General features: G+C 41.5%; 3 protein-coding genes across 4 annotated transcripts; all 3 read left to right on the top strand.

The window, feature by feature from the left end:
- The first annotated feature begins 2,300 nt into the window (after positions 1-2,300).
- Positions 2,301-15,892, top strand: LOC105929619 (excitatory amino acid transporter 3). The gene is made up of 12 exons (XM_012867472.3): positions 2,301-2,523; positions 2,837-2,929; positions 3,039-3,153; positions 4,791-4,833; positions 4,915-4,977; positions 6,669-6,850; positions 7,088-7,195; positions 9,297-9,419; positions 9,505-9,699; positions 9,831-9,965; positions 13,353-13,460; positions 15,724-15,892. The coding sequence occupies exons 1-12, from the start codon at positions 2,475-2,477 to the stop codon at positions 15,791-15,793; spliced, it is 1,284 nt and encodes a 427-aa protein (XP_012722926.3). The 5' UTR covers positions 2,301-2,474; the 3' UTR covers positions 15,794-15,892.
- Positions 15,893-39,048: 23,156 nt separating this feature from the next.
- On the top strand, positions 39,049-84,625 carry LOC105929617 (receptor-type tyrosine-protein phosphatase beta). Its single transcript, XM_036125343.1, is given in 32 exon segments — positions 39,049-39,345; positions 39,589-39,871; positions 42,005-42,301; positions 42,389-42,652; positions 44,048-44,311; positions 46,179-46,448; positions 51,331-51,597; positions 51,680-51,946; positions 56,482-56,745; positions 58,025-58,288; positions 59,303-59,566; positions 62,409-62,666; positions 64,697-64,966; positions 65,674-65,937; positions 66,027-66,293; positions 69,568-69,858; positions 72,140-72,418; positions 72,499-72,642; positions 74,002-74,072; positions 74,074-74,270; positions 75,831-75,943; positions 76,070-76,175; positions 76,318-76,395; positions 77,307-77,324; positions 77,409-77,490; positions 79,306-79,396; positions 79,479-79,555; positions 80,481-80,615; positions 80,731-80,853; positions 80,948-81,111; positions 81,288-81,423; positions 83,956-84,625. Coding segments are annotated over 32 exon segments (6,018 nt in total). The 5' UTR covers positions 39,049-39,297; the 3' UTR covers positions 84,058-84,625.
- A 2,285-nt stretch (positions 84,626-86,910) lies between these two features.
- On the top strand, positions 86,911-111,951 carry frs2b (fibroblast growth factor receptor substrate 2b). 2 transcript variants are annotated; one of them, XM_012867637.3, is made up of 7 exons: positions 86,911-87,343; positions 96,598-96,669; positions 96,751-96,842; positions 102,851-103,037; positions 107,054-107,188; positions 108,336-108,499; positions 110,605-111,951. In XM_012867637.3, the coding sequence occupies exons 3-7, from the start codon at positions 96,777-96,779 to the stop codon at positions 111,670-111,672; spliced, it is 1,620 nt and encodes a 539-aa protein (XP_012723091.2). In that variant the 5' UTR covers positions 86,911-87,343; positions 96,598-96,669; positions 96,751-96,776; the 3' UTR covers positions 111,673-111,951. The 2 variants fall into 2 exon arrangements, with proteins under 2 accessions (XP_012723091.2, XP_035981233.1); XM_036125340.1 differs by lacking the exons at positions 86,911-87,343; positions 96,598-96,669; positions 96,751-96,842 and adding an exon at positions 106,576-106,608 and having other exon boundaries at positions 102,961-103,037.
- The last annotated feature ends 18,156 nt before the right edge of the window (positions 111,952-130,107 follow it).

The following is a 130,107-nucleotide window of genomic DNA, read 5'->3' as shown; positions in this document are numbered from 1 at the left end:
AGAGACAGACCAATTTCAGCAACGAGACAATTCTTGGGTCATGTTAAATTTAGCATTTTGTCGAGTCAAAGCCCAAGGGAATTGTGACATGTCACTACACATTTTTTTGTATATGTCCATATTCGTCGGTCTAACAAAGATAAAGATGAATAGAAGATTTTGAGTTTGTTTTTGAAACCTATTAATGAAGGTTTTGATTTTTCCATTTACATACATGTATATGCATGATATCTTCCCATACTCATGACAATATTGACCATGTCAGATATATCCTTCGCAATGTCATTTATGTATTTTAATATTTGATTTATATCAAAAGGTGTTATATTTCTATTTTGGTACTCAATCAAATATGCAGGTTCTGCCAAAATGACCTGTGACTCTACACGAATAGAAGAGAGGTTCCAATAGTTTCAGGTTCTTTAAGTCAAAAAACGCAGGCATCAACCTGAAATCCAAATCTTTTCTTAGAGTTTCTGGAAATACAGACACAGTGAGTTGACGTTTTTTGTGTGAGACTTCCGGTCGGTCACTTCCTGTCACTGGTTAGCTAGCTGAAAAGCGGCTAATGCAACCAGACTTTGTACCAAATTATTCGTCATTGTGACTTGGAGGAAGACTGGAATCGTTTGTACGATTAGAGGTTGTCATAACAACAGGTGTAAAAGAAAGGTTTACGTGGAGCAGGAGTGTTTTTAATCATCGACCGCGTACAAGAGCTTAACTTAAATCCTTAAATCCTTCACCCCTAGCCGAAGAATGAGGAATCCCTTGGCCTGTGGATACTAGCTTTAAATTTGAGGAAACCACCGAATCGACCGTATGGAGCATGGATAAAAGTGGAAGAAATTATTATAGTGTACAGAAATGTATTAATGCCAAGGGTTGTGATTAGAAAGAATCGATGAGAGGAGACTATTTTTACAAGACTAAGATTTGATCATACTGGGTTTAATAAAACATTATTTTTATTAAAGAAAAGTGAAATAGATGAATGTATAGAATGTAAAGTAATAGAAAATGTAGAACATGTTGTATTATATTGTAGGAAATATGATGAAGGAAGGAGAAGATTGAAACAAAAGACAAGACAAATAGGAAGGGAATGGAATTTGAAAGGTTTAATAGAAACAACAGGAGAGGGGATAAAGGAAATACAGAAAGCTGTTATAAAATATCTTAAGAATATAGGATATACCATAATATTTTAAACTTTGTACGTATATATATGTATATATATATATATATATATATATATATGTGTATATATATATATATACGTCAATAACGCTCACAAATATATGTATGTATGTATGTATGTATGTATGTATGTATATATATATATATATATTATATATATATATATATATAGATAGATATATAGTATATATATATATATATAGACATATATATATATATACTATATATATATTATATATATATATATATAATTAAGTAATCATCACATTGATATGGCTCATGCTACATACTCCCAGTGGCTGTATGCACCCAAAAGTCAAGGTTGCAATCTGCCATTAAACAAAAAGAAGAAGAAGAAGAATCGACCGTATGTTTGTTCTTTTAATTTCGTGGACAAAAGACTGACAGAAGGTAAAATAAGGATTAATATTGGTGACTCGTTTTTATTCTTCACTCGTCATCTTGAATTCAGCTGCGCTACGTCCTCGTCTCTCTTGAGTTTGGGAGAAGCTGTCTGTTTTGTTGTGTGTTGTTCCAAATTGAAATGTTAGGTGTCATTATTACTTATTTCTCCTTTAATGTAAAGTTCAGGCAATTAAAAATGAAGTTAGTATATTGTTGCACGGTTTATTGATTTAAGTAACTCTGTTCACTAAGTCAAACAAATGTTATTAATTACACAAATTTCAAACCTTTATATTTGTTAATTATGATTATTTTCTGCCTACAGCTAATGAAAACAACATTAAAAAATAGAATATTGCACCAGGCCAATTAAAATAAAAATTTTCAACACAGGTATGTAGGCTGAATTAAAAATATGTTTAAAACCCACTGAAGCTTGCTATTTCCAAAAGGTACTTGGTTATTGAATATATCTGGATTCTCTGTAGAGGATAACGTCAATGTAAAAGGGCGGTTGTCCTACTATTCTACTATTACTGCGAACCTTGTTTTATTTGCTAATAATTTCCACTTGTTATACTTTTACAGCATTAGGGTAAAATGTTTCCTAAAGATAAAAACTGAAATCCTAAATAAAGACTCTGAGGCGCTCCCAGTGATTTCTCACTGCTGTTTCAGATGCTGTTTTAGATCTTCATGTCTTGTAAGTTTCCACTAATATTTATGTTTTTTGTTTTTAATGCATATCTGCTGTGTTGGTTCCTTTCTGCCTTGTAGGGTTAGGAGTTGGTCTAATATTGAAGTTCACTCTACATCTGACCGAAGCCCAAGAGGAAAACCTGACCATCCCCGGGGATCTGCTTCTAAGCATGCTTCAGATGTTTACAGTCCCTCTCATTGTGACAAGCGTCATTGCAGGCAAGCAGAATATGAAAACTTGATCCGTTTACCTATATTATAGTTATAGAAATAGATTTAAATGGCTCGTAATTACCTTTTTTGTGGATATTTGGCTAAAATGTTGCTTAATTATTCCTGTATATACCTCTTTAAAAACTAGTTGATGTTAGACTCTTCTGATATTCTTAAAATTTATTTCTTATGCCTTTAAAAGTGATAGAAAATGACCACTTTAGACATGTAGGCTTTTGTTAGGAAACAGTTTATGTTTATATCACTGCTCAGGGACCAGATTAACTTTCCTGATCTTCTGGTTTGGTTGTTTTCTCAGGCGTTACTGGATTGAGCGTCAAAATGTCCAAGAACATAGCTATGTACACAGGACTGTACATCCTTACAACCACCTTTCTGAGTGTGATTACTGGTAACTTAGTCATGGCTAGCAGTTTCTTTTAAGAGATTTCTGAGGACACCAATACTCTGTATTTATGCGTTATTGCTTTTGATATCCTGCCCGGGACGCTGTGTTGCAGGAGTGATTCTGGTGCTCGCTTTCCAACCTGGTGCGGCAGATATCACATTTACTGAGGAGGAGGACAAGGACAAACCGCCCTTTTCCATTGACGTTATCCTCATGGATCTTTTGAGGTGAGGGGAAATGTTTTTCTGACAGAACTCACCTGTTTCTGCTTATTCAGGTTATAATTTCCCCCTTAGAGAACTCATAAATACAGGCCCAGTAACTCCTTAATATTATATTTTGAATACAGTGCCAACATCCCTCCATTCCCCCAGCCATCCATTTTCTGACATGTCTAACTCTTGTGGGGTCACTTTGTGGTGCTGCTGCCAGTCTATGGCAGTACAGTGCCAACAAATAAGAGAAATTAAAATCATGAAAAAACATTCAACTAATTGTGTGTCAACAATGGTGCATGTACTTCCGCGCAAGATAAGTGTTTTACCTATCAACGAGGAAAATTAATAAAGACAATAGATTTTAATTGGGATTAAATGAGAAAATAAAGTACAATGAATGTAATGCAAAAATGGGCAGTGTAATACAGAACCAGGACTCATCCTATAAAGTGCTCTTAGATTAAAACTTATTTTTTGTCCTGCTTTGTTTGATGAAACCCCCCTAGAAACATCATAAATGTCTAACTTTCCTGAGGAAACTGAACAAAGTGATCATGACAAGTTTTGTTTTCCTGAGGAAGATTTACGAGGAGGAGCTCATTAAAAGAAAGATCCTCAAAGTCTGCAGAACTTCTGCAAATTATTTTAGATAAAGAGACTTTAACGCTGCTGTTCAGAGTAAATATTTTTGATCTTACAGACTGAACGTGGGATCAACTCTCATATTGTTTCTTGCTTTTGCATTTTTCATGTTTTAATTTGTTCAAAGAGGTTTACTGTTTTAGTTTGTTACGAATTATGAGATAACAAGCCGTTACCAGGGAAAGGAAGGACGTCTGGCACGCATAAACACATGGACAGTTATCTTCCCTGAAGCCGAGCTCTCAGTCTAATGGTGACTTGGGGTAATTGACCAATCCTGAGCCGGCTCTGCTCATATAAGCTGCCGTGGCCGAGGGCTGGACACTCTCTGGCGTCCGTAAATCTACCCTTCTCGCATTGTTGTGTATGAGAGTCCAGTACTGAAGCTGTAAACGTCCCACTGCCTTTTAGATTAAATATGTTGAAACATAGTTTCTATTTCAAGAGTCTTTTTATTACTACAAAAGTCTACAAACTGAGAACGCCACATTATTCAGGCAAAGAAGCTAGGGAGACCGCAACTGGAGGCGGTCAATTATTAACAGAATCTGCCTGTCAAATGATGCTCTGTTATTATGCTAAGTTTTTTTTCAGCATTTCCATTCATCAACCTGTGACTTTGTTAAAGTATCACCTGTAGCTTAGGTACCTTTTTTTACTACATGATTGCATATTGGGCTCACGGAGGAGAGACTGCAGAGATTGCTTATATGTAATATCATGCTTCAAACGTTTTAATTTGAAATGTCATTTTTATGATTACTATAACTATGATTTTACTCTGACTGGCCTGCCGCATGTGCACAAAATAAAGGGGAGTACCAGCACCTATTTTTATCACCAATTTACCACTGTGAAGGTCTTTATAATATCTGACCTTGGCGAGTTCCATCCATCTTTGTTTACGATGATGTATGAAACTCTAGTGAAATCTAATGTTCTCATGTTTTGTGTCTTTGCTTGGCAAGCTCAGTTTCTGAGGGACTTTGCTTTTACTCCCATAGGAACACGATTCCCCATAGCTTCATTCAGGCTTGCTACCAGCAGGTACGTTTTAATTCAGGTCCACAGCTCCGACTTCCCATGTTATGTTTAGAAAGTGAACTTTTTGTATTTTTCTCCTCCCAGTACAAGACTGAGATAGTTCTGGTCCAGTTAGCAGAAGATGACCCGGCTTATGATCCAGCAACAGTGAGTATTTTCTTCTGGTCTTTGCTCTCGATATACAGCACCTTCTAAAATTTACAAATTACAACCACAAACCTCAACGTTTTTTGTTTGGATTTTAAGTGATCGACCAACAAAAAAACAGCCCTTAATTGTGAAGAGAAAGGAAAAGACCAATCTGCCTAACAATTCTCACTTTTGGATAAGTCAACCTTTGTTAGAGTGTGGGAGGAAGCCGGAATACCCGGTAAGAGCCCTGACATGCACAGGGAGAACAGGCACAGTCCATGCAGGAAGACCCCATGTTGGGATTCAAACCAAGGATGTTTATCTGCAAGGCAGATATCCCCCCCCCCCCCCCCCCACCACCCGAGTTGGCTCTTTGTAAAACAACCTTTTACTGAAGTTACAGCTGCGGCTCATTTTGAGCAGCTTTGCACACCTGGAACGTGATTTTTCTTTTTCTTCATTCTTAAAAATTGCTCAGCATCAATCAGATTAAATGGTGAGTCTCTCTGGACATCTATTGTAACATGTAGTCCTGGATTTGACTAGGCCGTTCTAACACATCTTTGATCTGAACCTTTCCACTGGAGCCCAGCCTCTAACGGTTTTCATCCCAGACTTTCCTGGATTTAACTCCTTCCACCTTCCCATCAACTCTGACCCTGTCCCTGCTGAAGAAAAGCTAATTCTCACGCATGTGTATATTTGGATGAACAGGACTTTGTCGAAGGGGTTACAGAGTAAAGGTTACTGAAATTATAAAACACAGAATTGTTTAGATTTTTGTATGTAAGATTTGAGGTTTTTTTTAAACCACAAATGATTTTCTTTTCTCTTCACAATTATTCACTGCTTTGTGTTGGTCTTTCACAAAATAAATGGTGGTAAAATACAGTCATATTCAATAAATGAGTAACTTTTATATAGATTAACACAGACTGATGATATTTTGACTCCTTTATTTCTGTTAATTATGATCCCCCCCATCAGCTAATAAAAACACAGCATTTATGATGAAAATATTGCATCAAACCAATAAAACTAAGGAAAATGTTTCATGCAGAAATGGGGGCTTAATGAAAGTATGTTTAATACCGTCTTAAAGGTTATTGTAAGAGATTATGAGATTACAGAGACTGGACTGCAAAGTTGGTTGCCATGGAAACTACAGCTAGACGGACTCTGAAGGCACAGTCTGACATACTTGGATTGGACAGAATGACTGTTTATGGGAAAATGTGTCAGGAAGGACACGTCTGCATTACAGCATGATCTTCTCCACCAATGTGATGAAGGCAACGCTGATTTACTGTTACACGCCCCTGAATGGGTGGAGACAATCTGTCCTATTTAATGTCTGTGTGAGAGAACAAACGGGGTTCTCAGGTACCGGTTGTATTGTGTTGTTATGAGAACCCAGTACTGAAGCTGTAAACATCCCTCTGCCTTTTAGATTAAATATGGTGAAATATAGTTACGATTTGAAGAGTCTTTCTATTACTACAGAAGTCTACAATAGAAACGCCACATTATCAGATAAAAGAACCTGTGGTGACCGCAAACAGGTCCGTTATTTAACATTGTTTTTTTTTCAAAAGGCAATTTTAAGCTGACAAACAAGCCTCTAAGAAATGCCTATTCTAGCTTATTGAATACATTAATACGTGAAATACATTAAAGTTTATGGGTATTTGTGTTTCTTGGTGTAGAACGGCACTCACATGCAACTGCTCGGCCACTACGTTAGTGGAGCCAACATGCTGGGACTGATCCTTTGGTCTTTCATCTTTGGCATGATGATATCGAGGATGGGAGACCGTGCAGAGATCGCCGTGGAGGCCATCAGAAGCCTGAACGAGGCCATAAGAATCATAGTCACCTGGATACTGTGGTACGATCAAACAATGCAACATTTCACTCTTTTACCACATTATGCTCTTTATTAGTGTAGGTCAAACATACAGGCGAGTCACCAGTGACATGTGGTTTCAGTTCTTCTATTTACTTAGGATAGCTGTTTCCTTAACAGTCGTTTTTTTTTTTTTTTTTAGATAAGTTCGGACACCCTTCTTTTATTTAACCTTACTTTTGTTTTGTTTTTTTCTTTTTTGCATGATTTTTGTTTTAGGTACTTGCCCGTTGGAGTTCTGTTCCTGATCGCTGGCCACGTGGTTTCAGTTCAGGACTGGGAATCCGTGTTTAAACTCGGGAAGTTGGCTGGGGTGGTTTGTCTTGGGTAAGTCCACCGGCGCAGGATTTTCCTGTCAAGTTTTTTTTAAATTTTTTTTCAATAGATTCCAATCTTTGCATGGAAAATGACGTACGTAGGCTGATGATGGGTGGTTCTTGCTGTTTTGTTTCTTCCTTTCTTCATTTCATGGCAGTAGTGCGAACATTTTATTTAATTAACTTTGAGCAATTTTACAATCATGTTTGCCTTAAAACATGATATTGGAGTGGGAGGGGGGGGGCAGCGGGGCAACCAGAATGGAGGATTGCCTGGCTTTGATAACTGTCAAAGGTCCAATTAGGAAAACGACCCACTTCACCATCAACAGTACCCCTTTAAAACAAAGTACTATATGATTTCTTAACTGTACCCTCTTTCCCTTTAGGAGGGGATAAATCAAAAATTCTCTTACCCGAGACCATTGATAAATACATTTCACCAACTTGTTGTGTGGTCATTAATAAATGTATGAAGTCACATTTACTGCACAAAAAAAGAGGAAAGCATAACTTAACATTCTTTAATAAATGTGTCTCTGCTTTAAGCTGTGGAGAGCCAACATGCACAAAGTTCCACTCAGTCAAGTTTATTACTCACAAGACCTCAAAGCGGGAGGAGGGGAATTCATTTTTCCATCTTCACTCCAAACTTCTACTATGTATTCCAAGTCAAGCTTATATTTCACACAAAGTTCTACTGTTTCATTCTCCCCACAGTAGTCACAACTCCCTGTATCATACTTTTGTATTTTAAAAAGTATAATAAAGTATAGTTATGCTCAAATCTTTCCAGGTTCCTACTTGTTTAATCCTATAAAACCATCTTCCTGTTCTTCCACATCTCATCATTTCTGCAATTCTATCTTCAGTTCTTGATTGACACTTTGTTTATTCTCTAATTTACATTTATGCACTTTAAAGTTCTTCCTCTAACGGGTTGGATTGCAGCCATTTGTGTTACATAGCGCCAACCAAGTGTGCAGGAGTGACACATGTCAATCATCGGGGGGGAGAGGGGGGGGGGGTCCATTGCAATTCCTCCCCTCCTCCAGTTTATGCTGCTATAGGCTTAGGCTACTGGAGGATATCAGGGCCTATTTTTTTCACTCTGCTGAGTTCTCCTACTGTTCTCCAATTTCCAGTTTGTTGTTATTTCAACTTTTAACTTTTTATTCTCTGTCATTTTTTCCTTCATAGAAGGTACACCTGGTCTGGCGTCCTGTTAGCTGTGACATCATCCAGGGGAGGCAGATCATCCTCTATTACCATCTAACATAGAAAGTACTCCTGGGTCAATGTGAGCTTCTGTGCTTTCTGTGTCTCTGCTCTGTCTTCTCTAAGCCCCAGTGGGTCGAGGCAGATGAGCGTTCACACTGAGCCTGGTTCTGGTTCTGCTGGAGGTTCTCCTCCCTGTTAAAGGGGGAGTTTTCCTCTCCACTGTCGCTTCATGCATGCTCAGTATGAGGGATTGCTGCAAAGCCATCAACAATGCAGACGACTGTCCACTGTGGCTCTACGCTCTTTCAGGAGGAGTGAATGCTGCTTGGAGAGACTTGATGCAACCTGCTGAGTTTCCTTAGAGAGGAAACTTTCTGACCAATCTGATCCAATCTGTATAGAAAGTGCCCTGAGATGACATGTATCCTGAATTACTGCTGTATAAATAAAATTAAATTGAATTCGCTCTTAGAAGCATGAGGAGCTTCTCAACATATTGATGTGATGTCAGGATGCTTCACTGTTGGCGTCACAAAGAACGTGAAGTGTTCACCTTTTCCTTGGGGTCAGCCTAGTGTCAGCGTGTCGTTGCATGTGCCCAAGCTTTAACCTAAGTACTGATGTCTACGTGACAATTAGAATTTAGGAAAATTAAGATTCAACTCAACTTAAGTAAACTCCCAAATGAGATTATTGAAATAAAAGTATATTTTTAAAAATAATTTGAGTAATTTGTTTTTATGAAACAGAAGGGAAGAAGATTATTAAAAAATTAAGATTTTATTTATAAGCTGTATCGCTCAGCCCTAATAGCATGTAGTATTAACGTGACAAAATGTGCGAAAGATCACGCTCGTCTTTAATACTGAGCATGATTTTGTCTCTTTCAGGCTCTTCTTGCACTCCTTTATCGTTCTTCCCCTGTTTTATTTCCTGTTTTCCAAACGGAATCCCTTCATAGTCTTCAAGATGGTGTCAAAAGCCTTGGTGACCGCACTTCTCATCGCATCCAGGTAAGATGTTCAGTTTGTTCATGGACAAAGTGCGAGACTTTTCTGGATTCCTCCTCCGAATGGCAGGGTGTGTTTTGTGCCAAAGCTCCGCCTCTCTGCCCGTGACCTTTCAATGCTGTGAAGAGAAAATGAAGGTGGACCAAAGAATCAGCCGCTTCATGCTGCCCATCGCCACCAGCATCAACATGAACGGAACCGCCCTCTACGAAGTGGTCGCCGCCATTTTCATTGCCCAGCTCAATGACATCGATCTGGAGATCGGTCAGATCCTCGCCATTGGGTGAGCAGCTTCCTACATGTCCCAGTGATTGAGAAAAGACGCGTGCTGGGATTGTTAAGAGGAAAGCCATTAAACGGTTGTGTGTTGTTGTTGAGGAAGAAATGCTCATGGAAGCTGTGCTTGATTTGCAGAGTGACTGCTTCCATTTCCAGCATTGGAGCTGCAGGGATCCCAGCAACAGGAGCAGTGACCACTCTGCTGATTTTGACAGCGGTGGGACTGCCGGCGCATGACGCCTCCCTCCTGGTGGTGATGGAGATGCTCCTGTAGGTTTAACTTGCTGGTCACTGCTTGCATTTAAAGGGTATTTTAACAGTTAGACTATGTTGTTACTCTGGATGGAATTACACTGGTCTGCAATCAGAAAGCTTTGAGTTATTTTTGACCAGGAAAATTTTTTTTAACTCGGCTATAAAACAAGTGTTTTTGACCACCTGGTTTTATCTGCACAAAGTAATCAGTTTCTGGGGAGACCCTGTGTAACATTGATTGGAGAAAACTTCCCTTCAAGACTGATGTCGTCCAAGGAGATCCAGAATTCAGTATACCTGTGAGGGTTTTACATAGACCAGCCAAAGAGACGTTGATGAAATTTCAAAAATATATTCTTAATTTATTACAAAAATCCAAAAAATATTCAAAAATGATAAATTGGGGCCCAAAAACTGAGGTCAACATAACAAACTACAACTCAGGTAGTAACACAAAGAACTCAAGCACAAAACTGACCTAACAAACGAAACATGAGGGGGAACTTAAATAGTGGCTGATCAGACCACTGCTAATTCACACACAGGGGGTAGTTAAACACATGAACTTAAATACTGGTCAGCACATAACTAAATCTTTAAATTGGATAAATATTACTATTGAACTAAGTTACCAAAAAGATACATTAAAGAAATGGTAAAATTAAATAAACTAAAGGCAAAATTTCCCCTTCCCCTGGCAAACAAATGGAACGACATACATATTTATTTCTAATCGGGCACTTAAAATACAACATAGCAGCTGACTGAAGTGCTTTACAAATATGAAAACACAGAACAACAATGAAACAGTAGGACAAATATGTGAAAATAGAAATTAAAACATCGCAAATGCAAGGAAAAAGTGCAATGTTAAGACAGATGTTAAGTCACTCAGGGTGAAAGCCACAGAGAAAAAACAAAGAGCTTGGCTGACCTTCAGCGAAGCTCATTCCACAATTTAGGAGCCAGAGCTGCAAAGGCTCTGTCTCCTCAGGATTTATAAAAAGGTATTCAGCACAGCTAAAAGCATCTGGTCGGATGATCTAAGAGCACGTGGTGACATGTAAAGGTGCAACAATTCAGACGAACAAGAAAGGCTAAGAACATTCAAAGACCTAAAAACAAACAAAAGAACTTTAAAATGGATTCAAAACTGAATAGGAAGCCAAAACCGGAGTTATGTGCTCTCCTCCACCCGTTCCAGTTAAAAACCCTGCAACAGCGTTTTGCATCGGCTCTATCCGTAAGAAGGAGGCCTGACTTACTCCGATGGAAAGAGAGCAGAAGTCGTTCAGACGTGAAGTAATAAAAGCGTCTCTAAGTGAGGCCTAAAAAGGAAAGGTTTGATTTCCGACAGGCGCTTCAGCTGAAGAAGGACCACTTAAGCACGCTGCTGACATGACCATCAAATTTCAGGCAGGGGTCTGTTTTCACCCCCAAGTGTGTGATGGTGGGTTTTTCGTATGGGGCCACAGCAGTGCAATCAAAGGTGGGGATATTACCAGAACCACCAGATTTACTTATTATAACCTCTGTTGTTTTATTTTTATAGATATATATCTATGTAGATAGATACATATATCTATCTATCTATATATATAAAAAATGAAAGAAATTAAGTGTAAATAGAGACTGAGTGGAGCCATTATGTTTCACAGGGAAGTAGACATGACAACCATCCGCATATAAATGAAACTGCACACCATGCTTTCTAAAAACAGAACCTGATGGCAGAAGATAAATTGAGAACAGCAGAGGACCAAGAATTGAACCCTGGGGTTCATCACTCTAAAACGTCTGTCAGAAAGGTGGGACCTAAGCCACTCAACAGCTGAACCTGTGATGCCGACCCACTGCTCTAATCTAGAGATTAGAATGTCGTGGCCGACTGTGTGGAAAGCAGCTGTTAAATCTAAACGCACAAGTAAAAGAGTTTCCAGAATCCAGTGCTAAAAATATATCTTTGAAAACCCCTAAAAGCGCGGATACAGTGCTGTGGTAGGTTTGGAATCCAGATCCAAAAAGGCCTTCAGCTGGAAATAAACATTTCTAAAATTTATGAAATTAAAGATAGCTTGGAGATCACCCTAAAGTTTGACAAAGACAGATCAAGGACAGATTTTTCAACAATGGTTGCACCACAGCATGTCTAAAATCCTTAAAGTTACATATTCACGTTATTTGACATTTTTAAGTAACTCTAGTTACATACCACGTTTTTCTGAAAGATCACCGTGTCCTGCTGGCGTAGTATTTATTTTGTCTTTTAAGCTTTGTTGGTAGCCTTTTCTGTGAATATTTATCGTTACAGCATCATGTGACCGGGGTTACGTCACTTGTGTTATGGACGGGCTGATAGGTCATAAACAATCCACTTATCAGGGAAATAGCATTCTAATGCCTTTAATTTGCATTCATTCCAATGAAAAGATTTTAGCCATTGCCTTTTATTTATGTCATTGCCTTGTTTACGTTTGGTAGGAGATGTCATCACAGCTCAGTCGGCTCGGTCGGGACTCATTTAGCAGCTGCCTCAGTGGCGACCATCTGGTTTTCTAGTAGTTCTGTGGTGCTGCTGGTAGATGGCGCCACGTCTGTGTAATGAATTGTAAAGGAAGAACCCAAATGTTAGCCGGACACAGAGCTGATGCTTAAAAAGGGGTTTATTATCAAAAAAATCCAGGAGGCAAAAAGAACTCGCTTCAGGCAAGCAATAGAACAAACTCCAAAAACTGGCGAGCAGAAAACTGAACGGGCAAAACTGGCAGGCAGGCTAAACTAAAACAGACAAGGGTGAAGTGCTCTTACCGAGAAGATTACAGGTGAGGATAACACAAGACGTCCTGGCAACAAACAGAAAACTAAAGCGGGCTTAAATAGGCGAACGGAACAGGAGAGCAGGGCGGGACTAATTAACCAAAACAAGTGGAGATGATAAAAGGAGAATACAGACTAATAGACAATAAACCTAAGGTAGAAAACAAGACAAAGACTAAACTGACACGAGCTGAAATAAAAACTAATAAAGACTAAAACAGGCTAAGCATAAATCCAATACAAAACAAGAAAACAGAAATAAATCCTAAGACAGAAAAGTGGCTAAACTGAAAAAATAACCTGAACCACAACAGAACGTTACAGTCTGTTTATGTCGCCTCATCGCGCCCATTGCTGGGTTTCTGTTTAGGCTCAAAAAGGAGGACGCCTGGAGTATATAGCCTTATTTTATCACGATCAGCTGGGTTTTGGTCTTTTTGGTGTAGGCTTATAACATATAGGAACAACATCAAGGGGGGAACCAGGTGATTTGATACGGGTAACCAGTTTCTCTAGATGGGAGCAGGAAATATGCCCCAAATGCTGAAATGCAGCATGTTTGTTCCTGTCTCATGTTTCCCTCAGCGACCGCTTCAACACGGGGGTGAATGTGCTGGGAGACTGCTTTGGTGTGGGTCTGATCAACTTTCTCTCAACGAAGGAGCTCCAAAATCAGGACCTGATACTGCACAGGTAAACCTTTGAATGACTTGATTTTGATTATGTGTTTCTTTGCACAGACACAATATTGCCTAAAGTGTTCACTCCACCATCCAAATCATCAGATTCAGATGTTTCAGCCCCTCCATGGTATCCGGTGATATCCAGCTTCCACAAACATGTCCGAAAGAACAGCTCGCTCTCAGGAGCTCAGTAAATGTGAGCGGGAGTGGAAGCGATTCAGTGACGAAGTGCTAGGCCATATAAAGTCACAGAGGATGCAGAGGCACGTAATGAACTGAGGTCCTTGATGGACAGGCGGCTGCATCCAAGCCTTGCATCCCCAGGAATAACTCAAAGCACCAGCGCCCGTATTCACAAAGACTCTCAGAGCTTCTATCTTAGCCTAAAAACTCCTGCAGGAGTTTTAGCTTCATTCATATCGCTGCTGAGAGCGACTCTGAGTGAGGAGACGACAGAAACCTTTATCTTAGTTGCTGGGTGGGACGCTGTCTTTTAAGAGCTGGGATTGGTCGATGGTACAAGGAGAAAAAAACCCGACACAAACGCGCTTCTATCAAAGGAAAGAAATCAACCGATTAGACTGGAGATTAAATTTAGCAAAATTAATTTATTGTTACACTACATCACAATGTTTGTTATGCACATCCTTATTTTTGATTTGCTTATAATGTTTTCTCCACATTTTACGACTTCATCTAATTGACATTAATGCACACTCACCCGTCAGCATTTTACTGGGATCGCCTGCTTGTATAAAGCGTCATCTTTAGCAAAATGACCAAAAAGGATAAAAGTGCAGATATCGCCCACTAACTTAGTAAACCCTTTATAGTGACTTTTCAGCTGTGATGAACATGATCCCAGACTGGCCGAGTGATAACGCAGCGGCCCTAACACGGACAGACTCGCCTCTCTGCGCCGCCGACCAGTCCGAGCAGAATTAGACTGGATCGTAATCCTGATGAATTTACTGCACAGATGAAATCTGGAGGTGTACTTTCTCGCCTAAAATCAACTTAAAACACTTTGTGATAAATTGAGGTTGTAAAATTGATAGGTGTGTAAACGCCCCATCGCCTTCCTCCACCCTTGAGGTGGACAGTTTTTTCTCACTCAGTGCTACCCCGCCCCCTCAACAAGCCCCGAGAAAGCAGAGAAGTACCGGGTCGGTTGGGGGGGCCAAAGTCCCGGGAAAGTAAAGCGCGTTAAATGAAATTAGTCGGGTAAATGTGTGTGGAAACGCGACCTGTGATTTGCAAAGCCACAGGCATTGGAGTGGCGCCGGAAAAGGAGCTATTGTTACCGCCTGCTTCCTCGCTGCGAGCCGCCATTGTTGTCTGAATCCAAAAAGTCGCTTCTCTCATACGTCACATCGACGAAAATCCTGCCCGACGATCCTGATTGGCTCGTCCATTTTATGTGGTACTGAAATCTCTCCCAATGGCAGCGAGTCCAGATGGACGTGTGGAGCTCGATAGAACGGCATCCATCTGACGAGAGTCAGGTCGCTTCTCTTACTGGCTTCCATGTTTGCAGGCTGCTGCTCTTTTGCCAAAATAAAATACCAAATGCTGCGCTTTGTGTTGGGAACCCTGGGAACTCTCATAGGATTGGCTCAGGAACCAGGAAGTAAACACGGGCTACACACTGAACCTCTGGGTTTGAAAAGAGAAAAATGTGACTAAAGACATTGTTAATGGAGAGAACCGGTTGTTTATAGGGAATGTTACTTCCATCCTGGGTAACAAGTGAGAATGATTTAGGTTGATTTTATGGTAAATATCTTACTCACAGCTCCTTAAATTAATTATTTTTAAGCATTTTTATGTATTTCTGCTCCAACATGGCTGGCTGCACACCAATGCACAAGTCAGTGTCCATAACATGGATGAATACATTTGGTCTGAAAGAACCTTACTGGTCCGCTGGCACCATATTAAACCCCATGGATTAGGAATAGGATGTCGCTCAGATTCATTTGTGTGACGGCAGACGAGCAAATCCTTTTGTCAACATAGTGAACATCTTTCTCACGGCGTTTCTAATGACTGAGCTGTGTATTGTTCACTCAGAGCCAGGTAACAATGATCTAAATGCCTCACAACTGCTCTAGTTTGTGTTTTAATAAACGTTTAATAAAATATCTAGACTGTATTTTTTTAGTGAGGACATTGGGTATTCTTGATATAGTTTGTTACAGAATATTATTTGCAGTGTTGTCTGTTTTCCTGGTAAGCGACGATCAGTGACGATCCATCTATGACTTATCCAGGCAGGACATGTCCGAATTTGAATGTGACAGAGCCATTCCCGCCGACATCCGCACCACCTTCATCGACTGAGGATTCTCTCCACGCCATCGTTGAGGCCAAGTCAACATTTTAAAGAGTCGTAGATTCAACGCGCTGATCGTTACCTTGTCTGATGAATTAAAGTCTTAAGTTACCATTGTTATTTGAACTCTTTGTCCATGTATTTCCTTAACCACCGTGTTTGTGTCCATTCATATCACTTTTTTCTTAGTATTAACAGAGATGCAAGACTCCATCCATCAATTAATAACTACGATACATGAACAAAGTGAATAAACGAAAGCTGAAAGTAAAGCGCATTAACACTGAAAAACATTTAACAAATATGAGTGTGGAGAGGAGAGGCGAGCCGGTATGGCAAAACCCAAATGGCAAAAAGTTACAGGCTACGGCAAGACCTGTAGAACATAAAAAAACGACAAGAGAAATGGCTGAAAAATGTGAATCCAAACGAAAACCGTAAAACCAAACGCCTCAAAATCTGTAACACAATCAAAACCAGCAAATAAATAAATTTAAAAAACGGCTTCAAACGGATTTAGGTTTTAGGAAAAACACAAAGAACATAAAAAACCTTTGATTATTAAGGGCAAGAATATCTAGTTAAGTATACAAATGTTAATTTAAAGTTGTGAACTTTGGGTTATATTTCTACATTAGCTACTGGGTGATGTGTGAACAATGTTCATTTTAAATCAGATTTTCAGAGCTATATCCAGTCAAAGTAACTTCTAATCTCTTTCCGGGATGTGCTTTTGTCACCTTTTTTTCAGGGTTTTATTACTTTTATTACTTCCACCTCCTGGGGGCTGTTTAGTATAAAACAAGTGTTACTTTTTTTTTATGTCCAGAATAAATATTTCAATGTTTGACTGCAGATTCTTGGAGCTAGACCCACATGTAAATACGCATTCTGGCATGTGAAGATAATTTTTTCAGATTTTTTTAATATTACCACATCTCCTAAATCCCTCCACTCTTCACTTGTCAGTTTCCCCTTGGGATAAAGAGCATGTTTTTGAATTTAATTGATTTAAATGCACAATTTGGCCTAATAGATCAAGGCTCAGAAAAGAATCTTATAGAAACTAATCAGGTTAGCCAATATTTCAGTCCCACACAACCCCTGTAATCAACCAAGAAGTCCCAGGCAGCGCCCGGGGAGCATTCTGGGTGTAAGGGTCTGGGTCTGTGGGATTCAAACCCAGAACCTTGCAGCTTCTCCAGTACGCAGACGCCCTGCTCTCCAACCACTAGGCCAGAACTCCCACAAAGTTTCTTTCACCATTTGGACCCCTGTTTGTCTTGGCTGCCCGTGGCTGAATAACAACTAATTGATCCATTAAATTAATTCTGGCTTCCCGTAAACAACCGGGGTAACGCTGACAGGTGACCAGCAGAGGGCAGCATAGACTACTTGAAGGCTGTGTGGTTACAACCAGAGGTGGGTAGAGTAGCCAAAAGTTGTACTCAAGTAAGAGTAGCACTACTTCAGCATATTTTTATTTAAGTAAAAAAAAATAAAAAAATAAAAATCAGCCAAGAAACTACTGAAGTACTGAGTGACTGATCATAACAATTTATGATTTAATATTTAAAAAATATGTAATAAGACAGAAATATAAGGCTCTGTGTGAATCCTAGTATGTTAAAGACAAAAATAAATACTAAAGACACTAAAGACAAAATAAACACTTTTCTAAATAATGTTTCGGCATTAAACTTGAAAGCAATACTTACAGCAGTTAATGTATATAGTATGTTAGAACAGTGCAAAGTACTTCCAGTGACAATATCTACTGTTTACTGTATGTTCATCTGACCTCCAAATGGCTCAATGAGCTCAGCAGATAGAAAGTAACATTAAAATAACAAAGCTTGTGTACAAACAAGAGGTCTCACTTTAACATAAATCTTGATTTTTGTCTCTCTGGTGCATATTTGGTTAAAGCTAGTCTGTTTTTTACTCATGAAGTTACTCACAGTATACAGAGTAGCCAGAAATTTTAAAAGTAAAAAGTACAGTGCAGTAAAACTACTCCTATAAGTACAGTTTGTTCAAAAGGTTACCCAAGTAAATGTAACTAGTTACTACCCACCTCTGGTTATAACTGCTGTACAGCTACAGGCATAGGTTAACTGGTGTCCAACTGGTGATGGTCACCTGTCCAGGTATAGCCCGCCTTTTTCCTGCAGGCACTTATGACGGGTTCTGCCACCACCAAGAACCGGGCTGGAAAAAAAACTGGGATTGACCTTTATTACATCAATTTGTATCTTATGGACCGAGTCCATTAAGATCCAGACATCATCACTAAATTATGCATATAATTAATTATATATCATTATTTACACATCATGTTTGTATATGTTAAATTTAATATTTCGCTGGATTGTCTGAGGGGAGGTGGTTCCATTTATTCCAGGGTGGAGATAGACGGTACCATCAGAACCATCAGGATCTATGAGAGCATTCAGGACCCTTGAGGACCACAAGGTGCCATCAGAACCCTCTGGAACCATCTGGGCCTCCCGAACCATCAATAGGCCATCAAAATCCACCAGCACAATCAGTGTTATTACCATTACATTTGGGTCAGAACCCCTCAGTATAGGACCCAGAACCGCACCTGAGTGAACTCAGTCAACTGTGATGTAACAGCAAAAAAGGAGATGAGTTAAAACTCTTCCTCTTCGTCTTTCATCGCAGCTCCGTGGTAAGGAAGCATCAAGATCACCAGGATCCACCAGAATCAGTCCGATCTGGATCAGAACCCCTCGGTACGGCGAACAGAGCCACCCCTCAGTGAACCCAGACAGTTGTGACATATCAGCAAACAGACGTCGACGGGTTCAGGCTCTTCCTCTTCGTCTTTCATGGCAGCTCTGATTTCAGGAAACTCCTCTTTCCTCTCCAATCAGAGAGAAGACCTTGGATCGACGCCCAGACCTTGACCTCTGACCCCCGTGGGGACAGATGGATGCCTGAACTGTCTGGATGAGCGGGTGGAGACCGAGCCGACACGATACCTGAATATGACAACAGCAGACATGAAAACTCAGTGTTTACCTCCAACACAGAGACAGAGACAAGAGGAGGAGGAGTAGCAACCATCTTTCAGTCTGATTTATTAATTAGTCCCAGGCCAATTAATTAACTACAGTTCTTTTGAACATTTAACCCTCGGTGTCCCTCATCTAAACAAAGCAAAGCAATAAAACCTCTTCTCTTTGTTTTGTATCGTCCACCAGGCCCTTACTCTCAGTTTTTGGATCAGTTCTCAGACTTCTCATCTGATTTGGTGTTAAACACTGACCAGGTTATTATAGACCAGCTCATTGTTATTGTTTTCATCCGGGTTTTTCGCGCATGCGCGCCGGACTGGTAGGCAAAAGGCGAACACAATGGCGGACGCAAACAGAGAAACTGACGAGTTCTCCACGTATTTTTCTTCTTTAGATAACGTATCACAAGATCGTTTTAAGAGTAAGTTGATGGTTGATGGTATCAGATTGCCAGATCCACACAGCAAAAGCCTGAAGGGACGGAGCGAGTCTGTGAAAAGCTGGCCAAGGGTTTCGTACCACGACATATACAGCTGCCTTATAAACACGCAGGCCAGTACGGACAAGAGAGCATTAAAGCCATGAAATCACTGGACGGCTACAATTATTTTATATCAGGAAAAGGGCTCCAGCAACGCCCGCAATGCCATGAGGGATTAAGCGGGTCAGAAAATGGATGGATGTTCAGACATGTTTGTGTAACAGCAGAAAGTGGAGTCGAACACAGGCCGCGTCTCAGCAGAGGCCCGGTAGGTTAAAAAGAAACATTGTTCACTACGGATTATTTAGGTGTTTTTGTCTTATTAAAATGGGTGGGGGTGTCGGCGACATTGCAGCGTAAACACAGAAGTACTAGCGCCCGTGAACGGGGGCGTAATGGAGCCGGAGAAGCGGCTGCTACAGCAGCAGGAGCCGCTTCTCCGGCTGTCTGGAGCAGCAGCGGCGATCGCTACCTCTCCTCCGCAGCTATTTAAGTAGAACAATGAATAGTGCAGAATTAAGTTGTATTTACCGAAGATGAAGTGTAGACTGCAAATTCTGTCGTAGTATGATCGCTCTCCCAGTCCATAGGGAGTGTCTGCCTGCGCTCTTTTCATTGAAATTATACATTTCTTTCTTCTTTCTTCCTCCTTCGGTAAACGACAGAAACGTACATCCAACGATTTGGAATGCCTCTGTGTGCAACCGGGAGCACAACAAGTGGTAGGCATTGTTTAGATTCCAAAAATAAACTAACTAAAAGTACGCTCTAAATCACCCGTTTTGTCATGTAGTAGACGAGAGCAGTACTGTTTTTGCCTACCAGCGGGACCCGGATGTAGCGCTGATGTCACGTGTGAACTGGTCTATAGTGGGGGATTTCAACATTCATTGTTGACATTGAATGTGATAACCTTAGTGTAGCCTTTAAAACTATCCTAGATTCAATTGGTTTTGCTCAAAATGTGCATAAACTGACGGATGGCATTGATTGTGAAGAGTTAACAGTATTTCCTCACAACCCTGTTCTATGTGACCATTTTGAATAACCTTTGAGCCTCACCCCCAAAAGAGGGTTTCATTGTAGCAGATCTTTATCAGAAAATGCTGTATCAAACTTTAAAGAGTCTGCTGATGGCAGCCATGTTGTTTCTTCCCATTCACAAAAAGGACGCTTTTGTTGATGGTGTCACCCTGGTTTAATTCACAGCATCCTTTGAAGCACAACGTTAGGAAATTGTAGAGAAAATGGTTCTCTAAACATCTAGAGGAATCCACAAAATTGTTGTTATTTAAACTTTTAACTTTTTGTTTTCTGTCATTTTTCTCTTCATAGAAGGTACACCTGGTCTGGCGTTCTGTTAGCTGTGACATCATCCAGGGGAGACAGATCATCCGCTACTACCATCTAACAGAAAGTACTCCTGGGTCAATGTGAGCTTCTGTGCTTTCTGTGTCTCTGCTCTGTCTTCTCAAACTCCCAGTTTGAGCAGCTGTGGCAGATGAGCGTTCACACTGAGCCTGGTTCTGGTTCTGCTGGAGGTTCTCCTCCCTGTTAAAGGGGAGTTTTCCTCTCCACTGTCGCTTCATGCATGCTCAGTATGAGGGATTGCTGCAAAGCCATCAACAATGCAGACGACTGTCCACTGTGGCTCTACGCTCTTTCAGGAGTGAATGCTGCTTGGAGAGACTTGATGCAACCTGCTGGGTTTCCTTAGAGAGGAAACTTTCTCACCAACCTGGAGGATTTGATTTAATTTTACTTTGGAAAGAGCCTTGAGATGACATGTATTATAAATTGGTGCTATATAAATAAAATGAAATTGAATACATTTTCTACACCAGCTTAGTGCATGCAGGTTCACGGGGAGCTCTTCTCTCCAGGAGACAATGGGGGAGATATGTACACCATGGACCGGCTGCAGGTCCATCCCAGACACAGAACTGTACACACACCCACGGGAAATTTAAATAGAGCAATTTTGACCATAGGAGAAATATAAGCATGGATCAGTGTTTCAAAGAGCTGCCTGGACAGAAAAGTTTTCACTTTTGCATTAAGTGATAAAAGGAGGATATTACAACTGCTCCAGTTTGACTTTCTGAATTAAAATCACTGTCTAATTTAAAACCCAAATCAATGAGAGTTGATTTAAAATATGCTGTCAGGGATGTCCCACATTAACAGTGGTGCAGTCACAGAAGCCATTTGGTCCAGACATGATCACCTCTGCTTTCTTTTTTTCTTTTTTTATTTAAGACGTTCAGGGTTGGCCAAGTTTAATGTCCTCCAAATAATCAAATTGACACAATCCCTTAGTCTCTAAATGCGTTTAATAACTGTTCAGCAGGGTTTAACTAAGTTTGCTTTGGTTCACTATGTTTTCTGTCATTTGACAGCAGTAACTAATAAAAACCTGCTTCATTGTGAATAATCTGAGTATTTTCTGAGAGGAAGCTGAATTTTGACATGAAGCAAACAGAACCGGTGATAAACCATTCATGAAAAATCAAACAAAATAAAGAAAAGTTTAAATCATTCCTTCCAAACCTGCTGTGTCTCAGATGTTTCTTTAAACTCATGTTTCGTCTGAGAGTAAAAATCTTTTTTACTGGACTCAGGAAACCAGAGTTGACTCTTAAACAGGATGTAGGTTTTATGTGTCGCTGGTTAGCAGCTCCACTCATGAACGTTTTATAACCCTGGACTCAAGATTTATGAATGCATTTGATAAACGATCGCAGCGTTTTCCGTGCTTCACGTTTGTTGTTTGGGTCTGAATGGATCTGTCTGAGTAATAAAACCCAGACAGACCCATTTAGGAGGAAAACACCTTCTGATGGCAGAGAGGTTAAACGATCTGATGCTAATTCTCTTTCAATAGCGTTCTTTTTTCCCCTGTAGTAATGTGATGATGACCTTCTTCATCAGGATGAAGATCCGTGAGTTTTACCGTTCCGACCCGACCAATCAGAGTCCGCACAGCCTTCAGCTCCGGCAGGCAGGATGTTCAGGGTGGAGGACGAGATGTTCCTCCCAACCAGGGCAGGATGTGAGAGGGAGGAGGAGGTGTGATTTACTGTCCGCCTGAACGAGCCCAGAGATAAGAGCAGCAGGGAGGAGAGGATGTGGACCTGAACACGCTGCTGTTCAGCACTTTTCTGAGTTCAGGAGTCAACGCCGCCGCTTGGCTTCCTCACACAGTCCTGAAAGCCGTAAACAGAAAATAACCAAAGAACCAAACTCCTGTCAGATGGTTAGTTAATGACCAAACCCCAACGAGCTCCGGCCCAGAACTTCTACCGTGACCAGTAGAACCAGCAGGTCCGGTAGGAGATATCTTCTCATAGGGGTTCCTCACTGATGAGAAGAGGACTAAGTCTGGTTTGAGGCAGGTAGGGAGCAGAACCAGCAGTCCAAAAGAACCATGAGTCTGTGGGAAGACCAGGAGGACTCTCTGAAGCAGCAACAGCTCACTGAAGTTTAAACCAGTCATGAAAAGATCAACTTTACCTTGACAGGCACCCATAAATGGTTCATCACAACAGCTGAACAGAACATTTTTACAATCCAGTTTAAAGGAATAAGAGATTATTTCAACTCACTGTGATGCCCTGATGGGGCCCTTTTTAACAGTCTGGGTCAGAATGTGATGGGTCTCCATATATGAAGGTAAAAAGTTTTATTTTCTCAATGTCATTTTTACCACAGGTCCCGAAAACTGCTGTGATTAAACATCATTTAAAGAAGCCTGATCTGGATCCAATAATAATAAATAATGACAATAATAATAATAATGATAAGTAATGACACATATCTAACCAAACATTTGCAGAATGTAAAACTTTAGCTAAAAAGTTTTCACTGTCACATTTCTGTTATTTAGTGCACTTTCGTCACACTTAGTGGTGCTAAATGTGTTATATCCATATCTATGTATTAAATCTATGTGTTATATCTATTTCTACATCGTATATATATATATATATATATATATATATATATATATATATATCTATATATCTATATATATATATATATTATATGTTATATTTAGATCTAAATTTTGAATGTATGTCATAAATGTTTCTTATATTTAAATCTAAATATAACATATATTTAGATATATGTTTAAGATTTCAATATAATTATAAAATGCACTTAATGTGAAGATAGATTTTGCTTTATTTTTCCCATTACGGATCATGAAAAAGGAGGTTTGTTACAAAAAAGTCTCCTTTTAGGTGAAACAACAACCATCTTTAAGACGTTCCTGTCAGGGTTTTGACTACACCACAACTTTTAAACTGCATCTCATCTCTAAAGGCCTTAAACAACATTTATCTTAACAGCATAAAAAACCTTTGTGTTGGCAGTACTGATTCAAAGTGCAGTAGCTGAGACAGGTCATATTAAATTAATCTTTAATTTACTAGAACAGTGGGTGGGATTGTCTGCTGCCTGACTGGTTTAGATCTATTTTCACAAACAATGATCTCATGTGGGGTTCCTCAAGGCTCAATTATCGGACCACTATTAGAGATATCAGGTAGACAAGCATCTACCCGATATCTCTAGCTCTAGTTAGTGAGTATTGTAACATCTCTTACAAAACATACAGCTTGCAAAGGAGAAAACCTTTTAACTCAGCGTCACCAGTTAAACACATTCGGACCGAATGGCATGGATTGGTCAGAGTTTTGGTAACACTCTCACCTCCCTCTGTCCCTCAAGTTCTGGGGGAATCACTTTATCTACTGGTTCTACTACATGCCAATCATTCACATATAACGCCAGTGTCCGTGCTCGTTCCTTGCTAGTTTCCGCTTGCTGGCTGCACATTTGTTTATGTATCTGGTTAGCTTAGCGGTTAGCTTAGCGGTTAGCTTCATTGTTAGCCGTTCTTTGTGGCTCCGCTGCTCTCACCGTAGACTTTGAACATGGCTGAGAGTCACAACAAGCGAACCGCGTTCATGTTTATGAGAAGAAAAGGAAGACATCAGTGGAAAGAAATAAGACCAGAGTGGATTTGGAAGATTTTTTTCACCCGATCCCCCTGAAGAGCAGGTAAGACGGTCTTGCATATGCGCAGTTATTCAAAAAGGGACTTGGAGAAATAAATCGCAGATGGACCGAAAACATTAGTTCACTGCAGCTCACCCATGAAGGTCAAAAATTACTTAATCAGACATTTTTAAGACGTCTCAGCTACTGAGTTGTATTAAATATACATTAAATATTTTTTCTCTTTTAATGTGATGCTTAATTTAGCTCTAAAATAGGTTATTTTTTGTTAACGTGACTTTTTTAATCTCAGTCCTTTAATTTCCTGTGAAGCACATTGAATAAGTTTGTGAATGCTGCTATAAAAATAAACTTGTTTTGTCTTCTGTCCCTGTGTGAATCTTCTCCAGGTTCTGATGATACCTGGGCCAGTTCATGGTCGGGGTGTTTCTATGTCTCTACGTCCCGGTCCATGTTCTGATAATAGGTGGTACTGATCTCCTTTGGTTTGTTGGACCACCGATGGATTTAGTTCAGCTGTATTTTTTTTTTTATCTTACAAAATCATCAGAATTTTGTCAGAACATTGGATCTGCAGCTCAAACTTTGAGCAGAACCTGAACAGAAACGTGTTTTACTCCTGTAACCGGATCAGTCCACTTCAGCAGTGTCTGGCAGAACCGGGCTGTGGCTGGACCTCTTGGGTCTCCTCCTGAGTTTTCCTGCGCAGGTTTATTAGAACAACTGAACATCCTGAGGAATTTCCTCCTTTCTGGTGTTTCCAGCAGCTCCGAGGATCCTGGACCTCAGATGAATGGGAGGAAGTGCTGCTGCCTGACTTTTTCCTCCCACAAAGACGCACTTCCTCCCGGCTCTGCAGTCCCGCTCATCAGAGGCCGCTGGACACGCAGAGGAGCAGCAGAGAAACATGAAGGCCCTGCTTCTGCTTCTGCTTCTGGGACCCAGCTGTGTGCGTAAGTACAGCAAGATGTTTCTGCTGCTGGTTCTGATCCAGTTTGGGGGTACCTCACGTCCCCTGTTTATATTTTTTATTGTTATTCAGGAGCTCAGAGTCCTAAAAGAGACTCTGAAAACAGCATGATTGGAAAAACTAACGAGTTCTGTTGGAAGGTTCTGTTGAGTTTGTCGATGACACGGAGCAGAAAACTTCTCCCGGTGAGAGAACCAGAACCGGCGGGTTGTTGCTGTCCGTTCAGGCAGAATTTCAAAGTAGAAAACAGGTGAAAGTGTTTATTTTTTTGCCAGTTGGTGTCGGCCCAAACAAAGCCCTGAGAGACCAGGTTTGTGTCTTAATTCAGACCCGATTGTCAGGGCTGTGGAAAGTCTGTATGAGGAACATGGTCCAATTCACCAACAATGGTGGTTCTGGGCCACAAACCCAAATATTCTCGCTCTCATGTTGTTAATTGTGACTAAAGACAATGTAGACCGTGTGTTCCCGAACGCCAAGCTGTGGCCAACAGGTTTCACTCTGATCTGAACATTAACCAGCGTCACTCCAGCTCGGATGGGTTTCCTCTCCTAAACGTTACCCCAAAGATCCCACAAGACCCCCTGAGAGCCGTCTGATTGGTTCGCTGCCAGATCCTTTCTGTAACTCTTCGAACAAAAGCAATCATGACTAATGACGGGTTAAAAACACCAGTTATTTCTCTACCTTGGTTACGAACACCTCTTGCTCTTTTAAAGAGTTGCGTTTGTTATTATTTTATTTAAAAATGCAATACTCCCAGGCGTAGGCATCAGTGAGGATATGGAGTAGACTCAGACCGTCGTAGTTCCAGCGTCATCTCCAGGATTCATCCCTGAACTCCCACAGTCTCTTCAGCCCGCTGGAGCCTTGTTTTCTCCTGCTTGGCTCTTAACGATGCTTCCACCTGATGCTCAGTGTTTTCCCTGATCCACCATGATGCTTTCCATTTTGTTGGGACCCAGCAGACTAAGAAGAACTTAATAAAAACTCTAATTTGTCCGTACCTGGTAGGAGGCAGGTCGTTACCCCCGTTGAACCAAGCCGCTGATCTGGGGTCCGCTGTGGTTTCAATGTTTGCTGATCATCCAGCTCTTCATTCAGATTTTATGAATATTGTGGAAAAGTGAATGAATTGATCACATTTACAGGACTGTCTCAGAAAATTAGAATATTGTGATAAAGTTCTTTATTTTCTGTAATGCAATTAAAAAACATGAAATGTCATACATTCTGGATTAATTACAAATCAACTAAAATATTGCAAGCCTTTTATTGTTTTAATATCGCTGATTATGGCTTACAGCTTAAGAAACCCAAATATCCTATGTCAAAATATTAGAATATCGTGAAAAAGTATACTAGTAGGCTATTCAACTAATCACTTGAATCGTCTAATTAACTCGAAACACTGCAGGGTTTCCTGAGCCTTGAAAAACACTCAGCTTGGTTCAGTAAACTAAGTCACAAGTATGGTAGTGGTTAAGAGACGACATAAGATTCTCACAGTAACTGGTGTACTGACCATGGCATTAATGTCCTTGATTGGCCTGCCAATTCCCCTGACCTGAACCCCATAGAGAATTTGTGGGGTATTGTGAAGAAGAAGCTGAAAGACACCAGAGCCAACAATGCAAATGAGCTAAAGGCCGCTATTGAAGCATCCTGGGCATCCATAACACCTCAGCAATGCCACAGGCTGATTGCCTCCATGCCACGCCGCATTGATGCAGTAATCTGTGCAAAAGGATTCCCAACCAAGTACTGAGTGCATTAATGGACATTTTCAAATGTTTGATTTTGTTTTGCTGTTATACATTTTTTTTTTACTTGGTCTGAGGAAATATTCTAATATTTTGAGATAGGATTTTTGAGTTTTCTTCAGCTGTACGCCATAATCAGCGATATTAAAACAATAAAAGGCTTGCGATATATCAGTTGATTTGTAATGAATCCAGAATGTATGACATTTCATGTTTTTTAATGGCATTACAGAAAATAAAGAACTTTATCACAATATTCTAATTTTCTGAGACAGTCCTGTAGTTCAGTCGGAGGGGATGGGTGTCCCTCGTGGATTCCTCAGTAAACTGAAGGCAGCCTTCCGCTCGGTTCAGATAATCTTGCTGTTCATAACGGCATACGGCAGCTCTTAAAAGTCTTTTCTTTAGACGTAAAAAACCAAGGTCATCATAAATCAATGCAATGCTTGTTTATGTAATATACATTTATGTGATATTTATCCTGAACACTCCAAATCCAACAGAGAAACAAGGAGAAACACACTGTTAAAACTGATAATTTGATAATCCACCGTTTCAGAACTAGCAGGATTGCTCATGTTAACTGCTGCTGTTCAAACCTTCTCTGAGTCGCTCAGGTTGTGAAGACATCTCCCGTCCACAGGTCTCATCCAGGTGACCACTGACCTCTGGCTTGTCCAGTCCAAAACCTTTCCTCTCGCTAACCCCAGACCACGACTCCACCGCCACCATGTTTCACTGCGGTTAAGGTGTTTTTGCAACTGTGGACATATGATTGTTGCCTCTCTGTGAACTGTGCTCTGAGCTGAATGATGCAATCGAGAAAATAGAAAATATATATTTAAAAAAATCCAACTAGTGTGGCCAAACTTTATGTCTGGTTTATCAGATTCAGAGAACAACTGATGCCAGATGCTAACTCGCCTAAATTAAGTAATCGAAAACATGTTTTAACAAAGATCTCTGCAACCAGAAGGTCTTTTTTTATGCCTCTGGTGTCATATTAATGAGATCAGTGTCGGTGCGTCTGTGTGTGTGTTGTTGTGGAAGAGTGAGTGAAGCAAATAATCCAAAAAAGGCCTTTTTTAGAATGATGACTCCTTTAAGAGGCACTGGGGGCAGAAATATATGCAGAAATATGTGAGTTTGGTATTTAATAATTACTTAGATTTTGTTTGGAGCATGTAAAAAAAGCTCTAGTCATGCTGCCTCGTTGTTTAATCAAATGAGAATAATTTGGCTGTTGCTCCTTGAGAGAGTTTAGTACTCCTTACCTGCAGCAGGTAATTAGGATGTAAATCACCAGCTTTAGCACGATACGATGTCATATCGAACTGTTTGGATAATGATACGATATTTGCTGATATCACGACTTTTACTATTTCTGATCAATGCGATCGATATGATGCGATATCATTTGCTCGTCTAGCACTATTATTTACATTGATATCAACTCACAAAAAAAATTTATGAGTTGACCATTTTATATGTAAGCTTTTACAGGTATAAGGCATTTAAATTAAAAACGGCATTCTTCTAATTTTAAAATATCAGTAGATCCCCTGTTCACTATAGCCTCAAGCCTGAATTTCAAAATAACGGTGTACTTTAAAAATGACGATAGAGATTGATATTTTAATTTTGCATCCATTGGATCGTTAATCATTTAATCGATATATCAATGTGGATTGATGTATTGTTACACCCCTAGTTATTACTGCTTTTTCTAATTTAATTTCAGAGTATAAGAACCACACATTTTGGACAAGTTTGTGAAATAATTGACGGGTTTGTAACTTGTTCCAGACTGCTAGAGGTAGACTTTGCTTCTCATGTTTTATAAAATGTATAATAATAATAATAATAATAATAATAATAATAATAATAATAATAATAATAATTATTATTATTATTATTATTATTATTATTATTATTATTATTATTATTATTTATTTGTTTGTTTATTTATTTATTGATGGGGTATCACTTGCTGCTTTTTGGGATCTTTTCACCTAATTTATTGTCAGACAGGTTCTGTGATTTCTTAATTACTTAAAACTGAACTCAGCTTTTCAAAACATTTGGTTAACTCATTGTTCATGGACAATATGAAGTAGTTATGTTTTCATAAAAGTCTGTGTTGGTTTTGCCTTCATAAAGGAAATCAACATTTCTTTGACATAAAGATATGTTTGGATGTTTATGAAACATTTAAATGTGACAAAAAAGGCCAAAACAGAAGAAATCTACGGCAGGGAATTCATTTCCACAGCGCTGTTTCGACTTAATAGTGTTAAGACTTATTTTGTTTTCAAACGGTGACGTACAGAAAGAAAACGCGAAAACGGGCCGACAAACCCTTAAGGGGTAATAAAAGAAAACAGGACCACACTCTTACTCTAGAGTTTAAATTAGATAAAAGGTTCGGTATTTTTAAATGTCAGGAGGCAGAAAGATCATTTTATTTCTCCTTCAGCTGTCGCTCTGAGCTCAGGCAGACTATTTTCACCGATAATAAAATGCTGAAGAGAGTCTCTCAGACGGAGTGAATTAAAAGGGTAGAACAATGCAGCAGAGGAATAGAAAGCTGTTTTGAGAGTGAGCAGACTGTCATTCCTGCTGAGGCTTTTTTAAAGCCAGGAGTTATTTTCAGCCTGCAGATGTTCTCCTGTTCAGGAAACTCTCTCTCTTTCAAAAAAAAAAAAAAAAAAAAAAAAAACGCCACCCTGATGTCAGTTCGTGAACATTCCTGCTAGAAATCTCCCCTCCGGACTCATTATCGACGGTTTATGGTTCAGACAAGGTCTGAGACACTGGACTGATGGAAACCCAAACCCTGATTGTGCTGGGTTCGATTTCCAACCCGACGGACTGTTTTTCTTCTCTGGAAACATTAAGCATGGTAACATCATGGGAGTCTCTACTGAAGAGGCTCTTTAAATAGGGAAATTAAGCAAAAAGAACCAAACTACCTGAGGCACTTTACAAAGTCAAAATCAATCATATTATACAGATTGGTCAAAAATGTCCTATATAAGGAAACCAGTTGATTGCTTCAAAGTCCCGACAAGCAGCATTCACTCCTGGGGAACCGTAGAGCCACAGTGGACAGTTCTCTGCATTGTACATGGCTTTGCAGCAATCCCTCATACAGAGCAAGCATGAAGCGACAGTGGAAAGAAAAACCACCCATTAGCGGGAAGGAAAAACCAACACCAGAACCAGAACCGGGCTCAGTATGAACGGTCATCTGCCTCGACCGACTGGGGTTACAGAAGACAGAGCAGAGACACAACAAGAGAGACAAAAAAGCACAGAAGCACACATTGATCTAGTAATCTGTTCTACATTAGATGGTAGTTGCGGGTGAGCCGTCTTCTCTGGATGATGTCACAGTTAACAGAACGCCAGACCAGGTGTACCTACTATGAAGAAAAAGAGAGAGAGCAAAAAGTTAAAAGCTGAAATGACGACAGTCATTTCAATGTAATACAATGCAAAACTGGAGAACAGTAGAAATCAGTAGAGTAAAAAAATTAGACCCTGATGTTCTCCAGCAGCCTAAGCCTATAGCAGCATAACTACAGAGATAGCTCAAGGTAACATGAGCCACTCTAACTATAAGCTTTGTCAAAAAAAGGAAAGTTTTAAGATTAGTCATAAAAGTAGACGGGGTGTCTGCCTCACGGACCAAAACTGGGAGTTGGTTCCACAGGAGAGGAGCCTGATAGCTAAAGGATCTGCCTCCCATTCTACTTTTAGAGACTCTAGGAAGCCGCTGATCTGGGGTCTGTTGTGGACTTTAAAGCTTTTGCTGAGAAAATCGCCTCTCTGTAGATGATCAGGCCGTGTAAAGGAGGGGTTTCTGCTTCAGTGTTGTGGTCTTTGCAGCCGGAAGGTTGATGGTTCTGTGCATCGACTGTGACTGCCGCCGTGTGGTTCTAAACTGTATGAACTGTTTCATTAAGATCTCCTTTCTGCTCTAACTGAAGCCTTAGAAGACTGCAGCTACACGGCCAACACTGTCCAGCCGTACAGCTGCAGACCCCAACAGTACCACGATCATTTCTGTGGTACTGGACCTCTTTGCTCTTCAGACCTGAGCTCTCGTTTACTCAACAGTGATCTGTAATGACTTTTAGAGATGACATTTTGCCATTTGGTCCTATTTGATGTTTGCTGCACAATAAAACAGTACCTTTCCAAAGTTGTTAACACGTTCTGTATATTAAATTCTCAAACAATCCATGTTAATTCTGGGTTGTAAGGAGAAAAAAACCCTGAAAAATGCCAAGGGGTTAAACATGCAAGGCACTGCGTAGCCGAAAGATGGAAACAGTGCCCACATTTGAGAATGAAAAAGATTTTTAGCACTTTGGATTTGTTTTCATATTTGGACAATGCAGCGGAGGAGACTACACCATTACAGGGCAGCTGTGGGGAAATCCCCTCTGGTGAGAGGGACTGGTCCTGGCTGTACCGGTGTGTTGTTCCCACTGTGCAGCATTCTGGACTGGTTCAGAGCTGCAGACCGGTAGATTTAGACTCCTGATGATTTTTCCCACCGTATCTGTCATTTTACATTCAGCTTCACGTTGTTTCATGCTAGTAAGCATTCTATGGAAGTAAATATGTGTCGCTGGGATTTGAACTAAAAATACCACTGAAATTTAATTGTATGTTTGTACTTAAAATATATTCAGAAAACATTTTTAACCTTAAAAAAATGTCATTGTCATTATTTATATACAGTTGAAATTTTATTTGTTATTTTCACTTCAAGCTAAAAATTCACATTACTATTTTCAAAGTGATTACATTGTCAATACCTATTTTTCAGTGTTAAAAAAATATGCATATAAATAAATTCAACGTTTCAAATTTCAAATTCAATATTTTCAGCCTCCTGAGATTCAACTTGCTCCATTTCAGACCGATTTGTCTTAAATTCAGCGTTTAAATTCAGTGTAAAAAGGGAAGGGTTACTTCAGGTCACAGACATTAGCAATGGATTGTGATGTCCAACACCCAGCCAATCCCGTTACGTTTTCTTAGTCATAGGATTCCTGACACAACCGAGCAGGCTAAATACTTTAATGTTCTCAAACAAGAGACCTGAATGTTCCCAAATACCAGATTTTAATGATAAACAGGAGTTATTGGATTTGTTTTGGTGTCACTTTTTAAAGTTGCCTTACAGAACAATGTATTGCACACTTAGTTTCACGTATAAACTTTCTGCATGTGTTCACATGCGTACAGGACTGACGAGGTTGTACTGGATTTTTTTTGGTACAAATACTTGTACCGTTACATCCTTACTGAGGATCTAGACCAGCATAGGACCACTGAGCCAGGACAGAAATCGTCTTCTAGATGTAAATCAGCAATAAAACACCTGGATATAAAATGCATAAAATCATAGATGGAGGGAGGAAATGTTCTCAGTGTAGTCTTTTAAGTAGATGTACAGCTCCAGAACCTTAAACACTACCATGCATAGAGAGAAAGATTCAAAACTTGACGCAGCAATTACTAGCTACGTTTACATGGATTTAGACTTAGACAACTTTATTTGTCATTTTGTATGCACAGAGTGCGTACAGAACGAAATTTCGATGCATACAGCTTGTAAATTGCAGTAAAATTAAGTTACAGTATAGGGTGCAGCAGTGATTCAAAGGTAAACAATTGAAATGTAAACAATGCAGTAGAAAGTCACAGTGGACAGGTGAGTTTTAAAAACCAAAAAAGTAATCGGGATAAAAATGCATCACGTAAACAAGGCAATTGGAATATTGTGATTGGATCGAGCTCAATCGGAATGAAATTGTAATTCGAATTAGAGAAGTGGTTTATGCCGATTGATAATCCGATCAACGTGAATAATAAACGCTTGTCAGGTTCAAGTTATTCTGAATGTGGCATGTGCGCCCGACGTAAACGTGACGTATTTCTGCTTTGCTGAGTGGCAGAAATACGTCAGAAGGCAAAACTGTCAAGGCTCCCGATAAACCTTTCTATTACAAAAAATAAAAGAGCTCAAATTTGTTGCTTACTCAGTAACGTTTCAACCGTAATTAGAACATTTTGTCCATAAAACAGTTCAGTTTAATCTTAACTGTTTTATGGTGATTTACAAAAAAGGGTTGCAGCTAAAGCTCACCTGCTCCAAAGACAAACAAACTCGTATAATACTGCTTTGTTTGCTATTTTTTGTTGTTTAGCAAAGACAGAAGTTCTTCTGTTTTTTTAGAGGAATTTGATGACAACGCATGTCAGAGTGGTTCTCTTCTGAATAAAGCCAGGTGCATAGAAACACATGATCAGATTAATTGATTATGTGCCCATATAAACGGTAGAATCTGATTATTTGATCTGAATATGTTTTAATCCGATCGCAAAATTTTTGTGCATTTAGACATTACTACTGTGAGTCGATCCTCATCTTTAATCAGATCACAGAAACATTAATGTCTTTCACTTCAAGGTAATTGTCAACTCCTCCAGTTCTTACCTGGAAAAGCTGTGGCTATCAAAATTATATCCAAGGATAAAAATCACGTTTGAAGAAGTAACTTGAGTGCAGGGTGGACGTGTTAGCTGGAGGTGGTTCCCTTCAGATCAACGCCTGCTACTTGATTTAGTTCCCGGTTAAAGTCAAAGCTGCAGTGTCTGAACCGAGCATCCTTCCTGGCAGGAGGCAGTTGTTAGTGGGACACAAATAACAATCATGAATGGAAGCAGGAATAAGAGCAGACCAGAAACTTTTAATGATCCGGCAGCATCTCATGAACATCCACAGAAACAGAAGAATCTGAGGAGTCAGCACTAAAACCAGGGAATGTATAAACTGTAGTAAATGATTGGTGATAAAGAAAAGGAACATAACTGAGTAGGAAAGACACTTAAACGTATAAAAATTCAACAAAATCGGACATTGACCTAAACCACTTACGATCCACACCAAACTGCAAACCTCGACCTCTCTAGGTGGATCTGGATGTCAGTAGCTAATGGTTTGTCTATTGCCACCCCACACAAAGAGATAAATCTAAAGTAATGAGTAGATCCACAGTCTTATATTCTTTCTCTTATGGGTTAGTCCATGTAAATCCATCTGCCTCCAGACAAAAACTCTCTGACCCTCTGGGTGTGTGTCATCACTTTCCTTTTCATTAAGATCCTGAAAATAAAATAGATTTGTTTCTAAATTACGATCAGAGTTTGACAGAACAGATTTCTGTGCGTGACGATCCTCATTTCTCATCTTCTTTTTCACAGGCACAACTTCGGTTCCCAGCTTTCATTCATCTACGCATGAACCAGAGGAGATATCCAGCGGTCCAGTCAGAACTAACCCAACGGAGCCGTTACCTAACAGAGACCGAGCCCACGGAACCACCCGACAAACCAACATCCACAGTTCTTCAACTCATGGAGCTTCAGCTCACGTGAACGCCACAAAACCTCCAGATTTATATCTAGATGGTACATCTTCTGTCTCAGAGCGGTCGGAGGAAAACACGGACAAAACTGGTTTATCCGGTTTTGGGTTGTCCACCAACGACCAGTTAAATGTTCACACCATCTCACCTGATCCAGATGTGTCCACCAACGACCAATCAAATTCTCATCTTACATCATCTAGACCAGGTGTGTCCACCACCAATCAGTTAGATGCCCTAAATGTATCATCTGGTCCAGATGTGTCCACCAACGACCAATCAAATTCTCATCTTACATCATCTAGACCAGGTGTGTCCACCACCAATCAGTTAGATGCCCTAAATGTATCATCTGGTCCAGATGTGTCCACCACTGACCAATCAAATTCTCATGTTACATCATCTAGACCAGGTGTGTCCACCACTAATCAGTTAGATGCTCATCTTACATCATCTAGACCAGGTGTGTCCACCACTAATCAGTTAGATGCTCATCTTACATCATCTAGACCAGGTGTGTTCACCAACAATCAGTTAGATGCCCTAAATATACCATCTGGTCCAGATGTGTCCACCACTGACCAATCAAATTCTCATCTTACATCATCCGGACCAGGTGTGTCAACCACCACTCAGTTAGGTGCCCAAAATGTATCATCTGGTCCAGATGTCTCCACCACTGACCAATCAGAAGTTCAAACCGGGTCATCTAGTACAGGTGTGTTCACCATCAAACAATCAGAAACGTCGGACAGATCAAAAGGAGAAGCCTATCCACAGCTCAGGACTGAAACAGCATCAGAGTTGAGCACTTTATCCTATACAACTGATAGAAACCAGATGGACTCCACTGGAAGCGGAACCAGAAGCCTTGGGTCCTCTACAGGGTACCCACAGGTGAGCACAGGTGAATCGAAGAACTTCACAGTCCCCTTAGAGTCTCTACCAGCTGCTGCGTCTACATCTCCTGACGGTGTATCTGCTGATTCTGACCCAAACTCCACATCAACATCCCCTCGTGTTACTTTCACAGAAAGCTCCACCTTAGCTCCATCAACCACTGCTTACACACCTGGAGGATCACACCTGACATCTGCATCCATGAATGAGACAAAGCCGTCAGACAATGATTACAACCTTGTCACAGCTTTTGAAGCTTCACCTTCAGTCGAAGGCTTCACACAACATCCACACAGAGCAAAGAGTGTGACTGAAGTAGCTGACAACACGCCTGCTGGTACACCCCAGGTCACATCTCCTGTTTCAGGATCTGAAAATACACCTGCAATAATACCTGAGAATGAACCAAGAACCACCTCTGAAACTACATATGCAACCACAAATGCAGCTTCTGCACCTGGATCCTCCACACATGAAATCACACCTGCAGCCTCACCTGCACCTTCTACACCTAAGATCACACCTGGAACCTCCACACATGAAATCACACCTGCAGCCTCACCTGCGCCAGCTACACCTAAGATCACACCTGGAACCTCCACACATGAAATCCCCCCTGCAGTCACACCTGAATCTTCTACACCTATGTCCACACCTGGAACCTCCCCACATGAAATCACACCTGCAGCCTCACCTGCATATTCTACACCTATGTCCACACCTGGAACCTCCCCACATGAACTCACACCTGGAGCCACACCTGCACCTTCTCCACCTACGCTCACACCTGGAACCTCCCCACATGAACTCACACCTGGACCCACACCTGCACCTTCTCCACCTACGCTCACACCTGGAACCTCCACACATGAAATCACACCTGCAGCCTCACCTGCACCTTCTACACCTAAGATCACTCCTGGAAACTCCACACATGAGATCACACCTGCAGCCACACCTGCACATTATACACCTAAGTCTACACCTGGAACCTCCACACATGAAATCACACCTGTGGATTCTGAATCTGATACCACACGTGTGACCCTCACACATGAAATCACACCTGTAGCTACACCCGCACCTTCTCCACCTACGCTCACACCTGGAACCTCCACACATGAAATCACACCTGTGGATTCTGAACATGAAACAACACCTGAGGTTTTTACACATGAGACCACACCTGCCGTTAATCCTGCAACCACCCCAACAATCAGAACTACAAGCAGAGTTGCAACCACATCCCAAACTACACTACCCAGAAGACTTGTTTCTACAGCGGAAGCAACCCCTGCGACAACGTCTGGATCTACACCTGTGACCACACCTGGAGCCAAAGTACTTCCAGTATCCACTGCCTCTACACCCATAATGACCACCGTCGGAACTGTACCAACTACCCTGTCCAGCGTTACCACACAAACTACACTATCAGCTACAACTCTGCTGCCAACCACAACACATGTGAGTATACTGTGTGTTTTTGTTAAAATTTTATGGCGTTACCTTAAGAGGGCTGTACGAAAATGCTCCTCATCAAGTGACATTGGAAAGAAGAGTGGGCCAAAATTCGTCCAGAGCAGTCTGAGAAACTCGTACAGTCAGACAGAAAAATCATCATAATAAAACTTATACTAATAATATTTGAATAATGCATCACAGCCCGGACTGTAGTGCTTTTAAATGAAGCGGAGATAAAAAAATCTAGAAAGTCTAGACTTTGACCCATATTCAAAAATTCAGTCAGCATAGTCTTCAGTCGGTACAAACTTTTACAAAATTTGACATCATAGAAACATAAATGTGTGTATACACCAGGGGTCAGCAACCATTACAACCTGCAGAGGTCCAAAAACGGAAAGTTACACATCTCATTGAAACAAGAGCTTGTTTTTATAGTATACTATAGGAAATTTGTTTACATTTTTTTAAATTAAAGGTCAACAGTTTTTATTATTTAACCAACACTAGTTTTATGTTTAGGTTTAATGCATTTTCTTCAATTGGACATTTGATGTGGGGGGGTCGTGACTGAGTAGTTAGAGCAGTGTGCTTGCATTCAGAGAAGGATGCAAATACCCGGTTCGATCCCCAGTACCGGCACTCTGGGTCCCTGAGCAAGACCCTTAACCCCTGATTAACCGCCTCACATGGCAGCCCACTGCTCTCCAAGAGTGATGGGTTAAAAGCAGAGAACAAATGTCATTGTAATGTATGTTTCAGTGACAATAAAGATGATATTACACATACTATCAAAATGATGAAAAAGCCAGTTGTTTGCAACCCACTGACAAAAAGACACTTAATTTATCTATAGTAGAATATTCAATACACCACTCGTTTCTTTCTTTCTAGAAATGTTATGCATATATTGCAGAACTAAATGCATCCTAAAGCTAGCCATTTTAAATTACCTTTACATTTAGAAACATTGACCAGTTTTTCCCCCCCGCATTTTTGGTCTAAGTTTTTAAGAGCCAAAGCTGAAGGTGTGAAGAGCCACAAGTTGCAGACACCTGGTATACACAAACACAAAGACACACACACATTGGTAAATATTGGTTATCGGAAATAAAAGCAATATCAATAGCTCATATAAATATTGGCCCAAATTTTCATATCGGTGCATTCCTAATTCTTTCAGTCAGACGCGACACTGATTGTCTGACTATGGAGATCCCAGTATGCACTCTTAGAACATTTCAGCAGAGTTTGTTCAGCTTTATGTAACCCCAACTTTAAGGTTCTGGTAGTCACAGGCTATCTGTGAAAGATCAGTTTTTGCACCAAGCACAAACAGCTTAGATTATGAATATTTGATCATGATCCGTCTTGCCTAGAGCAGGTCAAGCAGAGGAGCCATGTTCATCCCTGAGACTTGCATAAAACACATGAGAAGTTTTATTCTTGCTGGCAGAGCAGTTGACTGTCTGTTAAAAGCTGAAAGGGAGGAAAGGTGTGGTGTTATGTGTAATGTTGCTAACACTGGTGAACTCTCTTGGTAGATAACATGAACGAAAATGTACACCAAACAGTTAAATATCCAATAAATCAAATTAGAATATCTGGGATTAAACAATCTGTTGTTGAGAGGCACTTCCAATCCACCTCCTTTACTTTTGCCACTCCTCTTCAGATCTCTGTTGGCCTGTATCGTCAGGCAGAGAGACAATGGAGTTGGGAGATGGTCCTGCTTCCACATCACAGTCAATAGATCTCATGGCTCCCAGCGTGACTGAGGGAACACTGGGAGCCATTTAATCTTCCTCTTTTCCTCTCTCCACTTTGCTCCTACTCTGTATATTGAACATTTAGGGTTGTAATTCGGGTATCATTTGAGCATTTGCAATTTCCTGCTTGTACACAATTTTCTCATGTCTTTGTAGGTCCCGGTCCTCACATGACCCTATTGGGACTACATAGATGGAGGAGAATTTGAATGCCCCTAAAGGCTTCTACAAAACTAAGTCAGTCTGTTATCCCTCCACTGAATTTAGCTTTTTGTGTAATCAGCATGTTTGTGGCCTCTTCCTGACTGGAAAACTCAACAATGGCTAATGTTGCTGGCCCTGATGGAGCCTAGTTTGATGTTGGAGGTTTGGTGGAGAACAGTCCGGGGCGGGCAGGAAGGAAGGCAGGGTGGGTCAAGCTTCTATTTGGAGGCAAAGAGTCTGGGTCTGAGAGAACTGGACGGAGAAGAGGAGCCGGCGAGATGAAGGGTGAAGCGGAGCTGCGGTCGGTCAGCGGCTGAGCTGATGCTGCAGCTCTGGACATGATTCGCCTGCGCTGGATTGCACCTTTGTCCCATCACCTCGTCTCTGTGTTAGCCTGCGTTGAAATGCGCCATGTTTGCTTTCTTTTAACGGGACGGACGAGCAATGCTCCCAGGATGCTTGATCCTCGGTCTGTTGTGGAGCATCAGGAAGGTGAGAACATTGGGAGGAGTGGTTGATCATTCACGAGTCTGTGGATCAGAAACTTCTGGCGCAAATCAACACAGAATTTAGCACTGGATGTGTAAATTGACCACAGGCTGGTGAATTATCCTGGTTGTAGAGTCCCACTCTTGTAGGAACCGAGCCGTAAACTCTGATTTTGAAGCAACTGGGCGGTGGTTAAAGCAGTTTAAGTCGGGCAGCTTTGTCTCATGATGTGACCTCCTGTTGTAGGTCCAGACCTCCGCCGGACCCAGATGCTCTGTGAATTCGACAGAAGTCAGGACCAGCTGGGACTCGGCGGTGGTTTGGTTCACCGCTGATTGCCTATCACCAAACGCCGTGGTCCTCGCGCAGGATGCAGATTCCAGGCCGCTCGCAGTCCGCTGTGATCCGGATGGAAACAGTGGATATCGCTTTGTCTGTAACATGACAGAGCTAGAACCAGGAACTTTGTACCGGCTGAAGGTGGTCTTTGGGACGGAGGAAGAGATTAGCCTTGGCTCCATGCGCACAGGTAAGAAGCCACCAGAACATTCATTAAGTTTCTCACGCTGTGATCCGGTTTCCTTTAGTTTCTCTGCAGGTGATCTCCATTAAAGGTTAAAAACTTCCCATCGGGGCAGTTCGGAGTTAAATTCAGTCGGATTTTTATTTTTTAATGATAGCAAATTGAGATGTTGAAGTCAAATTCAGCATAAATTAGTCTTGATTTAATGTGATCAGAAGTGTAAAAATGCAATGCTGCTTTTTTTTTTTTATTCAAATTTTTATTAAGGAACAACAAGGAGGATGTGTGAATCCTCCATTTACAAAAGATGGTACAGATATATACTAGCACTGATTCAGTTTAACACATGGGTCCATACAACATACCCCTTCCTACGGTTATCCTACCTCCGGTAGTTAGTGTTCCATTTTTTCTTTTTCTTTCTTCCCTCTTCCCTCCCCTTGTCTGCCCCAGAACCTCTTAGAAGAATGGGGAGAGAAAAAAAAAAAGAACAATCTGGTACCATGTCGTACTAACTTTCCCGAACTACAAAACAGTCTACCTCGAACAGAGTAGCTAATGAACAGTGGGTGTCACCTGATTTTTATCGGTTTCAGATCTGGAGTCCATGAAAGTTTGCCATTGGGTCCAGGATCTTTCAAATCTGCCTTGTTCCAGTTTCAGTGCAAATGTCAATTCCTCCATCTTGCGAATGTCTTGGATGATGTTTATCTAGTCTTGTAGTGTGGGCGTTTTATCCGTCATCCATTTTCGAGTGATTGCTTTTTTACTGGCAGTAAGCATTATATTGAACATGTATGTTTTATAGAATCCCTTTACACAGTTTGGTCGTTTGCCCAAGAACATTGTCTCAAAGTTTAGAACAAGCTCAACCCCAATAACGCTCTCTACACTTTGTTTAATTGTCTCCCAGTAGGAAAAAAGTTTAGGACAGCTCCAAAAAACATGAAAGTGGCCGGCTTGATTCGACCCACATAGCCTCCAGCATGTTTTGTCTGCGTTTCTGCCCCTCTGAGTTGGTGTTTTGAAGAAGCGTGTAACCGTCTTCCAAGCAAATTCCTTGTAGGCTAGTGATGATGTACATTTCCAACAATTATTCAAAATGTTTGACCAGTCCTCAATGTGAATTTGACAGTTCCTTTCCTTGTCCCATCCCTCCTTTATATATAGTGTATCCCCCCCTTCCAAGTTTTGTAGTTCATTATACATTTTAGACGTTGATTTATTAACGGGGGTTGATTGATACAATTTTAGAAAGATGTTCAATATGTCAACAAATGTTCCATCTAGCTTATCATTGTTTGTTTTCTCTAGATAATGCCGGATTTGTAGATAACGGAAAAAATCTCTGTTGTCAGGGCCATATTTTTGCTTGATATCTTGAAGCTGCTTATGTTTTTGATCTTTCTTCCTGATATTTTCTACTCATGGATTCTGTGTAAGATTTTGCTTTGCTGTTTTGGTTACTGCTACCGTTTTCTACCAGAGCTTCTGGCTTTTTATTTTTGTTATTTTATTTATTTTTTGTAATTTAAGTTTTTATTTTATTTCGCAACTTTTAAGCATAACAGACAGCAAAACATATTTCACATTAACCTATCTGGGCTACAGGGATAAAAGTTAAAAATTAAAACAAAAAAGTACCTACAAGATTGAAAGTGGGTTTTCTTTGCAATAAAATGGGTAATTTGGAGCGACATTCAGACCTTGGAGGAAGAAATTTGCCAATTATTCCATTAAATGTCACAGATCCAAAGTCTGTATTGTTATTCCCTTGAAAACAATATTTTCTTTTTGTTTACATTTTGAAAAGACAAAGCGATCTTTCCTACTCAGATCGCCTGTACAAAATTTCTCTGCAGCTTCTGGTTTATTTTAACATCCACCAGTTTCTCCATCACTGCCTTTGTGTCGGTGTCACTGTCGAGTCTCAGGACTGGCTTGTGTTTTAAGTTGGGGCGGCGCTGCTTGTTCGCTTCCTGCCCCGCCTGCTTTATTTTCCTTCTTTGTTCTGTCTTCACTTAATGCAACATTCTGTTCAGTCAGCGGCTCAAACGCTCGGTTTCTGAACCGGTGTCCATCAAATAAAGCCTCTTTCCATCAGCATCTCAGCAGACGTCCTCCTCTCTCCTCCCGCAGACCCGGTCGGCCCGGCTCACCTTGAGGTCCAGCCGGACCCGCAGTACCGAGCTTCAGTTCAGGGTGGATCCTCTGGGCTGCGGGTCTCCTGGTCCCCCTCTGCAGGACATGTGGACTGGTATGACGTAACGCTGGAGGACGTCCACTCCGGCTTGGTCCGCAGTACCAGAGTTATGGGTTCTGCGTCTCCTCAGTCTGGTTTCAGCTCCCTGGTCCCAGGGACTGTGTACAACGTCCGCGTGTTGGCTACATCTGGGAGCCAGACTGCTGCACCTGTCCACGCCACTGCAGTGACAGGTGAGACACAGACCTGAGGATGACTTCCTGTCGTGTCTGGTTCAGGTCTTACTTTCCTCACTGCCGCCTGTTTTGGCTTGCCTGCAGCCCCCTCAGCTGTGGACGGCCTCCGAGTTGCGTCCTCGTCCTCAGACAGCCTCGGTGTGGCCTGGCAGCCCGGCCCAGGACGGATGGAGAACTTCAGGGTTCTGCTGATGGACCAGGATGGGTTTCTCCTCAGGAACGTCACCTTGAAGAACACCACAACCTCCACCAAGCTGGATGGGCTGCAGCCAGGGACGCCGTACAGGGTCACCGTGGCCACGGATGCTGCCGGGCTGCAACGATCTGCCTCCATCCAGGCATACACAGGTAGGTGCACCTGCCGAAGTGATGTAGGTGAAGCTAATCAATGTTAATCTTCTAGGGCAGGGGTGTCAAACTCATTTTGGTTGAGGGGCCGCATACAGCTTAATCTGATCTCAAGAGGGCCACACGAGTAAACTCATTGCAAGATTAAATAGAACTAATAAATGTGGACTTGTTGTTGTTTTTTTTATATTAAATTAATTTCACTTTTACACAATATATTATGAATAACCTCAGCGTTTTTAAGAAAAGTATGTGCAATTTCAACAATACTTTTACTCAGTTAAACATTTACTTGTGCATTATGCATAAGAACTGATCACAGTGATTATACAATGTTGAAAAACATTTATTCACATTTTTTGGAACTTAAAAACACTGTCCTACATGACAAAATACATCAAACAGATAAAAATTAAGAAATGATTAAAATTTTTCCACACCTGAAGCTTAATCTGCTGATTAAAACACAGCGCCCCTCGTGGACAATATAGGAACTGCATATTTTCAATTAAACGAAGTACATGTTTTTTTCAATAATTGTTTTATCATTCTCTTCCTTTTATCTCCTCTTTCTTTCACCTTTTGTTTTTTTTCTCTTCTTGTTCTTCCTTTCCTCTCCTACTTTCCCATTGTAGTGTCCATATAATTTGAGATATTCCCCGCATGAATCATAATAAAACTATTCACATTCATAAATCAAGCGGAGCACTATGGCTAAAGTAGTACTGCTCCACTTATGAAAGTCAAATCTGATGAGCTTTTTTTTGGCATCAAGAAAACAATTCTTATTGCCACATTGCCAGACAATATATATATATATATATATATATATATATATATATATATCTTTTTATATATATATATATATATATATATATATATATATATATCTTATATTATATATATCTATCTATCTATACTATATATAGATTCTTTTTATATATATTATATATCTATAATATATATATATATATTTTTTTTTTATAATGATAATGCATTTAGCCACAGGGCCGGAGTAAATTGTTCGGCGGGCCGTATGTTTGACACCCCTGTTCTAGGGCATTTTGTCTGCTACCTCACAAAGAGACACATTTTTTTTAAAAGTTTAATTCCTCCCCTGCAGTCTGAGATGAAGAAGCAGATAATTTACCCACTGAGCGGCGCTGAAAGAATCAGGCGTTCATCGCTCTGAAGCCAAACCCTAACACACCTGCATAACTTCTTTAAACCTGTTCAGTCAAAGACGGCCTGTCTAATGGTGGTGGTTTAAAAAAACAAAAAAGGTTGCAGCTAAAGCTCGGCTGCTCAGATAAACCAGACGGGGTGTCAGGAAAAGACGGAGAAGCTGGGGGTGAACATGAGAGGTAAAAAATGTTCTCTCCTCCTCTTCCTCAGTCCCGGCAGGCGTGTCAGGTCTGATCACCAACAACGACGGCAGCTCAGAGACCCTTCGGGTCTCCTGGAGTCCACCTGAAGGGGGTGTGGACTTTTTAACGGTGAACCTTTGGGCTCCAGGATCCACCCCGCAGCAGCGAATCCTGCCCCCCAACGTCACCCAGCTGCTGTTTGAGGGTCTGACTCCCGGACGCCGCTACCAGGTGTCCGTCATCTCGTCAGCTGGAGGCCTGAGTTCGGAGAGCAGGACCGCAGGGAGGACAGGTGAGCTCAGTCAGTCACATGACCCTTCAGTCAGTCACATGACATGCAGGTTGTTAAAGCATCTCCAGTATAATAGAGAAGTTACAACGCCTTGCAAAAGTATTTACCCCTCCTTTAGCCAACTTTATGTGATGGATCTGCACAAGAAGTTCTTGTTGTTGGTGAAGATAAACGAGAAAAATATGCAGAAATACAACACAAAATTATAAATTGGCATTATTAGTGAATGAAAATGAAATCAAACGCTCGGTTTGAAATGAAATCCACCTGTGTGCAATCTAAGTGTCACATCATCTGCCAGTGTAAACATTTCTGAAACAACGAGGGTGTATAAGCACACACACACAAACTCTGAAAAGAAGGTCCCGTCTCAAATTACAATTTTACAATCAATTTTACAAAGTAAATAGCACCAATGGACCCAGGTGCAAACATCTCCCTCTGTGCTGATCGTGCTTCAGGTCACACTTCCCATCGTTTCAGTAGATGTGACTATCCAGTAGGGCTTCGATCGCGATAAATCGATTTACTCGATTAATTAGAATCTACAATTTTTCAACATTATATTCTCCTCATTGGGCTTCCATGAGGAGAATAGCAGCAAAACTCAATATATGTTTAGGAAAACGTATAATAAACATGGACACATTGAATTTGCATGTTATCTAAGCCATTACAAGGCCTTTGTTAGGCAGTAGTATAAAGCTTGTTACTCCACATTACTCCAGACTTTTTGAATTGAGAAAGCTTCCTGGAGAGGAAGCGAAACGTCTTCAACTACGGAGAACAAGTCCAGTTGCTTTGTTTTTTACCTTTTTTTGGAATGACCATGACCTGGATGACTGAGAATCTTCACCAGCAAAATACATTGTCAAAATCTTGTAAAGAGGACACTTTTTTTTTTACCATACGATGCACTTTAATTTATTAATTTACTTTAACCCTAGATTGCAGTGACACCAGTGAAGTGAAGCCTGTCCTCAGCTCATTGTGTAAAACCACCAGCAGCATTTAGTCATATTTTCATTGTTTACAACAACATCTTGTTTAACCAGCATTTTTCACAGCTTGCATTTAGTTGCCCTTTGAATTCAGGTCTACTCCTAGACGAAATGGTCGACATATCAGCAAGTTTTTAAAATAATTTCTTTTTGTGGAATGAAAAAGGAAGAAAAAAATTAATTAATCAATCTGATTTGGTATAATAAAATCTGACACTTTATTTTTAAAGCGTATAGCCCAGCCCTACTATTCAGCTCAAACTCAGCAGCAACAAAAGAGAAAGAAAGAGAAAAATAGTTTCCACAAAGCCAGCTCCAGGTAAATATATTTAAATATCTGTTCTTGTCACCATGAAAGGATGACAACATAAAAATGTGCTCCTGTCAAAATAAAAGTGCAGATGTGCTCCTTTCACAATAAAAGCACAGCGGCCAGGATGTGCTGCTTGTGCAAAAATAAAGCACAGACTTAACATAACGTGCTGCAAACCTGCATGTTTATATCAGCATTTAAACATTAAATATGTGACTATAACCACAGTCTGTCATGTTTGGTCCAGCTGTCTGATCAGCTGTCGGTGTAATAGCCCCCTCCAGTTCATCCTAAAATTCATTTTTGGACACGTTACAGGGCTGAAAGCACCTTCGGGGTTTATCTGAAGCCAAGCTGACCTGTTTGAAGCATCAGAAAATGCAAAATTAAAAGATCTAGAACCAGGAAGAGAGGCGTTGTTGTTGTTTTTTGTTTTTGTTTGTTAAAAAAATTAAACATACATTTTTTAATGTTTAATTAATATTGTTAATAGCTACTGTCTTTGGACCATGTGGACCTGTAATAATGGCCGCTCTGGATCCTTTTGTTTCAGTTCCTGACCAGGCGTCCGCCTTCTCCATGTCCATGGACACCAGCAAGCTGCAACTCAGCTGGTTGCCCCCCAGAGGTGACTGGGACAACTACAGCCTCCTGTTGACAGACGGCCCGGCTGTTCTGATAAATCGGACCATCAATAAGCAGAGCCGGCATCTCCTCGTCTCCGTCCAGAGCCTGGGTTTGGTTCCAGGGCGACTCTACTCTGCAGAGCTGACGGTGCACAGCGGCGCTTTGAGTAACACGGCCCGCTGCAGCAGCAGGCTAGGTCAGCTACCATTACGACCCTCATCTGATTTTAATTGTTATAAAAAGTCATGTGCATGGACCGATACAACGCAGGAGCCGCTCAGTTCAGTGTGGTTTTGTGTTGGGACAGATCCACATGAACAACTTTACTCAACAACTCAATGGTTTGCTCCTAACTGGTTAAAGGCTGCGAGACAAGCAGAGACAGACAAACAAACATTGTGGATGTTGGCTAAAAACAACAGAAAATAAACAGTTTCAGGTCACATCAAAGTTAAATGTATATATATATATATATATATATATATATATATATATATATATATATATATATATATATCTTGGCACCAGGACACCCTAGGTCGCAGTTCAATGATCGACTTTGTTGTCGTTTCATCTGACCTGCGGCCGCATGTCTTGGACACTCGGGTGAAGAGAGGGGCGGAGCTCTCCACCGACCACTACCTGGTGGTGAGTTGGCTCCGATGGCGGGGGAGGAAGCCGGTCCGACCGGGCAGGCCCAAACGTACTGTGAGGGTTTGCTGGGAACGTCTGGCGGAGTCCCCTGTGAGGCGGAGCTTTAACTCCCACCTCCGGGAGAACTTTAAACACGTCCCGAGGGAGGCGGGGGGACATTGAGTCTGAATGGACCATGTTCCACGCCTCTATTGCTGAGGCGGCTAGTCGGAGCTGTGGCCGCAAGGTTGTCGGTGCATGTCGTGGCGGCAACCCTCGAACCCGCTGGTGGACACCAGCGGTGAGGGAAGCCGTCAAGCTGAAGAAGGAGTCCTACCGGGCTTTTTTGGCCTGTGGGACTCCGGAAGCAGCTGATGTGTACCGGCAGTCGAAGCGGCAGGCGGCTCGGCTGGTCGCCGAGGCAAAAACTCGGGCGTGGGAAGAGTTCGGAGAGGCCATGGAGAAAGACTTCCGTGCGGCTTCGAAGCGATTCTGGTCCACCATCCGGCGTCTCAGGAGGGGGAAGCAGTGCAGTACCGACACTGTTTACAGTGGGGGTGGTGTGCTGCTGACCTCGACTCGGGACGTCGTGCGTCGGTGGGCGGAATACTTCGAAGACCTCCTTAATCCCACCAACACGTCTTCCATTGAGGAAGCAGAGCCTGAGGACTCTGGGTCGGGTTCTCCCATCTCTGGTGCTGAGGTTGCCGAGGTTGTTAAAAAGCTCCTCGGTGGCAAGGCTCCGGGGGTGGATGAGATTCGCCCTGAGTACCTTAAGGCTCTGGATGTTGTGGGGCTGTGTTGGTTAACGCGGCTCTGCAACATTGCGTGGACATCGGGGGCAGTTCCCCTGGATTGGCAGACTGGGGTGGTGGTCCCCCTATTTAAAAAGGGGGACCGGAGGGTGTGTTCCAACTACAGAGGAATCACACTCTTAAGCCTCCCTGGTAAGGTCTATTCAGGGGTTCTGGAAAGGAGGGTCCGTCGGATAGTCGAATCTCGGATTCAGGAAGAGCAGTGTGGTTTTCGTCCTGGCCGTGGAACACTGGACCAGCTCTACACCCTCAGCAGGATTCTTGAGGGGGCATGGGAGTTTGCCCAACCAGTCTACATGTGCTTTGTGGATCTGGAGAAGGCATTCGACCGTGTCCCCCGGGGGATCCTGTGGGGGGTACTCCGGGAGTATGGAGTACCGGACCCTTTAATAAGGGCTGTCAGGTCTCTGTACGACCGGTGTCAGAGTCTGGTCCGCATTGCCGGCAGTAAGTCGGACTCGTTTCCGGTGAGAGTTGGACTCCGCCAAGGCTGCCCTTTGTCACCGATTCTGTTCATAACTTTTATGGACAGAATTTCTAGGCGCAGCCAAGGTGTTGAGGGGATCCGCTTTGGTGGCCTTAGGATTGCGTCTCTGCTATTCGCGGATGACGTGGTCCTATTGGCTTCATCAGGGCGTGATCTACAGCTCTCACTGGAGCGGTTCGCAGCCGAGTGCGAAGCGGCCGGGATGAAAATCAGTGCCTCCAAATCCGAGACCATGGTCTTGAACCGGAAAAGGGTAGAGTGCCTTCTCCGGGTTGGGGAGGATGTCCTGCCCCTAGTGGAGGAGTTCAAGTATCTTGGGGTCTTGTTCACGAATGAGGGGAAGATGGAGCGGGAGATCGACAGGCGGATTGGTGCAGCGTCTGCTGTGAAGCGGGCGCTGTACCGATCCGTTGTGGTGAAGAGAGAGCTGAGCCAAAAGGCGAAGCTCTCGATTTACCGGTCGATCTACGTTCCTACCCTCATCTATGGTCACGAGCTTTGGGTCGTGACCGAAAGAACGAGATCCCGGATACAAGCGGCTGAAATGAGTTTTCTCCGTAGTGTGTCTGGGCTCTCCCTTAGAGATAGGGTGAGGAGCTCAGTCATCCGGGGAGGACTCAGAGTAGAGCCGCTGCTCCTCCACGTCGAGAGGAGCCAGTTGAGGTGGCTCGGGCATCTGGTCAGGATGCCTCCTGGACGCCTCCCTGGTGAGGTGTTCCGGGCACGTCCCACCGGGAGGAGACCCAGGGGAAGACCCAGGACACGCTGGAGGGACTATGTCTCCCGGCTGGCCTGGGAACGCCTTGGGATTCCTCCTGAGGAGCTGGCCCAAGTGGCTGGGGAGAGGGACGTCTGGGCCTCCCTACTGAAGCTGCTACCCCCGCGACCCGACCCCGGATAAGCGGAAGACAACGGACGGACGGACGGATATATATATATATATATATACACATACACATACACAAATACTGAAAGATCTGCCTTCTAGTTTTTTCTACACCAGAAAAATATAACTTCAACGTCGCTTTTCAATGCATTTAACCTTACAATATCCAATCAGATCACTAGACGAGCTAAGCTGCCCCTGATTTTTGGGATTTCAGAAAATTTTGCTGCCAGCTTGCCGCGTAAACCCCATATTTGCACCAATGCTGCAGAATCAACCAAACTGCGACTCGACTGATGAGTTTGAGGATCTCACATTATGATGCTTAAATAAAACTGTGTGCTGCTGATGATTATCTGAGCATCATGGAGAACTCGTGGAGCTCTGAAATTTCCTCCTGAGATTGAAAAAGGTCGTACAGTCCTTTAAAACGACAAATTAAATCCATCGAGCCATCGGCCTGTCGATCTATACCCACCGTATCCATGCAGGGGTTGAAGGGGACCTGTTGCATATCTTCAGAGGCGGGGCACGTCCTGGACAGGTTGCCAGTCCATCATGGGGCAACACAGAGACACACAGGACAGACAACAAAGCACGCACACACACTAGTGCCTGAGGACAATTTCAGAGAAACCAATTAACAGTTAGAAAGATCAGGCAAACTCTGTGCACTGCAAAAACGTAACTAAAAATAAGTAATATTTTCTTAAAATTAGTGTATCTGTGCTTGATTTGAGCTGGTAAATAAGATGATCTGCCAATGGAATAAGACTTTTGCACTTAAAATGGGAACAACTCATCTCCATAATCTTATTTCAAGTGCAGGATGTCTAATTATCTTATTATAGGGGTCAAAATACTCATTCCATTGGCAGATAATATTATTTACCTGCTCAAATCTAGGACAAAAACACACATTTTAAGAATATTTTACTTATTTTTATATCAGTTGTTGCAGTGTGTAGGAAGACTCCAGCCCGGGATCAAAACAAAATAAAAATAAAAGATTATTTCACAGAAAAGAAACAGACCTGTGGCTGCAGAACACTGAATCACCCCTTCCATGATCCCAGTATGCATGCTCTATTCAGAACAGGAGCTGACAAATATTCAAAAGACCTGGCAGGGCCTGATGTTGTACAGAATCCTCCCTATTTCCTCTGGTTTAGTCACTGCAAAAAGGGAACTAAAGGTAAGTAAAACTGTGTATTTGTCCTTGATTTAAGCAGGTAAATAAGATTATCTGCCAGTGGAATGAGTATTTTGAGCCCTAAAATAAGATAATTAGATATACTGCACTTGAAATAAGATGATGGAGATGAGTTGTTCCTGTTTTAAGTGGAAAAAAATCTTATTCCTGCTCAAATTCTGGACAAATACACTAATTTCAAGGAAAATGTACTTACTTTTAGTTCACGTTTGTGCAGTGGAGCCACATAAAATGTTTTTTTTCCCCAAACATCAGGAAACAAATGCACTCTGCACTGCAAAAAGGGAACTAAAAGTAGGTAAAATCCTCCTGAAAATAGTATATTTTTCATTGATTTAAGCTGATAAATCAGACTATTTGCCAATAGAAAAAGATTTTTGCACTTAAAATAAGAACAATTCATCTCCATCATCTTATTTCAAGTGCAGGATGTCTAATTATCTTATCTTAGGGGTAGACATTTTCATTCCATTGGCAAATAGTGTTATTTAGCTGCTCAAATCAAGAGAAAAAATCTACAAATTATAAGAATATTTTACTTACTTTTAGTTCACGTTTGTGCAGTGGAGCCACATACACTGCAAAAGGGGAACTAAAAGCAGGTAAAATCCTCTTGAAATTAGTGTATTTTTCTTTGATTTGAGCTGGTAAATCCGATTATTTGCCAATGGAATAAGATTTTTGTACTTAAAATAAAAACAATTCATCTCTATCATCTTATTTCAAGTGCAGTTTAGCTAATTATCTTATTTTAGGGTTAGAAATTCTCATTCCATTGGCAAATAATCTTATTTAGCTGCTCAAATCAAGGAAAAAGTTACACATTTTAAGAAGATTTTACTTACTTTTAGTTCCATTTTTGCAGTGTAAAAGGTGTTTTTCCAAACATCAGGAAACAAATGCACTCTGGGAGTTGTCTTTCACGCTTCATTCTAACTTCAAACTCTTATCCACGATATTCTTCACATAACTGTTCAGGCTGATTTGAACAAAAGGGGTCTGTAACTCGTGGTATTAATGAACTAAATCTCGCATTACCCCCAGCGCCTCATCCTGTGCAGCAGCTTGTCGTCCGCCACGCTGATGAGACGTCTCTGAGCGTCCAGTGGAGACAGCCCGTGGGACGGTGGGACAGCTTCACGGTGCTCCTCACAGACGAGGACCTGGCCACTCCTGACACTCAGAGGAGCCTGAGCGGCGGGACCAGAGAGTGCACCTTTAACGGCCTCGTCTCGGGACGCCGCTACACCGTTACAGTGACAACTAGCAGTGGCAACCTGAGCAGCTCTGAGTCCGTGACAGCGTGGACCGGTACGTCTGAGGCGGCCGCAGCGACAGATTCATTGAATAAACGGTTTCCTGTTTAACAGTTTTCCTCCGTCGGTCCTCACAGCACCAGCTCCAGTCGGCGGCCTGCAGGTTTCTAACCTGGGCAGCACCGACAGCCTGCAGGCTCGCTGGGAACCGGCCTCTGGAGACCAGGACTCGTACCGGGTCCTGCTGGTCCACGACAGCAGCATCATCAAGAACGGCAGCGTGCCGGCAAACATCAGCAGCACCAGCTTCCAGAACCTGAGGCCAGGAGCGCAGTACAAGGTGGTGGTCACCACCATCAGAGCCGGACTCACGTCCAGACAGACTGTAGCCGAAGGACGCACAGGTGAGATCACCTGCCATGATGGTTGTATCGCTTCTCCTTTTTTAAGACAATAGTGTAGAATCGTAGGCCCCCGGATGGGGAAGATGTTGGACAGTACGCCACCAATTAAAGATAGAATCTGGGATTTTCCCAGAAGTTTCCCTCAAATCCCTTTTTGAATAACAAGACCGTCTTACCTGCTCTTGCGTAAAATGTTTTCTCCCAAATCCACTCTGGTCTTATTACTTTCTACTGAGTCCTTCCTCTGGTTCTTATAAACATGAACGTTGTTCGCTTCTTGTGACTTTCAGCCATAAGGCCCGTTTACACTACACTTTTTTAACCGAGCCGAGACCAGTCCGAGCTCGGTAACCGAGATAACTCTTGTGTGTAAACGGTCAGCAGACTGAACCGGACCGCGCTAAGTAACTGCAGACCAGTTCCTGAGGAGGTCTCGGCCTGTTTTTTTTTTTTCTGGCCCGGTTTTCTGATAAAGAGCGCATGAGCAGACCGCGTCATGCCCTTACAGTCAGCTGACTGTCCGCGGGTTTTCCACCGTGTCTGGCTGCACGTCCCGATTCACACTCCATTCAGACAAATTTTAGACATTCATAATAATACTAGCTTCCTTACCGTGCCACACGTTTTCCAGAGATGATTCTGCTTAGCAGTGTGATGAACCTCAGCGTCTGTTGTTGTTTCCTGCGTCTGTAAATCCTTATTAGACGTTTGTTTGTCTTATCCACGTCCCAAAAGCCGACTCTGTCTAACCATAACATCCTGAATGTTACGGGCGCCGCCATTTTGTTTAGCTGCTTCCGCCTTCAATCCCAGAGAGCGGTAGTACCGCAGATCGTCACTAGGAGGCGAGGTGCAACCAAGGAACTGGGATAGTGTGGTGTGTAAACGGTCGTCTCGGCTCGGCTCGTTTAAAAAAGTGTAGTGTAAACGGGCCTATAACGAATACGGTGAGAGCAGCGGAGCTACAAGTAACAGCTAACACCAAAGCTAACCGCTAAGCTAACCAGATACATAAACACTAGAAGTGTGTATGTGCAGCCAGCAAGCGGAAACTAACAAGGAACGAGCCTGGCGTTACGTGAGCGCGTCAGAATGATCGGCATGTGGGACAAACAATCTATAAGGAGATTCCCCCAGAACATCAGAGACAGAGGTGTGGGGGGGGGGGGGGGGGGGGGGGGGGGGGGGGGGGGGGGGGGGGTGAGAGTAGGACCAAAACTCTGACCAATCACTGCTATTCGGACCGAATGGCAGTGATTGGTCAGAGTTTTTACAGGCCTGCAGCTCCCACAGAGAACTATTTTTTTAACCTCCTTATTGTGAATAAATAATGTATTGACTACTTTCAGGATGGAAGGACCAACTATAGTTTAAAACAAAATCAGTTTCTTGCTTGTTTTCATTCATAAGCTAACATTGTGCTGGTGAAGATTCTCAGTCATCCAGATCATGGTCATTCCAAAAAAAGTAAAAAACAAAACAACTGGACTTGTTTTTCGTAGTTGAAGACGTTTCGCTTCCTCTCCAGGAAGCTTTCTCAATTCAAAAAGTCTGGAGTAATGTGGAGTAACAAGCTTTATACTACTGCCTAACAAAGGCTTTGTAATGGCTTAGATAACATGCAAATTCAACAGAAATAGGTCCACCCCTTAGTAATGGGCGGTCGTTAAAGCCATTAAGCCAGCAGATTGAACCGAAACTGGTCCACTCCTCTGTAACGAGGAGTCGTTAGAGTTGTTATTGGCTTGGCTTAAAGGAGCGACGTTTTGATCACCCGAATGAGGGTGAGGATTGAGGGGATGATTGGCCGGAATTAATCCTATAGCTGTATTGTAAGTTTTTGAGAGTTGGAACCTAAGGCCTATTTAAACAGAGGAGGGGACCTCCAACAACTCAGACGGTGTTGGAGGTCCATCAACAGCATTTCTATGCAGTCTGTCGGCTTTCATCAACAGCGGCTAGAACAACATGGACAAGCTGTACAAAAAAGGAGTTACATTTAAAATCTATACTGGGGTTTAATCTGTCCAAGTACCACTTCCAGATTTTTGTTGGAAGAATGCAGTAATTAGCAGAAGAATCATCAGGCCTGTTGTCAGTGCCCTTGGCAGGGTGTAACTGAGGCTGTTCACTGCAAAAACTGATCTAAAAATAAGTAAAATGTTCTTAAAGTTAGTGTATTTGTCCTTGATGTGAGCAGGTAAATAAGATTATTTGCCAATGGAATTAGTATTTTGACCCCTAAAATCAGATAATTAGACATCCTGCACATGAAATAAGCTGATGGAGATGAGTTGTTCCTATTTTAAGTGCAAAAATCTTATTCCACTGGCAAATAGTCTGATTTACCTGCTCAAATCAAGGAAAAATACCCTAATTTAAAAGGAATATTTTCTTATTTTAAGTTCCATTTTTGCAGTGTTGGTATATGGCCTCCCCGTCTGTCCCCTGTTGGACATTACAGAGAATGTAGGAGACGTGAGAAGTCAAAGACAGGACGATCACTCTGTACGGACGAACACCTTAAGATGTGTTTGCAGGACGCAGCTGGAAGCTTTCGTGGCTTGGTGGGATAATCAGTAACAGGATGTGTAACGTTTCTGGGACAAGAAGGAGAGGAACAATGAAATCTCGCTTTCAGAGCCAACGACTTCAAAATTAATTTAAACTGGTCCGAGGCAGCCGGTCAGACTAGCGAGAGAGAGAGACCCTGACCGTGTTTGGGTTTGTTTTCAGCCGCGGGCCGGATATTATTGAAAAGCTGGAATTCGTGAGGAATTTTCAGGAAGTGTCGACAAGGACAGCAACACAAAGGAGCGTGCAGGTCTGCTGGTCAGAGACTTCCTGTTTCGCTGCTGCCGGGAAACTTTCTGGGATATAATCCATGTGAAGTCTGTTTTGGTTTGAGCGCTTCAGTGGTGATATTTCTGCCGTCGACGCATCCAGACGATCCAGAATCCGAATTAAAAGGCGTCGCAAGATGTTTTGTTTTCTGAGTTCAATCCTGAAACCTCTTGCTGCCTAACCTGACTCCGCCAGATGTATGTCGCTCCGCCTAGCTTCACTCATACATCTGGGACCTCTCCATAGGAATTGCCTTTATTGAAGGCTGGGCCTTATGAAAAATTCTTCCATATGATTGGATAAGCCACTTGTCTGTCATCTTTATCGACGTGCTATTTCAACCACTCACACCAAAGCTAACCCGTGACGCTGATGAGAGCGACGCAGGATAAAAAATACTTTTTTTTAATTATGTGTTTGCGGCTCTAGTGGCACGCGATTTATTTACAGTGAGCTGACAGGAAGAGGGGGGAAGACAGGCGGCAAAGCGCCGTGGGTCGGAGTCGATCCCGGGCCGACCGCGTTGAGGACTAAAGGCCTCCTAACATGGTTCCCGCTAACCGCTAACCGCTACGCCACGGACGCGCCCCGGAAAACCAAACTTGCCAAATCCGGTCGGGAGAAGGGCGAAAACATCGTTTCCAACAACAAAAGCCTTCAGAGCCGTTCTCTGATGTTCTTTTAATGAAACAATATTAGGTAGATTGGACAACACGGAAGAAATAGCAGCATCAATGCTAACGCTTGCTTCCTCGATGAGCCGCCATTGTTATCAAAACAGTCTCACGTCACGGTCACTTCTCCACTACGTCACATCTATGAAATGCCAGCCCTGCGTCCTGATTGGCTGGACAATAAAATTGGTTGGAGAAATCACTTTCTATGGGAGATGTCCCAGATGGATGTGAGTGAAGCTAGGCGGAGCGATATACATCTGGCGGAGTCAGGTTAGTTACTGCCAGGCTGCGATTTGCTTTGCCAGTCAGAAAATAACATCTCTTGTTGATGACTAAACTCCTCCCAGGCTTCAGAAACAGTGGCACCTCCAGAAATATTTCATAGGGGTGGCCAGATGGAGCCACTTAAACTCTTGGGGTGGCACTGAAACTAAAAGCTGTAATTTCAGGATTTTATTCTACTGTTGTAGTAAAGCTGCATGTAGAAAACAGGCAGAATCAGAAAGACTTAAGTAAATGCCTACTAATATCTTATGGTTTGTAATGGTTTTCTGAAATTTGAATGTTCCTAATGATCTAATGTGCATAGCCCAATAATAGCAGAGTTAACATTTTAAGTTGAACAACAATACATTTTTATTGCGTAATTACATTAGGAATAAGGTGTACATTTATTCATTTATTGGAAAACAAAACAGTTACTAGGGGAAGTAGATACTGGAAGAAACAAATAAAAGTGCGATAGAAGCCAAGGAAGAGCCTCTGTCTTGCTGGCTGTGCATGATAGGATGAAATGCTAAACTGACGCTACTACAATAGACACTGGCCAGTGGGGTGGCCAGGACATGGCACAGGGGGGGGCCATGGCCACCCCTGGCCACCCCCTGGAGGCGCCCCTGTTCAGAAAGTCCAGCAGATACCCACAGAAATGGGATGGAGGATGACGCTGCGTAGCCTCAACTGCTTCCTGCACGTCCGACTCAACTTCTCTCTTCCCCCCCCCTCCTCCTCCAGTGCCGGCGGCCGTCACCGACGTTCGGGTCAGCAACAACGGTCGCACGGACTTCCTCACCGTGTCCTGGAATCAGGCTGCAGGTGAGGTGGACAGTTACCTGGTGACGCTGAGCGACCGCGACAGGACGCTGCACACCCTGGCCGTGTCCAAGTTCAACCCCGGCTGCGTCTTCAACTCGCTGATATCCGGACGCCTCTACAACATCTCCATCACCAGCTGCAGCGGCCGCTACCGAAACCACACCTTCATCCAGGAGAGAACACGTGAGTGGCTCCTCCCCCGCGCCTCTGTGGTGTTTAAATTGTTTTGTTTTGGGTCTTTCCCGGTTTTAGTTTTCTTTGTTTTGATTCTTGGTGTCTCTGCTCAGAGGAATAAATCTATTTAAATGGCTTCCAGGTGACTTTGTCGACACTTTGAATGTCTTTGGTTTGTGGCCAAAGACACAAACCTTTTCTGGTATAAATACGTTTTTTGGGGGGTTTCGGTTGTCCCAGTCCTGGTTCTAACCCTGTTTTATATGTTGATATCACAGTCTTGGTTTTTAATTAATTTTCTCTGTGTTTAAGGTTCATTGTCTTGATTTTAGTTGCATTTACTTTGCTTCCATGCATCTCTCTCCTGTGTCCATGTTTTAATTCTGTGTTTGGGTCTTGCACTACCAAAAGGGAACCAGCTGTAAATTGAAATTAGTATATTTTTCTTTGATTCGAGTAGCAAAATGGGACTATTTGCCAATAGAATGAGTATTTTTACCTCTAAAATAAGATAATTAGATATCCTGCTCTTGAAATAAGATGATGGAGGTGGACTGTTCTTATTTTAAGTGCAGAAATCTTATTTACTTGGCAAATAGTTTTATTTACCTGGTAAAAACATGGAAAAACACAGTTTTACATTCTTTTAGTTCCTTATTTGCAGTATAAAAATAAGTTAGATTTTCTTAAAATAAGTGTATTTGTCCTTGATTTGAGCAGGTAAATAACACTATTTGCCAATGGAATAAGATTTTTCCTCTTAAAATGGGAACAATTCATCTCCATCATCTTATTTCAAGTGCAGGATGTCTAATTATCTTATTTTAGGGGTAAAGATACCCATTCCATTGGCAGATAATCTTATTTACTGGCTCAAATCGAGGACAAATAGACTAACTTTAAGAACATTTTACTTGTTTTTAGATCCGTTTTTGCAGTGTGTATGAGGGTTCTGTGCATCCCCTTCTGAGCTTTGTCTTTGTTTGGGCCCTGCATGTCTCTGTTCTGGTTTTAATTTCATGTTTTGGTTCCTGGTTGTCTCAGCTACATGCTGCAGACGTCTCCTGAAGCTATATTCAGAATACAAACCTTTTTCTGGCTACGTCTCTTTGGATTCATGGCGATAAACAGTTGAAGTGAAGTCCCATCTACTGATAGCCAAATTCGAAAACCAAACTGGACCTGAACCCTCTCATCAATCAGGAGGCCGATGTGTCGTAAAAGTACAGCTATGTACAGTTATGAATGTGAATGCTTTTAAATGCGTCTCCCCTCTCTGATCCGTTAGAACCCTCCAAAGTGCAGAACCCCACGGCGACCCATGGGGCTCGGGACGACTACTTGAAGGTTTACTGGCGCCATGCCGCCGGAGACTTCGACCTGTACCAGGTGTCCATCAAACACAACAACACCTTCCTGCAGAACAAGACGGTGCAGAAGACGCAGAGCGAGTGCGTGTTCGCGGGCCTGGTACCGGGCCGGCTCTACACGGTTCTGGTGAACACGTGGAGCGGTTCTTACGAGGCCAGCGCCTCGACCCATGGCAGAACCTGTGAGTGACTCCTTGAAAATTTCTAAACGCAGGGCTGGACGATATAGAGAAAAAGCGTATGGATAAAATAGAAATCATGTTGATCGATATCGATAATTATCAACAAATTCAAAACAGATATTTTAAGTGCAGCCTTGGTCATTTTATGCTGTTGCTTAGCAACATGTATTTAGATACAGAATGCACAAACACTGAATTTTTACCAAAACTGCACGTTTAAAAAAAAAAAAAAGAAAGTGCCGTTTGAACTCTAAGGGGGCGGAGTTTCCTGGATCTGCATTCGTGATTGGTTGCACTGCAAAAACAGATCTAAAAATAAGTAAAATGTTCTTAAAGTTAGTGTATTTGTCCTTGATTTGAGCAGGTAAATAAGATTATTTGCCAATGGAATGAGCATTTTTGCCCCTAAAATAAGACAATTAGACATCCTGCACTTGAAATAAGATGATGGAGATGAATTGTTCCTATTTTAAGTGGGAAAATCTTACTCTATTGGCAGATCATCTTATTTGCCTGCTTAAATCAAGGACAGATACACTCATTTTAAGAAAATGTTACTTATTTTTAGTTCTGTTTTTGCAGTGCATGTTCAAAAATTAGCACAACCCTCCAGTGAGCTGCATCTAAAATGCTCTTTTATTCAGTTGCTCTTCCTTTTTAATCATATTTGTACTTACATAGATATAAAAATGACAAAAGCAATTAAAAACATATGAATATTACGTAAAGTTAAGATGAGCTCTGACTCTTCTAGTTAAAAGGCCAGTGCAGGTAACCCTTCGTGCGACACAGTACGATGAAATAGCTCTCAGTTTCAAAAAGGTTGGTGACCGCTGACCTGCATGATAGGCTGGAATGCAAAAAGAAGGAAAACTGTTATTCTACTGAACTTTTTATTGACCCTTTTCCATCGGTCGATGTATATCGTTATCGAATTATCGTCCAGCCCTATCGTCTGCAGAGAGGCTCCCTGGGCACTAACCACAGCGCCGGCGCTCTCTCTCCCCGCTTCAGTCCCCGCAGCGGTGCGGTCTCTGACCCTGGCAGGGCGGGGCACCGAGGATCTCCGGGTGACGTGGTCGGCGGCGCCGGGTGACGTGGATCACTATGAGGTGCAGCTGCTGTTCAACGACATGAAGGTGTTTCCTCCCATGACTCTGGGCAGCGGGGTGGGGGAGTGCGTCCTGTCGTCGCTCACGCCCGGGCGACTCTACAAGATCCTGGTGTCCACCTTCAGCGGCCCGAATCAGAGGGCCCAGTTCATCGAGGGCCGCACAGGTGAGACTTCTACCTGTGATTTTAATCTGAAGCTGTGGAGTCTGACGGGTTTGTTTCTCACTGGGTTCGCCCAGTGGCGCCACCAGGGGGAGGCCAGGGGTGGCCATGGCCCCCCCATGCCATGTCCTGGCCCCCCCACTGGCCAGTATAAATTGTAGTAGCGTCAATTTAGCATTTCTTACCAGCAAGGCAGCCGCTCTTCTTGAGCTTGTATCATGTCTTTATTTGTATCTCCCAGTATCTACTTTCCCCTTGTCAGTGAGAATGCTATACAGCATTCTCACTTATTGTTTTCCGGTTTTTCTTTATTATTATTATTCCGTCGGCCAGTGTTGTAGTCAAGTCACTATGCCTCGAGTCCGAGTCCAGGTTCGAGTCACCAGTGTTCAAGTCCGAGTCAAGTCCAAGTCATTAAAAAAAAAATCCGAGTCGAGTCCGAGTCGAGTCCACTACTCATCCGAGTCGAGTCCGAGTCGAGTCACTATTGACGTGTGATGTATGACATGAAGCAGTAACATTCCATTGCACTAATAACTCTTTCGCTGTAGTTACCCTGGTTTTACTCGGTAAAACTACCGCTTTTTCCAAGTCTAAGACGTCTCCTAACCATGGTTTTTAAACATTGTTGTTATGGAACGCGCAACAGCGACTCGAGGTACGCTGATAGGCCGCATATGAAGGATGTTAAAGCCGCAAGCGGCGTCGATCGGCCCTCGCAGCCAAGCGCACTCCGGCCTATTGGCCACCGCCGCGGTGCCGGCCGGCGGGCGGGCGGCTCTGGCCGGCCGGCGGGGTTCGCGCACCGCCGGCCGGCCGCCACCGCAGATGCTGTTACGCATTTTCCTCGCCCGTCCACCGGGCGATTCCCACAAACGCGTTCAGCAGCGTTCCCCCATGACTCACAACAAATCTGGTGCAGATCGGTCGATGTAGCGAGGAGATATAGCCGTTGGATAATGATAATGCATTTCGCCACCGGGCCGGACTAAATTGTTCGGCGGGCCGGAAAATGTATACCGATTCCTGGACGGTGACTACAAACAGAAAAAAACTGCAAATGACACCATGAACACGAGCAGGAGAAAAACAACGACTTACCTTTCTATCAACTCGGCCCGTCTTTCCGAGCCCTCGACACTCAAGCCATCGTTTGAGCAGAACGTTGGTATGTTGTTCCACAGTTCTACCAGTAAAATGGGCGCCTGGACATCCTCTTGTGAAAGTTTAACAGCTGTAAAGTCGGTCATATCGTATCTGTTGCATGTGTAATGGCTGGTTGCTACGTGCGCTCTCACACTGTTTGCCCTACCTTAGCGGCAAGGAGCGTTGCTCATGAGATGGTGACGTCACGTGCGCGGTACGACAATTAGATATTAAAATCATACACCAAATAATATTCTAATGACATATTAAAATTATAGCCTAATGATATAAAAAAGTCGAGTCTTTTTCTCAATTTCCGAGTCAGAATGATCTGAATGTAGGAGTCCGAGTCCAAGTTCGAGTCATCAGTGCTCAAGTCCAAGTCAAGTCACGAGTCTCTAAATTTAGCTAATGACTCGGACTCGAGTTCGAGTCTCGGACTCGAGTACTACAACACTGCCGTCGGCGTCTAACTACTCCCGCATACTTTAACCAATTTCAACAATTTTGGTATCAAAACGTTCGGCTCCTCCCCGGCATGCCTGCTATGACTCGTGGTTATGCTAACTTTTACACTTTTTTAAAATATTTCACTTTTTGTGCGATGTTTTTTTTGTCTGTTCCCATTGAAATCAACGCAAATTGCTTCAAATTCTTCACATTCTTCAAATTCTTTCAATTCTTCTAATTGTTCTTAACCTTCAAATTCTTGAATTTTTTTTTAAAATTTTTCAAATTCCTTAAAATTTTGGAAAATTTTTCAAATTTCTTCAAATCTTTCAAATTCTTCAAATCCCTTCAAATTCTTAATTTTTCTTTAAATTCTTCAAATCTGATTTCAATGTTTTCTGCATCTTCTGCTCAATCATTCTGCAGATTAGCATTCTCACTCTATGTTACGCAGGAACAGCTTTTTCTAGTTTTTATTATCATTCCGTCAGCGTCTAACTACTCCCGCATACTTCAACCAATTTCAACAATTTTGGTGTCAAAACGTTCGGCTTGTTCCCGGCATGCCTGCTATGACTCATGCTTATGCTAACTTTTAAAATTTTTAAAAAATATTTCACATTTTGTGCGATTTTTTTTTCCGCTGTTCCCATTGAAATCAATGCAAATTGCTTCAAATTGCTTCAAATTTTTCACATTCTTCAAATTCTTTCAATTCTTCTAATTGTTCTTAATCTTCAAATTCTTCAATTTTTTTCAAATTTTTCCAATTCCTTAAAATTTTTGAAAATTTCTTCAAATCTTTCAAATTCTTCAAATCCCTTCAAATTCTTAATTTTTCTTTAAATTCTTCAAATCTCAATGTTTTCTGCATCTTCTGCTCACTCATTCTGCAGATTAGCATTCTCACTCGCTGTTATGCAGGAACAGCTTTTTCTAGTAATTGTTTTGTTTTTCAATAAATTAATAAAATCACACCTTTTTACTAATATAATTACACAAAAAATAATTGTCAAAATGTTATTGGTCTATGCATATTAGATCATTAGTAACATTAAAAATCAAACAATAAACCAAAAGATGTTAGTAGGTGTTTACTTAAGTATTTAAAGTAGTTTTCTACAGGCAGCTTTACTACAACAGTAGAATAAAATCCAGGGTTCGCCTAATCTACGCCTCCTCTGTCACTATCCTCGTTGTTCTGGTGCTGTGTTGCTGGGCATTAAACCCCGTGTTCTGGTTCTGTCAGTCCCCAGCAAGGTGAAGAACATCCACGTCCACGGAGACAGCAGCCGGCTGAAGGTGAGCTGGACGCCGGGGCCCGGGGACGTGGACGGATTCTCGGTGTTTCTGTACAGAGAGAGCCGGCAGCTGGCCAGCCAGGCGGTGCTGAAGCAGCAGAACGAGGTGACGTTCGACTGGCTGCAGCCGGGCCAGCTGTACGGCGTGCTGGTCCAGTCCGCCAGCGGAGAGCTGCAGAACAACAGCACGTCTGCGGGACGCACAGGTGAGAGGACGCCGTGGACGTGTGGAGCAGGACGGAGTGGGTAGTTTGAAGCCGGTACTCAGCGTAGAAACGGATAATAAGGATGTAGAAAATGTAGATTTTCATTTCCAGACTTTATTCTCTATCACATTTCATAGACAAATTTCATGTCTTCTTGTCCTGGTCCTCCTCCCTCCATTATGTCCTGCTTTCTGTCCTTTCTCCCTCTCTCTACTATGTGTCCTCATTTCCTTCCTACTGGTCTTTCATCTTTCTTGTCTTTCCTCCTCATGTTCTCTCTCTCTTTCTTCCCTGCTTTCTTGTGCTTTACCACTTTCCATCCATCCTGACTTTTTGTGTCCTTCCTTTTTTCTTTTCCTTGTTTCTTTCTTCACTCCCTAGCATGTCATCATTTCCTTGTATTCCTTCCTTCCCTTTCACTTCCTTTCTTCCTTCTTTTATTCCTCAATTCCCATCCTTGTGTCCTTCCTTCCTCACTCCCCTTCCTTCCTTCTTCCCTTCCCTTCCTCGTGTTCTTCTTTCCTTTTTTCCTTCCTTCTTCCTTCCTCACGTTCTTCCTTCCTTCTTATGTCCTTCCTTCTTTTCTCACTTCCCTTCGTCATATTCTTCCTTCCTTCTCATCCTTCCTTCTTTTATTCCTCACTTCCCTTCCTTGTGTTCATCCTTGTGTCCTTCCTTCCTCACTTCCCTTCCTTCCTTCTTCACTTCCCTTCCTCGTGTTCTTCTTTCCTTTTTCCTTCCTTCTTCCTTCCTCACGTTCTTCCTTCCTTCTCGTGTCCTTCCTTCTTTTATTCCTCACTTCCTTTCCTTGTGTTCATCTTTGTGTCCTTCCTTCCTCACTTCCCTTCCTTCTTCACTTCCTTTCCTTGTGTTCTTCTTTTCTTTTTTCCTTCCTTCTTCCTCCCTCACGTTCTTCCTTCCTTCTCATGTCCTTCCTTCTTTTATCACTCACTTCCCTTCCTTGTGTTCATCCTTGTGTCCTTCCTTCCTCACTTCCCTTCCTTCCTTCTTCACTTCCTTTCCTTGTGTTCTTCTTTTCTTTTTTCCTTCCTTCTTCCTTCCTCACGTTCTTCCTTCCTTCTCGTGTCCTTCCTTCTTTTATTCCTCACTTCCTTTCCTTGTGTTCATCCTTGTGTCCTTCCTTCCTCACTTCCCTTCCTTCCTTCTTCACTTCCTTTCCTTGTGTTCTTCTTTTCTTTTTTCCTTCCTTCTTCCTTCCTCACGTTCTTCCTTCCTTCTCGTGTCCTTCCTTCTTTTATCCCTCACTTCCCTTCCTTGTGTTCATCCTTGTGTCCTTCCTTCCTCCCTTCCTTCCTTCTTCCCTTCCCTTCCTCGTGTTCTTCTTTTCTTTTTTCCTTCCTTCTTCCTTCCTCACGTTCTTCCTTCCTTCTTATGTCCTTCCTTCTTTTCTCACTTCCCTTCGTCATATTCTTCCTTCTTTCTAGTGTCCTTCCATTTTTCCTTCTTTTCCTCCTTTTTCTTACTTCCTTCTTTCCTCCTCACTTCTATTCCTCATCTTCTTCCTTCTTTATCATGTCGTTCCTCACTTTCATTCTTTGTGCTCATCCATCCATCCATCCATCCATCCATCCATCAATTTGCATGGTTGTCCATCCATCCATCCATCCATCCATCCATCCATCCATCCATCCATCAATTTGCATGGTTGTCCATCCATCCATCCATCCATCCATCCATCCATAAATTTGCATGGTTGTCCATCCATCCATCCATCCATCCATCCATCCATCCATCCATCCATCCATCCATCCATATTTAAAGTTTGGCCATCGTAGAAACACAATCTGCTGGGTTTCCTTACATTAGACACTTTTGAACAATCTGGATGGTTTGATCGAATTCATTCAGTAAAATGGCTTGAGACGATATCTGTTGTAAATTGCCGTGATATAAATAAACTAATTTCATTTGATTTTAAACAAGATCTTTAAGTCTTGAAAAAAAAAAGCTATTTTTATATAAGAAATGTGTAAAAAGTCCACCTGTGACACCATCTTTCTGGCCTGCAGTCCCGTTAGCAGTCACAGGTCTGCAGGTGGAGCCTGTCCTCAGCACCCGCAGCCTGCAGCTCACCTGGCAGGAAGCTCTCGGCGTCTCTGATGGATACACCCTGCAGGTCCAGGATGAACGTGGCAGCATCGTCGCCAACGGCTCACAGCCGGTCGGAGTCACCCGCTACAGGTTTGACGGCCTGACGCCGGGGAAGAAGTATCGGATCCTGGTCCAGACCACCAGCGGGGGGCTGCACAGCCCGGCGGTCAGCGCTGAAGCTCGAATATGTAAGACTCCTCGCTTCTCCTGAGACGGGCGGGACATTGGCTTCTGTCTGAGAATAAAATGTTACCATAAAAAGTCTCAGAAGCTTCTGATCTATTACTCTTTTTGTGTTTTAGAGGATTTTTTTCTGCTGATTAAGTTCCCCTGTTCCTCTTCCTCCTCAGACCCGGCCTCCGTTACTAATCTGTCCATCACAGCCAGCACTTTACGTAATATTCATATTACGGCTGAACGATTTTGAAAAATAATCTAATTGCGATTTCTTTTCTTAATATTGCGATTTAATGCAATTTTTTTTCCAGTTTAATTTATCATGTCTTTTTAAACATATACAAACAACAAATCAACTTGTTTCCTCGCTGTGCAGATTAGTTGCTAAAACACCCACAGCATCTAAACTCAGAGCAGAAATGATTGCGTTCTGCCTACGATATATTTCAACTAAAATTGCAATTTTGACTTTTCTCTGCGTTAACCACAAGCAACAAAAATGGCCTCTAAATAAAGATGTTTGTAAACAAGGACTATTTAAAACAAGAACTTTTAATGTTTCTATTAATCAGAATATTATTCAAGAGATGGGCGGGACATTGGTTTCTGTCTGAGAATAAAACATCTCTACCTCAGAAACTTCTGATCTATTACTCTTTTAGTGTTTTAGAGGATGTTTTTCTGCTGATTAAGTTCCCCTGTTCCTCTTCCTCCTCAGACCCGGCCTCCGTTACTAATCTGTCCATCACAGCCAGCACCACCGCCAGCCTGTCCTTCCAGTGGTCCCCACCAGAAGGAGACTTCCAGCTGTATGCAGTCTTCCTGTACAAAAGCGATGAGTCTATCCAGGAGAGGCGGCGGGTTCTGCCCGGCATTCAGCAGTGCTCCTTCCAGGGTCTCAGACCCGGAGCTCTGTACAGACTGGAGATCCTGGTCCAAAGCGGAGACCAGGCCAACCAGACCTCCATGCTGGCCAGGACAGGTGAGACCAGCCAAATGCTCCGACCGGTCAGTGAAGCTGGTAGGTGTTTGGACCAGAAGGTGAAATCAGTGAACGTTTCCCCTTTTCAGTACCAGCAGCGGTAACGTCTCTCAAGGCTCAGAGTGGGAACCGGTCCGACGCTCTGTGGGTCAGCTGGAGTCGCAGAGACGGAGACGTGAGCGGATACCTGCTCTCACTTTACGGCCCGGACGGATCCCGGCAAGCCGAGCATCAGCTGGGCTCTGAGGTCACCGAGTTCATATTTTCAGGCCTGGTGCCGGGTCGGCAGTACCGAGCCGACGTGCTCAGTGTCAGCGGAGAGCTCCGTAACCGGGCCAGCACTGTGGGACGCACCGGTAGGTCCAGCCTCCATTATTACTATTATAATTATTATTACTTCATGTCACAAACAGCTTCAGTTGGTGAAATTTAAAGAGCAGAAGAGAGAGGGTTCTTCATAATGTGTCCGGTCCTGTCTTTATCCGCCTACACTGCAAAAACAAAACTAAAAATGAGAAAATTTGTCCTTGATTTGAGCCGGTAAATGAGATAATCTGTCAATGCAGTGAGTATTTTTACTCCTAAAATAAAACAATTAGATATAGTGCACTTGAAATAGGATGATGAAGATGCATTGTTCCTATTTTAAGTGCAAAAATCTTATTCCATATGCAGATCGTCTTATTTACCTGCTGAAATCAAGGACAAATACACAAATTTCAAGAAAGGTTTACTTATTTTTAGTTCCGTTTTTGCAGTGTAGACCTTTAGCCTTCCTTCTCAGGGGGAGCGGCAGTGGTCTGACCAGAAACATCTGCGTCCAATGCACCTTACCTTAATAAACCTGGCTGGCCCTCACACCTTCTGCTGCCGTCTTCTCTCCACAGCTGCGGCTTGATTTAACACCCGGCTACAACATTTGCATATTCATACTTTCATAAACATCAACAGCGTTGACTTGATAATGCTCACTTTCCAAACTTCAGTTCCATCTGAAACCGGCGACTCTCCTCTTCTTGCCTTACCTCCAGGTTAGGACAAAATGGGGGCAAAAAAAAACAACAACAAGACCTCTTGGCAAAAAACCCCACCAGTTTATTAAAACAAGAACGTGCAGATTTAATAGTTTGCATAAACAAAGCTTTTCCAAAGCGCGACCAGAACAGAACGGAACGAGGAGCAGCCAGGTTTAAACGAGGGGCTCGCTGGGACTGGTCCAGACCGCTCTCACTGTACCAGAGACATGATAGGTTCAGTGGGGCACAAAAACTCAACACCTGTTAGCAGCAACAAATGTTTTTCTGTGATTAATACAACCTGACTTTGATATATTTTAAATGAAGATAAATTAGCATAAACAAACACACTAGAAAATCCATTTCATATGAGCTAAATTAGGGCTGGACTATAATTCAATAACGATAGACGTATATCGATGATAGAAAAAAAAGGTCACTAAGAAGCTCAATAGAAAAACAGTTTTCCTTCCTTTTTGCATTCTAGCAATGTAGATTAATATCACATCATTACATCCTCCCAACCAATCACAACGCAGACCCAGGAAGCTCCGCCCCCCTTCAAAGAGTTCAGAGAGCATGCGCTCTTTATTCTTTGTTAAAAACTTGCAGTTTTGGTAAAAAGTTGGTTGAATAAAGGGTTGAGTTTGAATTGTGTGTTCTGTATCTAAAAATAAGTCACTAAACAACAGTATAAAACGGCCAGGGCTGCACTTAAAATATATGTTTTGAATTTGTTGATAATTATCAAATCGATAAAATTCCATTTTATCGATATGCTTTTTTTCCTATATTGTCCAGCCCTAAGCTAAATGTCATTTAATTTTTATACATAAATATACAAATAAAGGCTCACTCATAATGTTAATTTATTGAACACAAACAATTCACATCAATTGTTTAATGAGCTAGCAAGACCAACCAACATTAGATGGTCGCACACTTTCCGGCAGACCGTAAACGTAATGTGTGCATTTCCAGTATTTTGATTGGATGATTGGACGATCCGAGCTTGGGGCCGTATAATTGGTGCCCCACAGCTGTCTACTGAGAGCGTGTTGGGCATGCGCTCTGTGATTTTAGATGTTCATCATTAAACAAGCGTTGGTGGACCGGCCCCGATATCAAGGCACCTCAAGAGGATTTAATCTATGAGCTTTTCAGTTTTCTGGCAGACTTAAGACCCGTTTACACTACACTTTTTTAACCGAGCCGAGACCAGTCCGAGCTCGATAACCGAGATAACTCTTGTGTGTAAAAGGTCAGCAGACTGAACCGCTAAACATAACCGGACCGCGCTAACTGCAGACCAGTTCCCTAGTAGGTCTCGGACTGTTTTTTTTTCTGGCCCGGTTTTCTGATAAAGAGCGCATGAGCAGACCGCGTCATCCCCTTACAGTCAGCTGAATGTCCGCGGTTTTTCCGCCAGTCTGGCTGCACGTCCCGATTCACAATCCATTCAGACAAATTTCAGACATTCCTAATAATACTAGCTTCCTTACCGTGCCACACGGTTTCCAGAGATGATTCTGCTTAGCAGCGTGATGAACCTCAGCGTCTGTCGTTGTTTCCTTCGTCTGTAAATCCTTATTAGACGTTCGTTTGTTTTATCCACTTCCTAAAAGCCGACTCTCTCAAGTAAATTCACCAATGGTTGCCTTCTTCGCCTGACTCTCCGCAAACACCGAAATATCACAATATCAAGCATAACTTCCTGAATGTTACAGGCGCCGCCGTTTTGTTTTGCTGCTTCCGCCTTCAATCCCAGAGAGCGGTAGTACCGCAGATCGCCACTAGGAGGCGAGGAGCAACCAAGGAACCGGGATAGTGTGGTGTGTAAACGGTTGTTATAGCTCGGTTAACTGATCCGAGCTCAGACTGGTCTCGGCTCGGCTCGGTTAAAAAAGTGTAGTATAAACGGGCCTTTAGATATCAGTGTTGTAGTACTCGAGTCCGAGTCATTAGCTAAATTTAGAGACTCGTGACTTGACTTGGACTTGAGCACTGATGACTCGAACTTGGTCTCGGACTCCTACATTCAGATCATTCTGACTCGGAAATTGAGAAAAACACTCGACTTTTCTTTATATCATTAGGCTATAATTTTAATATATCATTAGAATATTATTTGGTGTATGATTTAAATATCTAAATTATTAGTGCAATGTGGTGGAGTGTGTTTTTTTTTTAATTTAAAAACATGTAGGCTATGCTTACTTTAGTGCGGAACTTGGACTCGACTTGGATCAATAGTGACTCGACTCGGACTTGACTCGGATTTTTTTTAATGACTTGGACTTGACTCGGACTTGAACACTGGAGACTCGAACCTGGACTCGGACTCGAGGCATAGTGACTTGACTACAACACTGTTAGATATACAGACACAAATGTTTATAACAGAATGTTATTGGTAAGGGAATTGGTCTTTTTTACAGTATTGTTCATATAGAACGATCAGGTCCGTCTGTTTATTGTGAACATAGAGCTCCACAGCGACATGTGGTGGGAAGCAGGGAAAGACAGGAAGCGACACGTTTTTCATAAAGCGGTGACTTTCTTTACCTCAAAGTGATTGTCGAGTTTTAAAACGTGTCGTGTAACATCCCACCAGCTCCCAAGCCACCTTCCTCCTTCCTGTTCGGGGGAGTCACCAACACCTCCCTGGAGATCACCTGGAGTGGTCCAGTAGGTTCTGACTATGACGACTTCGACCTGCAGTGGACCCCTAAGGACCAGCTGTCGGTCATCAACCCGTACCACAGTCGGACGTCCGGCAGCCGCATCCTGAGGGGGATGTTCCCTGGACGGCGGTACACCTTCACCCTTCGAACCGTCAGCGGGACCACGCAGCCCGGGGACACGCCCACCTACAGCACCCCCATCCAGAAGAGTATCCGAACCAGTAGGTGGCAGCGTCTCACCTCTTCTTCTTCTTCTTCTCTTTTTTTTTTAATGGCGGTTGGCAAACAACTTATAGGTGCATAACCACTGAGCTACATTATACACTGGAGTGCTGATTTTGCCGAAAAACTGAAGTCACTGGCCGCCATCTTGCTACTCCCTACTCTCACAGATTCTCATAGGATTTGGTTGCAACAACAAGCAACAACAAAACGTTTCATAGGTAATTCTACAGTCAGTGGATGTACTAACACTATCAACTACTAGGAAATTAGGTGCTGAAATATTTTACATGTTATTCATATTAAATATATGTATATGTGTATATAAGTATGTGTATATGTATATATGTATATATATGTATACACATATGTAAATATATGTTTTTGTATATTGTTATTTATATATTTATAAATGTTAAATATGTATATTTAAATGAATAAAATGCAAAATATTTCCGCACATGACTTTCTCAGAATATAACATAAAAGAATATGGCATTTGACATTTTAAAAGTTTTAAGCCCTCCTTGAACATGAGAAAATCCTCGTTATTCGATGCTGTAGCGCACATATTCCCTAGTTACTGGGGGAAAATAGGGAGTACCAATATGGCGGCTGGTGGCTTCAAAGCGACTCGTTCTAATAGCGGGCGATTAGCACTCCAGTGTATAATATAGCTCAGTGTTATAGGTGCATAACCACCACCTTCCAGAGTGGAGTATGGATCAGACAATCTATTATATTCTCTCTAAAACACCCGTTCTTCTTAGAAAACTAAAAAATACTCCCAAAAACTACATCCCCAGATGACCTCTGAAACAATTCCCTTGTATCTAATTTATTTTTATTCCTGCCTAATTCTCTACACAACATCTCTCTTTCTTGAGTATATTTATTACATTCTAAAAAAATGTGTTGGACTGTTTCTAATTTTCCACAATTACAACACCCTGTATTATGCTTATTAATTATTTTAAGTGTACTATTTAATCCTGCAGGTCCAAATCTTATCCTAGATATATCTTCTTCTGTTTTAATTCTATTACATTTTCTCAATTCTCCGATATTTTTTTGAATGCTATAATAAAACCTAGCATTCCCTCCTTTATCCCACTGTTCTTGCCATTTCTTCTTGAAATACATTTTAATTATATTCTTTACTTCATTTTTACTTATTTTAAAGCGTCTCACCTCTAATTCAAATCCTCAACTTGTCTCAGAATCTCAAGTAATTTGACTTTATTTGTACATCGCAGATGTAAAATCTGTGTTTTCAAAAAAGGAGATTTTTGTAGGGGTGTTTATGAGGGGATGATTTTGGAGTGTTTAAGGCAGGGGTGTCAAACTCATTTTGGTTTAGGGGCCGCATTCAGCTTAATCTGATCTCAAGAGGGCCACACGAGTAAACTCATTGCAAGATTAAATAGAACTAATAAATGTGGATTTGTTGTTGATTTTTATATTAAATTAATTTCACTTTTACACAATAGATTATGAATAACCTCAGCGTTTTTAAGAAAAGTATGTGCAATTTCAACAATACTTTTACTCAGTTAAACATTTACTTGTGCATTATGCATAAGAACTGATCACAGTGATTGTACAATGTTGCAAAACATTTATTCACATTTTCTGGAACTTAAAAACACTGTCCTGCATTACAAAATACATCAAACAGATAAAAATTAAGAAATTATTTACATTTTTCCACACCTGAAGCTTAATTTGCTAATTAAAACACAGAGCCCCTTGTGGACAATATAGGAACTGCAGATTTTCAATTAAACGAAGTACATATTTATTTTCAATAATTGTTTTATCATTCTCTTCCTTTTATCTCCTCTTTCTTTCACTTTTTCTTTTTTTTCTTGTTCTTCCTTTCCTCTCCTACTTTCCCACTGTAGTGTCCATATCATTTGAGAAATTCCCCGCATGAATCATAATAAAACTATTCACATTCATAAATCACTATGGCTAAAAGCAGTACTGCTCCAATTGTGAAAGTCAAATCTGATGAGCTCTTTTTGGCATTAAGACAACAAATCTTATTGCCACATTGCCAGACAGGACACTGTAAAAAAAAAAAAAAAAAATTATATATATTTTTTAATAATGATAATGCATTTAGCCACCGGATCCGGCCCGCCGAACAATTTAGTCCGGCCCGCATGTTTGACACCCCTGGTTTAAGGTCTAGTTTTCAGATTAATAGCAATATCCTGATCTTTTTTCATGTAAAAGGATGCAGCATCAGATAATCTGAGGGTCTCACTCCTGCAGAGCCAGAGCGAGTCCACGGCCTCCACTGTCGACCTCAGAGCTCCACCTCCATCTCCTGCTCCTGGGGAACGCCGCAGGCCGACTACGACTCCTACGCCATCGAATGTCTCCACCAGGACACTCACACCCTCGTCTACTCTCGGCGTACCGGTCGAGAGTCCACCAGTTACGTCATCACCCAGCTGGAGCCCCACAAGCGTTACACCGTCTCCGTGAAGGTGATCTCTGACGGGACGACCAGCGAGAAGGCAGAGGACAGCGTGGTCACCATGATCGACCGTAAGAACGGATCAGTGTTGACTCGTGTCTGCTGGACGGAGGGTGGATGGGCTAACCAGGTTCGGTTTGGGTTTCTGTAGGTCCTCCTCTGCCCGCACCGACCACCCGGGTCAGTGACGCTTTGGTCACCAAGTCGTCTATCTTATTCCAGTTTAACTGCAGCTGGTTCAGTGACGTCAACGGAGCTGTGAGGTTCTTCACTGTGGTTGTGGCTGAATCTGAAGGTGAGCGGCGCCAACGAGTCCCAGATAGGGTTCTCAGACCGACAGGGCGTTACGTAACCTTCAGGGGGTCCATATATTATTTAGCTGTCTTGGTCCTGATCTGTTCTGGGTCAGTTTGATAATAAGAATTTCTACCCTGTAGTTTTAGTTGAATCTTGATTATTCAAATTCAAATTCAATTCAAAAATACTTTATTTATCCCAGAGGGAAATTAAATATAGTTATATGTAACATATAATTTAAAATACTCATAAATACGGTGGCCCTGAAGTCCAAACCACACCAACAAATCTCTGAACACCACTATAAATAAAAAAAAAACACAATGACCTATTCAAAACCACGACATCTTAAAAAACCCAACCACATTAACTAAGCACATGTACAAATTAAAACATACAACATGTTAAGAATTACAGAAGCATATTCAAAGCCGTAATATTTTGTAAAACACAACATTAACTTGAAACAAATACAAATTAAAAAAACGCAACAAAATATTGAAATACACAATAATATTTCTAAAAGACAGGACAACAAATGAAAAACACCACGACATATTCAAAACCACATCCTAAAAAACACAAATTAAAAAACACAATGACCTATTCAAAACCACGACAACATCTTAAAAAACACAACGACATTAACTAAGCACATGTACAAATTAAAAAATACAACATATTAAGAATTACAGCGGCATATTCAAAACTGCAATATTGTGAAAAACACAACATTAACTTGAAACAAATACAAATTTAAAAAAACGCAACAAAATATTGAAATACGCAATAACATTTTTAATAGACAGGACAACAAATAAAAAACACCACGACATCCTAAAAAACACATTAACTTGAAACAAATACAAATTAAACAACACAACGACATTAACTAAGCACATGTACGAATAAAAAAAAACACATATTAAGAATTGCAGCAACATGTTCAAAACCACAACAATATGTTGAAAAACACATTGACTTGAAAAAAATAAAAATAAAAATAACACAACTAAATATTACAAAAACACAATAATATTTAAAAAAAACAGGACAACAAATAAAAAACACAACATATAAAAAGATTACAACAACATTTTCAAACCTACAACAGCTTAGGTTAATGTCCTTGTGTTTTTTTAAGCTGTTGTAGGTTTAAAATGTCATTTTTTTTATATGTTGTGTCTTTGTTTCAATGTAATGTTGTTGTGTTTTTCACTTTGTAGCTGTGTTTAGAGATTTGTTGATGTGTTTGGCACTTCAGGGCCTCCGTACTTAAAGGCCTGGCAGATCTGTCCTGCCAATCGAGCCTCATGAGCCTTACTAACACCAGAATCTACCGGCAACCTGTCTGTAGGTGTGGATGACATGCAGCCGGACCGGCACCACCCTCTGCCCTCCTATCTGGACTACAGACACAACAGCTCAGGTGAAATCCTACCAGACCAACTACTTTCCCAGCCTGTGCTCAGACGGCCCAGACAGCAGCACTCGCATCTACAACGTCAGCCTTGGGAGTGGGATGGAGTCTCTGGGGGGTCACTGTGACCACCTGGATCCTGCAGAGTCCAGCAGAGACCTCAACTACTTCTGTGACGGACCGCTGAAGTCAAAGACTTCATACAGGTACTAAACACGTACAAACGGGTCGCACTGACGGTAACTTAGTGTGTCTGTTTGGTGTCTTTGTCTATTACTTTAAAGCAACCGCTAACACATTAAGGGCCGAAACGGGTTTAGTTTGTTGTGAAGAATTTAATTTACCTTGTGGAAACATCTCAGAGCAGTGGCGGTTCTAGACCAAATTTACCAGGGGGGCCAAGGTGGGGCCAGTGTTTTTTCACAGGGGCACAGAACAAAAAAATAAAAAAACAATAAAATGGCAATATTTAAATGTGTAATAATATTAAGTAAACCACTTGTGGCTCTGGAACTGCAGGTTTCAGATACCTGATCTAGCAGTTGTTTAACTTTAGCCGTATTGAGCTGGGGGCAAAGTTTTCAAGGAACATCTTAAGTTTTAAATTCTTTTTAGAGTAAGACTGCATAGGTAAAAAATTATATTGGTCAAAGGGACCAGTCAGTTATGGTTTCTTTACCATTGGAAATAATTATGAGAAGTGTATTTATTATCATGTCTTTAGTACAGGGGCCAGGACCATTTCTACAGGGGCATGGGCCCCTGTTGGCCCCTGTCTAGAACCGCCCCTGTCTCAGAGTCTTTGAGTTTGTGGCACCTTAAAGGTATACTATGCAACCGGGGTTGATTTCCAGCGAGGCTCCCCCCAGAGGGCGAAAGTAAAAGCGCACTGTGGTAAAGATGCTCAGCAGTTCTGGTTTCTCCGTCAAGCCAGGCGCGGTTGTTTTGAGCTTAGCAGACAGGCGAACGCAACGAAAAGTGGAAAAAACGGCAGTACAAACAATGACTAACACAGTGAAGGTATGAACATCAAGCTTCCCGCAGCGCTATCATGGCGAGGCCGCCGCCGCCGCCGCCGCCGCCTCGCCATTTTTATTATTATTATTTTATGATGGCGAGACGCTACCGGCGCCTCGCCAAGCCGTCGCCGCCTCGCCGCCTGGCCGCCTCGCCGCCTCGCCAGTTTTATTATTATTATTATTATTATTATTATTATTATTATTATTTATGTTGGCGAGACGCTACCGCCGCCGCCTCGCCAAGCCGCGGTAGCGTCTCGCCAACATAAAAAAAAAAAAAATAATAATAATAATAATATTAATAATAATAATAATAATAAAACTCGATATGCTTGCATGTTTATTTGACGTTAACACCCGGTTCTTTGTTGTTGCTTTCGCGCGTGCATATAGTGAATGGCAGGGCAAAAACACATGGAGTTCTCGCCGTAAAGCAAGACCGACTCTCGCGGTCTTGCACGAGACTTCTGAGCCTGTGTGTGCGGGCCGAGGGCTCTTGCAATTGCAAGTCCGGTATTTCCCCCACAGACCACCAGGGCAGCCGAGAAAACCTTTGTTCGACCTGAAATGACTCATTTAATCATCCAAAACGGTATGGAACACATTAATTAACTGAAAAAATGTTGCATAGTATGCCTTTAAATTTTCCAGTCGTCTGTTAAAGCTCGATCAGATGAACTCCAGAACCAATGATCCTGCAGAGAGAAATAAAACCCAGGTGGGTTTTCTTTTTCTGCTTCCCCTCAGGATCAGCGTCCGAGCTTTCACTCAGCTGTTTGATGAAGAGACGACAAACTCCAGACTGTCTTCTCCTCTGTTCACCGACACCTTCTGGTCCCTGCCGATCGTCACAGACACAGGTGAGGCCAAAACCCACCGGTTACGTACAATTTAAACATCCTGAGCTCAGGTGGGATATGAATCAGGTGGAGTTGGGTGCTGAAGGTAAAAAGCTGAGAAGCTGGATGAACCTTGTTCTCTCGCAGAACCTCTGAGTGGTGTCATTGAAGGCATCAGTGCCGGACTCTTCCTCATCGTCATGATCGTTGGCATCACTGCTCTGCTCATTTGCAGACAAAAGGCTCGCAAATTGTGAGTATCTGCGTACATACCTGTACACCTGACAGGTAGATGACACTAGATGGTACGATATATAACACCAGACAGGTAACAGAAATATCACACCTGTGTAACGGGTCCAAATAAAAGGTACTGTTGATGCTGTCTCCACCAGGGTGGAGGAGAGACCTATAGTCAGGAGGAGTGTGAGGAGGGAGCGGTCGACAGCAGGAGTCCAGATGGGAGTCAGAGGGTAAGAAACGATCAGTAATCAATCTCATTGGTCTCAACAAAGCAGAATGCAATGCCATCTTTAGCCACTAGATGGTAGTACAATTACAGTAAACAATGGGAAATCACCTACGCTGTCAGAATGCAGAATAAGAACAAAGAAATATAGTAATAGACTTAAAAGTATATATTTTACATTGTAATCGGTTAAATTTCTCAAAGAAGACACCTTCCTGAATATTGATAAGTGATTTTTTTTTTTACATTTATTCCTTGAGAATGCAGATTTCTGTTTGTGGGTTTAACGTTTAAAAATATAATGCTGACATTGTATTAATATTCTAGATTATAACTCTCTAAAATCCCCCTCTGAGTCTAAGAATAACTATATTCAAATGTTTAAGAGATTGTTTCAGTATTTTGTGTAAATAATGTGTTTTGAGATTTCAGCTTCCGTAAAATTTAGCAGAAACCCCGATTTTACAGAAAAAATATTAATTTAAGTTATTAGAGCTGACGTTCTTAGAGGGTTAGAGACAAGCTTTTGTTCTTTTAAAGTCTTCATCACCTGAATTTTGCTTAAGGAATTGCTGCATTTAGGTTATTTTGTTCCATCTCTTATTATTTGGGATTCTTGTTGTATAGATTAGAGGTCTGTAACGTCACGAGATGAAGTCGCAGCCATCTATTTTCTTTAAACAAGTGATCTACTTATTTTTGTAGTCATAAGGTTTGAAACTATGTACTGTTTTTTTATATCACATTATCCCTATCAGCCCCCCCATGTAGGAAAATAACAATGGATGGATGGTTGAATTGATAGATAGGCAGGCATGCCAATCAATCAATTTTATCCTCAATCACTTAATCAGCCCATGTGAACATTTAGCAGATATTTATTAAACTCTAACGCCTCTTCCTCTTGTTCCCCAGCAGCAGGAGAATCTCCAGGTGAGACATTCAGACTGCTTTAGTTTGGCTTTGAATCTTTAGTTATTTCGGTCTCCAGTTGAACATTTTGTTTGCTCTTCTCAGTCCCATCAAGATCATGAACTTTGAGTCTCACTACAACAAACTGCTGGCTGACTCCAGCTATCTCCTGTCTGAGGAGTACGAGGTAAGCCATGTTCCGCTCAGGCAACAATGGACCTCCTTTTTTCACGTTAAGAACCGAGTTAAGTCGGAGGTCTGGATCAGACACTCTGCAGGTAACTTCAGGTCCACCTCAGGGCCGCTTCTATGCTGGAGCGACAGGGGGGCATTATCTCCTAACCTGACTCTCGCCAGACGGATGTCGCTCCGCCTAGCTTCACTCACATCCATCTGGGACATCTCCCATAGAAAGTGATTTCTCTAACCAATTTTATTGTCCAGCCAATCAGCCTTCAATAAAGGCAATTCCTATGGAGGTGTCCCAGATGGATGAGTGAAGCTAGACGGAGCGAAATCCATATGGCTAGAGTCAGGCTAATTACCACCCCCACCCCCCTCCAAAAAAGACAACAAAAGTCCTTGCCCCTTTAATTCAATTCAATTCAATTCAATTTTATTTATATAGCGCCAAATCATGAAACATGTCATCTCAAGGCACTTTACAAAATCAAGTTCAATCATATTATACAGATTGGTCAAAAAATCCCTATATAAGGAAACCAGTTGATTGCATCAAAGTCCCGACAAGCAGCATTCACTCCGTAGAGCCACCGTAAAGCCATTGTACATGGCTTTGCAGCAATCCCTCATACTGAGCAAGCATGAAGCGACAGTGGGAAGAAAAACTCCCCATTAACAGGAAGGAAAACCTCCGGCAGAACTGGGCTCTGTATGAACAGTCATCTGCCTCGACCGACTGGGGTTACAGAAGACAGAGCAGAGACACAACAAGAGAGACAAAAAAGCACAGAAGCACACATTGATCTAGTAATCTGTTCTACATTAGATGGTAGTAGCGGGTGAGCCGTCTTCTCTGGATGATGTCACAGTTAACAGAACGCCAGACCAGGTGTACCTACTATGAAGAAAAAGATCAAATAATCAAATCTACCACAAAAAAAAGAAGCTTTGGTCATTTTTAGGATTATTTAAAAAAATTTTGAGGTTGTTGTTAGTAATTAGGGTTACATTAACTTGAGATCTAAAAATTGCTCAATGGACATCCATAAGATATATGCTATGCAGTTGGTTGTTAAAACTTAGATGAAGGATTTTTTTTTGTATTATTTATTGATTATTTATTATTACTTTTTGTAATAATAAATAACTTTTTGATTCCCACCTTAGTGTGGTCAGGGGGTTTGTGTGCCTCAGTGACCCTAACGGTTATAGCAGCAGGACTGTTGGCTTCAGGGTAGAGGCCTGACTAAAGTGCAGTCTAGCTTACTCTATTTCCATGAAGAAAACACAAATCACCAACTACATAAATCAGTTGGAGTGTAATGATTACACCCCCCCCCCCCTAACATCTCTGCCTGCCCCCTCATATCTGTGTGCCTAGAGCCGGCCCTGGTCCACCTCAGAATCAGAATCAAGTTTAATCACCAAGTAGGTTTGCACTTACAAGGAATTTGACTTGGTGTTGATGGTGCAGACAAAAAATAAGAATACAGTAAAATAAGAAGTAAAAGCATATATACACTCAGCACCTGTTACCTGTCTCTGTATACGTGGTAACCAAAACCTGCTGAGGGCCAGAGTTTCATGTTAGAGAGGCTACTAACCTCTGAAGGAAGCTTCTTCCACAGGGACATTTGTTAAAAGGTTGTTTGAAATCAGTCATCTGATTTACCTGACCGTGTAACAGACCCAGAGTCGGCAACCCTGCTTGACCTACCGCGTGTTTATAGTTAGGGTTAGTTAACGTACCTTGGAGATAACTCATTTAATCTGTAAAACGTGCATTTCAGTTGCGGTTCCTTCGTTTTTTTCTCAACAGGACCTGAAGGACGTCGGCCGTAATCAGCCACTGGACTCGGCTCTGCTGCCAGAGAACCGCGGGAAGAACCGATACAACAACATCCTGCCGTGTGAGTGCCGTCTCCTCCGGCCCGACTGTCCCGCCTGCGTCTTTTTCGTCTCACCGTCTCGTTTATGTCTCTCTCCCTTCAGACGACTCAACGAGGGTCAAGCTGTCCTACGTGGATGACGATCCCTGTTCAGACTACATCAATGCCAGCTACATCCCAGTAAGACGCCCAGCAAAGACTCTCACCTTGTGTAAAAACTCTGCGGTTCCGGCTGGTTTTGAATGGAGTTTTGGACTGGTTCAGAGTTTGAATTAAAACTTGTAGACTTGGTCTGGGACAGGTGTGCTGTCTATTCACTGGATTCTGAATGTTAGTTTTGGTTTAAACTTGGATTTGGACCAAATCATGTAGTTTCTGTGTGAACTTGATCTGGACTGGTTGACTTTGGTGGGATTTTAACTGGGTTTAAACTAGCCGTGGCCTTAGTTTTGGATTATAGTTTAGACCCAGGTTTGGATTGGGTTTAGTCTTGTGTTTCTATGTGGGCAGTGGTTCTGTACTGGTTCTATGTGGTTGTGAGATTTGGACTTGTTGTGGACTTGTGGCTGGCTGTGGTGTAGGGATTGGATCTGTTGGGACCTGAGGAGGTTGGCTTAGCGTGGACTGTTTGTGGCACTAGTTTTGGACTTTGGTTTGGAGCAGTTTTCATCCATTAATTGTTGTCCAAACAGAATCTTACTCATTGCATGTTGTTTTTGGTGGGATTTGGACTTTTTCCTGGGGATTAAACGGGTTCAGTTTTGGGCTTTGGTTTATATCTGAAGTTTTGGACTGGTTGTTGACTTTGTTTACCCGGCTTGTCTCAGGATTGGACCTTAGGTTGGGCTGGTTTTGGGGCAGAACTCCAGATTGAGGCAGACCTGGTCCTGAAAATGCCCTGAAGTGTAAACAGGAAGTTTTATTCTGTCATCTGAAATGTCTCATTACCTCCACACAATGTAGCCTGTTTGGACTCTGCGTTTTTTTTTTACGTTTGTTTTTTGCAGATACAGAGAATAATCTCATTTTTTTTTTTTCAAAGCTGTTTTTCTTCCACCTAGAAGTTAAACAGAATTTATTGTTCTGGTTCTCTTTGTGTTTTTAGGGCAACAATTTCCGCCGGGAGTACATCGCCACGCAGGGTCCTCTTCCTGGAACCAAGGACGACTTCTGGAAGATGGTATGGGAGCAGAACGTCCATAATGTGGTCATGGTCACCCAGTGTGTGGAGAAAGGCAGGGTGAGTCCGCGGCGACCCACCGTCGGTGGTTCTGAGTCTGAAAGAGTTTCTGGGAATCTCCTCTGACCCGCTGTGGTTCAAAGGTTTGGTGTTTTCTCTCCGCTTCTCCATCCAGGTGAAGTGTGATCACTACTGGCCGTTTGATCAGGATCCTCTGTACTACGGAGACCTCATAGTTCAGATGCTGTCAGAGTCGGTTCTGCCAGAGTGGACCATCCGAGAGTTCAGAATCTGCAGTGTATGTTTTTCCCGATTGCTGAAGCCGCTTCGTTTTCTTGGTTTTCTGTCATAGAATAAAGTCAGATAACGGTCTGGCGTTCCTGTGTGTTCAGGAGCAGCAGCTCAGCTTCGTCCGCCTCGTTCGGCAGTTTCACTACACAGTGTGGCCCGACCACGGCGTCCCAGAGAGCACCCAGTCGCTCATCCAGTTTGTTCGGACCGTCCGAGACTACGTCAACAGGACCCCTGGTTCTGGTCCCACCGTGGTCCACTGCAGGTAAGAAAAACGCTCTGGACGGCTTCACCAAAGAAGCACGCTTTTATCTTGATGTTTTGTCTCTCAGTAGCAGCGAACATCTCACAGGTCCACGCCTGAGCGTTACACTGAGACTTTTCTGTTCCTGCTGCTGTTCCATTACTTTTTAACCGGGTCTGCTGCGTGTTTTTTTTTAGTGCTGGTGTGGGCCGAACCGGAACCTTCATCGTCCTGGATCGAGTGCTGCAGCAGCTGGACACAAGGGACACGGCGGACATATACGGCGTCGTCTTCGACCTGCGTCTCCACCGATCACACATGGTGCAGACTGAGGTGGGTCCGATCCTCATAATTAAATGGAAACTAAAACCGCCAGATGAGAACGTTCAGAAAAAAAGGATATTTGTTACAGAGAGTTTACCAGCACTTTGAATCGTCTTGTTACTAAAAATGTTCTATATAAATAAATGTGCCTTGCCTACTAACTGAGGACTGAGGCTGTTCTTGGTTTAAAGGAGCGACATCTTCTTCTAGGAGGTTTAACAGCTTTTGAGGAGGCGAAGATGGATCTCTGAAAATACTCACGGTTTCCACACATCTCCATTCAGTGAGAGAACATGAGCTCACCTCAATATGTATAAATTTCTTACCTCAGAAGACATCACACCTCTGAAAAAAAAAGGACATCACTTTCATAACAATGGTGTCATTTCAACTTATCGCCAGAGGGGGCAGACATCTGCAAAAAAACACTATGCTCCTTTAACTTTTCTGTTTTCTTTATATTTACTCTGAACCTTTTATGTTTAATGTCTAATATAGTACCAATTATTTTAAATTTGTAGAGTGTGTTTTATAATATACCGAAATTACAAAATTTTCCAGGTGTATCTTTTTACATGGTGCGCCATAATTCGGCTGTGAAGAATTACAGCTTGTGATTCAACAAATACAGCCATTGTAATTAAATAAGCGTGGACTAAAACAGAAAATGCCTAGATGGACTATTTCTATTTTTAAGTCCATTACCTGGTCATCTGTGCCTCCTGTGTTCTCTCTCCCTCTCTTTGGTCCCTTACTTTTTGTTCTCTCTCCCTCTCTGCTGCCCTTCCTCCCTCATCGCCTTGGTCACCTGTTCTGCTATCAGACTCTTCAACCTGACATTAAAAAAAGCTCAGTTGGTGTAGAAATGTCTCACCAAAAAGTTGTAAAGAATTTAAGAAAACTGGAAAGATTGCAAGTTAACTTCTGCACCACTGCATGCCCTCCAGTCATGCTCGCGTAGATTATTCAGTTGTGTTCACCTTTTTCGTAGTCAGAAGCTGCTGCATTTAGAGATTATTTGGTTTTACTAATGATCATCATTCTTAATAAATTACTTGACGAGGAGGGCTCTGTCTGTCGCCTGCTTCTCACACACATTATGTCTCTCAGCTAAGGATTTGCTCCGTCGTCCTCCTTTCCCTCTGACTGCACCTGGACCTCTGTAATCTCTCTGTTCTCTGTTCTGTTGCATGCTGTGTTTTTTACACTAGCTAATGGATGCTAACCTGCATTGATAAACATTAATGGCTACATTGCCTCCTACCTGGCTCTGGATGGACATGATTCGCCTGCGATTGCTCTCCTGCTGCACTTGTTCTAGTTTCAACCTCAGATTTATTTTTATTTTTATATTTACTCATAAAATCCCTTAAGCCTCTGCTTTGATCTTCTCTTCTTTGCTTTTCTTTCATGTGCACCAGACTTCTGAAAACCAGACCTTCTGAAATTTTACTTGGGCAGCTAAATAAACTTCAAAAGTCGCCTTAATGGCCAAACCGTTTTTATGTTGGGGTGGGGGTATTTCTGTGTCCTTATTAAAACAAACTAACAAACTAAATATAGAAATATGAATAAAAAATTATTATTAACTCAAATATTGAATATTTTTTCACATAAATAAACGACATTTTGAAAATGCATTCCTGCCTATAATTTAACGTCAGAGCCCCAGTTCTGGATCCGGGACAATCGCAACGTTTGTCCCCCCCGACAGCAGACGTGCTCAGTGAATAACTAAATTAAATGCTACACCAGTGGTCTGTTATTCCAGTCCTCGGGGACATCTGTTCTGGAAGTTTTAGATCTGTCCTTGTTTGCAGCACAGCTGGTTTAAATGAATAGATCATAAACAGGCTTCTGCAGAACTTAACGAGACACTGAACCAGTAGCTGGAGCAGTTTAATCGGGTTTGTTGGAGCACGGAAACATCCAAAACATTCAGGATACCGACCCTTTAGGCCTGCATTTTCACAGCACAGAATGACAACTACTTCATTTATTAATTATTGCAACTGAACTGACTGAAATCTGACAAATTGTTAAATTGCTGAAGAGGATATTTTGGTAGGAGGTTCCTATTATTTTTAGGAAAGTGATACCAAAATGGCACCAGAGGAGGAGCATTCCCCTCTACCTTCAAGAATCTAGATCTGCCCACAGCCTGGACCATTTTAAATTGCTTCTTAAAACTTATTTTTATTCTTTGGCATTTAATTAAAGTAGTGTTTGATACTTTGTTTTTATTCATTTGTGTTGTTGTCACTCTTGTAAAGCACTTTGGTGCAGTTCTATGCCTGTTTTAAAGTGCTATATAAATAAATTTGACATTGACATTGACATTGACATCTATGGAGGACTCCCTTCATCAAAAAGCATTTCCTCTCTGAACACCTCCAACACTCCAACACCACCATCTTTCTGTGACTTGGGACTTCTCTACTAGTCCTGCTGGTACTCCAGCCCTCCCCACAGCTCTGTTCTGGTGTTTTGAAAGGGCTTTACGTTGAAATGATCTCTAACAGATCCCTCTGCTCCCACCAGGGTCAGTACCTGTACCTGCATCAGTGCATTCGGGATGTCCTCAGAGCCCGGAAGCTGCGCTGTGAGCAGGAGAGCCTCGTCCACCCCGTCCTACGAATGTGAATCCCAGCTGGCAGAGAGGTGAGCGAGCCAGCAGTCGCGGTGTGGCTTTTCAACGAGCGTCAGAGAAATCACTAATCGGAAATGTTGATCCCTTCCCACAGAGACACTGTGATTGTACTGCCTACGGAGAGACTGTTGAGCTTTACAGAGAAACACAGCCATTTATTTTTCTATCAATGTTCATATTTTATTCTGCAGATTTATGATAATTTATGTAACGTGAACTGGAGCGTGTCTGTGATTGTACACTGTGTGTTTCTGTGTCACGGTGAAGCTGTGGGTGGAAACAGCCTCGGGAGACTGAACGTTTTTGATCAGCCTTGATCGCCAGTGCACACTCGGACAGCTAAAGATCTGTTCAGACTGCAGCAGAGTCAGCTCCTCGTCACACATGTATTTACAGATGAACAACCGTACCTGTATGTTACCTGTTCATCTGCTTCTGCCTTAACCCGTACCTGGAGATCTGCTTGTTGTAGCCATACCTGTACCTGTACAAGTTCTGTACCTGTACCTAAACATACCTGTCTGTGAACAGCTCATTAAACACACAGCACGTGTACAAATACCTGATTTCTGTGTTTATTGATCAAAATTGATAGCTACTCAGCATCAGTCAAAAGCATGTAAAAAAAAAAAAAACTTTTGCAAAGCTACAAAATGCTTCAACTTTGCTGTAGCAACTCTGTAACAATCTAATAACGACACTGCAACGACTACATAACACCTCTGAAACAATGGTGCAAAATGGGCATGACAACATGAATAACATTGACTTAACACAACAAGAACATGGCAAAAATGCAGCAACATTGCTCTGACAATTTTACATAAAGACTTCTTCAACATTGCAGTTTTCCTAAAAAAACAAACAAAAAAAAAAACATACAACCATGCAACCAAAGTGCAAACATGCAAAGAAATTACCCAACAACGCTGCAAAAATAGTATATCACCACTGTGACAACACTGTAACAACTGTAAGAATCCTACAACACTTTAAATGTTCCTTAATGGTAGTATAACAACCCTGCAAAAATGCTGTACCAACTATGCAACAACACTTCAGTAGCACGGGAAAAAAAAATGTGTAACAGCACTAGAACAATCCTGCAATAAGCGAAAATAATCCAACAGCACAGTCACAACACTGCATCAAATAAAGCAAAAACAGTAAAAAAAAAATTTAACAACACTGCATCAAATAAAGCAAAAACAATAAAAACATGTAACAACATTGCAACAAATAAAGCAAAAACAATAAAAAATGTAACATTACATCAAATAAAGCAAAAACAATGAAAACTATGTAACACTGCATCAAATAAAGCAAAAACAATAAAAAAAATGTAACGACATTGCATCAAATAAAGCAAAAACAATAAAAATATGTAAACACTGTAAAACCATTGTAACAATACTTTAATGTTACTCTAACAAGGTTTTAATTACGCTGCATTAATACAACAGTCCAGGAAAAATGCTACACCACTGAAACAATACTATAGGGACACTAATACAAACATATTTTTTATATAACTACAACAAATTGTAACAGCAATGCAAACCCTTTTTAAAAATACTTTAACACTATGACATTAATTAAAACACTGATTTAACAAACCATTACACTAGCACTGCAACAATACTGTAGAGATGCTGATATAGTTACTATCATGATCATCATTATTATTATTGCAACTTTATTTAACCAGAAAAGATCCAATGAGATTTAAATTTAATCTATAACATGGTAACAACACTGAGCAATTCTACAAAAAAAAGCTTCAACCTTGCTATGGCAAAGCAAAACCATTGTGATTACACAATAAAACCTTGCAATTCTCACTACAACACTGCAAAAATTTTATAACAGCAAACAAATTCCCGAATACTGAAATTACGCTCAATGCCATCACACAGGAGCTGGGTACAAACAGCAGAAACACACTGAAGCACAGCACGTTGTGAAAAACCGAAGCACTTTGTGTTGGAGTTAGGGCTGGACGATATAGAATAAAAGTATATTGATAAAATAGAAATCATATTGATCGATATTGATAATTATCAAAAAAAAAAATCTAAATATACATTTTAAGTGCAGACCCTGGCCATTTTATGCTGTTGCTTAATGTCCTATTTTTAAATGAATGGATTCAAACACAACCCTTTATTCAAACAACTTTTTACGAAAACTGTAAGTGTTAAAAAAGAAAAAAAGAACACGTACTCTCTGAAGGCTGATGGCGTTTTCCTGGGTTTGTGATTGGTTGGACGGATGCAATGACTGTAGTAATAACCTACATGACAGGCTAGAATGCACTGTTCTTTTACTTAACTTTTTATTGACCCCTGTTTTTTTTTTTATGGTGAACCATACGTCTATCTATCGATATATATCGTTATTGAATTATCGTCCAGCCCTAGTTGAAGTTCAGTAACTTTCAGGGTTAGTCCTTTTTTGTACTAGTTTTATAAGTTTACCTCACATGTTTAGTGTGTTGTGGGCCTGTGTTAGTTATTATTATGTACCTGCTGTGCGTTTTTTGTGAGTTTTTGAATTACTGTGAGTGCTTTGTCTAACTATGTTTTTTTTTTCGTTTTTTTTTTTTTTTCGTTTTTTTTTTGGTGCTACTGATAAACTCTTGTGTGACTTGTTGGATTTTGTGTCACATTGTGAGTCTGTTTTCCCGCTGAGAAACTGCTGCATTACTAACCCTGTTTGCGTTATTGTGACTCTTTTGTGTGTCGCTGTTTTTGTGTTGTGTGTCATCGTGTCTACGTCGTGTCGCTGTGAGTTTGTTGTGAGTCATCCCGTCTCTCTCTGCTGAGTCTGTCCTGTCCTCGGCCTTTACTTCGTCTTCTGCGCATGCGTCTCAAGGCCATCGCAGAGCCGGAAGTCGAGCAGTGATTTAGCCCCACAGACAGCTAGCAGCGGAAAGATTTAGCGAGTTCACAAAAGTTATTTTTTAGACGGAAAAAGTTATTTTCGAAGGAACCCGGGAGCTCACAGTGACCCAACGGGGACGCACGATGGATTCTGACCGGTTTCGGTCGTTTGTTTCCCGCGAAGGGGAGCGTTAGCGGCCCTTGAAAGAAGTTGTGATTGTTTTTTGGCGCTCCGGGAGCTAACGCTAGCTGCTAACGCTAACCGCTTACGCTTTCTGGACGGACGGAACCGAGCTGCTGGAGGTCCGAGGAGGTTCGGACAGAACAGAGTCCCTTCTCCGCCAGCCGGAGGCCCGGAAGGTTCGGATGCTGGAAGCCGCCCCGCTGTCTCAACCCGGTGAGTTTGGGCTGAAGTGCCTTAGATTGACTAGCCAGTGCTAGGGAGCTGCTGCCTACTAGCTGCCATTACAGAAACATCTCTGGTAAGTTTCATCTGCGTGACCAGAATCTCATAAACTCACCTAGCTCTGGTCACACCTGGCTAGCTCAGCCAGTGAGACTGCTTAGCTACATTATCGCGTTCACTGGACATTAACAGCAACAACAACCCGCAATAAAAACCCATCCAGTCCGCACTGATAAGTAACCTGTCAGTGTCTGAACCCTGCAGGTTGATTGATTGATTGATTGATTGATTGATTGATTGATTGATTGATTGATCCATAGGTGATGAATGAATGACGCTGGCGTTGGCTCGATGTCGCAATGCCCAGGTCAACTATCTGAAACTCCCATCAACCGCACAGTTTTAATTCAAAACCCCTAAATTTATTCACTTAATCAATAATATGGGATCTAATCGGGTGTCAGGGATTTTGGTCCAGAGTAAAAAAAAAAAAAAAACAGGAGCATTTTGGTCTGGTGAAGGAATCGGGTTCTTGTTTTTGTTTTGATTGGTGTGTAATTGTGTGCAGGTCTGTGACGAACTAAATGATCCCAGGTGATATTTGTAAAACAAAACGGTAACAGATTATTGTGCCTTTTGTTTAACCCAATGATGACAGCCTTTTTTTTTTTAAATAAAAAGATGTGATGTTCTACACACAATAAAAACTAAACAGAAAAAGTGTTAAAACCACCCAATGTCACCGTTGTCATCGCAAAGCATTCAGTCACAAAACAGTTTACTGGAGAAATTCACCAGAAATGTTCAACAAAGGACGTTTGATTAATGTTTTGCTGTTTATGTTTAGCGATTAGTATCAATTGATTGTTTGCTGCCCTTTTGTTTAACTCAAAGGTCACGTTAATCATAATGTCTTTTATTTATAATGCGCTTTACATTTCCAAGAGATGTCAAAGGGTTACAGTTAATAGAAAACGGATAATAAAATAAGAAAAGGGACATTGAAATGCAATTAAAATAAAAGTTTTAAGGCAATTATGCGCAAGAAAACTAAAAGCAAACCATTAAAAACATTACGTAAAAAATGGAAGGTTTTAAGGCCTGTTTTAAAATGTGACAAGGTCTGCAGACCCCTCAGATGTGGAGGCAGATTGCTCCACAGCCGTGGGGCGTCTCTATCTATCTATCTATCTATCTATCTATCTATCTATCTATCTATCTCTCTCTCTCTCTCTCTCTCTCTCTCTCTCTCTCTCTCTCTCTCTCTATATATATATATATATATATATATATATATATATATATATATATATATATATATATATATATATATATATATATATATACGTCTGATAAAATTCCACTGAAGTCCGATCCAGAATCACAATATATTCTGGGAAATATCGTCAGAGGGCAGGATTTAGCCTCTCACGGTCAAACTGAGAAAGGGTTGGTAGTGGGGCTGAGCTGTTTTTAAGGTTAAATGTTACATTTAGACAGGGTTAGGGTCACAGTTTACATCCGGTCTTTTTTCCTCTTGGTCCTTGTTTCAAACAGGTAAACAAAACACAACTCAATAATTATCGATATCGACTGATATGAAAGGCTTATTTCTGGATACATATTTCAGCCACATCGCACCGCTTTCTCAAAAATATATTTTTATAAATAGCCGCAGATAAATAATCTGCCACGTAACAGATGTTGCAATGGATGACAGGTTTTAAATCCTGAAAATAAGTCATAAATTATGCTGGACTCTGAGCATTTGCTCTGAAGTAAAACCTGTTGATATTTGGTATTAAGGCAACTGATAACATTAATTAACAAATATTTTTTGAGATTACCCAAACACGGTTTTGTTGAACAAAAACAACCTCATCCATAAACCCAGATTATCTTGTAAATGGGACTGAATAAAAAAAGATAACAAAGATTTTATGGGTGTGATTACCTTATTGAGAATTCATTAAAACTGCTACTCAGTAGTTAATAAAATGCTGTTAAAGCTATGTCCACACAGCGGGGAAATGCGATCCATATCCGTCTTTTTCACAGGAGTATGCAACGGGCCAGTCTCGATCTTTTCACCCCCCAAAAAAATCAGATTTGGGGCACTTCCATATATGGTACTAATTCAGAAATGTATCGGATATTCTTCAAAGCGTCTGAACGGTCGTGTCGCATTTTATCCGTCTGTGACGTCAGTCTTCTGGCTCCAGCTACACTTTCACACACAGCAGCAGCAGCTAGCGCGCCATAAAAGATCGTTATTAATTGCTGCACTGCGTTTTTCTTACCTATTACCTAGCTATTAGGGTTAGGTATCATCTAGGATGAGCCGATACGATACGGTTCTCGATACATAAGCTCAGCTTGATTTGATTTGACTCTAATATCGATATTTATTACTTTCAAATTAATGCTCAGTCATTCAATCAACAAAACCAGCCAAATATTACATTGATGTTAAATTTATTGAACACTGATATAATAACAGGAAAATAAAGCATTTGGTTGAATGCATTTAACGTATCACAGAAACCAAAAATGTGCCCAAACGTCTGATTTTAGGGACAAAGGTGCTTCTAAAATCCTGTCGGCCGTTCCGCAAATTCGTCTCACTTGCTCTTCCTCGCTGTGAACAGTAATGACGCGTTTTAATAACGCCCCCTAGAGGTTGGGGGGTATATTGACATTGAAAGCCAGAATATCGATATTAAATAATTTTTAAAAACATCGATGTTAATCTTTGTATCGATTTTTACTCACAGCCCCTCTTGCTATGATGTGGTCTTAATAATGTTGGCTCCCATTGCTCAGCAGCTTTATAATAATGAAAGGAGAGACACCGGATGGTCTTTTTGTTTTTAGATATATATATATTTTTTTTAACAAACTTCCTGAAACAATTACATTCACCATTACTTCAGTAAAACAGCGCGCTGCTGTGTGACGTCTCCTTCTGGTTCTGGTATCTGCACAGACGGGTCGCACCGTTCAGACAGCAGAATGATGGCGGCCGCATTCAATAGCTGAATAAACGGCCTTAGATGTGACAGAGTCGGTTAATTTGAACGCTGTTCATTTATGCGTTTAGCTGCCAGTGGAACTGGAAGGTTTGAAGGAGGAACCTCCAGGGATTTCCCCTTATATCTTAGCAAATAACTTCCTGGTAATTCAACGAAGAAATAAATGGGAATACGGCCGTTGTGGTTTACGACGGATGGAAAATGTTGGTCAGAATAAATTAACTAGTGAGTTTTTATAATAAAATTGGCATAAATAGAGTTAAGTGTTGGTTTTCTGCTCAGGTTAGTGAGATAAAACCAACTCAGGGTTGTATTGATTACGGGATAATAACCGATCATGGGAACAGCTTCTAATCGTTTTATTTCCTTACGCCTAACACACGATCTCAGAGGGACGTGGAGTCCTGCAGTTTAATGCGAGTCAACACGTTTTCGCTTTGAACGGCCATCAAACGAAAGACGTCGTGTAAAAGATGAACGGGAATATTTAAGGTGAGAAGGAGCAGAACCTTTTCTGGGTTTGTTCTGTCAGAACACGCGCCATTCACACATTCAAACGTGCCTTATCCTCAGTATAAACTCAAACCCGTCGCTGGTGAAGTGAGTTCTTAGTCGGCAAAAGTCTGAATGCAGTTTTGTTGGATTTAATATTAAAAAAAATCATCAAAAATACTGAGTTTTTTTTTCTTAATTTAAAATAAGACATGTCTTCTTGAGCATTGCAGAATACTGTGGGTTTAAATCAGCGCTGCACAAGTTGAGGAAAAGATGCAACTATGACGTTGTTTTTGATTCTTGCGATGACAGTGTTGGTCGTGATTAGGGCGGAGCGATTTATGCCGAAAATGAAAATTGTGATTTATTTAAACCATAATTGAGATTTTCATTTTGCCTTTTTGTCTACTTAAACCACAAGCAACAAAAATTGCATGTAGGTAAAAACGTTTGTAAACAAGGACTATTTAAAACAAGATTTTATTAATCAGAATATTCTTATTCAAGAGAACCTCTTGTCTGTGTGTTAAACAGCTTGACCGCTACTAAAAAGTATAATTTTTATAAACTCCAAAACAAATAATAAAATTAGATTATCTCTCTGCTACAACTCTCTTCCCTTCCATGTGGAGGCAAACTAGGGCTGGGCGATAAATCAATTTAATCGATTAATTCGAATTTACAATTCTTTAAGATTTCATTTTTGGAAAATCTGGATTTTATTTTGCCAATACACTCATTGGGTTTCCATGAAGAGAACAGCATGTGATGCTGAATATATGTTTAGGCAAATGTATTGTCAAAATATTGTTAAGTAGAAACTTTTTTTTACCATAATACGAGGTACTTCATTTACTTATTTATTTATTTTTTTAACTTAGGTTGAAGTTCACAAGTGCACTGAAGCCTGTTCTTAGCTAAATGTGTAAAACCACTAGCAGCAAATGTTTTGTTATATTTTCATTGTTTATAATGGCACGGCTGCCATCTTGTTTTACAAGAATGTTTCACAGCTTGTTTTTAGTTGCACTTTGAATTCAGGTCAACTCCCTGACGAAATGCTTGACATAAAAGCAAGGTTTTAAAATAATTTCTTTTTATGAAACAAAAAGGAGGAAAAAAATCGATTAATCGGATTTGGTATGATAAAATCGGAGATTTATTTTTTAATCCATATCGCCCAGCCCTACGGCAAACCCACTTTAAGCGTTTTTAAACACCTAAAGGACGCGTCTGATGCATTAATTGTTACGTAGCCAAAAACTACCGACCTCTTTGCTTAGGAATTTTTTTTTTTTATTGGGATATAATTGCAAGTGCGATCAATTGTCCAGCCCTATTTGTGATTAGCCCTCTCCTCCTCCTGTTGCAGTGAATATTATCTCCTAAACTCTTCTTGAGTTGCTGCATATCAGTCGTTACATTAATGGTCCTAGAAGGCCATGAAAGTAAATCCTAGTGTGCATCACCGGTGAGGAGACTTTGAATGCAGTATGGCGTGCTCCTTCAGCTTTACGGGGGCTCTGACGTTAATGCCCAAACCTGTGGTTCGTCTTGAAAAACGAGTTTTTTTCTAATTAGTATTGGGGTTGTGTTGCCACAGATTAATCCAGTATGTTGTGCAGCTCTAGTTTACGTGTACAGCAGTTAATTCGTAGATTTCTGTCGCCATCTTTTCAGAGGCGACAGCAGTCACTGGTGACGGATGAAGGAACAAGAAACTCTTTTAAACTTTCTGTTCAGCAACAGAACATAAACAGTCCAGGTTCTCTGACAGTCTTCAATCCCATGTGGGCGGCAGAGAGGCAGCGTTTAAGCAGAGGTTCTCCTTTTATTACAGGGTGCTTGTGCAAGTCTTGAAAGTCTTAATAAGTATGGAATTTTAAAACACTGTTTTCCAGACCTTGAAAAGTCTTGAATTTTGTGTGAAAGTCTTAATAAAGTATGGGGAAAAAAATTTAATTGTAGAATTTTACAGTATGCTCAAAGGCATTGTGAAATGAGAAATAGGAAGGTAGGCTATAAAACTATAATTTTACTAACTGGTCACGTTCTGGATTAGCCTAATGGAATCAAACACTTGTTTGATGTGAAATTCATGTACTTGTGATTTTCATGTTTTGAAACGTTTTCATCAGTAAAAGCATAATTTACTGTGAATAATGCATTTGTTCATTGAATACTAGCCTATAATAAATAACATTTCTAATAAACAGTTTGTACAATCTCAGCCAATGAAGTAGGCAGTAGGCACACAAGTATACAAGTACATAAAGTTAAGGTCTTGGGGAAAAAAAAAATATCAGTTTTAAAAAAGTTTGGAAAAAGTCTGGAATTTTAATTTGGAAAAAGAGCAAGCACCCTGTATTAAGATTAAATTAATCTTAATTTTAGTTGTGCCATCTCTCGGATAAGTGGGACATTAATCTGTTTCAGGTTTGCACATTTTTTTTCCTCTCTAAAATCAGTGCTCGGGTGTTTCTGGTCGTATTGAAACAATGTAAGAATAAAACTAAGCGTGTGGTTATTGGGGGAAACTGACTCAGATCAGACACTCCCTGCTTGTGTATCACTCAGGAGGGGTAAAATATGCACCTTTGCAGGCTCTGTCCCGTTTTAAAAAACCTCCTCGGAGAGGATGTTGCAGAACTTTTAAAGAATATTAGTTAAGTTGGGAGAAGGCTTGTTTTATTTAGTGGATTCACCGTTGGTTCACACGGCGATGTGGGAGAAGGAGCGTCTCCCTCGCCTCCATTTTTCATAATCAACAGAAGAAGAAAAACATGTTGAGTTTGTTCAGAGGAGCAGCTCCGTGTTTGTGTCTGCTGCCGCTCCTCCAGAGCCGTCTGAGGTCCAGAGAGCCAACATGGAGTCCCGTCTCTCCGGCGGTAGAAACTAGGGCTGAACAATTAATCGCATTTTCAATGTAATCGTGATTTTAAAATAACGCAATTTCCAAATCATAAGGCTATGTAACAATTAGTGAATTAGACACGTCCATTAGGTGTTGGTAAAATGTTTAAAGTGGGTTTGTCTCCACATGGAAGGGAAGACAGTTGCAGCAGTGAGACAATCTAATTTTATTACTTGTTTTAGAGTTTGTATAATCATACAAAGCATTAAGTTCAGGTCAATCAGTTTAATAAATAGACTTGCTGGTTGGTTGGACTTTATGTTCAACAAGGATTGATGTCCAATTAAATTAAAAGCTGTTCTCTTGAATAATATTCTGATCAATAGAAACATTGAAAGTTCATATTTAAAATAGTCCTTGTTTACAAACATCTTTATTTAGAGGCCATTTTTGTTGCTTGTGGTTAATGCAGAGAAAAGTCAAAATTGCAAGTTTGATTGAAATATATTGTAGGCAGAACGCAATCATTTCTGCTCTGAGTTTAGATGCTGTGGGTCTTTTAGCAACTAATCCACATGGCTAGCAAACAAATTGATTTGTTGTTTGTATATATTTTGAAACACATGATAAATTAAACTGGAAAAAATTTGTATTAAATCACAATATTAAGAAAAAAAAAATCGCAATTAGATTATTTTACAAAATCGTTCAGCCCTAGTAGAAACATCTCTTCCAGTAACAGCTCGTGTTTTTCTGCAGAGGATCAAACCGCAGGGAGACAGTTTATCTCCACAAATCTGTGGTTTAGTCTCATAATTCCTCTAAGCAGAAGGCTGAATATCACCCGTGGCGTTCGTAAACCTCTTTAAACAACAAGCGTCGTTTCTGGAAGCCCATCCCTAGCCGCCGTTTCTTGATGGCGCTTACCAGCAGCGGTGGACGCGAGGAGCCGCACGCCCAGTTTCAGGAAGGATTTGTGACTTTAGTGAAACCGTCTTCATCTTCCAGGCCTGCGTGTCTCTGGTCAGCGTTTTTATAAACAGCTGAGCGCGCCGCAGCTTCTGCTCCTATTAACGAACACCAGCTGGTAACGAGAAAAAGGCCCACCAGCACCGACGCTGGTTTTATAGATCTGGCCTAAAAACGGTGATTATGGACTCCTTATACCAGGGGTGTCCAAACTTTTCTTCATGTGAGCCAAAATTGTCAAGTCAAAAGTCCTGGAGGTCCATAAATGCAGTTTAAAGACAAACTCAATTTATTTAAACAGTATATTGTGATTTAAAATCGTTTTCTGACCTGTTCCACAAAATATGGGCACGCTGTATTTTAATTAAAGAAATTAGTCAGATTTTCTGTAGAAAGTGGATGTGTTAATTATTGTAGATCCAAAACTTAAAAAGGGGTTGTCCACGTTTCGCCTCGTTAAGAGACGGCCATACGGTTTCCTGATTCTTTTGGGGTCAAAAAAAAAAAAAAAAATCAGCAATCAAAACAGAATTTGGGTCAATCTTTTAAAAAAAAAACGCTTCCTGTGTTTTAATGAATAATATTTCAATGCACATTTTGGTGCACCAATGTCTGCATTTGAGTAAAAGTCAATGGATAGATGTGGTCTTATTTACCATGAAATTGAAGGGAATGTAAAAAAAAAAAAAAAAGACATTTTATGTTGTACGTGACATTTTTAATTGTGAGATTTTAACTTGTCTGTAATAATGTAATAATTTAAAATGATATAAGTCTCCATCTGCAACAAACCACTTGTGCCAGTGGGCCAAATCAAGCTTGAATTGCTTTTGGGGGGCCGCACAAAATCAGTCCGAGGGCCGCAAATGGCCCCCGGGCCACAGTTTGGACAGCCCTGCCTTATACGGTGCGTTAAACCCACTGAGCTATATAATACACTGGAGTGCTGATTTTGCCGAAAAACTGAAGTCACTGGCCGCCATCTTGCTACTCCCTACTCTCACAGAATCTCATAGGATTTGGTTGCAACAACAAGCAGTTTTCTGGCTGTGTGAAAACGTTTCACAGGTAATTCTACAGTCAGTGGATGTACTAACACTATCAACTACTAGGAAATGATGTGCTGAAATATTTTACATGTTATTCATATTAAATATATACATATGTATATATAAGTATGTGTATATGTATATATGTATATATATGTATACACATATGTAAATATGTTTTTGTATATTGTTATTTATATATTTATAAATGTTAAACATATATATTTAAATGAATAAAATGCAAAATATTTCAGCACATGACTTTCTCAGTACTTGATATTTTTTAGAACATAACATAAAAGTATATGGCATTTGACATTTTAAAAGTCTTAAGCCCCCCCTGAACATGAGAAAATCCTCGTTATTCGATGCTGTAGCGCACATATTCCCTAGTTACTGGGGGGAAATAGGGAGTACCAATATGGCGGCTGGTGGCTTCAAAGCGACTCGTTCAAACAGACGGTGATTAGCACTCCAGTGTATTATATAGCTCAGTGGTTAAACCACATTTACTACGCGGTGGTGATGGTTTTTTTTTTTTTTTTTTTTCTTTTTTTTACTTATGTTGAAACTTGTTTTTTATTGCAGTTTGCTATGAAAGTACACAGCCTAAAAGTGAAATTAACTCGGGAGGTTAGAAGAACATTTTGACTGTTTTTGGGGTTTTGATGAAAGCAGTTCTTTTACTCTAACCTAGCTTAGACCAGGAACTGGTTAAGGACCCGCTTCACGGAGCCAAAGTCAGATAGTCATGATGCTGGACAGACAGAAATCCTATTTTTTTGGTCTCCTTTGTGTCAAACCTGGGAACATTCTGAAATAACGCTGTCACATTTTGACCCACAGAGCCGCCGTTCCTCCCTGCAGACCCTCTGAAGCTCTGAGGATGGAAGCAGAGCTGCTGGAGCCCGGATCTAGGTGAGTAGTGCCCCCCCGACGCCTCGCCGGCTGCCCACGGCCCCCCCCCCCACCCCCCACTGAAGACTTCCTCTCTTTCAGACGTCAGATGGTGCTCTGAAGAAGCCATGGGTAGCTGTCTAAGCTGTCCAGAGAAAGAGTCAGTTCCAGATAATCATCAGAGCAAATTCAGGGTGAGTTCCTGCCTCTACCTGCCCGTCCTCCCCGCCCACACCCTCACTTACTCACTAATGACCGTCCCACGCTCTCGTTTCACAACCAGCCGTTCCACCTGAGAGACAGACACATTTCGGCTCCTCTCATTATTAGGCGCTTAGAGCAGGTGAGTCACCTGGAGCTCTTTCTCCAGCTCAGCAGTCGTTATAAATCTGTTTGACGGCTTAGAACAGCTGATCAATTAGAGGCAAGTGGCTGTGAAAATTCCTGTCCAGCCTACAAACACATTGCTGCTTTAGTCTGGATCATATGAAGTGTTTTCTGTCCCTGAACGTCAGATCTTCTTTGTCTGTGGAGGACGTTGTGGTTTTGATGTCTTCCTCTAAACGAAGCTCAGATTGATCATTCTTTACATTAGCTGCAGTTGAGACTGGTTGTTATTGAGCTATCTCATTTTTTACATGTTTATTTTTAATTCAATAACCGTGGTTCTTCACTAAAGATGCACCAGTGCACATTTTTTCACTTCCTATCCCAGAATTTGGGGATCTGCCGATGCTGCTGTTTGCTTTAATGTTATCATCATATTGCTGCTTTTTTAACAGTCAATAAGATAATAAACTCCTTTCTACCTGCAAGTATAATATGTATGAATGTAAGCATGTATACAAAATACTAGTGTTGCGCCGATGCCATTTTTTGGCCCCGATACCTGGCTGTGCAGTATTGGCCAATACCAATACCATCTGTTTGAAATTGATGTGTGTGTATATATATATATGAAGAACTGCATACTATTTAGGGTGGTAGAACTTTTTATTGCATACCTGGAATGGGTGACGATAGTTGAATAAACTTTTGGCTCTCAAAGACCAAAAATAGTGCAATATTTGTGAAATTATAACATGTATAAAGGTAGTGCAACAGTAAGACAGTAAAATTACGTTAATAATTGAATAATCTCTTTTAAACCCTGAGTTTTGGCTCTCAAATGCCAAAATAGTGCAACTTTCATGAACTTATATAACATGTATAATACTAGTCGGGAGAGAGAGAACGCTGCGTTCAAGTGGCATACAAACATCAAAATGGTATCGGTGCCTATTTGTTGGTACTCGCCGATACCGATACCATTTTAGTGCTGGATCTGGGCCCCATACGATACTGGTATTGGTATCAGTGCAACACTATAAAATACAACTTGGGATAAGTGTGAGCTCACAAAAGAAGTCAGAAAAACAGTAAATCTCGTTCACAGGAAAGTAAATGTGCAGCTGCACAGGTTTCAAATTGACTATTTATGAAATCCCAGAGAGATATCCACAAAGCTGGTCAAGATTTTTAACCTAACTTTATTTAATTCACTTCTGATGATATTTTTGTATTCTACTTTAGCTTTGTCTTTTTTACCCCCCCCCTTAATTGTAGCAATTTGAAACATGTAAACCACATGTAAAGTGGATAATAAATTATTATTATTATTATTATTATTATTATTATTATTATTATTATTATCTAACGCTGCCTCTTTCCAGGACAGATAAAGTGCACTGGCTGGACAACAAATCATAAGCTTTCAAATATAATTTAAAAACGTGCAATAAGGGGTTTACCATGAATGCTAATTGCTGATGAAAGCTTTCACGTTTACCTTGTGGAATGACTCCAGAGGTGATTCCTGCCGCCTGCTTCTTAAACGCTCCTACATACTCGCGCGTATTTGACTCTGTGGACGTCCACCGGACACGTATTCCCCACACTGGCTACATTTTTCTCTACAGGTTTACGAGTTTTATGTGTGACGGTGAGCTGGTGGGCCGAGCTGCTCCGAGCTGATGCAGCATCATGCAGTGGCTGCCTGGTGGAGACTAGACGCCGCTAGACGCTCAATTAGCTCATTTAACTTAATATTATACGTCCCCTGCTTTGTCAAACTAGCAAATGTTGGTGAAGGTTCTCAGTCATCCAGGTCATGGTCATTCAAAAAAAAAGTAAAAAAACAAAGCAACTGGACTTGTTTTTCGTAGTTGAAGACGTTTCGCTTCCTCTCCAGGAAGCTTTCTCAATTCAAAAAGTCTGGAGTAATGTGGAGTAACAAGCTTTATACTACTGCCAAACAAAGGCCTTGTAATGGGTTAGATAACATGCAAATTCAACAGAAACAGGTCCACCCCTTAGTAATGGGCGATCGTTAAAGCCATTAAGGCAGCAGATTGAACAGAAACTGGTCCACTCCTCTGTAACGAGGAGTTGTTAGGGTTGTTATTGGCTTGGCTTAAAGGAGCGACGTTTTGATCACCAATATGAGGGTGATGAGTTAAGGTGATGATTTGCCGGAATTAATTCTATAGCTGTGTTGTAAGTTTTTGAGAGTTAGAACCTAAGGCCTCCTCTTCTGTTTAAGGTTGGTTGTTTTTTTACTTTGTTTGGAATCAAACTAGCAAAGTGTGGGAAATATATAATTTTATCACAAGAAATGTAGGAGATTGCTTGACCATGAAGTCTGTGGGCAGCTAGCAGTTTGTGCAGAGTCTGTTGCGCTGGCTAAAGTATCTCAGCGCCATTTATTGTTTTTTTTTTTTTTGGATGTTTAAGTCTGTTCTATTGTTGGTCATCAGGTTTGTAAGATTATATGTTGTGGTCTTGCTTTGCGGTGTTTCTGATGGGACATATTTCCACACAGTGAGCATGTTGTGATTAAAGGTTGGCTAGCTGCGGTGCCAGGCTCCGTGCAGCGCCTCTGCTAGCCGGCTGCTAACTGGGGAATGGATTTCCTGACCTGAAGCGGATCTCATCGTAAGAGGTGAATCAACTCCGTTCAGGAAATCCTTTCAACTGTTAGCAGCCAGTTAACGGAGCGGCTGGGAGCGACTGGAGATGTTCCAGCAGAAAACATTAAAGCACAGACGCAGCTTATGGATCGGAAATGTCCGCGGGTGGGATCGGAATTTTCACCTGTAGACATCACTATTTTTTTTAGTTCTTTATGTATAAAATTACATTTTTATTGCTCCTTTAACGGATATTTTTTGTTTCTATACAGTAACCTAAAAGGGGTTCCTGTTTTGTTATATTTTATAAATATCTCTAAGTTTATTAATGTGGAAGAAACCACAACTCTTTGTTTTTTCAGGCAGTATTTAATACAGTTGGTACAATAAGCTGCTAAAATATTATGATGTGCCTCTTTTTAAATTTAATATATTGTAAAAAAAAAATAAAATAAAATAAAAAAATAGGGCCCTTCATGCTATGGAAAGACCATCTTTATACAAGAGATCAATCAACTTTAAATTAACTCATTAATTGATTACTTGCATCCTTAGCCTGAATGGATCAAGACTCTCAGGCGCTGGAATGTTGTGTCTGTCCAGTTTGGGTGTATCTTCAATAAAGATATACTCACAGAGCTCTCAGATACCTTGTATGTGGAAAATATTTGATTCAAGTTATCAGGGACATTAAACCGATTCCATAACATATTGCGACTGTTTCTAGGTCATATCACACAGTCTCATGACACCTCAACATCTTAATTGTGTTTGAATATTTTGTCGTCTGTAATTTAAGTGTAATTTCATTACAGTTGCAGATGACCTTCTCCCAGTCTATTGAAAATAGGGTGGAAAGAATGTGGTAATAGTTCGGCTTGTTCTTCACTTTGATGTTCTGTTACTTCAAGGTACTTTCCCTATGAAGCAGATGGACAGGATTAAGATGAAATTAGGTACGCTAACCCTACAAGCTAACGCTGCGACGTTGATGTTTGAGAGCAACTTAAAAAGAATGTTACAGCTCCTGTATCTGCAACAGTGAAGTAGTAAACCTCCCGGACAACACGTTTAAATATTAGCTTCATGGAAATGAAGCTTCACCCAATGGCAGTTTTCTGTCAGGGCAGTCAAGATGCACTTCCCAGTTGCACAGCACTAAGCAACTAAATGGTGAAGCAACAACTAGGATTGTGCAATAAATCGATTTTATCGATTCATTTGAATTTGCAATTTATGAAGATTTTATTTTTGGAAAATCAAGATTTTATTTATTTATTTTTGCCAAGGTGCCCCATGGGCCTCGTGTGTGTGTGTGTGTGTGTGTGTGTGTGTGTGTATGAATCAATCAATCAATCAATCAATCAATCAATCAGAACTCTGTCCTGACATGGAAAGTGCCCATATTTTCTGAATATGTGTTTCAGAAAATATATTAAAGAAACATTTGTACCCTTAGACGAGGGCTTCTGCAACATCCAAAATAAGCCTCCACACCTTCAGGATCAATTAAAAAATGTTAAAACGAAGTAAAGCATATGATATAGCATAGCTACTGTATATTTGCACAATTATTCTAATCATAATCAGAGCTTAAAATGTATTTAAATATCATGATATGTTCAAATTTACTTTATTTTGAAAAAACAACTCCGGCTCCTGTATGTCTCCCTGCAAAGCTGCTGGGGTATGAAGCTACTGGTGGCCACTGCGCTGCACAGCTCTGGATAGAAAAGGAAAACTAGAGACGACAGTCCAGGGTAACTAATTTTTGGGGACTTTTCAGACGCCTCTAGCAACTTTTATTCAAAAAAGCGACTAGAGACAGATAATTCTCCCTATTCCCTCAGTGCTGTCTCAAAGGCAACTGCTGTGAGCTTTGGGAAAAGGCAAGTTATGCACTATTAATCACAATAACACTCATCTTTGTTCAAGTGGAACTTTTTATTTATTTTGCCCTTTTCTAAGGTTTGCACTTCAAGCCCATTAGGGAAATTCATCTTGGTTTGTTCATTTTTTTTGTGTCAAATAAAAACGTTTATTTGAATGATTTCTTTGTTGTTTCCAGTTTGGTTTTGGTTTTTAAGAAAAAAAATTTAATTAAAATCGTAAATCGAATGTATTGTGAAAATATGGAGATTTCATTTTCAGGCTATATCTCCCAGCCCTAGCAACAAAAAAAACTTTTCCATTTAGTTGTAAAGGTATCGGAGGCCAATGTGGCCGACAATAACGCAGGTTACAGTGGAGCCAGACTGAAGGTGACAATTAGAGCCGAAAACGTAAGAAACCATAGCCGCCGTGGTTGATCAATAAAGAAAATGTGTTGCAAAAATACCAGATAGACAGAAATTGTTCAAGGCTGCTGCTGAGTAAATCTGCATAGAGCAGATCACTCTCTGCACTGTAACAAAATGTTTTGTATGTTTCTGTTTTAAAAGACGATTTATTTTAGTTTAGAAAGATTCTTTATTCATCTCTCACTTGTAATATTTAAATATATCAACAGAAAATTGTAAGTCATATGGAAGCACACAGTTTTCAAATAAAAATAGTTGTACAGCTGAATCAGTAAGATAAGCACTTCCATAAAGGACATTAACTCTTATACCTATATAAAGTGTAATCTTGTGATACATAAATTGTATATTTCTCTAATCGAGGGCTAATTTGTCCCCTAATTATGTATTTCGTCTTATTAAAGAAGTCAAAATTGCGTTGTTTTGTAATTAATCATATATTTTCTTTATTTTTAACCAGAAGGAATCCTGTGCCTTCAAAAAAATGTAATCCAGAAATGGTATCGGGTATCAAGTATTTTTCCTATTATTGGTATTGAGTTTGAAGTTTTAGCACTGCGGTGACTCTGGTCAGCAGTAGGCCGGAGTCCAGAAAGAAATTAACCTTTTAAGTGTTGAAGCTTCTCTCTGATTTTTAGTTTTGGGGGAAGAAAAAAGGTGACATCAGCGTTAACGTGTCAAAGACGGAGCCACTTCCATATTATAGCTCCGTCATTGTGAATTTGCAGAGAACTTGGTTGCTTGGGTTAAACCTCGGCACCTCTGATACGGGAAACATGCAAAAGCGTTTCAGACGACATTTCCAATCCCAAATTCAATCCCAGCCCGAAATGGTGGCAAACAAGACTTAACGGGTCGTAACGAGTTCTGTTTCTGTAAAACCCACCAGACCCCTCAGCGTCTGTGCCGCGGCCGTAAAGCTGACCTCTGTGTGTGTTTTTTTGGTGCTGTCAGGTGATCAATGTGGACGACGATGGGAACGAGCTGGGCTCAGGCGTGATGGAGCTGACCGAATCAGAGCTCGTCCTCCACACCCATCGCCGCGACGACGTCAGGTGGCCTTACCTGTGCCTGCGTCGCTACGGCTACGACTCCAACCTGTTCTCCTTCGAGAGCGGCCGGCGCTGCCAGACTGGCCAAGGTAAGGGTCCGGGGGGCCGCAGCCCGGTGCGTTTTTGTCCGACGGACACATCTGCCTTGGGTGGCTGCAGGTCCTCAGCTGAGGAATCTCAGGTGTGCGTGTTTGCAGAAGGTTTTGTCGCGGTTGTACCTGTGAGCCTGAAAACAAACGACTGCAGATGATCAGGGGATCTCTGCAGACACCCAAACCGTGGCCCTGCGTGCAATCAGAGACAGCGCCCTCTGCTGCCCAATCAAAGCAATCGCAGATTTTTTTTCTTTACCTCCAATTAACTTAAAAATCTCCAGATGCTGATATTGTCTTCTGATGATCTAAGCTTTTTTTTTTGACAAACGATAAAGTTGTAGTTCACTGTTTGTCTGAAATAGTGATCAACACAGTTAGCACCATAGCTGTGTTTCTATATCCTCCATGCTCAGCGGTCCTTTGTGTTGAATAGATGAAATAAAGCAGTTCTCTGGTGTCTGTTTAACCTCATGTTGTAGCTGAAGCTCCTTGTTTTTGGTCTAGAGTATCATCCTCGGTTATCATTAGTGTAATAATCCAACTCAGCTTCAAATGTTTTCTGGAAACCCGACCGTCTCCCATTTGATGTTCCTTTTCAACACTAAAATCTCCCTGAAGAAGAAGAGGAGGAGGAGGATGAGGAGCAGACTGATCTGATCCGGCTCACTGTTCCCTGACACTATGTTGCCATTACAAGCTCACAGTTTACTAAATCTAAAAATAAAAATACATCTGTTGATATATTTGAAACACCTGCTTATATACAGTGATGTATTAAACTTGTTATTGTTTATATTGCGATGCGGAAAGTTCTGATGCAATTGTAAACAAGTTATGGACGTAACGTGTCAAACCCACCACCCAGAAACAAACGAAAACAAATACAAACACATCCACTGGCAAAACATTTTAGTTAAATGAAAAACACATTAAAGGGCTCAGAACAAAAAAGGGTCACTCTATAACAATCTGGACCAGCATGACTGCACTGCAAAAATGGATCTAAAAATAAGTAAATTGATTCTAAAATGGGTGTTTTTGTCCTAGATTTTAGCAGGTAAATAAGATTATCTGCCAATGGAATGAGTATTTTGACCCCTAATATAAGATAATTAGATATAATGCACTTGAAATAAGACGATGGAGATTAATTGTTCCTATTTTAAGTGCAAAAATCTTATTCTATTGGCAGATCATCATTTACCTGCTCAAAATGCCCCATTTCTCGACCAAGGAGCCTGAAGGCTGCTGCTTCAGGTGGTCAAGCTGGATTCTTGCTCAGTCTAGTGAAATCGGTTTAAAAATGGATGGGTAGATCTCAGTAGACTAATTTTATTCTCTTTGGTTGAAGGGGGTGCGGTTAAGTCATGTTGCCATGGAGTAAAAATGAGTTTTGTTGAGTTGATGGAGCTTTCTGGTTTGACTGGAACTCCCCCTAGTGGAATGTCGAGGTAACTGCAATAAAGAAGCGTCCTCAATGGATAAAGAAGGTGAACGCAGGCAGTAGTAAACATTTTTTCTAAATAAATGATCAGTACAGGAGGAAAACAAATTATTTAAAAAACAAAAAAAATAGGATAACCCACAAACTTTAGTTCAAATGAGAAGCTTGACAGATTGGTCAAGTTGCTGCGAGCTGCACAGGGCAGGCAGAAGTAGGGCTGGCTTATATATGGAGATTGTTTAAAAAGAGATTCATGATGAGATCATAGCGTTATAATTCTACTTTTATGTGTTTTAGTTGGTCGTTTTTCAGCCGTTTTTTCATATTTAACGACAGCTGTTTGTTAAAAAATGTGCCTGTGAGACATTTGGGACAAAGATTTGGTTCAGGGTCGACTTTTGTTAATAATTACTTAATGAAAAGAAAAACGTAACGAGATAAATATCGTATATCGACACTCAGCCTTAAAATATCAAGATACTATTTTCGGGCAGCCCTACTGGGAAGCTGAGCGTTCGCATCTCCTGGTTCAGTGAAACGTTGTTGAGGTGAGATATTATGCTTAACGCTGGTCAGCTGTCATCCTTTATAATATGGTTCCTTGTTTCTTGTATTTTTTAATTGTTTTAACAAAGATAACTTGCGGCTCTTAATTTTCTCTTTGTTGCAGAATATATGCGACCTTCATATGTTCACCATAAACATGCCGACCTCTGCTGATTAGCTTAAACCTGCCAGAATAACTCTTGACGGCTGTGTTAAAGCATCCTGTGCTTTTATTTAATATTCATTATAGCAGGACGTGATTTTTAAGAAGTCGATCTAATTATTTTGAGACTTTTCCAACTGATTGAAATTGAGATTTGACACAACGAGCAAAGATTTTCAATTCCAGTAAATAAATACTTTTTAGAAGCCATGTTGGACTCACTTTCATCCCCGTTCTCCAGCGCCGTTGCGTCACATAACCCAGTCATTAAACGCCGCTGCTGGACGGACACTGTGACTGATTAATCTGAACGTCTCCGGGGAAGATTATCCCTGTGATCCTGGCAGGAATAGTTGCAATCCACCCCACAAACTCCCTGTCGGATCTCCTTTAACCTCTCCGTTACCGTCTGGACCAGGGGTGTCAAACATACGGCCCGCGGGCCGGATTCGGCCCGCTGAACAATTTAGTCCGGCCCAGTGGCTAAATGCATTATCATTATTTTAAAAAAAAAAAAACATTTTTTCCAGTGTCCTGTCTGGCAATGAGGCAATAAGAATTGTTGTCTTAATGCCAAAAAGAGTTCATCAGATTTGACTTTCACAAGTGGAGCAGTACTGCTTTGGTCATAGTGCTCCGCTTGATTTATGAATGTGAATAGTTTTATTATGATTCATGCGGGGAATATCTCAAATGATATGGACACTACAATGTGAAAGTAGGAGAGGAAAGGAAGAACAAGAACAAAAAAAGTTGAAAGAAAAGGGAGATAAAAGGAAGCGAATGATAAAACAATTATTTAAAAAAACATGTACTTCGTTTAATTGAAAATATGCAGTTCCTTTATTGTCCACGAGGGGCGCTGTGTTTTAATCAGCAGATGGTAGCACTGCGCTTCAGATGTGGAAAATTGATTTTAAATAATTTCTTAATTTTTATCTGTTTGATGTATTTTGTCTTGCAGAACAGTGTTTTTAAGTTCCAAAAATGTGAATAAATGTTTTTCAACATTGTACAATCACTGTGATCAGTTCTTATGCATGATGCACAAGTAAATGTTTAACTGAGTAAAAGTATTGTTGAAATTGCACATACTTTTCTTAAAAATGCTAAGGTTATTCTTAATATATTGTGTAATAATGAAATTAATTTAATACAAAAATCAACAACAAGTCCACTTTTATTAGTTCTATCTAATCTTGCAATGAGTTTACTCGTGTGGCCCTCTTGAGATCAGATTAAGCTGAATTCAGCCCCCAAACCAAAATGAGTTTGACACCCCTGGTCTGGACGGTGGAGCAGGGAGAGGAGGTGGGGGGTATGAAATGGAAAATGTTGAGGTTAAAGTTCACTGTGTCTCTCCCCGTTCACGCTCTCAGGACCGCGGGCTGCTCAGGGTTAGGAGGGGGTCGGTAAGTCTCAGACTGGGTGGGGGGGTGATCGGCCGATCAGTATTGATTGTGCTGTGGATACACAGGGATCAATAATTGTGATCGTGACGTGTTCCCTTGACTTCTCCTGAGTCCCCCCCCCCCCCCCCCCCCAACACCTCCCTCCTCGTCTGTCAGGTGTTCAGATCCACTTCACATCATCCTTCACTTCCCTTGATGCCGCACACATCCTCATGATGTCCTGTCTGACCAGACAGATGCTTTGGCGAGGTTTTTTTTTTTTTTGGATCAATACATGAATCCTTGTTACATGTTGCTAGGAGCTCCCAGTCGTTCTGCTCCCAGCCTCGTCTCTTCCAGTCAAACCCGTGTGTGTTGTTGTGATTTCTGTTGTGATTTCTGTTCCTCCACCCTGGGCGGCGCGGCCAGTGTCTGATTTTCACTTGTTCTCTCTGTTCTCTTTCAGGTATATTTGCCTTCAAATGTTCTCGAGCCGAGGAGATCTTCAACATGCTGCAGGAGGTGATGCAGAATCACAGCATCAGCGTGGTGGAGGAGGCGGTGCTGGACCCCAACCAGCAGGGCCCGCTCACTCCTGCAGGTGTGCACACACACGTAATATAAAACTAGAATGAGTGTCACTACCCGATCCGTACCGGTAGCACGATCCGTTCCATCGGCTCATTTGCGCCTACACCAACAGAATAACATCCGGGTCGGCAAAAATAAAGTAATTACGGTACTGAAAATACTTATTTCTATCATTAATTATTAAAGAATGCTAAGCTACGTCGTATAGAAAACATTGAAGACTCTTCTGGAAGAAATGGATAATAAACTGTCTATCTATGTAATTCGATAATAAACTGTCTATTTTTCTAATTCAATAATAAACTATCTATGTAATTCGATAAACTTTCTATCTATCTAATTTGATAATAAACTATCTATCTAATTCGATAATAAACCTCAACTAAAAAATATTTTATTAGAAAGTTAAAATTATCGATTGAGATTTTAGTGCCCTCTGGTGGACGCATCATAAACAAGAGAAGACCTCGTCATTATAGTTGCCACGTTGTTTATTTTTTACAAAAAACAAACAGGGAATAGAACAAAGAACACATAACAAAGCCAAGGCATACATTATTACATTATACATTTATTAAGTACAAAATACACAAATGCAGATGCAAATCAAATAAATGATAAAAAAAAACCTGAAGAATATTCTGTATCAAATACATTGCTATACTCCTATATGTGTTTATAGCTGGGTGTTTTTTTTAATGTACTTTAAGAAATGGTGTACATATTTTTATTTCCCTAACCACAACTGGGAAACATTTTTTGCTATTAAACAAATTTAAACGTATACACTGTGTGAAGTATATTTGCGCATGCTCAGAGCAGTCAAAATAACGATCGAAAGGCAATTTTAACTATTTTTTTTAATGTATTTCTGTTTTTTCATTTTTAGAATATGCAATATTTATGCAAATACAAAGATATACAAAAAGAAACCCCAGCCTCGAAAAAAGACAAAAGAATAAAAAAGTAAAATGTAAGTAAGCGCAAATGAGCTGATGGAGCGGATCGCGCTACCAGTACGGATCGGATAGTGACAATGAGCCTGAAGACTTCTTCTCTTCAGAATGTTAATCAGGAAGTGATTTAACCTCCTTTGCATATCAGAGGTCACATGTTGATGATGTCATTTATGTGTGTCTCTGTCTTTCTGGCTGTAGCTCTGGGTTACTCAGTACCCACAGTGCCAAACGGGGTGAGTCGGCTGCCCTCGGTGGGCGAGACGCCGTCTCACCCATCCACCCGTCACCCGTCTGTGGCAAGCACCCGGCTGCCGTCTGTGGGAGAGGAGTCCACGCACCCGCTGCTCGTGGCTGACGACGCGGTAAGATGGCCGCCACTGACCTCACTGCACTTTCACCTGACGTTCAATTTGAGATTAGGGTTGGACGATAATTCAATAACAATATATATCGATGATAGAAAAAAGGGTCAATAAAAAGTTCAATAGAATAAAAGTTTTCTTCATTTTGCATTCTAGCCCATCATGTAGGTTAATATTACAGTCGTTACATCCTCCCAACCAATCACAGCGCAGACCCAGGAACCAAGCCCCGCCCCCTTCAAAGAGTTCAGAGACCACACGTTTTTTCTCTTGTAAAAACTTGCAGTTTTGGTAAAAAGTTGGTTGAATACAGGGTTGAGTTTAAATTCAGTGTTTGTGTGTTTATCTAAAAATAGGTTGCTAAGCAACAGCATAAAATGGCCAGCGCTGCACCTAAAATCTATGTTTTGAATTTGTTGATATTTATCGATATCGATCTAGGGCTGGACGATAATTCAATAACAATATATATCGATCGATAGACGTGTGGCGCAATAGGAAAAAATAGGGTTGATAAAACTTCGATAGAGACAGTTTTCCTTCCTTCCTTTCAGCCTATCATATTAGTTGATGCTACAGTCACTACTTCCTCTCGACCAATCGTAATCGCGGACCCAGGCACGCCATCACAAAGCCCCGCCCTCTCATAACCTCGGACCTCAGCCCTGCGTCAGCCTCTCAATTATGAAACCTGAGAAGTAACTAGTGTACTATTCCCACCTAAATAGGCTATTTTATTTATTTATTTATTTGGTATATTTATTTTGGTATTTATTTAATAATAAAGTCTTTATTTAATAACATAACTCAGGTCTCTTAGGTTATTTTTCTTAAAAAAAAAATCTGTTATGGTTAAAAAAAGTTGGTTAAATAAAGATTTAATTGGAATTCTGTGTTTGTGTTCTTTATTAAAATTAAATTATTTAGCAATATCATAAAATGTCCAGGCAGTGCTGCACATAAAATATGGGTTTAAATATTTTCAATAATTATCTATCGATCAATATGCATTTTTTTTTTCGATAAGCTTTTTTTCTATATCGTCCAGCCCTATATCGATCCAATATGATTTATATTTTATCCATATATAATTTTTAGGGCTGGGCAACGATTAAAATATTTAATCGCGATTAATCGCATTGTATTTACAAACTCCAAGAATGAATTCAAAAGTAGTGTAAAGAGCACTTTTATTTTAATGTTCTGCTGCCATATGAACAAAAGTGTTGTAACATTTGTAGCACTTATCAGTAACACATATTTAGTGTAAAGCTCAACTTAAACATGTAAAACAAAAAATAGCAATAATAATAAATTAAAGCTTATTGCCACTGACAGGGAATTCTCTTTATGGGGAAAAAATCTAGCAAAAACAGGCAATTTCTGAGGTAACAGCAGGGAGCAGCATTACCATTTTATGTTCAATACCAAAGTTTAACTTGGCAGTGGTTCCAACTAACTTGTTTCTGTCATATTTGATGCTGGAAGAACTTTAAACTGAAATGCTTGCTAACTCGATATGCTTGCATGTTTATTTCCACGTTGACACGCGGTTTTTTGTTGTTGCTTTCTCGCGTGCATATAGTGAATGGCAGGGGAAAAACAGGCAAAAACACATGGATACTTTGAAACGAGAAGCGACTTCACCGACGGCGTCGATGCAGACCCCCCCCCCCGCTCCGCTCCGCACAAAACTTGTTCCGGCCGCCAACTCACCGCCTCGCCTAAGCAAATTCCTGCGGGAAACACCGCCTTCCGCATGTCGGCTTTGTTTTTTTCCGGCCAGTACCTTTCTTCCTCTTTGAATCTGAGGCTGGGCTGACAGCGAGGTTATTGGCGCATTATCGCCACCTACTGTTCTGATTCAAACCCCTACACCGCAGCAACAGACCTTCACAAAATAAAAGCATGTGAGCAACATGCGTTAATGCGCGTTAAAGAAAATATCGCCGTTAATAGTCTAATGAGTTAACGCGAAATTAACGCGTTAACTTGCCCAGCCCTAATATATATATATATATATATATACATCGTCCAGCCCTACTTGAAACACCTGACATCAGCGCCGCTCGTCGTGTTTAACGCCGCTGCTTTCTGCCTTGCAGGTGCACACCTATGTGAACACCACAGGACTCCTGGAGGAGCAGCCCAGCCCGCTCGCTGTCATCACTCCCCTGGAGAGCCCCACCTCCCCACAGTCTCAGTGCCCTCCCACCCCGCCGCCTCCTCCCAGGGCCCGCCTGGAGCCCGCCGCCCCCGTGGCCCCCGCCCCCCAGCCGGAGCCCCAGGTGCTGCTGGAGCCTCAGGGGGTGCGCTTCGTGCTGGGCCCCACCCCCGTTCAGAAGCAGCAGATGGAGAAGAAGAGGCAGCAGGAGCTGCAGGAGGCGGCCGAGCTCCTGGAGACCAACGGCCCCACGCCGGCCCCCGCGCCGGCGGAGCCGCTCACGCCGCACCCCAACGGCTCCTCCTCCTCCTCCTCTTCCTCCTCCAACCCATCCACGGCTCCCCGCCGCCACCGCCCGCCGCCCCTGACGCCCGACTCGCAGAACGCCAACAACTCGGCCCAGCGGCGCACGGCGCTGCTGGACTACGAGAACCTGCCGGCGCTGCCGCCGGTGTGGGAGGCCAGGAAGCCGAGCGCGGAGGAGGAGGAGAGCGCCGACGGCGGGCTGAAGACGCCGTCGCTCAACGGATACAACCACCACAGCCTGCTGCAGCACTCCTACTCCCACCCGCTGTCCGCCGTCCTGGAGCCCTCGCACAACTACGTCAACACGGAGAACGTGACGGCGCCGCTCAGCGCGCACCGGCCCGACACGGCCCGCCGGCGCACCGACGGACCCACCATTTTTAACTTCGACTTCCGCCGGCCGCCGCTGCCGGGCCACGCGGAGCCGCCCAAGACTCTGAACTACATCGAGGTGGAGATGGACGGCGGCGGCGGCGGCGGAAACAAAGGCGCCTCGGACGGCAGCAACCCCCACACGCCCCGCACCCCCACCTCCCCGCTGCCCCCGACCACGCCCACGCGGCGCACCGAGCTGTACGCCCTCATCGACATCGAGCGCACCGCCGCCATGTCCAGCCTGCAGAAAGCGCGGCCGCGGGACGACGGCACGTCTCGCAAGACGCGGCACAACAGCACGGAGCTTCCCACCAAGAGCGCCGCGTGACTTTACGCCGCCGCCGCCGCCGAGCCGCGCACGGACTCCGCTCAGACCGGAGCTGTTCCCCCCCCCGCGGGTGGACCGGTACTATAGCAGATGTAATACCTCTGATGAAGACGATGATGATGATGATGATGTAACAGACTGCTTTCCTTATATGGTACACGTCAGTATTACTGAACAAACATTCCAGTTATCCTTTTGTACGAGTCACTGTGCTGCTGTAAGACGACACATGTACAGTAGATCTGACACAATAAATGTCTGCTTTTATTTGTACTCGCTGACGAGCGCCTCGCCTCTTCTGTCGGCATCGTCTTCCTCACAGCGGCACGACCTCTTCGCCCTCACGCAGCATCTTCATCGCCCCGTGTCTTTAGCTCATGTTGATTCTGATTAAAAAGGGGAAAATGATTTTGGGACGTATGTAGCTTTCTATTTAAATCGGGTTCTTTGGGAGAATCGTTGCTTTCAGCTATAAACTCCACAGACGATTGTTTACGCCACTGAGCTATATTATACACTGGAGTGCTAATCACCGTCTGTTTGAACGAGTCGCTTTGAAGCCACCAGCCGCCATATTGGTACTCCCTATTTTCCTCCTGTAACTAGGGAATATGTGCGCTACAGCATCGAATAACTAGGATTTTCTCATGTTCAGGGGGGCTTAAGACTTTTAAAATGTCACATGCCATATAGTTTTATGTTATGTTCTAAAAATATCAAGTACTGAGAAAGTCATGTGCTGAAATATTTTGCATTTTATTCATTTAAATATATATGTTTAACATTTATAAATATATAAATAACAATATACAAAAACATATATTTACATATGTGTATACATATATACATATATACATATACACATATATATATATATATATATATATATATATATATATATATATATATATATATATATATATATATATATATATATATTATGAATAACATGTAAAATATTTCAGCACCTAGTTTCCTAGTAGTTGATAGTGTTAGTACATCCACTGACTGTAGAATTACCTGTGAAACGTTTTCACTCAGCCAGAAAACTGCAACTGTTGTTGCAACCAAATCCTGTGGGATTCTGTGAGAGTAGGGAGTAGCAAGATGGCGGCCGGTGACTTCAGTTTTTCGGCAAAATCAGCACTCCAGTGTATTATATAGCTCAGTGGTTTACGCTGAGATGCTCGTCTCATATCCACTAAACATCGTTTTTATGTTTGCCCACCAGATGGCGCTATTTGATCCATGCCATGCCCCCTTTATTTATAAAGCACTTTAAAAATAAAAGGTCAAAGTGCTGCACGTGTTGAGAATAACAGTAAAACTAAAATGGACCAAACACAAACTAAAATAAAAAAAATAAGAGTTAAAAACTGTTAAAATTGTTAAGATTCGAAGTAATTGAAAATAATAATAAAAAAAATAGTCAACCTTTCAGGATGTGCAAAATGCTTAAATACATTTTGTTGTGTTGTTGGAGTCTCTAGGACTGAAGAAAGGTTGAATGAAGTCTCTCCAGGTGCTGCGTAGATATCTTGATATTCTTTTTTGGGTCACATTATTTATTTTAACTATTTCATCACAGTATTTGCTGCAGAACTGCTTAAAAAAAAAAAGCTTACCAGTCTCATGAATCCACCATTTTCTTTTCTCCGAGTTATTTTGTAGTCCAAGCTAAAGGGTGGCGAAGCTACAAGAAGATGAATCTACGTCTGAAAAGGTATAATTGGTAAGAACTGGTCAGCTAAAGAGGAAGTGTGTTCACCTGTTAGTGCACTGCAGCCAGTAAGGGTAGGAAAAAGAGCCTGTATGCTTCCTAGCAGACGTCCTTTCACATAGGGAGCTCAACATGTGCCTCACTGGCGATAAGGAGCCACAAGGAATCCCACAATCCTTTATTTAAAAGACGTCGCCAAAACCAGTTGCTCTCAGACACGACTCAGAACTGGGGTAAAAAGGCAGATCGTGGGAAAGAATTAACAAGGAATTCAGACCAAAGCATTGCTGTTCCACTTTATATTGACCACAATCGAATGATTTTGATGTGAAAAGGAAGAATTATAAAGCTTGATATATGTCCCCTTTAAAGCAGCTAGTCCTAATTTCCGCAAGGCTCCCTTTGGACTAATTAGTGTGTGAAGTTGGACAATTATATGTTGTCTTTAGGGTTTTTCTGATGACGATGTAACTATGTAAGCATACTGGCCTTTTAAAGGTTATTAATATCCTATAATATTTCATATGTAGGCTATACATATATAAGTAAGTAAAAAAAATATCAGTGATATTTTCAAAGCAGGTTCTTGGAAAGCTGGCATCATTGGTGTCCAGGTTTTTACTGTTAGAAAGCAAAAATAAAAATGTTTCCCGTTTTAAGTCCAAAAAATATGTTTTTATTTGCCCCTAGGTATTGTTTTTTTTTTCTTCCCAGTCTGCCAGTGTTAAAGGGGAAGTCCGGTCAACAAGGAAAAATCAGGGTATCATTAGCTATAACTAAAACTAATACGTTTGTGGTTATTTAATGAACTTATCTTTAATCAATAAGAAAATAAAAACATAAATTGTCGTCTGAATCACTGTGTATGGGGGCTGACATTACTGCCCATATTTGGGCAGTAAGGGGCGTTTGACATCACATCCTGGGGCGTGGAAAAGCGGAAGCGGCGACAGCATTTCTCTCCGCTTTCCATGCAAAGTCAATAGGAGCCGTTTTACATAGCTGCGATCATCAATAATTTTTTCAGATTTCCAGAGGACTTCACCGCTGACATTCCCACGAGCAATTGCTAAAGGAACAATGCCCACGTACATGGCCATCGGATGTTCCAACACAACTGGTAAAAATGGAAAAAAACATTGCTTATTTCAACACAGTCACTTCAGGGATCTCTCCTCCGCTGTGTGTGTGTGTGTGTTTGTGTGTGTGTTTGTGTCTGTGTGTGCGCGCGCTCAGCTGCAGCGCCGTGCAAAGCTGTGCTCCGCCCAGCATGTGCTGGAATGCTCTTATATTTTAATACTTATACTATAATAATCAGCTAACTTAAGTCACTTCAGCGATCTCTCCTCCGCTGTGTGTGTGTGTGTGTGTGTGTGTGTGTGTGTTTGTGTGCGCGCTCCACGGCTCAAAGCCGTGCTGCGCGGAGCGCGCACATACACACACACACACACACACACACACACACACAGGCGTGTATAGATATATTCTGTAGGACCCGACTGAGTTTGCAATGGAAAAAGGTAGGCTGGATTCCGTCAAAAGTCCGGTTTCTGTCAAGAAACTCTTCTAAAAAATCCATATGCTATCAGATGATGATGACTCCACAGAACTCTCATCACTGTCACCAAGTACTTCATCACTCTCTGCTTCATACAGAGCACCAGCCCTCGCCATCTTGGAAAATAGTGCGCGTGACAAACAGAGCGTTGAAACTTGCTCAACAGCGGGTCCGCCGAGTGACGTCAAAAAATGGGAGGTGACAGTACTATTCTTGGCCAAGATGGATTCCTCCAAATAAACATTATTAAATGAGAATTATTATTAATTAAAAAAACTTATAATTTTTTGCACAGTATGTAGTAGTTTTATATTTAAAGTACTTTCAGCAGTTTGAATTCTGATTTTGACCGGACTTCTCCTTTAATATAGATAACATATGAAAGTCACGGACCCTTGTTTTTTTTTTGTTTCCAGATAAAAACAATAGAGCTACATCGTTGTTTCTGTAATGGCTGCCTTAGTCCGCCTCATCGCAGGTGAGACTACAGACAGTGGAACCACCTCCTGATCCACAAGGGTGGTTGATAATATCATAGACATTATATACGTAGACGCCTCGTTGGGCGGGTTCTGCCTATGCTGCGGATGCGTCAGAGCGTCCGCCATGTTGAATGTGGCAAATCTGCATTTGGACTCAGTCACTTAAACAGTATCAGAGGGACTTTAATGTCAGAACATACTTTATATTCGTAATATTTTTATTTTTGTAATATTACAAGTTTATTTTTGTATCCCTTTGGCTTCATTCTCCTGACTTTATACTCGTAAAAATTAAAAATAATTAAAATAATCTAACCTGGCCCTATTACTTCAGGACTAAAATAGTTCTGCAAACTGTGACTATTCTGGAAATGTCCCCCCTTAATTCTCATAATATGACGTTTTTCTCATAATATTACCATTTTTGTCTTTTTATTTTTACTTTATTGTCCTAGGACTTTTTCTCTCATATTAATAACTTTCTCTTTAATACTCCCCCAAAACATCTGTTCCTAATCTGTGACTATACCAGAATTTAAAAGGCTGTCACGGTTTTATGAAATAATGAAGACCACAATGTTTAGCCCCTCCCTGGGCTGCCACCTTACCGTGGTGGAGGGGTTTGAGTGTCCCAATGATCCTAGGAGCTATGCTGTCAGGGGCTTTAAGCCCCTAGCAGGGTCACCCAAGGCAGACAGGTCCTAGGTGAGGGACCAGACAAAGCGCAGCCCAAAACTCCCCTTATGATGAGTACAATTGTTGGACCTCGTGTTCCCTCGCCCGGACGCGGGTCACCGGGGCCCCACTCTGGAGCCAGGCCTGGAGGTGGGGCACGTTGGCGAGCGTCTGGTGGCCGGGCTTTTGCCCATGGAGCCCGGCCGGGCTCAGCCCGAAGAGGCGACATGGGTCCCCCTTCCGATGGGCTCACCACCTATCGGAGGGGCCAAAGGGGTCGGGTGCAATGTGTAACGGGTAGCAGTGGAGGGCGGGGACCTTGGCGTTCCGATCCTCGGCTGCAGAAGCTGGCTCTTGGGACGTGGAATGTCACCTCTCTGGTGGGGAAGGAGCCTGAGCTTGTGCGCGAGGTTGAGAGGTTCCGACTAGAGATAGTCGGACTCACCTCGACGCACCGCTCTGGCTCCGGAACCAGTCTCCTTGAGAGGGGCTGGACATTCTTCCACTCTGGAGTTGCCCATGGTGAGAGGCGCCGAGCTGGGGTTGGCATACTTGTTGCCCCCCATCTCGGTGCCTGCACGTTGGGGTTTTCCCCGGTGAACGAGAGGGTGGCCTCCCTCCGCATCCGTGTGGGGGGACGGGTTCTGACTGTTGTTTGCGCTTATGCGCCAAACAGCAGTTCAGATTACCCACCCTTTTTGGAGTCCTTGGAAGGGGTACTGGAGAGTGCCCCTCCTGGGGACTCCCTCGTTTTGCTGGGGGACTTCAACGCTCACGTGGGCAATGACAGTGGGACCTGGAGGGGCGTGGTTGGGAGGAATGGCCCACCTGATCTGAACTCGAGTGGTGTTTTGTTGTTGGACTTCTGTGCTCGTCATGGATTGTCCATCACAAACACCATGTTCAAGCATAAGGGTGTCCATATGTGCTCTTGGCACCAGGACACCCTAGGTCGCAGTTCAATGATCGACTTTGTTGTCGTTTCATCTGACCTGCGGCCGCATGTCTTGGACACTCGGGTGAAGAGAGGGGCGGAGCTCTCCACCGACCACTACCTGGTGGTGAGTTGGCTCCGATGGCGGGGGAGGAAGCCGGTCCGACCGGGCAGGCCCAAACGTACTGTGAGGGTTTGCTGGGAACGTCTGGCGGAGTCCCCTGTGAGGCGGAGCTTTAACTCCCACCTCCGGGAGAACTTTAAACACGTCCCGAGGGAGGCGGGGGACATTGAGTCTGAATGGACCATGTTCCACGCCTCTATTGCTGAGGCGGCTAGTCGGAGCTGTGGCCGCAAGGTTGTCGGTGCATGTCGTGGCGGCAACCCTCGAACCCGCTGGTGGACACCAGCGGTGAGGGAAGCCGTCAAGCTGAAGAAGGAGTCCTACCGGGCTTTTTTGGCCTGTGGGACTCCGGAAGCAGCTGATGTGTACCGGCAGTCGAAGCGGCAGGCGGCTCGGCTGGTCGCCGAGGCAAAAACTCGGGCGTGGGAAGAGTTCGGAGAGGCCATGGAGAAAGACTTCCGTACGGCTTCGAAGCGATTCTGGTCCACCATCCGACGTCTCAGGAGGGGGAAGCAGTGCAGTACCAACACTGTTTACAGTGGGGGTGGTGTGCTGCTGACCTCGACTCGGGACGTCGTGCGTCGGTGGGCGGAATACTTCGAAGACCTCCTTAATCCCACCAACACGTCTTCCATTGAGGAAGCAGAGCCTGAGGACTCTGGGTCGGGTTCTCCCATCTCTGGTGCTGAGGTTGCCGAGGTTGTTAAAAAGCTCCTCGGTGGCAAGGCTCCGGGGGTGGATGAGATTCGCCCTGAGTACCTTAAGGCTCTGGATGTTGTGGGGCTGTGTTGGTTAACGCGGCTCTGCAACATTGCGTGGACATCGGGGGCAGTTCCCCTGGATTGGCAGACTGGGGTGGTGGTCCCCCTATTTAAAAAGGGGGACCGGAGGGTGTGTTCCAACTACAGAGGAATCACACTCTTAAGCCTCCCTGGTAAGGTCTATTCAGGGGTTCTGGAAAGGAGGGTCCGTCGGATAGTCGAATCTCGGATTCAGGAAGAGCAGTGTGGTTTTCGTCCTGGCCGTGGAACACTGGACCAGCTCTACACCCTCAGCAGGATTCTTGAGGGGGCATGGGAGTTTGCCCAACCAGTCTACATGTGCTTTGTGGATCTGGAGAAGGCATTCGACCGTGTCCCCCGGGGGATCCTGTGGGGGGTACTCCGGGAGTATGGAGTACCGGACCCTTTAATAAGGGCTGTCAGGTCTCTGTACGACCGGTGTCAGAGTCTGGTCCGCATTGCCGGCAGTAAGTCGGACTCGTTTCCGGTGAGAGTTGGACTCCGCCAAGGCTGCCCTTTGTCACCGATTCTGTTCATAACTTTTATGGACAGAATTTCTAGGCGCAGCCAAGGTGTTGAGGGGATCCGCTTTGGTGGCCTTAGGATTGCGTCTCTGCTATTCGCGGATGACGTGGTCCTATTGGCTTCATCAGGGCGTGATCTACAGCACTCACTGGAGCGGTTCGCAGCCGAGTGCGAAGCGGCCGGGATGAAAATCAGTGCCTCCAAATCCGAGACCATGGTCTTGAACCGGAAAAGGGTAGAGTGCCTTCTCCGGGTTGGGGAGGATGTCCTGCCCCTAGTGGAGGAGTTCAAGTATCTTGGGGTCTTGTTCACGAATGAGGGGAAGATGGAGCGGGAGATCGACAGGCGGATTGGTGCAGCGTCTGCTGTGAAGCGGGCGCTGTACCGATCCGTTGTGGTGAAGAGAGAGCTGAGCCAAAAGGCGAAGCTCTCGATTTACCGGTCGATCTACGTTCCTACCCTCAACTATGGTCACGAGCTTTGGGTCGTGACCGAAAGAACGAGATCCCGGATACAAGCAGCCGAAATGAGTTTTCTCCGTAGTGTGTCTGGGCTCTCCCTTAGAGATAGGGTGAGGAGCTCAGTCATCCGGGGAGGACTCAGAGTAGAGCCGCTGCTCCTCCACGTCGAGAGGAGCCAGTTGAGGTGGCTCGGGCATCTGGTCAGGATGCCTCCTGGACGCCTCCCTGGTGAGGTGTTCTGGGCACGTCCCACCGGGAGGAGGCCCAGGGGAAGACCCAGGACACGCTGGAGGGACTATGTCTCCCGGCTGGCCTGGGAACGCCTTGGGATTCCTCCTGAGGAGCTGGCCCAAGTGGCTGGGGAGAGGGACGTCTGGGCCTCCCTACTGAAGCTGCTACCCCCGCGACCCGACCCCGGATAAGCGGAAGAAGACGGACGGACGGACGGACGGACACAATGTTTAGATTTAACCAATTGACTTTTGTATTCACAGCACATATATATATATATATATATATATATATATATATATATATATATATATATATATATATATATACTGACTTTCTCAGTACTTGATAGTGTTAGTACATCCACTGACTAAAATTACCTGTGAAACGTTTTTCCACAGCCAGAAAACTGCTTGTTGTTGCAACCAAATCCTATTGGATTCTGTGAGAGTAGGGAGTAGCAAGATGGCGGCCTGTGACTTCAGTTTTTCAGGTCAACCAGCAATCCAGTGAATAAATAGAGATCAGTGGCTTGTAGTGAAATGTAGCTGAAAGAGCTCTGCAGTGACAACGAAAACGTCTCTCATTGAAAAAAGTGCAGAATATAATGAGAATTTCATCAAGTTTTTACTTTCTAATAATGTTTGGCTTTTCAATGTCTAATTTTTAAATGCCAAATCTCTTTTTCTGATGTCATTACAAGTGATTTTTCAATATTAAATTTTTAAATGTTTGATATTTCAATGCCAAATGTCTTTTCAATGTTGCTGCAAGCTGTCATTGTTTTAGCTCCATAGATTTCCACAGGCACAGACCCATCAGACTGAAACAGTGGACTCATCAGTCTGCTACCTGCGTGTTCACCTGATCAGTGAACTGGACTGGAGTCACCACACTGAGGCTCTTTGCAGGAAAGGTGAGAACAGACTCTACCTGCTGAGAAGACTGATCTTTTGGACTGCAGGGGGCGCTCCTGGGCACATCAGCCATCTTCTGTGTTTGTCAGATTAACATGTTATCTGCAGCTGAGAGGAAGTGGCCAATTACATAAACTCACCAGGGAGGCCGGTTCTGTCCTAGGATGCGCCCTGAACGCAGGGCAGGTGGTGGGAGACAGAAGGACTCTGGACAGTGTGTCCCCTCCCATGCAGGAAGCTGCTGAGGAGCTCCTTCAGTGACAGACAGCTGCATCCTCTGTGCACAAAGGAGCGTTATCGCAGATCCTTCCTCTCAGCAGCTGTTAGACTTTATAACCATCACAGCTCCCAACAAGCGCCCACCTGCCATTTGCAGTTAGCTCATTTTTTTTTTTTTGTAGTCTGTATTTTTTTATGCACAAATATACATTTTAAAAATCACCCTACTCAGTTGTCCATTTCTTTTAATCCGAGTATGCAATTTAAAAAAAAAATGAATATCCGTACAGTATTTTATTTTCTTGCATTAAATATGTGCTCTTAGGAGACAGTGTCTTCTCTGTCTGCACAGGTCAAAGCGTTGGATGCAGGGAACACCTCAATACTGACTCCTGATAGTCCAGAGAATTACAAATAACTTATTTTTTGACCATAACAAAGTCTGTTTATAACAACAAACAAACATGTCAAGCGTTACAACTGAGAAAAGTCCTTCTTATGTAGAAACCACAGCATGTGTCTGGTAGCTACCTCGTAAAAAAACAGGACCCTGTCTGCTGTCGTGTTGCCACACTTCTTCTTTTAACCAAGCTGTGCGTGATGTCGAGCTAAGATGAGCTTTTGTTTAATTTAGGCTGTATCATTGGTTCCCTTTTCTAAATTATGCTGGATTTCCTCAGCTTTGGAAAACAGATGAGTCACTGTGTAGAGAATGTGTCTGCTGCTACTATAATATAATGTCTTGACGAAAAGCGAATGATCCAAAACTATCATTTACTTCTTAATTTACCCAGCATCCAACACCTGAAGCTTCTCCTTCCACAAATGTTGAACATTATAGCAGGATTTCACACACAACAAGGGTTTTTATAGCGATTTACTTTCAGTATCTGTGATGACTTACAGTCTCTTAACTTCTGTTTTTTTCTATCATTTGTGTTAAATTACATATAATTAGGCCTTAGATCATTTCCTCTTGTAGGAATTTGTTATTATATTGCCTCCTCTCCCTTTTAATGTATCAGAACTACATGTTTCAGAACTACAGTTCTGGCTGCAGTAATATTTGTCATTTTACACTGTGATGAAACTATAAAGTCTATAATCCTGGGCAGCTGAAATAATTGTCAGACCTAGAGGCAATTAATGTTCCTTACTGCCTTCACTGCATAATCCTTGAGCCTTAAACAGGTTAACTGGTGGATTATTTGGGGAAGGTTATGTCAGACTTCAGGCCATGCTCTGTGCCAGATCCTCAGTGGTTCCAGTCCTGCCTCTCTTGAGCAACGTGCTACACAGAACCAAAGTAAAGAAAATGGGTTGAAGTATTTACCACTGCTGTTGTTTAACATATATCATGCAAAATCCACTTTTTTTTATTCCTTAAATACATTTTGTTGCATACTTGTAGTCTCCAGGAGTGCAGAAAACTTGAACATTGTCTTTATTTTTTGAGATTTTTAGCAGTTCTAGTGGATTGCTTTTTAACACAGTAGGCTGACAGGAAGTGTGTGTGTGTGGGGGGGGGGGGGGGGGGGGGGGGGGGAAGAGGGGGCGCGACATGTGGCCACAGGTCGGAGTCGACCACGTCGAGGACTAAGGCCTCTGTACATGGTTGCGCTACACGCTGCGCCACCAATTATTAAACACCAATTACTATCAATTATTACGTTACATTATTTGCTGCAGAGTTGCTAAACAAGAAAGGTGATTCTGGCTTACCCATTTAGCGAATCTGCTATTTTTATTTTTTGCTGTGATTTTGTATTCCCAAGTTGAACCATACTGAAGCTACTGGTAGAAGTCAAAATGTAATGTTGGGCTGTCATTACACCGTCCCCCGGCATACTACAAAAATGGCCGAACAGGGTGGAGTGGAACGTTCTGCAACCTGAAGGGGGTCAAAAAAAAAAGGGAATTGTTGGGCTAAGTTAATGAGGAATTCAGACCAAAGCGGTAGACTATATATAGACCACAACTGAATGATTTCAATGTCATATTAAATCTCCCCTTTAAAGGTAGAGTCTGCAATTTTTCCGTAAGTTTCCCAAACTCCCTTCTTGAATAACTGCGCATGTGCAAGACCGTCTTACCTGCTCCTCCACTCCTCAGGGGGATCATGTAAAAAAAAAAAAAAATCTCCCAAATCTACCTTGGTCTTATTTCTTTCTTCCTCTTATGAGAAGAGGTCTTCCTCTTCTCATAAACTGCTTCTTGCGACTCTCAGTGAGAGCAGCAGAGCTACAATGAGCAGCTAACCGCTAAGCTAAGCGCTAAATGTGAATGGAATTCTAAACAATAACTGACTTCCGAGAGTTATTGAATAAGGAAACGGTGGAGTGATGAAGTACCAGCACTTTTATTGAGAATAGAGCAGAGATCACATAGATGGAAAGTAATCACACCTCTCGGTCCGGCTGCCAGCCTGTCTGCCTGTTTCTGCCCTGTTTCTGCCCGGCTCCCCCTAAATAGCCCATAGCCATACCGTGATATAACAACAGAGACAGTCATATCCCAGATATTCATTATCTGCATAGTAACACCAGAGCATTTGGGCTTGGCAATCAGCAGAGCCGAGGAGCTGAAGTGCAGCGAGGCCATAGTGACTTCAGAATAATATTCCCATAACACTAAGCTAACCGCTAAGCTAGATAGAAAACACTGCAAGTGCACATGTGCAACCAGCAAGCTGAAACTAACCAAGAATGTACGCACACACTGGTGTTACGTGAGTTTACGTACGTTTTTACAGGCCTGCAGTTCCCACAGATAATTTTTTAACTTCCTTTTTCTCAATATATAATGTATTGGCTACTGTCAGGGTGGAAGGACCATTTCAGCCAGAATACCTAAAACTGTTTCTGAACAAAGTTACCAACTATAGCTTTAATATAGGTTACTTATTGCAGCAAAAATTGTAACATTATTGATAAATATAGGTTATAATGTAGCATGAGTGTATTGGACTCCTAAACAATTACCACCATATGTTTACTGCACAATGTTTCATCACTGGCTGCAAAACAAACCCAAAAAACACGTGGGATCCATAATTCTACATTGGTGTACATTTTACATTACATTTGCATCTCATGCAGCAGATTAAGTCTTGATCAAATTAATATACTCCTCAATATTTTACATAAAACCAATTTTTAAAAATCCTTTATATTTCTTAGCTATTTAACTTTTATTCTTAGCTTTAACTTTGAAATTAACAACCATAGTTTAGGCTTAAATATACGCCTTTACAGATTACTTCTGTTGTTTTTGCACAAACAAATGTCATTGTTGGATAACGATAGTCTGATAAAAAGGAGTTTTCAAATAATGAATTTAACTTATTTAGAGAAAAAGCTCTGAGAACTGATATGTACATGTGTGAAAATTGAATTGCTCTCCTTTTTAAATCATAAACTATGATTAAACAACATTTTTAGAACTTTTAGTTTCACTTCCCAAACCAAACCTAGACCTAATTATTATCACCAGACATGCAGATAAAATAAAGAATTCAAAAAACCCGAGATTTAAAAAAAGCAAAGTTCAAGATTTTAAAGACATAGAAAAAAACAAAGCCACTGACATCAATGTCCAGAAATTACAATGGGAGGGAATTGACCGATGCAGAGTTTCACGCTCAAATTCGGTCCCAACCCACTGTTTGCAATTTCAACTATGCATATTGTCCTAAAGGATAATATGCAGCAGTGCCTTGCTTCTTGAAAATTTTCAAGGGTGGTGGGGGGGTGCACAGGTGGTTGATGCAAATACAGACTTATCTTTAAATTAGGGTGATTTTTTTTATTTGCAAATTAAAATCAACAAAACAAAATATTTCTGCTTTTTACCCAGGTCAAAAGAGAAAAGTCAACATTGAACACAGGGGTAAGATTATGCTACCAATACCAAGTTTTACCTCAAACTCAGTTTTACAGTTACATTTAATTTATATATATATGTATATATATATATATATATATATATATATATATATATATATATATATATATATATATATATATATATATATATTATTACACACCCGTAGTCCACATACACATTAAAAACATTAAAACACAAGTAACAAAAACAGCAAAAACTGAAAGAAAACAGCAGGGAGAGACTTGTAAAAGACTTGCATACCAGCACTTCCACAAAGACGACTGGTAGCGCAATGCACTGGCAGTAGGGTGTGACATCATTATACTATTCTGGGAGCTGCACAACTTATACATCATGAGTGCTTGAAATGTCCGGACAAGTGCATTACAAAACATCTCACCTCGCTTTTTTTTAGCAGAAGTCTTAGTCGTTATACGCAACCTTAAGCTTCTGCATTTACTTCTTTTTTCTTTTAAATTTATACCACAGAGGAGCGTGTACAGAGATGTACACAGACTTATCTTTACACCATCTGCACACACATGAAATGTTCTCACCAAAATGTTTGCTTGGGCATACAACAGGCGACACTGCCTGTTATATGCCACCATCATCATTGTTAGTGACCCAACAGACATTTAAGTTTTCCCCCGACAGGCACAAGTCTGGAAAACAAAGATATTTGTCTGCTTTAATCTTGCATATTAGCACAGCAGTTTTTTTAGGATTGTATTGCACATCGTATCTCAACCCATGATCAGAGCCGACTTTCTGTAACTGCTGAAAGCCGCTCTGCTGGTTGAGAGGACAGCCACATTGTATATAAAGTTATTAATCAGAGCATCAGCGATCATACATCCAGTTTTACAGAAGTTTAATAGTTTTTGACAAGTCATCCGTGTACAGGTTCAAACCCGGCAGGTGAATGACGCAGACCATTACTGACATGAACAGAGGCAGAGGTGTTATTGCCCTGTTTCACCAGCGTTTTCTGCTTCGAATACCAGGAAACTAAAATTCTTATTATGCTGTCAGCAACACCTCTCTGAATTGATTTATCAAACAATTTCCAGTGCTTAACACCCATCAAATGCCTTAAATGCATCAATATCCTAATTAACACAGATTAATTCTTCCTTAAACGTGCTTTCAGAGTGGCCTTTCGTTGTGGGCAGTCTAAGGCACACCTGTGCACTAATCATGGTGTCTATTCAGCATCTTGATATGGCACACATGTGAAGTGGGGTGGATTATCTCAGCAAAGGAGAAGTGCTCACTATTACAGATTTAGACTGGTTTATGAACAATATTTCAGGGAAATGGTGATATTGTGTATGTGGAAAAAGTTTTAGATCTTTGAGTTCGTCTCATAAAAAATGAGAGCAAAACCAAAAGTGTTGTGTTTATATTTTTGCTGAGTGCCTATTTCTCAAGACAACCAGGTTTCACACAACATATCGGGTCATAATTTGAAAATTAGTTATATCACACAGAATCAGTTTTAACAGGGTTGAGCCCTGAAAGAGGATGTTTAGTTAACATGCAGAAATGACAAACTACTTGCTGCGGACAGGCGGATTCCTCTGTGTTTGGAGAGTTTTCTTTGTCCCAATAGAATTGTGATCCAATGTAAAACCACGTTTTTGTTGATGTTGTGATCCAGTCAAACCGTGAGACGTGAATTAATGAGGTTCAGTAAAATGCAAAGAAAAACAGGAGTGACTGAAATAAAAGGAGGAAGTTGTTTCATTTAGTTCAAGAGGATCCCCACAGAGACAGTTGACTATTTGAGGACTATTGCATAGTCCCTTAATTATGTGCATCATAATTATATATATATATATATATATATATATATATATATATATATATATATATATATTCTGTTGCTAGTCATATAATTAGAATATCATGCAAAAGTCTTTTTTTTCAGCAACTCCATTTGAAAAGTGAAAGTTGGTCTTAATATATTACTTAAGACAAAAACAGGATTTCCATTAATGTTGGCTAAATGAAAAGTATGAGCATGTACAGCTCTCAGTACTTAGTTGGTACTCAATTTCCCTCTGCTCATGTGTTGTGAGAGTCCAGGTCTTAAGTAATATTAAAATCTTCTGAGATACTGAATTTGGGGCTTCTGTTAGTTGTCAGCTATAATCATCATCATTAAAAGAAATAAACACTAGAAATATATCAGTCTGTACGTAATGAATGACTATAATATAGAAATTTCACTCTTTGAATGGAATTATTGAAAAAAGAAACTTTTTCATGATATTCCAACATTCTAATTATATGACCAGCATTTATATATATATATATATATATATATATATATATATATAGCTGTTGCTTTTTTATTTGCCAAAAAATTCACAGGAGCAACAATTATTCAACAGTGAACTGTTTAGCTTATCAACTTATCTTGCAAAAATCAGCTAGTCATCTGAGAGAACGTGCTGTTTCCCGCAAACTGCCTCTAGATTCAGGCGGCCTTTGCGCAGACGCTGGACGAAAACCAGCCGTAGAGACATTAAGGAGAAGAAGATGCTCGGACATCCTCTTTTACAGAAGAAGGAAGGATCGCTGCAATAGCCGGCTTTTATATGACAGTTCTAAACAGGGAAGAGGGCTGTTTGAACTCCCGCTGACTGGTTTCACTGATTGACCGAGGTAGCACAAAATTTTATTTTACAGATTAATACGGTAAGGAAAGCTTATGGAATGAGACCTATAAAACTAAACATGTTTTAGCTCTCTCTGCTAAATCATTCTAGCAGAATAAACCGATTGTCTCATTTAATGTTGAGACAAAAAACTGTTTGATTAGAACTCAGTTATTTTCTTTACTTGTGTAAATCTTGTTTTCTCTTCTACAGATGAAGGACTTCGGGAGTGATATTGGAGCTCTATCGGGGAACATGCTGAGAGTCAACATGTTACTGAGTGTCCTCTTTCTTCCAGGTGAGCTGCTGTTCATCTTCTTTCATTTAGAGACATCACAGAAATCATTGCTGATTTTAAGTGTTTGATTCTGACATAGTTTTAAGGCTCTACATGTAACATTGCAGCTAAATTTAAGTTTGTGATCTTTCTCCTCAGGCAGATTTTACTCCATGTCATATTCATCGTTTTTCTATTTTTGATACAGGTGTTCTGGGTAAATGTGGCAGCAGTACCCCAGTCGTCTTCATCACCACACCAAATAAGAGCGAAGCACTGAGTGGATCGTGTTTGCAAGTTCCATGTATATTTAGAGCTGAGAAAGGAGGTAGTGATTTTAACAGTGAAAAAAAAACCCATGGAGCATGGATTCTAAGTACAAACAATATTTATAAAATCAACCAAGGAGTTTCCAGAAATCAAGCAAATATAACTGGAAACCTCAGCCAAAACAATTGCAGCACTGTGTTTTTAAACATAAACAAGACTGAAGCTGGCAAATACTTTCTCAGAATTGAGAACGACGGCTACAAGGCAACAGCTTGTTCTATTCCTCTTGAAATAACAGTTCAAGGTAAGACTGACACATTCACATTCGACTCACATTCAAGCATTTTTATTTTCCCTTACCATGTTACCATAAGTATTATTTAGATGTTGCATTATTAAACGAAGCTGCATATAATTTGCCTCTGATCTCGGAACTAACGAGCTGCAGATTACGCCATCTGCGCCTTTTTGTGTTCCAGTTTCCCTCTTGTCAGATAGTAGAGAAAAACATGGACGCTCGCACAAAAGCCCGTGTTAAACATACAACTACAGCCAACCTAAAAATGCATTTTAATGACACATTTTATCGCAAAACCTTTGTCTTTTTTATGCTGCGCTGAACTGTTCAATTGAACATGAAACTAAACAACAGGTGACGATCCTTCATTGCACATTTATCCACCATGCGGTTAAATCACTAACAATGACAATAACACTGTTCTACGCAGTGTTTTGTGCATATAAACACGGCTGAAACATCCCGTCTTATTAGCGTTGAATGGTAGGAAATGTACGACTGACTAAACATTTCAAAATAATAGAGAGCTGCTAAAAACCATCAAAGAACAAAGTTTTACACCATGTTGCTGAGAGGAGCAGCCATCATAAATGCAGAAGTCGGGTATCGTCCTGTTGGACCAACTTTCTTATCTGTAATTCTGATGTTAGGCGTCTTTTCAGTTCAAATTTATGACGTGGAGGTTGTTATTTCTGACTGCTGGGGACAAAACGAACGTAGCATAAATATGCTGACTGCTTCCACCAAACAGCTTTAAAAGATCGGGTCACTGTCAGAGCGTTTCGTGACTGGGTGCCACATGTGCAACAAACTAGGGCTCCATCCGAATACTCTGATTGGCTAAGGAACCTTTAGCTAAAGCGAAAGTGCGTCAGCTGCCGCCATGATAAGTGTTTTTATTACCGAACATTTAGAACCTAGGGCTGGACAATAATTCAATAACGATATATATCGATCACCGCCATTATAAGTGTTGTCTGACCAGTGCAGCCAGTAAGGAAGGAGATAAGAAAATGAGCCTGTGTGATTCCTCTGAGGCTAATTCAGCATAGGAACCTCGTAATGACCCTTAGAGTCGCTACGACGCTATGAGAAGTCCCACAATCCTTTGTGTGACATGACGTATAAACACAGCCCACCTCACGGAAATTAATGAAAATGTCCAGAGTACGGCTGGATGATAATTCAATAACAATATATAACGATCAGTGATAGAAAAAAAGGGTAAATAAAAAGTTCAATAGAATAACAGTTCTCCTTCCATTTGCATTCGAGCCATGTAGGTTAATATTACCCTCGTTATATCCTCCCAACCAATCACAATGCAGACCCAGGAATAATCCGTCACTAATAGGGCTGGACGATAATTCAATAACGATATATATCGATCGATAGACGTATGGTTCAATATAAAAAAAGGGGGTCAATAAAAAGTTCAATAAAAGAGCAGTGCATTCTAGCCTATCATGTAGGTTATTACTACAGTCATTGCATCCTCCCAACCAATCACAAACCCAGGAAAGCTCCATCAGCCTTCAGAGAGTTCAGAGAACATGTCTCCTTTTTTTTCTTTTTAAACACTTACAGTTTTCGTAAAACGTTGGTTGAATGAAGGGTTGTGTTTGAATCCATTTATTTAAAAATTGGACATTAAGCAACAGCATAAAATGGCCATGGCTGCACTTAAAATTTAGATTTTAGATTTTTTTTTGATAATTATCGATATCGATCAATATGATTTCTATTTTATCGATATGCTTTATTTCTATATCGTCCAGCCCTATTCACTAAGCTCCGTCCCCTTCTAAAAGTTCAGAGAGCATGTGTTATTTTTTTCTTTTTTTAAAACTTACAGTTTTGGTAATAATTGGTAGAATTAAGGGTTGAGTTTGAATTCAGGGTTGGTTTTCTTTATCTAAAAAGAGGTCAGTAAGCAACAGCATAAAATGGCCAGGGCTGCACTTAAAAAATATATTTTTTAATTTGTTCATAATTACCGATATTAATCAATATGATTTCTATTTTATCAATATGCTTTTTTTTCTTCTATATCGTCCAGCCCTAGTCCAGAGAGAAGAGAGCGCACACTTTGTAGTTCATTTTAGGAAGACTGTAGGCCTGGATTTGACTAGAATCATCCATGTGCGTCACCGATGTGTACTAACGTATTAAAGGTTGTCCAAAAATTGGCACAGCAATCCGGAGCTCCTTTCCTCTCTATGATAATGTTCTTACTGCTGACCCCATGAAAGGTCAAGGAACAGGAGCTAGGAGCTAAAATTAAGGATATTCAGATGGAGCCTTGGTCATTAAATGTGCCACTAAATATTCCTCAGACAACTGCTGGTGGCAAAGTAACATGAAGTGATGGTGGTGTGATATTTCTGAGTTAGAAATTAAGGAATTTCATC

This window comes from Fundulus heteroclitus, chromosome 2, assembly GCF_011125445.2.
Source record: "Fundulus heteroclitus isolate FHET01 chromosome 2, MU-UCD_Fhet_4.1, whole genome shotgun sequence".
NCBI classification, from domain to species: domain Eukaryota; kingdom Metazoa; phylum Chordata; class Actinopteri; order Cyprinodontiformes; family Fundulidae; genus Fundulus; species Fundulus heteroclitus.
This window is presented reverse-complemented; position numbering and strand designations above follow the sequence as displayed.

What these genes read in the sequence shown, in the direction of transcription:
- frs2b (XM_012867637.3), top strand. Translation starts at nt 96,777, where the DNA reads ATGGGTAGCTGTCTAAGCTGTCCAGAGAAAGAGTCAGTTCCAGATAAT. An exon ending in ATCATCAGAGCAAATTCAGG is followed by an intron (nt 96,843 to 102,850) that starts GTGAGTTCCTGC and finishes TGGTGCTGTCAG; the next exon opens with GTGATCAATGTGGACGACGA. An exon ending in GCGCTGCCAGACTGGCCAAG is followed by an intron (nt 103,038 to 107,053) that starts GTAAGGGTCCGG and finishes GTTCTCTTTCAG; the next exon opens with GTATATTTGCCTTCAAATGT.
- LOC105929619 (XM_012867472.3), top strand. Translation starts at nt 2,475, where the DNA reads ATGCTTCAGATGTTTACAGTCCCTCTCATTGTGACAAGCGTCATTGCA. An exon ending in GCTGGGGTGGTTTGTCTTGG is followed by an intron (nt 7,196 to 9,296) that starts GTAAGTCCACCG and finishes TGTCTCTTTCAG; the next exon opens with GCTCTTCTTGCACTCCTTTA. An exon ending in GTGGTGATGGAGATGCTCCT is followed by an intron (nt 9,966 to 13,352) that starts GTAGGTTTAACT and finishes TGTTTCCCTCAG; the next exon opens with CGACCGCTTCAACACGGGGG.